General features: G+C 43.8%; 3 protein-coding genes across 5 annotated transcripts; 1 reads left to right on the forward strand and 2 right to left on the reverse strand.

Annotated features, from left to right (window-relative positions):
• Positions 1 to 28,589: 28,589 nt before the first annotated feature.
• On the reverse strand, positions 28,590 to 43,909 carry EEF1AKMT4 (EEF1A lysine methyltransferase 4). The gene is made up of 3 exons (XM_069974551.1): positions 43,727 to 43,909; positions 42,273 to 42,556; positions 28,590 to 29,613 (listed from the first exon to the last, which is right to left on the reverse strand). The coding sequence occupies exons 1-3, from the start codon at positions 43,881 to 43,883 to the stop codon at positions 29,326 to 29,328; spliced, it is 729 nt and encodes a 242-aa protein (XP_069830652.1). The 5' UTR covers positions 43,884 to 43,909; the 3' UTR covers positions 28,590 to 29,325.
• Positions 43,910 to 43,979: 70 nt separating this feature from the next.
• On the forward strand, positions 43,980 to 54,244 carry ALG3 (ALG3 alpha-1,3- mannosyltransferase). The gene is made up of 9 exons (XM_069974550.1): positions 43,980 to 44,303; positions 46,794 to 46,893; positions 48,052 to 48,199; positions 49,067 to 49,227; positions 51,025 to 51,145; positions 51,935 to 52,140; positions 52,219 to 52,295; positions 53,652 to 53,796; positions 53,877 to 54,244. The coding sequence occupies exons 1-9, from the start codon at positions 44,111 to 44,113 to the stop codon at positions 54,061 to 54,063; spliced, it is 1,338 nt and encodes a 445-aa protein (XP_069830651.1). The 5' UTR covers positions 43,980 to 44,110; the 3' UTR covers positions 54,064 to 54,244.
• Positions 54,245 to 54,688: 444 nt separating this feature from the next.
• VWA5B2 (von Willebrand factor A domain containing 5B2) lies at positions 54,689 to 96,442 on the reverse strand. Of its 3 annotated transcripts, none has more exons than XM_069974552.1 (22): positions 96,291 to 96,442; positions 87,782 to 87,928; positions 86,159 to 86,317; positions 84,397 to 84,628; positions 80,685 to 80,878; positions 80,103 to 80,234; positions 75,889 to 76,013; positions 72,883 to 73,056; positions 71,851 to 71,961; positions 69,830 to 70,032; positions 68,270 to 68,384; positions 68,000 to 68,185; positions 67,717 to 67,918; positions 66,151 to 66,467; positions 65,458 to 65,653; positions 63,870 to 64,211; positions 63,097 to 63,231; positions 62,905 to 63,003; positions 58,811 to 58,885; positions 57,695 to 57,749; positions 57,474 to 57,594; positions 54,689 to 55,475 (listed from the first exon to the last, which is right to left on the reverse strand). In XM_069974552.1, exons 2-22 carry the CDS (start codon positions 87,918 to 87,920, stop codon positions 54,867 to 54,869), a joined length of 3,921 nt encoding a protein of 1,306 aa, XP_069830653.1. In that variant the 5' UTR covers positions 87,921 to 87,928; positions 96,291 to 96,442; the 3' UTR covers positions 54,689 to 54,866. The 3 variants fall into 3 exon arrangements, with proteins under 3 accessions (XP_069830653.1, XP_069830655.1, XP_069830654.1); XM_069974554.1 differs by having other exon boundaries at positions 84,409 to 84,628; positions 96,291 to 96,441; XM_069974553.1 differs by lacking the exon at positions 96,291 to 96,442 and adding an exon at positions 95,765 to 95,914.
• Positions 96,443 to 109,406: the final 12,964 nt, after the last annotated feature.

Below are 109,406 nucleotides of genomic sequence, written 5' to 3' on the forward strand. Positions count from 1 at the left end.
TGCAGTTTTCATTCTCATCACTGGGGCTAAAACTAAGCTGAGACTCCCTGTTGTGTCTGTGTAAGAGGAGGCTGCTGTAAAGTGATCTGTACAGCATTGCAGCAACACCAGTAGATAGAGGAGACAAGAGCAGCCCCCTTGGAAATGACCTCTTCAATGGTCACTCAGCGCAATCAGATTCCACCTTTCATTTTCCAAAGAGTCTGTGAGCAATGAAAGGTGGAATCTGATTGGTTGCTAGGGGCAACTAAGACAGTTTCGCTTTACACCATGTTTGATAAATCTCCCCCATAATTTCTGCTCAGTAATTTGCAACCAAAACCAGGAGTGGATTAAAAACACAGAAAGGCTATGTTCACACACTGTTGAAATTGAGTGGATGGGCCGTCATTTATTGGCAAATAATTACTGTTATTTTAAGACAATGGACGTTATTTGCCATTAAATGGCGGCCATCCATTAAATTTCAACAGTGTCAGAACATAGCCTTTATGTATTTTCAATCCACTCCTGGTTTTGGTTGGAAAATACTGAGCAAAATACTGTGTGAACATAGCCTTGGACATATGAAAGACATATGACATATGATAGAGACATGAGAGGCTAGAGAAAGACCCAGAGAGGTCGAAACATTGCCACCGTGTATGACGCTTAAATAAATTTTTTCTTACCGTTACTACTGGATGCTGTCGGATAACTTCATTTCTGGAAACCATAGAGACGTGTCAAAATTTTTGATCGGACCGGCTCTGAGTGTTCAGACCCAAACTGATTGGGAGAATGAGCTGGGAGAAGACCGCACTAAGCGCACTCTTCTCCCTGCTCGTCCTCCTGATTGCTACAGGTCTGGACACTCAGACCCCAACCAATCGAAACCTTTGACACTGCTCTATGTCATGTCAGAAGTTTTTTTCACTTTCCGGTGAATTACCCCTTTAGGGTGCGTTCACACCTACAGGATCTGCAGCAGATCTGCAGCAGATTTGATGCTGTGTTCAGTTATTTAAATGAAATCTGCTGCAGAAAATCAGCTGCAGATCCTGTAGGTGTGAACGCACCATTAAAAAGGTCTTCCTGCAGCTCTGGCTCCCATGTTGCAGCTGTGGGGCAGAAGCAAAACTGTGTTCAAGTTATTGCAAATTGCCATGGCCTGAATCATGTACAGGTGAAGTGCATAAAAACCATGTGATTTACCTGTACTTGTCACAAAACCATGGGACCTGTCATCATAACTTTCTAAACCTAAATCAACAGTAGATGTGATATACAGCAAGTTCGCAATATATATTCATTATTATTTTTTTTAGTTATCATGGAAAACACTGCACTTCTTGTGTTCTGTGTCCTGGATACAGTAAGTATAGCTGTTATATAGCTGCCTTCAGGAGACTGGACCTGGATACAGTAAGTATAGCTGCCTTCAGGAGACTGGACCTGGATACAGTAAGTATAGCTGTTATATAGCTGCCTTCAGGAGACTGGACCTGGATACAGTAAGTATAGCTATTATATAGCTGCCTTCAGGAGACTGGACCTGAATACAGTAAGTATAGCTGTTATATAGCTGCCTTCAGGAGACTGGACCTGGATACAGTAAGTATAGCTGTTATATAGCTGCCTTCAGGAGACTGGACCTGGATACAGTAAGTATAGCTGTTATATAGCTGCCTTCAGGAGACTGGACCTGGATACAGTAAGTATAGCTGTTATATAGCTGCCTTCAGGAGACTGGACCTGGATACAGTAAGTATAGCTGTTATATAGCAGCGTTCAGGACACTGGACCTGGATACAGTAAGTATAGCTATTATACAGCAGCCTTCAGGAGACTGGACCTGGATACAGTAAGTATAGCTGTTGTATAGCAGCCTTCAGTAGACTGCACCTAAGTACAGTAAGTATAGCTATTATATAGCTACCTTCAGGAGACTGGACCTGAATACAGTAAGTATAGCTGTTATATGGCAGCCTTTATGAGACTGGACCTGGATACAGTAAGTATAGCTGTTCTATAGCCTCGTTCAGGAGACTGGACCTGGATACAGTAAGTATAGCTATTATACAGCAGCCTTCAGGAGACTGGACCTGGATACAGTAAGTATAGCTATTATATAGCTGCCTTCAGGAGACTGGACCTGGATACAGTAAGTATAGCTGTTGTATAGCTGTATTCAGAAAACTGGACCTGGATACAGTAAGTATAGCTATTATAAAGCTGCCTTCAGGAGACTGGACCTGGATACAGTAAGTATAGCTATTATATAGCTGCCTTCAGGAGACTGGACCTGGATACAGTAAGTATAGCTGTTGTATAGCTGTATTCAGGAGACTGGACCTGGATACAGTAAGTATAGCTATTATATAGCTGCCTTCATGAGACTGGACCTGGATATAGTAAGTATAGCTGTTATATAGCTGCCTTCAGGAGACTGGACCTGGATACAGTAATTATAGCTGTTATATAGCTACCTTCAGGAGACTTGACCTGGATACAGTAAGTATAGCTGTTATATAGCAGCCTTCAGGAGACTGGACCTGGATACAGTAAGTATAGCTGTTATATAGCTACCTTCAGGAGACTTGACCTGGATACAGTAAGTATAGCTGTTATATAGCAGCCTTCAGGAGACTGGACCTGGATACAGTAAGTATAGCTGTTATATAGCTGCCTTCAGGAGACTGGACCTGGATACAGTAAGTATAGCTGTTATATAGCAGCATTCAGGAGACTGGACCTGAATACAGTAAGTATAGCTGTTATATAGCTGCCTTCAGGAGACTGGACCTGGATACAGTAAGTATAGCTGTTATATAGCTGCCTTCAGGAGACTGGACCTGAATACAGTAAGTATAGCTGTTATATAGCAGCCTTCAGGAGACTGGACCTGGAAACAGTAAGTATAGCTGTTATATAGCTGCCTTCAGGAGACTGGACCTGGATACAGTAAGTATAGCTGTTATATAGCTGCCTTCAGGAGACTGGACCTGGATACAGTAAGTATAGCTGTTATATAGCAGCGTTCAGGAGACTGGACCTGAATACAGTAAGTATAGCTGTTATATAGCTGCCTCCAGGAGACTGGACCTGGATACAGTAAGTATAGCTGTTATATAGCTGCCTCCAGGAGACTGGACCTGGATACAGTAAGTATAGCTGTTATATAGCTGCCTTCAGGAGACTGGACCTGGAAACAGTAAGTATAACTTTATTATATAGCAGCCTTCAGGAGACTGGACCTGGATACAGTAAGTATAGCTGTTATATAGCAGCCTTCAGGAGACTGGACCTGGATACAGTAAGTATAGCTGTTATATAGCTACTTTTAAGAGACTGGACCTGGAAACAGTAAGTATAGCTTTGTTTTACAGCATGATAACTAAAAAGATAATGAATGTAAATTACAAACTTGCTTTATATGACATTTACTGTTGATTTAGACTTTGAAAGTTATAACGACTTGTACACTTTAATATGTGAACCCAGCCTTATGTTTCAGGAGATGAAAACCGTGCAATAGGTAGGCAACCTTCCTGTTGGAAACATAATTGGTTTTGGGGGCACTAATATACATTATTTACTGAAATACAGTTAGTATCCATTTCTGCTTGCTTCCCTCAAAAATAAACCACTAATATTGGAGTTCCCAGGTGAAAGAAAAACATTAAAGAGCTTTTCCAGGATCCTACAGAGATTGTCATCACATATGCAGGATTGCTCCAACGCTATTCCTCTTTACATTTAGGCTATAGAAATATTCATGTCAACTATTTTCAAACGTTGTTCATAGACTTCAATGCAGTTTGCATTTAAAACAACGGTTGTTTTGAGTGCCAAATAACGGTCTTAAAGTGTACCTATCGTTTGTAGGGCCCTTAGTCTGCACACTCTAGTCAGGACACTCAAGGTTTTACCCATCCTAGCATCATTTCTTTTTGCACACAGACATTGCTCCACTATTTATGTTATTCTCAGAGTAAGGGTATGACCACACTACGGAATCCCAAAGGATCACCCGCCGCGGATTCTGTAGCTCGCCCTCACTGGCGGCCGCGAACATCTCCGCTGGTCCCATAGGATTCATTCTATGGTTTGCCAGATTATGCCGTCCGCCCGAAGAATGAGCAGGTTCATTCTTTGGGCGAACGGTGGAATTTGCCAATCCACAGAAAGAAGCCTAAGTGACCAGCAGAGATACTTGTGGCCGCCAGTGAGGGCAAGCTACGGAATCTGCGGCGGGTGATCCGCTGGGATTCTGTAGTGTGGACATACCCTATGGTGTGTATATATATATATATATATATATATATTATGTGTATTATACACAAGCTGTGTCTATCTAGAGTCTTCATATTTTTAACAGTGTGTGGGCAGGTCATCATCACATAGCACTGGTTATATTGGATCACATTTGGTTTCCCTCTAAGCGGATGTTCTCACTGAGGAAAAGTTGAGGAATTTCAAGCAGAATTCGCACACATAGGGCAGGTTCACACTACGGAATTCTCGCGTACAATGTCCGCGAAATTCCGTCAGCTGTCCGCCCGCACAGGCACGCGCTTTTCCGCCGGCTCCATAGACACCATTCTATGGGCCGGCGTATTCCGTGATCAGCTAAAAGAAGTGACATGACACTTCTTTTAGCGTATAGCGGAATACGCCGGCCCATACAATGGTGTCTATGGGGCCGGCGGAAAGGCGCCCAGATGTGCGGGTGGACAGCTGACGGAATTCCGCGGACATTGTCCGCGAGAATTCCGTAGTGTGAACCCGCCCATACTCTGAAAGAAGTGTCATGTCACTTCTTTTAGCAGATCGCGGAATACGCCGGCCCATAGAATGGTGTCTATGCAGCTGGCGGGTGCCCGTGCGGGCGGACAGCTGATGGAATTCCGCGGGCATTGTCCGCGAGAATTCCGTAGTGTGAACCCGCCCATATTCTGTTTGAAATTCAACCTGTAAAATATGTACAGAGCAAAGTACCATTGTGTTCAATGGGATTTCCGCTTTGTCGTTTACATAATTTACGCACGGAATGTTCCGCCCCAGATCCACTTTCTGCCCAAAGAACTGACATGTCCGCTAGAGAAATCCCATAGAAGTCATTGGGGCTTTGACTTTCCCCTCGAATTCCGCACCTATTCCACCAGAACTGAAGAAGAGGAAGTTTCAAGCAGAAAGTTTTCCTCTTCAATTCCTCGCCTATTCAACCTCGCCTGCAGCAAGCGGCATTTGTCCCATTTCTTATTTTCATAGACTGTTACATTGCGACGTATTGATAAACCTTTTATATAACATAGAAGCAGAGCCCTGTGTGATAAGCAGATTATGAAGAGTGGAAATCCTCCCCATACCTTGTGAGACACTCGTATGTATCTTTATCTGTGACATTAATCTTCTGGACTATCGTCATGAATTATTGTGCCTTGTGCTGTCCTGGATTACTAGGCATTAGCTATTCCTTTTCAGGAGCAGATCTGTGCTTCCTCCCGTATTACCCTCTTTCCCCGAATATAATTCATCCTACGGAAATAAGGCATAGTAGACGATTTACAGGATCGCTTAAAATAAGGCATCCCTCAAACATCAGACCCCCTACGCCACCCTCCCCCACCAGGGTTATGCTGGATTGTGATGACAACTACTGTACAGTATATAATAATTGTTATTTTTTTTTGTAAATTCTTCATGGAAAAATAAGATATCCCCTGAAAATAAGACATAGCGTATCTCCTGTCGCCTGTTTGTTGCTTTTCTGCATGAGCTATTGCACAAAACGATTATCGGCTGGAACAGCTCATAGTCGCCAAGTATGGATAATAATCGCTCCATGTAATAGTACTATTACACTAGTTTTCTTTTGACCTCTTCAGTGGGAGATTATTTTGACATATGGGCGACATGTATACTATGGGGGAGATTTATGAAAGGGTGTAAATATACACCTGGTCTAAACTGCCCACAGCAACCAATCACGGCTCAGCTTTCAGCTCTAGTGAAATATAAGAGGAGCTGGGATTGGTTGCTGAGGGCAGTTTACACCGGGTGTATATTTACATCCTTTCATAAATCTCCCCCTATATGTTGTTTTTATGAGGATATATTATAGTGTACACGTCATAGAGGAGCTTTCCACATGCAGACGCAGCTGATGCTGCAATGTCGGGTTGACTTGAAAATGCACCAGTGAGCCCTATTCTAACTTAAAGGGGTTATCCAGCATTAGAAAAACATGGCCGCTTTCTTCCAGGGACCACATGAATCTTGTCTCCAGTTCAAGTTCGGTTTGCAATTAAAGGGGTATTCCCCCCTCTCAGGGGCGTAGCTAGGATTCACGGGGCCCTGTAGCAAACATTTGTAAGGGTCCTTCCTTCCCTACGCACAACACAAAGCACTGTGCAAAGGTCAGGGGTTATCAGTGCAGTAAAGCAGAGATCTCTGTCTTCTGCTTGTTAACCCTTTTTTGTGTTGCAGCATGTAAGTAAACATTGGGTCACTTACACACTGCAGTACATAAGGGGATTAACAGAAGGACACACGCTCTTACCTTCACCCCGGGGGCCCCCTCCTGCACGGCCCCACAGCAACTGCCTACCCTGCCTCTATGGTAGCTACACCACTGCCCCCTCTCTCCTATTCAATGGGCCAGGCTAGCGATTATAACCCTGCCCACTGCAGAGATGGAGGACATCTAACCCACTGTCAACTCTGTCAGAACACCTTCAGTGGGTGTCTAAGCCTCCCCTTCCTGTCACCCCTTGCTACCTGGCGTGAACAGGTAGAAGAGCCCCTCTTTCGTGCGCCAGGCATCTCTGTTCTCCATCAGCCCAGTCTGGTTCCGGTGTCTGGTTGGACTGTTCCAGCGACCATGTAAGTGTCCCTCTGCTCATGTGATCTCACTGCACAGATGCCAACTTCGCCTAGGTCCCTGAGCCTGGTCCATGAGCCGCTGGTGCCAGGGTGCCCTGTATCCCCGTTACCGGCAACACACATAGTCCGGTTGCTTCCTTTTCTGATCGTTGTATCTGACTGCCAGAGGTCTCTTACCTTCCTCCCGGCAGTCAGATCGGCGATCACTAAATACAGTCTGCACAGACAGGCTCTATGCAATGATCGCAGATAACACTGATCAATGCTATGCTATGGCATAGCAATGATCAGTGTTAAAAAGCCAATGTAAAAATGTTAAAGTCCCCTAATGGGACATAAAACGTGTTTAAAAAAATCAAAAAAGTTTTAAAAAACACATCATAGCCCCTCCCCCAATAAAACTTTAAATCACCCCCTTTCCCATGTTATTAATAAAACACATAAAAATAAATAAATAAACATATAATATACTGTAACATGCGTAATCGTCCGATCTTATAAAATAAATCAATATTGTTACCGCACGGTGAACGGTGTTAATGAAAAAAAAAAAAAAAAAGGTTAAAAAACGCCAGGATTGATTATTTTTATTACATTTTATTTGAAATAAAATGAATAAAAATTCATCAATTATGTCTCATCTCCACACATACGGTATTAATAAAAATCATGTCGCAAAAAATGACGCCTCAAAGATCTGCGTACGTGAAAAAATAGAAACGCTATAAGAGTTTTACTGTTAATAAAAATATTAAAACATTAGAAAAGCTATATAAACTGCATATCGCTGTATTCAGACTGACCTATAGAATAAAGATAAAATTGCGCATTACGTAAACAGGGAACCCCCCACAATTCGCAGAATTGCTTTTTTTCCCCAATTTCACCCCATAAATGATATTTTGAGGGTTCCGTCATACATGGTATGGTGGCTCAAAAGGCGCCTTTACAAAGTACACCTGTTCCTGAAAAAAAACAAGCCCTCACATGGCCCTGTAGCTGGAAAAATAAAAGAGTTATGGGTCTTAGAAGACGAGGAGGAAAAAACAAAAAAGCTAAATTTAAAATCGTCCCGATCCTTACGGCCTTAAGAGGTTAAACAGACATGTAGGCTAGTCATCACAGTCTCTTTTGTTTCAGCATCACTAATATTACCAGTAACCCTGATAACCTCATTGCATAAGGAAATGTGTAAAAAATTCTGTAACGCAGAGCAATCACTTACAGCAGAGCGGTAAAACAACAGTAAAAGCTATCTGAAATAGGGAGCATGGGAGCCAGCGAGTGCACTGTGGTCATAAGTGCGTTTTAGACTTTAGAATCGGAGAGTTTAGAATGGAGTCACTTGAGTTTGTTCACCTTCGATTTCTATTGTATAAATGACTTCGCTTCTTTTGTGTAATACCCATTGATAACAATGTGCTCCATGATTAGCAATGCTATCGAGAGTGCATCTGATGCAATGGATACAGTCCTTGAACAGCCATTTGAGTGTGCGTACTGCTGTGCAAGATGTATACATGCTCCTGAAAGTCCTGGATCTATATGTGCAGCTTTAAAGGGGCACTCCGGGAAAAATATTTTTCTTACAAATCAACTGGTTTTAGAAAGTTATATAGATTTGTAATTTACTTCTATTTAAAAATCTCAAGTCGTCCAGTACTTATCAGCTGCAGTATGTCCTACAGGGAGTGGTGTATTCTCTCCAGTCTGACAGTGCTCCCTGCTGCCTCCTGTGACCATGTCAGGAACTGTCTAGAGCAGGAGAGGTTTTCTATGGGGATTTGCTACTGCTCTGGACAGTTTCTGACATGGACAGAGGTGGCAGCAGAGAGCACTGCAATACACCACTTCCTGTGTGACATACAGCAGCTGATAGTAACATAGTAACATAGTAACATAGTAACATAGTAAATAAGGTTGAAAGAAGACAAGAGTCCATCAGGTTCAACCTAGGAAAATCCTACTGTGTTGATCCAGGAAGGCGAAAAACCCCTATGGGGCAGAAGACAACCGCCCCACCACATGGAGAAACTCCCCCCCTCCCCCCCCCCCAACCCCCCCCCCCCCCCCCCCCCCCCCGACTGCAATGGCAACCAGAACAATCCCCGGATCAACGTATCACCAGAAATCTAATGCCCATAACTTGTAATATTATATTTTTCAAGAAAAGCATCCAGGCCTCCCTTGAACTTATTTAATGAATCAGCCATGACAACATCATGTGGCAGAGAGTTCCACAGTCTTACCGCTCGTACAGTAAAGAACCCGCGTCGATGCTGATGATGAAATCTTCTTTCCTCTAGACGTAGAGGATGCCCCCTTATCATGGTTACAGACCTAGGATAAAAAAGACCACTACAAAGATCTCTGTACTGTCCATTCATATATTTGTACATTGTGATCAGATCGCCCCTAAGACGTCTTTTTTCTAGCGTAAATAACCCCAAGCGTGATAACCTGTCCTGGTACTGTAACCCACCCATTCCCTTAATGACCTTTGTTGCCCTCCTCTGCACCCGCTCTAGTTCAGCTGTGTCCTTCTTATATACCGGTGCCCAAAACTGTACACAGTATATACCATGTGTGGTCTGACTAGTGATTTATAAAGAGGCAAAACTATGTTCTCATCTTTAGCATCTATACCTCTTTTGATGCACCCCATTATTTTATTAGCCTTGGCAGCTGCTGCCTGGCACTGATCACTAAAGTTGAGTTTACTGTCCACCAATACCCCCAGGTCCTTTTCGGAAGTAGTTTACCCAGTGTTTTATTATTTAGCACATAACTGTACTTATTATTTCTATGGCCCAAATGCATAACCTTACATTTATCCACATTAAACTTCATTTGCCATTTCTCCGCCCAAGCCTCTAGCTTCTCCAAATCCCTCTGTAATATGATATTATCCCCCTCTGTGCTGATTACTTTACCCAGTTTAGTATCATCTGCAAAAATGGAGATTCTACTCTGTAGCCCCTCTACAAGATCATTAATAAAAATATTAAAAAGAAGTGGACCCAACACTGACCCCTGTGGTACCCCACTAGTAACTAAAACCCAATCTGAATATTTTCCATCAATGACCACACTCTGTTTTCTATCACACAACCAGTTACTTACCCATTTGCATACCTTTTCCCCGAGTCCCAGCATCCTCATTTTGTAGACCAACCTTTCATGCGGCACAGTATCAAATGCCTTTGAAAAGTCCAGATACACAACATCCACAGCCTCCCCCAAAGTATGATAAGTATGGAAAGACTTGAGATTTTGCAAATAGAAGTAAATTACAAATCTATATAACTTTCTGAAACCAGTTGATTTGTAAGAAAAAGATTTTCACCGGAGTACCCCTTTAATATAGTTATGAGCAAACACTCATATGAATAGATGTCAGCATATTACAATAAATATATAGTACATACGCTTCTCCCTAGGATTAACACTAATGGGGGGAGATTTATTAAACATGGTGTAAAGTGACACTGACCCAGTTGACCCTAGCAACCAATCAGATTCCACTTTTCTTTCCTTACAGATTCTTTGAAAAATGAAAGGTGGAATCTGATTGGTTGCTAGGGGCAACTGAGCCGGTTTCACTTTACACCATTGGGGAGAATTATAAAACATGTTGTAAAGTGGAACTGGCCCAGTTGCCCCTAGCAACCAATAAGATTCCACCTTTCATTTTTCAAAGAATCTGTAAGGAAAGAAAGGTGGAATCTGATTGGTTGCTAGGGGCAACTGGGCCAGTTCCACTTTACACCATGTTTGATAAATCTCCCCCTATAAACTGGTCACGTGTAAATAATGTATAATCTCTAGGTGTAAACATACCAGCGTGGTGTGCAGGTCTCTAAGACAGTAAGCCTGTGCCTGTGCGGACGCACTAAACCGGAGGTATATTATAGTGACGTGTATCAGCTGTCAGAACAACAGGGGAGGATCTCCCCGATGCTGTGGCGGAGTGGCGTATAATCAATATAAATGTGGCGTCTGTCACAGAAGATGATTGATCCCTTACCTTAATAATAAAATATATAGATTAACAGGCTTGGATCAGATAGCAGGAGGTAAGTATAGTACATAGAGAAATCCAAGAAGCTGATATGGCGGAACCAATCGGCTAAAATCCCCATAGAATACTGCTAAAATATACGCAGCATCCACTGCACGGTGTGTGGACAGGTTATACACTTAAATAGTTAATATAGCTGAAAATAGACAAGAGTCTATCAAGTAAGGCAAAAAACCCCTTATGAGGCAGATGGGGCAAAATTCCTTCCCGACTCCAAAATGGCAATTAGAATAATCCCCGGATCAGGGTCCTAACACATGTAATCTTTCGACTTGTAATATTATATTTTTCAAGAAAAGCATCCAGGCTTCCCTTGAACTTATATAATGAATCAGCCATGACAATATGATGTGGCAGAGAGTTCCACAGTCTCTATGCTGGTGGTAAAACCTTCTTTCCTGTAGATCAGGGGTGGGGAACCTTTTCCATGTCGAGGGCCGGTCGGGCCTTAATAAAATCATTCGAGGGCCGCACTCAATGTTATACCGTGCGCGGCAGTTAGTAGCGGGGGTTTGCAGCACCCGAACAAGGCAAAGTATTGTTCCCCTAATGCCCCTGCTATTGTAGTTAACCCTCTGTGATGCCCCTTGTACCTGATTTGAATTCTTAGTGATGCCCCTGGTAGCCTAGTTAACCCCTCAGTCATGTCCCTGGTGGCCTAGTTAACCCCCCCCAGTCATGTCCCTGGTAGCCTAGTTAACTCCTCAGTCATGTCCCTGGTGGCCTAGTTAACCCCTCAGTCATGTCCCTGGTAGCCTAGTTAACTCCTCAGTCATGTCCCTCGTGGCCTAGTTAACCCCCCCAGTCATGTCCCTGGTAGCCTAGTTAACTCCTCAGTCATGTCCCTGGTAGCCTAGTTAACTCCTCAGTCATGTCCCTGGTAGCCTAGTTAACTCCTCAGTCATGTACTTGGTGGCCTAGTTAACCCCCCCCAGTCATGTCCCTGGTAGCCTAGTTAACCCCCCAGTCATGTCCCTGGTGGCCTAGTTAACACCCCAGTCATGTCCCTTGTGGCCTAGTTAACCCCCCAGTCATGTCCCTGGTAGCCTAGTTAACCCCCCCCCCCCCCCCCAGTCATGTCCCTGGTGGCCTAGTTAACCCCCAGTGTCTGCCCCAAATGAAAAAAATAAACATCCCACTCACCTTTCCTCCGCTCCCACGCTGTCCAGGTCCTCTTCTCCCTCCTCTCTTCTGTGCCGGTCTTCTCCTGCAGGCGGCGCGCGATGAAATGACGTCATCGCGCGCGGCCCGCAGGAGTCAGAAGACGTGCGCCGCTCTGCGCCGCGCTGGTGAGGTGGTGCCTCACCAGCGCGGCGCACGTCACAGGAGGGCAGGAGACAGAAGATGTGCACCGCTCTGAGGGGAAGGAGCCGGCACTCACAGCATCCTCCTGGCAGCTGTCACAGACACAGGAGGATGCCGTGTGTGTCGGCTCCTTCTCCTCCAGAGCGGCGCATGTCACAGGGGAGCCGCGGGCCACATCCGGAGGTGTCAGGGGCCGGATGCGGCCCGCGGGCCGGAGGTTCCCCACCCCTGCTCTAGATGTTGAGGATGCCCCCTTGTCATGGTTACAGACCTAGGAGTAAAAAGACCACTACAAAGATCTCTGTACTGTCCATTCATATATACACTCACCGGCCACTTTATTAGGTACACCTGTCCAACTGCACGTTACCACTTAATTTCTAATCAGCCAATCACATGGCGGCAACTCAGTGCATTTAGGCATGTAGACATGGTCAAGACAATCTCCTGCAGTTCAAACCGAGCATCAGTATGGGGAAGAAAGGTGATTTGAGTGCCTTTGAACGTGGCATGGTTGTTGGTGCCAGAAGGGCTGGTCTGAGTATTTCAGAAACTGCTGATCTACTGGGATTTTCACGCACAACCATTTCTAGGGTTTACAGAGAATGGTCCGAAAAAGAAAAAACATCCAGTGAGCGGCAGTTCTGTGGGCGGAAATGCCTTGTTGATGCCAGAGGTCAGAGGAGAATGGGCAGACTGGTTCGAGCTGATAGAAAGGCAACAGTGACTCAAATAGCCAACCGTTACAACCAAGGTAGGCAGAAGAGCATCTCTGAACGCACAGTACGGCCAACTTTGAGGCAGATGGGCTACAGCAGCAGAAGACCACCCGCTACTAGCATGGTGTACCTAATAAAGTGGCCGGTGAGTGTATGTTTTTGTATATGGTTGTATATGTTTTTGTAGCGCTGGATAACCCCTTTAAGAAACTACATACAGTGAGCCTCAGGAGCAGAGACAAGGAAGCAAGGTCAAAGACTTAGTTCAGTCTAAGTTGCTTTAAAACCACCAGAATAACTGTGTAACCCCCTTGTATGATCTGAGCCCGTTCTTCCGAAATGATGGCAGCTAATTAAAGAAGCACTCCGATGTGGAGACCTCACCAATGAATGTCATTGATCTCAACACCCCATGGACGCTAGTCTGTATAACTTTTAGTGGAAAATCAGGTTTAAAGGGGTATTCCACTCAAATATAACTTTTGATACGTTGCTGCCCATGGTGAGACTAACAATTCCTTCCATAGTTGTTATTACCTATTCCGTCTCCTTCCCTCAGCTCTGAGCTGCTGCTTTCTGCTGAAGACACAAAAATCTGTGTGTAAGCTTTTCTCTCCATGTCCCCCTCCTCCCCCCTCCCTTCTGAGACAACTGATATAAACAAGTCTCTGGTAGGCTTTATCTGCAACATTGTAGCTTCTTTGTAATACTGGGAGGGTTAATGACGGTAAGTTCATTAGCATTTCATTTGACCTCGGAATAACCCTCCCAGCATTAAAAAGAAGCTACAATGTTGCAGATAAAGCCTGCCAGGGACTTGTTTACATCAGGGGGAAGGAGGGGAGACAGAGAGAAAAGCCCACACTCAGATTTTTGTGTCTTCAGCAGAGAGAAGCAGCTGAGAACTGGGGAAAGAAGACTGAACAGATAATAAGTATGGAAGGAATTATTAGTCTCACCATGGGCAACAATATATCAAAAGTTATGTTTGAGTGGTATACCCCTTTAACAGCCATCAAACACATTTTTAGATTTTACATAGTTTTTACATGTCTATAAAGTTTTGGGAAACAAAGAAAAATCCCTTTAAGTATGTTCCACAGCTTATTTTGCTAGTGTATATGAATGGGCATCTCAGATTCAGATGTATAATGTTAGAATGTTAATGTATTAGTAATTATTCCTAGTGTTAGTAATTCTCTTCTTAACGTGTACTGCAACTAAACTGAATAACATTCATCCTAGAAGTCCTCCCACACAACACATGAGGAGCCATTATGTAATAATTCAGCTGTAAGATATAAATAGTACCAGGGCACTATCGCTTAAATTTGCAGTATGCTGCTGTCTGCCGGCCTCATGGTTCGAAGATGTGACCTCCTCGATAGAGCCGCTGCTGCAGGTGCACGGGGAAACAATGGCCGACATGCTGGTAGACGTCTATGAAAGGGAGTTGTGTTAGTTGTAAGATGCGATATAGAAAATGCAGTCACATTACTGTGGCATATAATTATACATATATATATATATATATATATATATATACACACACACACACACACAAAGTAATGGGCATTTTACAAGAGTGGAAAATGGTCGATATCTGCTGGCATCTTGCAATCATATTTAATTAAAAATGATCTCCCTATATCCTACATACTGTATATAAAAAACTCGTATTTCCAAAATGTATAGTACACAAAAAAAATCTTATTGATTTTTTTACTATATTTAAATCAGGTTTGTTAAAATCCTATTTACTAACATTGAACTGTACTTTTTTTTGTATCTGCACCAAAATTCTGCAACATGTGTATGTAGTCATTCCTAATAATGAATAGATAAGGCCCGGTTCACACTGCCTTTTTACAATCTGTTTTTGGTTTTTTTTTCATCCATTTTATGCAAAAAAACAGATGCAGAAATAACATTTGTATTTGTGAGCCTACGTTTTTCTACTGACTTCCATTTAGAATATAAATAAAAATAAAAATGCACAGAAATGTGGTCCATTGCTTTTAGAGCAAAGTGGTGGTCAGTAACCTAGACGATGAGATGTCGACAGTGGGGAGAAAAGAGCAGCATATAGGAGAAGGAGGCGAGTTTACTAAATGAATGTACAGTGTGATGCCTTGGATTACCGAGCCTCGGTTCCATGAATGTAGCGATATCAGCTACGAGGTAAGGTCCTGGCAGGCCCCATGTAATTCACCCGCCCCCTTAACCCCTTAATCGGTTCCCGCGCTGTCTGTATATACATTACCTGTCTCCTTGCTGCACAGGGTCCCGGCTTCCTGCTCTCCCGCCCAGCCAACACTGATTGGCTTGGCGGTCTTTCATGTAGTCACAGGACCTCACCTCGTAGTGGATCTTGCTGCAAAACTCTCAGCGAGATCTGTACCCACAATCTGCCCCCCCCCCCCCCCCAAATCACTTGTACCTTTGGATAGCTGCTTTTAATCCAAGATCTGTCCTGGGGTCCGCTCGGCAGATGATGCAGTTATTGTCCTAAAAAACAACTTTAAAACTTGCAGCCCTGTGCCAAAATGCCGTGACCTGGAGTATCTGTGCCCTAACCTTGCACCACCCCTCTGTCCCTCCTCCCCACCCTCTTCATCATTAGGAATGCCACTGCCACAGGATTTTTCCTATTGCTCTGCAGTGAACACTGCACAGGTGCCTTAACGATGCAGCCCATTTGCCGTGCTGACACAGCTGGGGAATAGGAGGCAATCTGCCTGGAGCCTTCCTAATGATGAAGAGGGCGGGGAGGAGGGACAAAGAGGGTGTGCCAGACTAATGCACAGACACTCTAGGCCACGGCTGTTTGGCACAGGACTGCAAGTTTACAAGTTGTTTTTTAGGACAATAACTGCATCCCCTGCTGAACGGACCCCAGGACAGATCTTGGTTTAAAAGCAGCTACCTGAAGGTACAAGTGGTTTGGGGGGTCAGATTGTGGGTACAGAGTCACTTTAATACTTGTAGTTAGTGTCCCCCCTGCGGGACCTCTACTTTAAAGGGAAACAGTAGAATATCAGTAGAAAAGAAGGATTTAATATACTGATATCTCCCAATAGCGCGGGGTCGCTGAGGATGAAGGTGCAGTTGGGGCAGATCAGTGCGCGGGGTGGTAGTCCCGCCCCCAGTGCACCAAAACATAATATCAGTGGCGAGTATGACGGGAAGAAACTTAGCTATATCCTTAGCGACCTTTGCGCTATAGGGAGATATCAGCAGGTTATATTCCTCTATATTCTTCCCTTTAACTATATTAGTTGTCATCGGAATACCCCTTTAAAGGCAGTTTTCAGTAATAAATACCATGTTTTATTAGTAAGGATCAGAAATAAACATGTAGAATGAATCTGTGCACCTCCTGAATAACATGCACCACCTGTATACCATTCTCCTTCTGTTCCCAATGTCTGTCGCATTGTACATTTGTTTTCTCCCACTTACCGTACAACGCCAAAGAATTAAACACGAGGGATGTGTATATGCAGAGGCCGCTGTGTGAACGCTGTCTGATAGCACATCAATGTGATTTTCGTGTCCATCTGTGATCAAACGTCTACAATGGTAGAGAATAAGAAAGATTTGTGAAGAGGCAAGAATAGGACACTAAAACATTTAGATTTTTAAACCCCAAATAAATTGGTGCCGGAAAGTGCCAGAGATTTGTAATTTACTTCTATTAGAAAAATCTTCCAGTACTTATCAGCTGCTGCATGTCCTGCAGAAAGTGTTGTATTCTTTCCAGGTTTTCTATGGGGATTTGCTATTGCTCTGGACCGTTCCTGTTTGTGACAGAGGCGGCAGCAGAGAGCACTGTGTCAGACTGGAAATAATACACCACTTCCTGCAGGACATACAGCAGCTGATAAATACTGGAGGACTGGAGATTTTTACAATAGAAGTAAATTACTTTCTTGCACCTGCTGATCTGAAAGAAGAAAATGTTTGGTGAACAATCCCTTTAATAAAAATTATTAGAGCACTGGTGATAAACCTGTGTATTGGAACTATCAGCAGGCTAGACAAATCTAACCCCTTATAGCGCCCGGGACGCTGAGGAGGAAGGTATGTGTGTTACCTTCATCCTCACTGCCGGTCCCACGCCGTTAGTCGAAGTAGTCTTTACCCACCCGCTCCATTAAAGGGGTACTCCAGTGGGGGGGGGGGGGGCATTTTTTTTACTGGGAGCGGGGAGGAGGTGGCTGAGGGAAACAACGTCCACTCACCTCCCCAGTTCCAGCAGCAGGTCCCGCATCGCGGCGCTCTGGTCCCTGGCCGCTTCCTGGTGTCTGACGCGGGGCCGAGATGATACGTCTCCGCTCAGCCAGTTAGTGACGGAGACGGGATCCGTTTCAAGTCCGCTCAGATTCCGCCTCTGTCACTGACTGGCTGAGCGGAAACGTATCATCTCCCTCGTCAGACACCAGGAAGCGGCCGGGGAGCGGAGATGCGGGACCCGCCGCTGGAACCGGGAAGGTGAGTGGACGTCGTTTCCCTCAGCCACCTCTTCCCCGATCCCAGCAAAAAAATGAATCCCCCCCGCTGGAGTACCCCTTTAATTATTATTAGAAGGAGCGGGAGTGCTCCTAGCGGTGCACCGGAGAGAAGATTACTCCAAATAACAGCGCAGGACCTGCCCCGAGGAGGAAGAGACACTCAAACATAACTTTTGATATGTTGCTTCGCATGGTGAGACTTACAATTCCTTCCATACTTGTTATTATCTATTCAGTCTCCTTCCCCCAGTTCTCAGCTGCTGCTTTCTGCTGAAAACACAAGAATCTGTGTGTGATCTTTTCTCTCTGTCTCCCCCTCCCTTCTGAGGCGGCTGATGTAAATAAGTCCCTACTGGAACATTGTAGCTTCTTTGTAATGCTGGGAGGGTTAATCACAGTGAGCTCATCAGCAACTTAACTTCAGATTAATCCTTACAGTATTACAAAGAAGCTACAATGTTGCAGATACAGCCAGTAAAAGACTTGTTTACATCAGCTGTCTCAGAAGAGAGGGGAGGAGGGGGAGACAGAGAGAAAAGCTCACGCACTGATTTTTGTGTCTTCAGCAAAAAGCAGCAGCTGAGAACTGGGGAAAGGAGACTGAATGGATAATAATAAGTATGAAAGGAATTGTTAGTCTCACCATGGGCAGCAACATATCAAAAGTTATGTTTGAGAGGAATACCCCTTGAAGTGCATAAATCCATTATGGAGCCACTCTAGACATACGATCTACTTTATTGGGTGAACCACATTGGGTTAACGTTGAAGATTTAGTTGAGCTTTTATTCAGCAGTTCTAAGATTAACTTGAAATTTCCAACGTGAGTAAATGGGAAGAAGACATACATAGACTTGCTTATTTGATCAGCTTTTCAGCTACGGCAGGTTTCACTTCATCTTCACTTCATCATACCGAGTGCTAAATGTTAAGATATTTTTGAACCTGAAATCTGGGCATTCACTATAAGTATAAGTTGGTTTAAATCTGCGTTTGTAACGTTTGTCTTTTTTTAACTAGAGAGAGAACATCATGACTAATACCAGTGATCTCTTCTACACCTACACATTATATAAAAAAATGACATTCAGGATGGTGTTTGACAGAAGAGAAGAAAAATAAGATTTCATCTTCCATTACTTTTCAAGTGTCGGCTTAAAGACTGACACCTAAACTGCCTTATAAATGCAATGTATATAGATTCCCCCCAAGGGGTATAGCTATGAGGGTGCGGAGACAGCGACGGCCCCTCTGACACATATATAATATATCAGTAAGGCTACGTTCACACAACTGCCGTTGTTTGCAATTATAACTAACGTCCTTGTAGCAGAAAAATGTGTTGCATTGAAGTCAATGCAAACAACTGCCGTTGTTTTTCAACCAAAACAACGGCCATTCTTGTAATAGAAAAATGTGTTGCATTGAAGTCAATGCAAACAACAGTCGTTGTTCACACAGTGTATTGAATTACAGCCGCTGTTTGCTATGGCTGTATAAGTAATTGACAATTATTTTCAATCAAAACAACGGCCATTCTTGTAATAGAAAAATGTGTTGCATTGAAGTCAATGCAAACAACAGTCGTCGTTCACACAGTGTATTGAATTACAGCCGCTGTTTGCTATGGCTGTATAAGTAAACGACATGTCAATTATTTACAGCCGTTGTGCATTGATTTCAATGCAATTTTTGACCCAACAAAAGGCCATTGTTTGAAACTCAAGACAACAGCCATTGTTTTTGAGTGCCAAACAACGGCCGTTGTCCATAAACAAAGCCTAATAAATGGTTAGTGGAAGCATACTGCATTTGAAGTAGAAACATTATTGTATTGGCCATTTTTAGCAACGTCCTTATTTACAACATATAGGATGTTTAGCAGCTTAGTGTGGGGGGCACTGCCATATGATGGACAGCTCTCATGGTACACAGTAAGGGCCCTATTACACGGGACGATTATCGTGTGGAAAATCGTTAAATCGTTCAAATTTAAACAATTGTTCCTTGTGATTGCAGGCAACGATCGAAAAATCGTTCATATGTCGTTGATTTAGATCTGACCCTAAAATCATTGCTGTAATTCCGCATTTGTTGACTAATCGTTCGGTGTAATTCCACATCGTTCCTTCATTTGCTGGGATCAGATGGAGTAACCGATCGTAGTAACAATCATAACGAACGACTATCGTTCTGCGTAATACGGTGATTGATTTCAGGTTAACGATAAACAATTATTTTTGCGATAGTATAAAATCAATTAGTCTAATAGGACCCTAAGTCAGTATGAAAGTTCAAGGCGGTGAAGATTCCTTCTAGGTGCCTTATGGAAGCACGTTACATACTTAGACAATTAAATACTTACTACATACCAGAATAGAATTCAATTGGTTCTAATAAAATCCACCTACTGGTAAGTGTCATTTCTTCTTCAACCATGACAGCACCATGTAAGAGTCTTCTGAGGAACAGTCATTAAGTGTAATGTAGTGTAATGTAAATGTGATACAACCCACAAAGGAAATCATTTTAAAGAGTATGTGTCATTCGAAAATGACCTATTGGTTAAAGGGGGTACTCCGGAGGAAAAGATTATTTCAAATCAACTGTCAGAAAGTTAAACAGAGTTGTAAATTACTTCTATTTAAAAAGCTGAAATCTTTCAGTACTTGGATGTCCTGGAGGAGGTGGTGTATTCTTTCCAGTCTGACACAGTGCTCTCTGCTGCCACCTCTGTCCGTGTCAGGAACTGTCCAGAGCAGGAGAGGTTTTCTAGAGGGATTTGCTGCTGTTCTGGACAGTTACAGACATGGACAGAGGGGGCAGCAAAGGACATTGTGTTAGCGCCCTATTCCACCTGACGATTATCATTCAGATTATCATTAAATCTAAATGATAATCGTTTGGTTGAAATGCAGTTAACGATTAACGACCGAACGAGAAATCGTTGATCGCTTTATAAGATCTGGACCTATTTTTATCGTTGCTCGTTCGCAAATCGTTCGCAGCAGATACGAACGCAATAGCGGTCATACGTAACGATTATCGTTCCATGGAAATGAGTGAACGTTTTCATGTCTTTCGCAATAGCGGTCGTTTGAGATCCTTAATCGTTAACGATTATGCGAACGATAATCGTCCGGTGGAATAGGGCCCTTAGACTGCAGAGAATATTCCACTTCCTGCAGGACATATAGCAACTAGAGATGAGCGAACCTGGAGCATGCTCGAGTCCATACGAACCCGAACATTCGGCATTTGATTAGCGGGGGCTGCTGAAGTTGGATAAAGCTCTAAGGTTGTCTGGAAAACATGGATACAGCCAATGACTATATCCATGATTTCCACATAGCCTTAGGGCTTTATCCAACTTCAGCAGCCACCACTAATCAAATACCGAACGATCGGGTTCGGATGGACTCGAGCATGCTCCAGGTTCGCTCATCTTTAATAGCAACTTAAAGCGTAATTGTCACATTTGAGGAATCAATAGCTAGTGATTTTAAGAAACTCTTATAATTGAGCAAAAAGGTTTTATTAAGCAAAAGAGTTTCCTTCTGTACTCAAAAAGCTGTTTTTCCAGCCACCCCCTCACTTCAGAAGAAGCAGGATTCCTGTGTCCATTATGGTCTATGGAGAGGGGAGGGGTTGAGGTGGGTGAGTGAGTGAGCACAGAGAGGAGAAAAGGCGGCCCTGCACAACACCACATCCTGCAATCTTATCTTACCAACTTCCCAGATAAGCACTGACCTTTCTGACCTGTGAGTCCAGGGTTTTATATGTCCAGTCTCTAAATGGCTGGGCTACTTGTCTGCTCTTCGTGCTCACTCATCCCCCTTGGCCCCTCCTTAGGTTATAATGGACACAGCAGAACCACAGCTTTTCTTCTCTGTAATGAAGACGGCTTTGCCCGATAATGCACAGATAAGTAGTGAGGAGAGGGGAGGCTGGAAAACAGCTTTTTTCAGTACACAATAAGGTGCTTTCGCCTAATAAAACCTAATACAGAATTTCTTAAAATTGCTTGAACTATTGATTTCGGCAAAAATATAAAAAAAATTAAAAAATAAACGACAGGTTCACTTTAAAAGTACTGAAAGGCTTGTTTTGTTTTTTAATAGTAAAAGTAATTTACAAATCTATAAAACTTGCGGATATCAAGTTCTTTTAAATAGACTTTTGTTTAAAGAATATTTGGCAATTTTTCTAAAGATTTTGCTAAACTCTTGCAGTTTCCATTCTCACCACTAGGCCTAAACCTAAGCCGAGACATCCTGTTCTGTCTGTGATGCTAAAGAGGAGGCGGCTTTACCGTAAATGTGACCCCAATAGATAGAGACAATTGGGGAGATTTATCAAACATGGTGTAAAGTGAAACTGGCTCAGTTGCCCCTAGCAACCAATCAGATTCCACCTTTCATTTTCCAAAGAGTCTGTGAGGAATGAAAGGAGGAATCTGATTGGTTGCTAGGGGCAACTGAGCCAGTCTCACTTTACATCATGTTTGATAAATCTCCAATAGATGAAGCTGAGATCTAAGCATCCTTCTCTCTGCGGAATGATTTCTTTGAAAAGTCATAGAGCCCTACCAGAAACAATGGTACAACTCCTGTCTATTGTATCCTATGTCCATGGGGCTCTCCCTAAATGCTGTTAAAAACTGTTAAGGCAAGATGGCTGCCCCCATAGTAATATACCAAAAAATGTACAATCAGAAAATGGAAACCAATAGGAAAAAAAAAAATGTTTCATTATACATCTCCAATGAGTAAAAAGAAAATCTAGGAAATACATTCCCTTTCCTCCCCCAAGGTATCAGGCTTCCATTAACACATTTAATACTGCAAAGATTTAGTAATATTTTTATTTTAGATCTACAAACCACTATTTTAGTATTATACATACAAGGTTATATCAATCCTCTTCCAAATGTGTGATGAATAGAAGGTTATACTGAAGTATGGGGAAAATACATACGAGAATGACTAAAATGGGAAAATGCCGGCTAAAAGAGACGTCGAAAAGGAATAAGGAACTTTAGTTGACAGTAAAGTTAATTGCTCTAACCTGCGCCAGGCAGCTGCTGCCAAGGCAAATAAGATCATGGGGGGCTAGAAAACAATATGACTCTATATGCAAATGCTGCCAGTGTTATATAGCAGTGACAGTAATGATACCTGTAGGGAGCGCGGCTGTGGCTGAAATAACATTAAAAATAAATGCTTTTGTTTCCCGTTCTGAAGGATGAAAGAGGTCCTGGACAGGCTGACTATAGGAGTCATTGCTCAGGATTTTGCAACCAAAACCTGGGGTGGAGTGAAAGGCTATGTTCACACACAGAAAGGCTATGCTCACACACAGCTGAAATTGAGTGGATGGCCGTCATGCAGGGCCTTATTACCAGCTGCTGCTGCCCTAGGCACTAATCCTGGAGACGCCCCATCTACACTCACCAATTAGCATCATGATTTTCCAGTTTCTGAACATCTTATTGATATCTGATCAGTCTTAGGTCGCGTTCCCACATTTACTGTACGTCACCACATGCAGCAGATGACAGACCCTCATGTGGTAACCAATAGGCGTATGGCCAATAATCCTGGTAACAGTACATGACTACCGGGGAAGAGATGGCAGCCTGGTTTCGGCCGCATGCATTTCTCTACATGGAGAAACGTTGTCTGAATTGCTTTTTATTTATGATTTTTAACTGTATAAAACATAAACAAATTTCCACATTGAATCAATGATTAGAGCCGTCTGCATATTGTCTGATGGAATTCTCACCCCAGGATTGGTAGATTGGTGGGTAATAGCTCCAGGCATCACATTTAAAGCGACTCTGTACCGACAATCTGACCCCCTAAAACCGCTTTTACCTTCGGATAGCTGCTTTAATTCCAAGATCTGTCGTGGGATCCATTCGGCAGGTGATGCAGTTATTGCCCTAAAAAACAACTTTTAAACTTGCAGCCCTGTGCCCAACCGCTGGGGCTTAGATAGTGTATGCATTGGGCTGGCACAACCTCCCTCCTCCCAGCCCTTCTCATCATTAGGAATGCCCCTGAAACATTTTCTCCTGTCTGAACATTGCACAGGTACCTTAGCCATCCAGCCCATTTTCAGTATTCACACAGCTGACAAATAGTAGGCAAACTGCCTGGAGCATTCCTAATTATGAGGAGGGCGGGGAGGAGGGACAGAGAGGTTGTGCCAGCCTAATGCATACACAATTTAAGCCCAAGCAGTTTGACACAGGACTGCCAGTTTAAAAGTTGTTTTTAGGACAATAACTGCATCACCTGCCGAATGGACCACAGGACAGATCTTGGATTAAAAGCAGCTATCCGAAGGTACAAGCGGTTTGGGGGCCCAGATTGTGGATAACAATGCCATTCCAGACCTGACCAATACCGCCATACTGTGACTGGATAACACTGCCACACAGACCTGACCAATACCGCCATACTAACTGGATAACACCGCCACACCAGACCTAAACAATACCGCCATACTGTGACTGGATAAGACCAACATACCAGACCTGAACAACACCGCCATTCTGTGACTGGATAACACTGCCAGACCAGATTAATGCAAACATCCCCCCCCCCCCCCCCTGATTTATTGACAAGTCTGAAAGGGAGGTGGGAGACTAAAAAAAATTTAAAAGGTTGTTTCCTTCACCCTGCTATAACCACTGTTGTTTTAAAATAACAGTAATTATTTGCCAATTTCTTAAATGACGGTCACCCACTACATTTAAACAGTGTGTGAACATAGCCTTTCTGTGTTTTCAATCCACTCCTGGTTTTGGTTGCAAAATACTGAGCAAAAATACTGTGTGAGAACGTCGCCTTAATAATGGGGCTAATTTCTGTGTTGCTCTTTGGCAAAGCAAACTGAACATCCAAAGCACAAATATCCCAGACAATCAGATTCTAATTTCTGCCATGGAAATACACATAAGATTATCCATTTTTATTTATGATCAGACGTGTCAAACTCAGGCCCTCCAGATGTTACAAAACTACAATTCCCATCATGCCTGGACAGCCAAAGCATTAACGTGAACGTGAACGATAGGAAGCATATATATATATATATATATATATATATATATATATATATATATTTTTTTTTCTTTCTTTAGCATATATCAGCTCATACCGCATACTAGCCTATTTGCATTTGGCAATATCTTCTTCGGTATGGAGTTACCATGGTTACATTTCTAAATGAGAAATATACTGACAGCAAAAGTTTACAGTAACCGATATTCTAAGCTCCGGAACTCTCACACTTCATCTGGGGGGGGAGGAGGGATTAAAAAAAAAAAATCAGCTGCTTATGATATAGACTCTGTTCACATAGGTGGGTACAAAATTTGTGATACAAGTTAGGCCAGTTACACACGTAACTGATCGGCAGTGGATCTCATGCTGAAAATTTGCTTTGAAATCCACTGGGGATTCCTTGTCGGTCATTTTTGATCAGATTACATCCCGCTGCGAGTATGTAAGTGACAGCCCCATTAACCCCCCGCCAGCCAGAGCAAACTTTACCTGCTCCACACTCAGGCTTGCCACAGAGCCTCGAAAACGCCAGAGAAGAGAGAGGAACACCACCCCCAAAAAAACACCATGAGGGAGATTTATCAAAGGGTGTAAAATTTAGACTGGTGCAAACTGCCCACAGCAACCAGTCTAAATTTTACACCCTTTGATAAATCTCCCCCATGTGTGTGAGGCCAATCATAAACTTCCATTGACTTCCAGCTAACATCTGTCCGCTGGTGTTTTTATTGGCCTTTTTCAGAGATTTTAAGGCCAGCCTGAAAGTCATTAGGATGGAAAAGTTACCTCCCTTGATTACAAGTGTGCACAACCTTAAAGGGAATCTGTCACTAGGTTTATTCCGCCTTAAATGAGGGCAGTATAAACTAGTAACAGAAATGCTGAACAGATCTGTGTATTACTTACATCATTCTGCTCAGCCGTTCTCCTAATATGCAGGAGAATGGGATTCTTGCTGACCGCTTCCCCCGCCGTGCAGCTGCTGATTGATAGCTAACTGCTGGTGGGCGGAGTTTTCTGCTTCTCATGAATATCCAGGACTACTGGGCTCATGCACATAATGGAGAGGACTACTTATTGTCCATGTTATTCAGGAGGAGATCTCTGGATCAGCTGCACAGAACAATGTAAGTGATACATCATTCTGTTCAGCTTCTCTGTCACTAATTTAGGCTACCGTTAGATAGGACACCATAAACCTACTGACAGTCTCTAAGCCCTGCCAAAACGATTAATCGCTAGTGATTATTGTTAGGTATAATAAGATTAAGCAAGCGCATGACAAAACACAAAATTGTTAGAGATTGTTGCAGATCAAGATCTTTCAGCATGTCGAAAAATCATTGCTGTCTTCCGCTGGTAACTCACCAATTTACTTGTGTAATAAGAAACCTTTCAATCAACCATTTTTCTCTCCCATGAATGACTAGCGACCATATAACGACCACAAAAATTATTGTACGTAACAGCAAGAGGTGAAATAATAGCATCAGAAACATTTGCTACTACAAGGGTGCCTTGGATTTAGAGCATATTTGGTTCCGGGACCGTGCTTGTAATCCAAATCCACTCTTATTTTACAGCAAATTTTCCAATAAGAAATTAATGAAATTTAAACAATTGGTTCAACGCAACAAAAATATGAGTTTTTATTCTGAATAACATGTAGAACAGATGAAACATTGAGAAACAGCAGAATATGTGATATTATAAGTTGCTGTACAGTATAGCAATCAGCATGTGGAGTATAATGTATAGTAAGTGAATAAACCTGATAACACAGCAGCAGTTTGTAGATACAGGATGGAACTGCAGATCCCTATAATGCAGTAGTGTAGTACAACAGGCTAGAATAGCAGGGCTGCTGTCAGAGGTCTGTGTGGTCACATGACATTAATGGAGAAGGGGGGGTGTTAAGCATGGACCAATCAGGAAGTGAGAATCACAGAGCTGTGCAGGAGGACAGTGACAGACACTTTTCTATACAGCAGTGTGAATGGCTGAGTGTGAGTGCAGGCACATTATAGCAGCAGTGTGTATAGCTGAGTGTAAGTGCAGGCACATTATAGCAGCAGTGTGTATTGCCGAGTGTGAATGCAGGCACATTATAGCAGCAGTGCGTATGGCTGAGTGTAAGTGCAGGCACATTATAGCAGCAGTGTGTATTGCCGAGTGTGAGTGCAGGCAGATTATAGCAGGAATGGAGAGGATGGGAAACACAAGGACTGACAGAGACTGCAGGGAGCATAAAGGAATGAGGACATATGTGGGCTAAAAAATGCAGCACTCTCTGGCTGAGGAGAGAGGGGTTAATGCTATGGAGAGATTACCTACACAGTCCTGTCCCCTGATGCAAGCCCCAGCCTGAAGTGGATCTGCTATGATTTGGAAGGTGAGGAAGACTTCCTGGGTCAGAGTACAGTGCTGTAGACCCCGCTATGCAGACCATGCCCCTCCCCCCACTCCCTTCCCACCCAGTGCAGGAAGCTCTTAAACCAAGCAATGCTCTTAAACCAAGTCACAATTTTGAAAAACTGTGAGCTCTTCTTGCAAAACGCTCTCAATCCAAGTTACTCTTAAACCAAGGTACCACTGTACATCACTAGTTATCACTAATGATCAATTGTTTTGCCGGGTTTTTGCACGATAATCGCTCCATGTAATAGTGCACTTGTGCACAAGAATTTGTTCTCAGAGCAGTGATTGTTAAACATAATACCCCTTAAAGGAGTACTCCAGAGGAAAAAAAGGTTTCTAAATTAACTGGTGTCAGAAAGTTATATTGATTTGTAAATTAGTACTATTTAAAAATCTCAAGTCTTCCCATACTTATCAGCTGCTGCATGTCCTGCCAGAATTGGTGTATTCTTTCCAGTCTGACACAGTGCTCTCTGCTGCCCCCTCTGTCCATGTCTCTCCTGCTTTGGAATGTTTCTGACGAACACAGAGGTGGCAGCAGAGAGTGCAGTGTTGGAATGGAAAAAAATACACCACTTCCTCAGGACATACAGCAGCTGATAAGTACTTAACACTTTAGATTTCTTTAAAATAGAAGTTAAGCCAGAGTGGCTGGGATTAGATTGGCATCTGTTCTCCAGTTGTAATGTATTGCCATGTTGTACAAAATATATTTGTAGCTGACAAGCTGAAGGTGAGTTACAGGCTGTCACATCCACACACTTAGCTGTTAGGGCCTGTTCACTGTTCTGCAAAAAACGGGCAGAGATTCCGAGTTGACTCTGCTTGGAATCCTGTCTACCTCACTGTCTCAATGTTATGTATAGGGCACCTTGCCACTTCATCAATATCAGACATGTATTATCTACATGCAGATAGACCTTCCTCCTCTGCACCGCTCCAGCACTGTTAGTCGGCGTAATCTTCGACCAGAAGCACTGCCCCATTGATAATCATTAGGAGGGGGGGCTGGATGTCACGGTGGGGACGGGGCAGTGCTCCTAACAGGACTCCCAGTACAAGATTATGCTGACTAACAGTGCGGGACCAGCACCGAGGATGAAGCTAGGAGACATAGCTTTCTCCTCAGCGTACCAGGCGCTATACAGGGTTATCAGCAGGTTACAGATTTGTGTAACCTGCTGATAGTTCCCCTTTAATGGTACCATTTTGGGGTAAATATATAGCGGGAGAATTATCAAACATGGTGTAAAGTGAAAGTGGCTCAGTTGCCCCTAGCAACCAATCAGATTCCACCTTTCATTTTCCAAAGAGTCTGTGAGGAATGAAAGGTGGAATCTGATTGGTTGCTAGGGGCAACTGAGACAGTTTCACTTTACACCATTTTTGAGAAATCTCCTCCATAGTCTTTATTACTTTTTGGTAAGGTGGAGAAAAAAAATTTAGCAATTCTGCCTTTTTTTTTCCCTACAGCCTTTACCATGTGGTACGATTGTGTGATCATGAGGAAACACCTGAAAAGTTCTGAAGAGAAGTCTCAGTCCACAGTAAGAACCGTAAGAGGATTTTAAAATAAAGACAGAAAATGAATAAAAGACACACATCCAAATACATTTTAAAATATGTTTATTAAAAGACATAAAAAAACATAGGTCATCTTCTAAAAAACACATTCCCTTTTGTTGGCAGGGCTTAAAAAACTGAGATTGACTAATGTGACTCCCTGCTAGGCTCTCTCAGGTTCCCAACAGTGGTGGCCGGGCTGGTGATTCACTCCCTCACTGCTCTTACAGAAGGGGTGGTCGAGTATCTCGGAGCATGTATTCGTGAAGACTGGCTTCCCTTCCCTGACCACCTTTTCTGCAGTAATCTACCTTCACACTGACAGCTCCCAGCCCGTCGAGCCATCAGGATGGGACCTGGAATAGCAGAGCTGAACAGAACAGCAAAGTGCAGAGCAGAGGAGCTTCAAGTCCACCCTCAACACGAAGTGAAAGCAGGCCAGGAGCATCAAGAGGGGTAAGTTTGTCAGCTGATAATTCCCCTTTAAGGGTGACAGGTTCCCTTTAAGGGAGAGACCAGAATGTGCTACACAGTGGGAAGGGCCAGAATGGCAATGGTGGAGAATTGGGTCAGATGAAGCCACTTTAACAACTACAAAGTGACTATTGTTTTGGCTGTCAAGGCATGATGGGAGTTGTAGTTTTGCAACAGCTGGAGGGACAAGGCTTCTGGATTGGAGGCACAATGAAGAAACAGAACACCGAAAGGCTATGGTTTCTGTTAGAATATACAAACCATTCCCTTCCCATATTCCAGGCCCAGCGACTGGTATTATTCTTCCTTCATAGATGGATGTTATTAAGGAAATCTTCGCCGTCGCATTCTAGAAAAGTCGGCGTTTGCGTCAGGTCCACATGCGACTTATAAAGACTCTGTCCCCGCGCAAGATCCAAAGACGTCAGCTGTCCCCCTTTGTGCATGGTATAGAAGTAATAATGGAAGTCTGTGCCGTAGGAGTCACATGATACGGACCAGCCATACTTCGGCTGTGCGTAGTGACGGCCTCGGAAATGGGGCGGGGAGAAGGTGATTGACATGAAGCATCCGCTCGGGGCGAGGACTCGACTAACCTGTAGAACAAACGCAGATTGGACATGTTAGAAGCCAGGACACTACACCAAAAGCAATAGCAACAATACAAGGGCAAGGGGCAACAGCAACTAGCAAGCAGATATGTCACACTGTAGTCAGAGTTTATGTATAGCAGGGTCGGGGAACCTTCGGCTCTCCAGCTGTTGCAAAACTACAACTCCCATCATGCCTGGACAGCCTTCGGCTGTCCAGGCATGATGGGAGTTGTAGTTTTGCAACAGCTAGAGGGTCGAAGGTTCCCCATCCCTGGTCTATAGAAAGGAAAACATGACACAAAGTCCTCATAAGAGATGGAAATGAGTAGCGTTATAAAACTATAGGCAGGATAGACAATAAAGAACTAGAAAGGTAAGCCGCAGCGAGGACAGACGACCGATCAGTCCGGGGATTAGGAATGTGGAATCCGGTAGCTCATAAACTCTTCTTACACGGAGGCAGAGAGAAGCATGCGTCTGCCCAACTAAAAAGATGCCTGGAGGCAACTTTGTTTCCATGACGACCTAACCAGACAACACTCGATACTGCCTCACGTCTCCATGGAAACTAACAGGGCCACAGATTTGTTTAGCATCCAGGACTCCACCTTTGATCAAATTAAATAGGTTAGAGGTCACCGGTAATGTCTACGGAAGGTCATTGAGGGTTTATCGGGAAAACTACGTACGCCATTTGCTTTCGCATCTTCCATGCCCACCGTATTTCGGTTTTGATAGTGTATAATATATGTAGGCTACAAAAAAAATAATAAAAAATTCACGCATTGGGGGGAAGAAAAACTGCTGCGGATGCTGAGAAAATGTCGTGGTTTTTCACTCGCTGCAATAAAATCCATGCGGATTTTGGATGACTTTTTGCTAAAAAAAAAAAACTTGCTAGATCGCAAAGGGTAAAATTTCCCGGGCTCCTTAAAGTGTCACTGTCGTTTCATTTTTTTTTTTTTTGCAGAAATCAATAGTAAAGGCGATTTTAAAAAAACTTTGTAATTGGGTTTATTAGGCAAATATGCCATTATCTGCATTCAAAAAGACTTTCCTCAGGTCCCCCCCCCCCTTCTCTCATTCATTGCTCATTATTAGGAAATCTCGACTCTATTACATCAGTTGAGCCCTGTGTAACCTATGGAGAGGGGAGGGGGGAGATTAGTCTGCAGCAGAGAACAAAGGATTACACAGTGGGAGCTGTGTGAAAGCCGTTTTCAGAGGTCAGAGAGGTCAGTGCTGACTGTCAGAGGAGATAGCCCGCTGATGTAGCTGTAAATTAATTTTGTTGTCCTGTTTTGGTGCCTCATCTCCCTCCAACCCTCCCCTCTCCATAGAGAACCATGAAGACAGGAGGGAGAGCTTCAAACTGCTTTTTCATGATAAAAATGCATTTTTCGGCTAATAAACCCAATTACAAAGTTTCCTAAAATGGCCTGTACTATTGATTCGGTGCACAGTTAATTAACGTCGCTATAGCGTAGGCCTGATGCTGCAGCGACGCTAGTTAAAGCGGTTGTTTACCAAAAATGTTTTCTCTCAAATCAACTGGTGCTGTATTTGTAAGTTACTTCTAATAAAAATGTTCAATTCTTCCAATACTTATGAGCTACTGTATGTCCTGCAGGAGAAGTCTGGAGGGTAGGAGAAGTTTTCTATGGGGGATTTGTTAATCTGGACAGTTCATGACATTGAGAAAGGTGGCAACAGAGAGCACTGTGTCAGACTGGAGGAAATACATAACTTCATTCAGGACATACAGCAGCTGATAAGTACTGAAAGGCTTGATATTTTGAGTACATTACAAATCCAGACGTCTTAGGGGCGATCTGATCACAATGTACAAATATATGAATGGACAGTACAGAGATCTTTGTAGTGGTCTTTTTACTCCTAGGTCTGTAACAATGACAAGGGGGCATCCTCTACGTCTAGAGGAAAGAAGATTTCATCATCAGCATCGACGCGGGTTCTTTACTGTACGAGCGGTAAGACTGTGGAACTCTCTGCCACATGATGTTGTCATGGCTGATTCATTAAATAAGTTCAAGGGAGGCCTGGATGCTTTTCTTGAAAAATATAATATTACAAGTTATGGGCATTAGATTTCTGGTGATACGTTGATCCGGGGATTGTTCTGGTTGCCATTGCAGTCGGGGGAGGGGGGGGAGTTTCTCCCTGTGGTGGGGCGTTTGTCTTCTGCCCCATAGGGGTTTTTCGCCTTCCTGGATCAACACAGTAGGATTTTCCTAGGTTGAACCTGATGGACTCTTGTCTTCTTTCAACCCTATTTACTATGTTACTATGTTACTATGTTACTATGTTAATCTATAGCACCAGTTGATTTTAAAGAAAAATTTTTGGTGAACAACCCCTTTAACATGCAGAGGATGACACGAGCACAGAAGCAGAGCTGTGCCATCCGCAGTGAAGTCCCAGCTGTCAATGATAGCCGGACACAACTGCCGAGGGCCCAAGCCATGCTTCAATTCCAGCATTTAACCCTATAGATGCGACCACAGCATCTATAGGGAAACAGAGGTAGAAATCTCCCTCTGTTCACTGTAAGTGCTCTGCAAAGAGTCCCCATGGTAGCCATCGACACCAGATGCCTCACTGACCCCTCCAATGTCCTGGTACAGAAGCCACTCAGCAGGGGAGGTTGTTATAACCTGAGTCAGCACGGCACATGGGCTGGATCGTTAAGCACCTGTGCAATGTTCAGACAGGAGAAAATGTTCCAGTGGCATTCCTAATGATGAAGAGGGGTGGTGCAATGTTAGGGCACAGATACTCCTGTTGGGCACGGGGCTGCAAGTTTAAAAGTTGTTTTTCAGGACCTTAGCAGCATCACCTGCTGAACGGACCCCAGGAAAGATCTTGGATTAAAAGCAGCTATCCCAAGGTACAAGCGGTTGGGGGGGGGGGGTCAGATTGTGGGTACAGAGTCGCTTAGGTATCAATGATCCATAGTCATGAAAGGGTTAAAATACAAAATTTCCTCCTTCTCCAGCTGTCAGCAATGGCACTTGTTTATGACCTGCTACAAGAGGGAAGATTTTATTTTATCTGGTTGCCATAGAAGCATCTACCATTGTATACTGCTCTGCCCCAGTTCTGAAACAAACAAACAAAAAATCTATTAGTTTTTAGGGTCCTAGTTCTGTACTTCATGGCTGTAGTTCCCGATACTACAAGTCGCAGGATGCATTGCTTTTCCTCGACAATTCATCACAGTCCTCCCACCCTGCCTACTCCCCTCCCCCAGCACTCTATCTATCTATCAGGGAGATTGTGATGTGGGTCGGAGGGGCTGGTCAGAGACTTTATCATCACTTAGTGGGAGAGCTGCAGAAAACACACACAGACACGCTGTCAGTACAGAAGCGCAAAGAGGCCTCAGTCACACGTCAGTATTTGACGATCAGCAAATACAGATTTCTTTGCAACCCATCAACTTATATGGTGCTATTCATACATCCTGTAAGCCTGCAGATCTGCAATCCACAATGCAAAAAAAATTGCGGATCTGCATTTCCTGACATCACCAATCACTTTTTTGCTGTTGTTGTTTTAAGAACTACACCTTTAGGCTATGTCCACACTACGTAAGATCTGCAGAAATCACGACTGTTGTTACAACGGCCGTGATTTCTGCGGTACTTACGTAGTGCTGCAGGCTGAGAAAATCTTGGCCGGAGTGTATACACGTAGTATACACTCTGGCCAGGATCCCGTAGAAAACTGACATGACGCGCTCGCATCAAAACTCAGCGGCGCTAAAAATCATCACGGAATGGCCGGTCTCGTACTATGTGTCACCGGATGCGCAAAATACGGAGCACAATACAGATGCACTATGGATGATCTTTTTTGCGGATTGCAGATCATGAATTTCATCCTTGAAAATATACTAACATGTGAATGTGGCCGTACACAGTTATAGTGTAATGAATAGCGATGCCGGGAGGTCCGGTCCACTGAATACTGTCTATGCACAGACAGTATTTTGCCACCGTGTGAATAGCCCCCAACAGTGTCAGCAGCCATGAATCTGAACTGCAGCCGACAGATTAGCTTTATGAAAATTACAAATCTATTAGTAAAGGGATTGTTGTATTTTTTATATTATACCGCGTTCACTTTAAGCATTTTCCTGCACGGGCTTCTATGCATGGTCTAGTGTGTACTGTGGAATACGTTGGTGTTTTTTGGTGCAGATATTTTTATCAGACTACGACATATGGAGCAGTCAGCTGTAAGCATGTGCTCAAGCCTTAGAGAGCATCTGCCCACTAGTTGAAGGTTTTCTTCATGTTGGAGTATTTTCATTTCCAAAGTGTTGTCCGCTTTAATAACTGTTAATAAAGCTAAGTGACAACCAACATGGTCACCAACACAGCTGTGACAAGGGTTGTCATCCAGCTGGTCCTGAATGCTTGTTGTACTTGATACAGAAGGAGTCTGATTGAAGGGAAGCTAACAGCGGGTTCACACAGGCTCTTATGTAGCTATACAGCTAATTATGCAGACTGGTCTGTTTCAAAGGTCTCTTAAAGGGAAGGTGTCACCTAAATTTTCCTTTACTGATTAGAATTGGATACTTAAACTTGTTCTTTTATTCCAATATGTTTCTATTTTCTGATTGTAATTTGTTTTCACATTGTTATGGAGACTGCCATCTTGCCTGAGCAGTTTTTAAAAGCATTTAGCGACATGCTTTAAAGCAAGACTCATGGACATAGAGGACAATAGACAGACTCTGTCCCCTTCAGATGAATGTAAAACATCTCTTTCATTCCTTTGAAGAGGTCATTCCACAGGGAGCTGCTATTGTCTCCTCTTTCTACTGGTGTCACATGTCGCCGCAATGCTGTACAGATCACTTTACAGCAGCCTCCTCTTATCACTACAGATAGAACAGGAAGTCTCAGCTTAGTTTTAGCCCCAGTGGTGAGAATAAAAACTGCAAGATATCAGGATTATTTTATAATATAGATCAAAAAATTAAAAATTTGAAAAAAGGTCACCAAAATTTCTTTAAAAATATGTTTAACATAAAAACATTATTTATACATTAAAGTGTCACTGTTTAAATTTTTTTTTTGCAGAAATCAATCGTACAGGCGATTTTAAGAAACTTTGTAATTGGCTTTATTAGCCGAAAAATGCATTTTTATCATGAAAAAGCAGTTTGAAGCTCCCCCCTGTCTTCATTGTTCTCTATGCAGAGGGGTGGAGGGAGATGAGACACCAAAACAGTTCAACAAAGAGTTATTTTACAGCTACATCACCGGGCTATCTCCTCTGACAGTCAGCACTGACCTCTCTGACCTCTGAATACCGCTTTTATACAGCTCCCGCTGTGTAATCCTTTGTTCTCTACTGGCGACTAATCTCCCTCCTCCCCTCTCCATAGGTTACACAGGGCCTGACTGATGTAAAAGTCGAGATTTCCTGATAATGAGCAGTGAATGAGAGGGAGGAGGGGGGGGGGCAGGGGAAAGTCTTTTTGAATGCAGATAATGGCATATTTGCCTAATAAACCCAATTACAAAGTTTCTTAAAATCGCCTGGACTATTGATTTCGGGAAAAAAAAAAAAATTATATATATTTATTTTTTGCAGAAACCAATAGTACAGGCGATTTTGATGCATATGACAGTGACAAGTCATTCCATTTATTGGTTTTTGGTCGGCTTTCATTTTGCAAGCCACATGTAGCTGAGCCATAGATGTAGCCTGCTGCTTAGCGGATAAAATCATCTTCTCCTCAGCAGTCTGACCCTGAACCCTGGCAATTTACCTATAGGAGTCGTGTACAGTGAACCAGCACTAGATGTTTGCTCTGTAACATGGCATGTTATTATACTGGGGGTAATGCTTTACCCATTGTCCATTTGCGTTGAGCCTGTACTGACTGTGGCCTTCGTTGTTAGAGTAGGACCCAGCACAATCCATGGCTATATATACAAGCTGTAATATCTGACAAGTGTAACTGTCATTTAAATGTACAAAACACTACATCCTGCAAACTTCTCTTACCAAGATCCCAGATAAGCAGTGACCTTCTGATGTGTGAATCCAGCGGTTTATGTGCCCAGACAGTCCCCAAACTGCAGGGCTGCTTCTCTCCCCTTTGGCCCCTCCATAGGTTATAATGGACTCATCTTTACTTTGCTCCTCTATAATGAAGACTGCTTTGCTATTACTATTTAGCTTTATTTAATTTTAGTTTATTTAGCTACTTTCACATGGCCGCTCAATCAGATGTCTGTGTATATAGATGTATGTATATCCATCTCCAACTTTTATGGCCTGACTGTCCGATAGATGTGGATTCGGGTACCTAATGCCATTGCCCGTAACTTGCTCCCACGGGTTTCCAGTTTTTCTCCTTTACATATCCAGTTACATGTGACATAGATACATACAAATATACAGATCCCCAGAACTGCGCAGCCAAGGTAACAGCCTCCATTTGTATTAAATCGAAGCATAAAGAAAAGTGGCTTATATAATGTTCCATTCAAAATGCCATTTTGTTCTAGAACGTAACAATGTTCAAAGAAAGACGACACTATTCACAAATATTGTAAGAAAATCACCTGTGCCACTAAACTCTGCCGTCCTTCAGGCTGCATGCAGGAAAAACAGAAACAAAAGCATTTGTAATGCAGTCAACAATGCACGTCGAATAATCGACCCATATTACTTGCCATGGCCCTGAAGCTATGTTATGTAGTTTTGCCATAAAGAGAGAAAGAGGTGGGGGGGGGGGGGGGGGAGAAAAAAAAACCCTTAACAGCAATCATACAAAACAGGTAAGGAGGTATAACTTCACAACACGTGACAAGTAATAGAATTGTGGAACAAACACAGCACCACCTAGTGTACAGCATAGAGAATTACAGCCAAACACGTGTACCCAGCAAACAAAGGAGACAGTGTACTGCGTGTATGAACGGGAGCAAAAAACGGTTAAATATCTGACAGCACTAAGGCTATAGTTATTAGCGAAAGACTTTTTTTTTTTAGTGTGCTGTGGAAGCTTACTGCAATGAATAGATGAGCTGTTGCATTGAATACGATTTTTTTTTTATTAATCCCCATCAAACAATGCAAATCAAACTGTTTGTTTAGAGAACGCTGTATTCTTATTTTAAAATATACCTGTTAGAGATGAGCGAGCACTAAAATACTTGAGTGGAGCATTTTCCAATGCTCAAGCCCCACTGAAAGCAATGGGAGAGTTTTTAACCCCTTCCCTCCCAGTGTAATTTTTGTTTTTGAGGTTTAAATTGTTTCTCCTCGTGTTTTAAAGGCCATAGTGCTTGCATTTTTTCACCTACAGACCCACACAAGCCCTTATTATTTGCGCCACTAATAGTACTTTGCAAATACAGACTTAATTTTTGCATAAAATATGCTGCAAAACCAAAAAAAAAATGTATATCCACAGAGAAATTGAACATAAAACACAATTTTTTATTTTTTTTTGGGGGGGGGGTTACGCCATTGGCCCTATGGTAAAACTGACATGTTATATATGTTCCTCAAGTCAGTACAATTGCGACGGTATGTAACTTGCATAACTTTTATCTTGTTTGATGGCTTTTAAAAAATCTAATACATTATTTGCGCAATGATCTGATCGGTACTTTACTTACGTATATTCGACTTTTTGATCACAATTATTCTGGCTTTGACGCGACCAAAAATGCGCAATTTTGCACTTTGGAATTTTTTTGCACTTACACTGTTTACCATGCGAGATCAGGAATGTGATTTAATAGATTGGCGATTATGCACGTGACGATACAAAATCTGTTAAGTTTAATTTATTTAATTTTATTTATAAAATGGGAAAAGGGGGGCGATTCTGACTTATTAGGGGAGGGGATTTTTTTATTATTAAAAACACTTTTTTTCCCCACTAACATTAATTAGAAGCCCTCTGGGGACTTCTATATACACAGCACTGATCTCCCATTGAGATCAATGTTGTGTATATAATACAGCACTGATCCATCAGATCATTGCTCTATTATACTGGTCTGCAGCAGACCAGATAAACAGAATGCCGAGCCGGGATCAGCTTCATTCCGATGCTGAGCCCCGACCCAGCCAATGTAATGGATCTCCCTCCGCGATGTGATCCGCCACTAGACATCAGGGATGAGGGGCACCAAAGGACATTTAAATACACTGCTGCAGCTGGGACACTGGGACACTGCTGCAGCCACTGTTTGGCCAAGTGTTAGTGAAAACAGATGAAGACCGAAGCGGTAGGTATACTTTCCCTGCTAACACCCCCCCCACACCCCCATGAGGTTTCAACAAGCTTTTTTGTAGCGAGCACCCTAGCAGCATGTAGTACTCGCTCAAATATCGAGCCCATTTAAATGGCCCGATACTAATGGCAAATACTAGACTTGATAGAGCATGTTCGCTCATCTCTAATACATGTCATAAAAAAAACCCTTAGGGTGCCTTCACACCTACCGGATTCACAGCGGATCTCACTTCTGCGAATTTGGAGCGAGATCCACTGCGGATCCGGTACCATTCACCCTAATGATAGCACATACCCGCAGCGGGATTGACATCCCGCTGTGAGTATGAGCTTTAACCCCCTAATGCCCGCAGCCCAGCCGCATCCCCGCCTCCTGCAGCTCCACCGCTGCCCCCATCAGCCCCAGCGCCTGCATCCCCAATCGCCGCCCACACGCATCCTCGATCAACGCCCGCATCCCCCATCATCTCTGCAGCCCGTCCGCATTCCCGATCATCCCCGCAGCCGGCACGCATCCCCGATCGCCGCCCGCAGCCCCCCCGCATCATCTCCGCAGCCCGCCGCCGAGAGCATACATTACCTGCTCCTCGGCGCAGCTGCTGGGATGCGTGATGGCTGCAGGGATGATGGGGATGCGGGCGGCGATCGGGAATGCGTGATGGCTGCAGGGATGATGGGGGATGCGGGCGGCGATCGGGGATGCAGGCGCCGGGGCTGATGGGGGCAGTGGTGGAGCTGCAGGAGGTGGGGATGCAGCGGGGCTGCGGCCATCAGGGGGTTAAAGCTCATACTCACAGCGGGATGTCAATCCCGCTGCGGGTATGTGCTATCATTAGGGTGAATGGTACCGGATCCGCAGTGGATCTCACTCCTAATTCGCAGAAGTGAGATCCGCTGTGGATCCGGTAGGTGTGAAGGCACCCTTAAAGTTTTTGTTGTTTATGCTCACACAATGTATTGTTTGCTACGGCCGTGGAAATAATTGACATGTCAATCATTTCCGGCCATGGTCCACTGAAATTATGCAAATTTCGGTGCACCAACGGCCATTGTTTTACACTCACAATTTGTGAACATAATCTAAAAGTTGAATCGCTCAGAATCTGAGTGTTCAGATTGCGACTGATGAGAACGAGTGGGGAAAAACGTGTTCTGCGGGGCTCCTTTCTCCCTGCTCTGTGTCTATGTGAGCAAGATGGCCCCATAGATTTTATGAGGCCGTCTCGGTCATGTTACAGAGCCAGGAGAAAATGTGTTGAGTAGTGATGAGCGAATAGTGAAATATTCGAATATTCGATCGAATATTCGATCCCATTAACCCCTTAAGGTCAAAGCCTATTTTCGTTTTTGCGCTTTTGCTTATTCCATTTTAAGTTTAAAAGTCCATAGCGCTTGCATTTTTTCACCTAGAGACGTATATGAGCGCTTATTTTTTGCGAAACCAATTGTACTTTGCAATGACAGGCATTATTTTTCCATAACATATGCTGCGAAACCGGAAAAAAATCATTTGCGCTGTCAAATTGAAAAAAGAAACGAATTTGTTTTGATTTCGGGGAGTTTTGCATTTACGCCGTCCGTCCTATGGTAAAACTGACTTGTTATGCATGTTCCTCAAGTCGTTACGATTACTATGATATATAACATGTATAACTTATATTGTATCGGATGGCCTGTAAAAAATTCAAACCATTGTTAACAAATATACGTTCCTTAAAATCGCTCCATTCCCAGGCTTATAGCGCTTTTATCCTTTGGTCTATGGGGCTGTGTGAGGTGTCAGTTTTTGCGCCATGATGTGTTCTTTCTATCGGTACCTTGATTGCGCATATACGACTTTTTGATCGTTTTTTATTAAATTTTTTCTGGATTTGATGCGACCAAAAATGAGCAATTTTGCACTTTGGAATTTTTTTTCGCTGACGCCGTTTACCGTGCGAGATCAGGAATGTGATTAATTAATAGTTCGGGCGATTACGCACGCGGCGATACTAAATATGTTTATTTATTTATTAATTTATATTTATAAAATGGGAAAAGGGGGGTGATTTGGACTTTTATTAGGGGAGGGGATTTTTTATTAATAAAAACACTTTTTTACTGTAACTAGAAGCCCCCCTGGGGGGCTTGTATATACACAGCACTGATCTCTCATAGAGATCAATGCTGTGTATATACACAGCAAAGATCGATTAGATCGGTCATAGATTACTATGGCCTGCTGCAGGCCATAGCAATCTATTGCCGAGCCGGGATCAGCGTCATTCCGACGCTGAGGCCCGGCACGGGCAGAAGAACGGATCTCCCCCCCGCGATCGCATCGCGGGGGGGAGATCCGTCCCACTAGACACCAGGGACGTGAGGTCTGAAGCCTCTAAGTGCAGCTGTCAGGTTTGACAGCTGCACTTAGAGGCTTAATTAGCCGGCGCGGCAACGGGACCCGCGCCGGCTAATAGAGGCACTGCCCGGCTGCACGTGTCAGCCGGGATCAGCGCCGTTAAGAGCGCGGTCCCGGCGGGACCCCGCTCTGAACACCCCGAGCGGCACCATGACGTATCAGATACGTCATGGGTCGCTAAGGGGTTAAAGTCTATGGGAACAAGTATTCGATTATTGAAAAACATCTATTCGACCACTTGGAGGTAAAAACCGGAAGCTGGGGGATTTGAACGCTTATCGAATATTCGCGAACTTTTCAATAATATTCGATAAATCGAATACCTTACTATTCGATCGAACAGTATTCGCTCATCACTAGTGTTGACTAGTGGCAAATTAATGGGGAAAAAATTAAAAGGCATAACCATGAACATGCATAGGATTAGTGTGAAATCTCAGGGACATTTCATTACGGAGTTCAATGGTGTGGGCCATTTTACATAGTGAGAACATAGGGGGAGATTTATCAAACATGGTGTAAAGTGAAACTGGCTCAGTTGCCCCTAGCAACCAATCAGATTCCACCTTTCATTCCTCACAGACTCTTTGAAAAATGAAAGGTAGAATCTGATTGGTTGCTAGGGGGAACTGAGCCAGTTTCACTTTACACCATGTTTGATAAATCTCCCCCACAGCCTTAATGTACCGCCGCATGTGGTGCATCAGAAAGGCCTTTGGTGGACAATCATGCAGATTATCGTTATAGCATTTGAATTTAAACGATAATCGTTACGTGTAAATGCAGGCAACCATCAAACAACCAACAAGAAATCAGTCGTTGTTTATTCGTTGCAGACACCAAAATCATTGTTAATTGTTTGCTGTAATTCCGCATTCATTCACTAATCATTCAGTGTAAGGGCCCTTTTACACGGAAAGATTATCTGCCAAAGATTTGAAGCCAAATCCAGAAACAGACTATAAACAGAGATCAGGTAATAAAGGAAAGCCTGAGATTTCTCCTCTTTTCAAATCCATTCCTGGTTTTGGCTTCAAATCTTTGGCAGATAATCTGTCAGATAATCTTTCTGTGTAAAAATGGACCCTTAGGGTCCTATTCCACACGCCGATAGGGGCCCGATCAACAATGTAAACAAGCGCCAATCTGCTAGATCGGCGCTCGTTTACTGGGCCTATTCCACGGCCAGATAATCGTTTAGCGAGGGCGGCAGAGACATTGTTACTGATGTCCTTGCAGACCTTGTTTAAACATCATACTTTACCAAACCATGTTGCAGGGCTTCTCCTGCGCTCCTTCCTTCTCCCAGCAGCTTCAGTGGTCCTGGCCAGTGATTGGCTGAGCAGTCAGCTCAGACAGGCCGCTCCGAAGCTGCTGCTGTGCATGGGACCAGGAGGAAGAAGGGGCACAGGAGAAAGCCTGGTAAACTATGATGTTTTTAAATCGGTCGGTCGGTGCCCAATGATTTTAGGCTTGCACCTAAATAAACGATCGGCCAATGACACGATCATCTGCTGATTGTTGTCTCTATTCCACGGAGTGATAATCGGCTGAATTGGGCCGATTCGGCAATTATCGCTCTGTGGAATAGGACCCATAGTCCAAGGGTCCATTTACACAGAAAGATTATCTAACAGATTATCTGCCAAAGATTTGAAGCCAAAGCCAGAAACAGACTATAAACAGGTAACAGGTCATAAAGAAAAAGCCTGAGATTCCTCCTCTTTTCAAATACATTCCTGGCTTTGGCTTCAAATCTTTGGCAGATGATCTGTCAGATAATCTTTCTGTGTAAATGGGCCCTTAGGGTCCTATAACCAACCATCAAAGACACGCTAGAGATTTTTCGATTGTTGCCTGCAATGACACAGGACGAATATGGTTTAAACTCAAACGATATAACGATAATCGTCCCGTGTAATAGGGCCCTTAGTTGAGAACATTACACTGACATAAATCTCTCACCTCACTTAGCACTTGGTCCACTATAGTAATGGTGTCCTGTGTGACTCTCCATGGATCTCTCTCATCCACCATCATTGCATCCAACGTTCCTTTCTCAATAACCAAGTCAAACGTTCCATCGGGGAACTGGAGGTGCCGGGCGTCCATGACCATCCAGCTCATGTCTGGTATGTTGGCATGTCTCTGCGCCATCTCCTGGATACATACCGGGGAGTAATCAATACTGACAAGGGGTCTCACCCCATCCTTGTGCAGCTCAGCGCTCAGTGAGCTTGTACCACATCCTATAGGGAGACAAGAGAACACAACTGCTGACTGATAGTGAGCACATTACTGGAGGCTTCAGGAACCAGATGGGTCCTTCCTAATAACATAATAAGAAGAGTATACGGTCAATAAACAACCCAAGAATGTTGGTTGCTAGATAGAGCGGCGCCGTACACGGTAAAAATGGACCACGGCACCGGCACCGATCTATCCGTTTCTATTTTCATGGTGCGTTCACACCTACAGGATCTGCAGCTGATTTTCTGCAGCAGATTTCATTTAAATAACTGAACACAGCATCAAATCTGCTGCAGATCCTGTAGGTGTGAACGCACCCTCAGACTGTAATTTTTTTTATTTTTTACTTTTCGCACATTGTTATTGTCGGCAGATCATCGCTCAGTGTAATAGAGACAACGATCAGCTGACCTCTCCCTGCAGCTTGCCGATCGGGGAAGCCGCGGAGCACAGGAGAGAAGACGGAGAGAGGTAAGCTATCAGGTGATTGGGCAAGGGCTGCACGGACATTGCTAACTTGCCGATTACCGGGCCGCCTACTAGGTCCAGTAAACGCGCACAGATCGGCGATCTTTTAGGCTGGGTTCAGACTGCGTTTTTGCAATCCGTTTAATGTATTCGTTTTTAATCGGTTACTTTTAACGGACAGAAAAACAGTCAACACTACTTTTGTGTCCATTAAAAAAAACGCATCCGTTTCAATCCTTTTTTTTTTTATAATGGAAAAACGGATCCAAACAGATGACACACAATTGCATCTGGGTTTTTTTTCCCATAAAACGTATACGCTAAACAGATAGGGAAAACGCAGTGATCAGTGATCAGGCCATAGTCGGCTCCATTTTACTGTGTTCACACTGCATTTTTGCAATGCATTTTTACAGGCGGTTTTTGCGTAAACCAGATGAAAAACGGGTGAAAAAAACTGATGCATTATGTGCATCCATTTTTCTATTGACTTCCATTAAATAAATAATATATATATATATATACACACACACACACACACACATCTCCCAAAAACGGATCAAAAACGCAGTGTGACCCCAGCTGACAGTATGTGGACCCCCGGTGCCCCCTCCCGTAGTATATAGATTACCCCCCATACAGATACACAGGGATTAGCAGGGGACCCTCCAGCTGTCATGTTAGTAAGGCAGAGCGGGTACCGAGCACGAGTCCTCCGGTTCCGGGTCGCCGCTCTCTCCCCACCAGGTGCGCGAAGTCTCGGTAAGCCCCGAACCACTCATGTCCTCCGGTGCGCAGCTGCCCCTCCTCCCGGTACCGGCTGTCCCAGTACGCCTGCTCCTTGTACCGGCCCGACATGTGCACCTTCCGCCGGCAACTCCACGCCGAATGATGTCGTCATAGGGGGCGGGGCCTGGATCAGCCTATCAGCAGCGCTGCTCCCCGCCCCCTACTACATCCACGTGTCCTCCGCTCACGTCACTCTCCCGTATGTTACCCTTCTCCGGGCCGCACCGACTCTCCTCGGCCTCTTACCGCCGCTTCCTGTTTCCGGGCGGCCCGGTGCGGCTCTCACATCTCGGCTGATGGCTCAGTCTGCGGCGGGCAGGAGGAGGGGGGCTCCGGCCGGGGGGCGCTCCGGTATCCTGCAGACTCTGCGCCGGGGATGGGAGAACAAGCTGCAGCTGCTGACCGACCCCCGGTACACCGCGCTGCTGGGAGTGTGCCTGTGCCTGGCCGAGCTGGGGGTCTCACACTGGGTCATCCAGAGAGTGCCATGTGAGTGCCCGGGGGGAATAGAGTGCCATGTGAGTGCCCGGGGGGAATAGAGTGCCATGTGAGTGCTGGGGGGAATAGAGTGCCATGTGAGTGCTGGGGGGAATAGAGTGCCATGTGAGTGCTGGGGGGAATAGAGTGCCATGTGAGTGCTGGGGGGAATAGAGTGCCATGTGAGTGCTGGGGGGAATAGAGTGCCATGTGAGTGCTGGGGGGAATAGAGTGCCATGTGAGTGCTGGGGGGAATAGAGTGCCATGTGAGTGCTGGGGGGAATAGAGTGCCATGTGAGTGCTGGGGGGAATAGAGTGCCATGTGAGTGCTGGGGGGAATAGAGTGCCATGTGAGTGCTGGGGGGAATAGAGTGCCATGTGAGTGCTGGGGGGAATAGAGTGCCATGTGAGTGCCGGGGGGAATAGAGTGCCATGTGAGTGCCGGGGGGAATAGAGTGCCATGTGAGTGCCGGGGGGAATAGAGTGCCATGTGAGTGCCGGGGGGAATAGAGTGCCCGGGGGGAATAGAGTGCCATGTGAGTGCTGGGGGGGAATAGAGTGCCATGTGAGTGCTGGGGGGAATAGAGTGCCATGTGAGTGCTGGGGGGAATAGAGTGCCATGTGAGTGCTGGGGGGAATAGAGTGCCATGTGAGTGCTGGGGGGAATAGAGTGCCATGTGAGTGCTGGGGGGAATAGAGCGCCATGTGAGTGCTGGGGGGAATAGAGCGCCATGTGAGTGCTGGGGGGAATAGAGTGCCATGTGAGTGCCGGGGGGAATAGAGTGCCATGTGAGTGCTGGGGGGAATAGAGTGCCCGGGGGGAATAGAGTGCCATGTGAGTGCTGGGGGGAATAGAGTGCCCGGGGGGAATAGAGTGCCATGTGAGTGCCCGGGGGGAATAGAGTGCCATGTGAGTGCCCGGGGGGAATAGAGTGCCATGTGAGTGCCGGGGGGAATAGAGTGCCATGTGAGTGCCGGGGGGAATAGAGTGCCATGTGAGTGCTGGGGGGAATAGAGTGCCCGGGGGGAATAGAGTGCAATGTGAGTGCCCGGGGGGAATAGAGTGCAATGTGAGTGCCGGGGGGAATAGAGTGCCATGTGAGTGCCGGGGGGAATAGAGTGCCATGTGAGTGCCGGGGGGAATAGAGTGCCATGTGAGTGCTGGGGGGAATAGAGTGCCCGGGGGGAATAGAGTGCAATGTGAGTGCCCGGGGGGAATAGAGTGCAATGTGAGTGCCCGGGGGGAATAGAGTGCCATGTGAGTGCTGGGGGGAATAGAGTGCCATGTGAGTGCCCGGGGGGAATAGAGTGCCATGTGAGTGCCCGGGGGGAATAGAGTGCCATGTGAGTGCCCGGGGGGAATAGAGTGCCATGTGAGTGCCCGGGGGGGAATAGAGTGCCGTGTGAGTGCCCGGGGGGGAATAGAGTGCCGTGTGAGTGCCCGGGGGGAATAGAGTGCCATGTGAGTGCCCGGGGGGAATAGAGTGCCATGTGAGTGCCCGGGGGGAATAGAGTGCCATGTGAGTGCCCGGGGGGGAATAGAGTGCCGTGTGAGTGCCCGGGGGGGAATAGAGTGCCGTGTGAGTGCCCCGGGGGGAATAGAGTGCCGTGTGAGTGCCCCGGGGGGAATAGAGTGCCGTGTGAGTGCCCCGGGGGGAATAGAGTGCCGTGTGAGTGCCCCGGGGGGAATAGAGTGCCGTGTGAGTGCCCCGGGGGGAATAGAGTGCCGTGTGAGTGCCCCGGGGGGAATAGAGTGCCGTGTGAGTGCCCCGGGGGGAATAGAGTGCCGTGTGAGTGCCCCGGGGGGAATAGAGTGCCGTGTGAGTGCCCGGGGGGGAATAGAGTGCCGTGTGAGTGCCCCGGGGGGAATAGAGTGCCGTGTGAGTGCCCCGGGGGGAATAGAGTGCCGTGTGAGTGCCCCGGGGGGAATAGAGTGCCGTGTGAGTGCCCCGGGGGGAATAGAGTGCCGTGTGAGTGCCCCGGGGGGAATAGAGTGCCGTGTGAGTGCCCCGGGGGGAATAGAGTGCCGTGTGAGTGCCCCGGGGGGAATAGAGTGCCGTGTGAGTGCCCCGGGGGGAATAGAGTGCCGTGTGAGTGCCCCGGGGGGAATAGAGTGCCGTGTGAGTGCCCCGGGGGGAATAGAGTGCCGTGTGAGTGCCCCGGGGGGGAGGGTGATAGAGTGCCGTGTGAGTGCCCCGGGGGGGAGGGTGATAGAGTGCCGTGTGAGTGCCCGGGGGGAGGGGGATGATTGAGTGCCCGGGGGGAGGGGGATGATAGAGTGCCGTGTGAGTGCCCGGGGGGAGGGGGATGATAGAGTGCCATGTGAGTGCCCGGGGGGAGGGGGATGATAGAGTGCCATGTGAGTGCCCGGGGGGAGGGGGATAGAGTGCCATGTGAGTGCCTCTGTGTGAAGGGGGGGGTGTAGAGTGCCCTCTGTGTGAGGAGGAGGAGGAGGGGGGTGTAGAGTGCCCCCTGTGTAAGCTGCCTCTCTTTTCTCTGCAGACACTGAGATAGACTGGAAAGCCTACATGGACGAGGTGGAGGGAGTGCTGAATGGGACCTACGACTACACCAAGCTGCAGGGGGACACCGGACCTCTGGTGTGAGTATGGGGGGGGGCACTGGGCCTCTGGTGTGAGTATGGGGGGGGGCACTGGGCCTCTGGTGTGAGTACATGGTGGGGAGGAACAGACACAGGGCCTCTGGTGTAAGTACAGGTGGTCCTCGGGTTACAACGGTCTCGAGTTACATCGTTTCGTGGTTACAACGCTTTATTCAACGCCTTATTCCGACTTACACGGTATCGACGTAACTCGAATACATGCAGCGGCAGAAGAGTACAGTACGATACTATACTGGTACAGTACTCAGTTATGCGGTTCTAGACTGAGGATATTGATAATTATGTAGGGTACTATGTTAGGATAGGCTAAGTGTTTACAGGACAGTACTGTTGTTATGGTACAGTACTGTATGAACATATGATCCGACTTACATCGAAATTCGGTTTACAACGCTGCGTAAGAACAGATCACTGACGTAAGTCGAGGACTACCTGTACATGGTGGGGAGGAACAGACACAGGGCCTCTGGTGTAAGTACATGGTGGGGAGGAACAGACACAGGGCCTCTGGTGTAAGTCAAAGGTTAAGGGAAGGGGGGAGGGTTGCTGGACACCAGGCCTCTGTTGGCAGTACACCCCCGGTGTGACTGATCAAGAGGGACCCCCCCCCCCCCCCTCGAGAACGGCGCCCCAACTTGTCCATTTGTCCATTCATCTGACAAAGATAAGTGAGCGCTGTATTCCTACAATTAGAGCAGCAACAAGGATGAAGGAGTCGTGTCCCATTAGCAGGGCCGTTGGGGGGTCGCATTGGTCAGACTGTCCGTGATCTGACACCTTCTGACACGAAGTTGTTTTCAATCAGATTACCCCTTTAAGGACACAGCAGCCTCTGCTTCCAGAAGAGTGTCCCATACCAAGAAGGAAAAAAATCCATGTTATTAGGTTATATTATATATTTCTCTTCACTCTGTATGCCTCATTAACATTTTTGAATAAAGGAATCATTGTTTACTATTTTTGTTTTAAATTATTTTTAGTGGTGTATGCCAATATTGTTAGGATATATATGTTGTTTTGGAGCTACACCAAGTGCATTATTGTTAGAAGGTGGTCAATATAGGATTTATAATATTTTATATTTCTCAGTTGAGTGTCTGAGTTGTTTTGGCGTCTTTTTTTTTCTTTTTTGATCAGGTATCCCGCTGGCTTCGTATACATTTTTAGTGCATTCTACTACCTGACTGAGCATGGGACCAACATCAGGGTGGCTCAGTATATCTTTGCTGCGCTCTATCTGCTGACGCTGTTCCTTGTGTTCCGCATCTACGTTGTCACTAAAAAGGTGAGTAACCAGCACATTGTGTGCTGTGTATATGTAGACATTGTAATACACACACACACACACATGTGCTATATACAGGTCTCTACCATACTATAGCTCTCTTGTCCTCATCTCTCCTCCTCCATGTCACTCATCATATCCCTAAAGAACACATGAGAATGGTGGCCGGGGAACCTTCTGCTGTTGTAGGAAGCTGGATGACGTGTGCCTGTCGCATCCAGCTTCACCTCTGCCTGGCACTGATCTTTCGGAGAGGACTGTGCAGCCAGGACTCACTGCACCGTTCTTTCAGCCCTTTTCCCAATCGGGACAGCTGGATTATCAATCATCCTTACAGCGACTGTTGTGACAATACCCTGGCATGAAACACATGGCACCAGGGCAGGGAGTTTCCATCTGTCCCGATGCTGCTATAAGTGGTTTCCATGGCAGCATTGAGAGCGCGTCCATGGGAAGTGGGGAAACCCCTTTAAAGGGATATTTCAAATAAACTGGTGCCAGAGATTTGTAATTTACTTCTCTTAAAATCTCCAGGTTTCCAGTACTTATCAGCAGCTGTATGTCCTGCAGGAAGTGGTGTATTCTTTCCAGTCTTGCTCTCTGCTGCCACCTCTGTCAGGAACTGTTCGGAGCAGTAGAAAACCTCTCCAGCTCTCCTGCCTGGAAAGAATACACCACTTCTTGCAAGACAATACAGCAGCTGATAAATACTGGAAGACTGGAGATTTCTTAAATAAAGTAAATTACAAATCTCTGGCACTTTCTGCAACCAGTTAATTTGAAAGAAAAAAACATTTTTTAAACGACCCCTTTAAGCTAGAATAGTTGGGGAAATTAACCGTGCTTTGTGCTCTCTTCAATCCTTAGGTCCCGCCCTATGTGTTCTTCTTCATGTGTTGTGCTTCGTATCGGGTGCACTCCATCTTCCTCCTTCGACTATTCAATGATCCAGTGGCTATGGTCATCTTATTCTTTGCCATCAACTTGATATTACAGGACCGCTGGAGCTGGGGCTGCTTTTTCTTCAGGTAATTATGGGAAATATTTTTTTTATTGCCTTAAAGGGGTTATCCAGGTAACAAAAACAAAATTCTAATCAATCCTCCTTCCCAATACCACCCTATGTTTAATATACATATATAATATATATTGCGCCCTTTCCTTTTTTTTTTCTCGTTCTTTTCTGCTCTAGACATGTAAAAACCTCTACTCTGGGTCCACTCTGACCACGCTCAGAGCTCCCTCTTCTTCCCTACCTCTGTAGTCACAGGACATGTAATCTCCTTTATGTGGGTCAGATTAGCTGTCCATTGACTTGGTAACCTGACCCCCAGGAGACATTATGTGCATCATCTCCATGCACCTGTGCTGCTTCCATAGACTTTCATGTGTCCCTGAGCCTAGGTTTCTGTAATATGAAAAGTTATAGTTCTAAGTCTGCTTGCTGTCAGTGAATGCAGTCATATGCACCTGACTTTGTGTCACAGCTCTGTATATTCTAAGTGTTATAGATGTTCTTAGAGTCTGAATGGAACTAGAATGTTTTCATTCACAGTCAGCAAGCAGAGATCTAAACCTCTACTACACCCCCCACCCCCGTTAAACAGATGCCCGTTATGTAGCACATAGCTACACCATGCGCGCGTCAGCTCTGCTACATCATCAGCTAGTGTGGAATACATATTGCGGTGATGTGATGCAAAATCAGTGAAAAAACAGTCCTGTGTTCACTGTGCAATAGTAATGACAGCAGTGGGCAGGAAAGAAAGCTAAGGGAGAGAGTACGTAAACAGACCAATCAGGGAGATGCGTGATGGGAAATGTTGTTTCCTATCTTGGTTATAGATTAACTTTTAAAAAAAAAGTGCACACTGAGGAATCCGGGCAGATCACCCAGTTCTTGCCCGCGCTCATCCCCGTCTGTCCATTCTATGCACAAGCAGATTCTGTCTTTCGCCTGAAGAATGAATGGGTTAATTGTTGAGGCAGACGGCGGAATCTGCCGGTGAGTTAAATAGTCTATGGCACAAGCTGCAGAATCTACGGCAGGTGATCCGCCCGGGTTTTGTAGTAGGCACATACCCTGACTCAGATGTAAAGACAGAAGACTGCCCAAAATACTCAGGGGGGCTTAGTGAGCTAGACCAGCTTGCATTTAATTTTTTTTGCTCTTACGTGGATTTCTGTGAGCTATCTGCAGCTCCACCTGATAGGGACCTGACCGATTCCATTCCAAAGTTTTTACATGTCAAAGCTTTTGTTTGGTTCGTGTCTGAGTGTTTAGACCCCCCATAATCTTCAAAATAACTACTATGCATCATTGAAAGGGTTAACAATGGAAAACGCTATAGAAATCTGACAGAAAATGTGGAATCCGCGGCGGTTCTGTCGGGATCCTGTATTGTGCAAATACCAGAAGTGGACTCAAAGGGGATGTAAAATAGGGAGGACTTGTACTGATCCTGTTATATCCTCTTCTGGTTTGGCACAATGTGTGACTCCAGCCTTGGGGCGCTAGATAAAACACACATTTTGTAGTTCTTCTATTCTTTATATTTCTTGTTTGTACTGGCTTCAGTATGCTTCTCAGTGCTTCTCCGCTATTGGTTACATGTCTTCAGTAGAGATGAGCGCCTATGGCTGTATCAATGTTCTCCAGGACTTTCTTGGGCTGCATCCAACTTCTTCAGCCACCGGTATTCATATACCGCACGATCAGACTTGAGCATGCTTGAGTTGCGCTCTTCTCTAGTTTTAAGGTAATTGGGGTTTTATGTAAATACAATCCTTCTTATAGTTTTTGTTTCTATTCAATGTTCCTACAGTTTGGCCGTATCTGTCAAAATGAACATTCTGCTATTGGCTCCTGGACTTCTGTATCTTCTTTTGTGCCGGTTTGGACTTCTGCGCACTATACCTAAGCTATGTATCTGTGCCCTGCTTCAGGTGAGTTGGTGCCTTCTGACCTGGTGCCGGCACTTAAACTTTACAGATGTAAAGTGACTGTCCAACTACTAACTTTTTTGGTTCTATTAGAAAATGTGATTTTTTATTTTTTATTTTTTTTTTTAACATTAAATTATCGCAAACGAGCCACCACTTAATTCATGACCTATGGAGCTGCCAGGGAGAGCAGAGTACAATGCTACAATACATTGCTACTAAAGCTGAGCAAACCAGGACAAGGCTCTGGTCCATCAGCATTTGAATCTCACTCTCTTCCTGTTCTGTGGGGAAAGTGCAGACAGCTCGAGTCCTGCCTAGAAAACAGGGATACAGCCTAGGTCGTAGACCTGTTCGTTCATCTCTAATTGCTACCTTCAGCTTCTTGGATTTTCTTTGATTTCTATAAGAAGTGAGAGTGTTTATTAGGGGACTGTCTTTAAAAAATAAAATAAAAAAATCAGAAATGTAGTAATAAATAATAACCAGTAGAGATGAGCGAACGGGGTTCGAGTCCATCCGAACCCGAACGTTCGGTATTTGATTAGCGGTGGCTGCTGAACTTGGATAAAGCTCTAAGGTTGTCTGGAAAACATGGATACAGCCAATGACTATATCCATGATTTCCACATAGCCTTAGGGCTTTATCCAACTTCAGCAGCCAACACTAATCAAATACCGAACGATCGGGTTCGGATGGACTCGAGCATGCTCCAGGTTCGCTCATCTCTAATAACCAGTTTTATCCTCATAGTTGTACACACCTTACTACTTTTTTTTCATTGTGCACAGGTTATTTTGGCTCTTCCATTTCTGTTGGAAAATCCTGCCGGGTACCTCCTACGATCCTTTGATTTCGGCAGGCAGTTCCTGTTCCAATGGACGGTAAATTGGCGCTTCCTTCCAGAGTATGTGTTTCAGCATCGGGCTTTCCATTTAGCGTTACTCTCAGCTCACCTCGCTGGACTGCTGCTGTTTTGTTTCTACCGATGGCACAGGTACCTGCTATAAGATTTGTGTTGGTGGTGTATTAGATGACTGGTGATTTCATGTTGGTTTGTTTCTGTTTAATACAGGTCTGGGCAGAGCATTCTTACACTCTTGAAAGACCCAGCACATAGGAAACCCCAGTCGCACAGACTTTCGGCAAACAGTATCCTTACCAAAAATAAAGCAGATGTTTGTAATTGCTTTGAAGGGTTGTATTGGTTTTCTCTCCTCATCTTCACGACGGCACCACACAAGTTAACTTGTTCCTTAGGGACAGGAAAAATGCAAAGATGAGAGGTTGAAAGCCCCTCTCCTTCCCACTATCACCAGTGCTTTTCCTGTCCCTTTAGGGAAGACACAAGAGCATGGCTTCACCTCCTACCCCGTATTTTCACCTGGGTCGAGGTTTTTAAATTGATGGTCTTTTTAAAGGATAGGCCATCAATGTCTGATCACCTATACACAGTGAACAGTGCCCGAAGCCCTGCACCATCTAGTGATTGCGTAGAGAAGTGTCGTTTAGCTCCCGTTGCCACCACTATACTTAGATCAGGTTTGTGAATCTCAGGCCCTCCAGCTGTTACAAAACTACAATTCCCATCATGCCTGGATAGCAAAAGCTGTTGGCCGTCCGGCTGTTGCAAAACTACAGTTCCCAAACATTAAGCTTTGGATGCCCAGATATGGTGGAAACTGTAGTTTTGTTACAGCTGGAGTCCTGAGGTTTGCCATCACTGGCCTAGTCTATCAATGTTATAAACTGGGACTACTCCTTCTATGCCTGTTAAGATTCAAAACCAAATCCTATAGCTAAAGCAGTGGTGACTTATTGCAAGAAAATAGTTTATTATTCAGCTGCAATGTATCATGCCTGTCGGCCCGAACAGCTTCTGTAACCAGGACATCTAGTTGCCAAAAACGCACATACCCCAAATGTGCACTTGGACTGAGAAACTACGACCGTAAGCCAGACATATAAAACAATAGTCCTTTAGTGAATGCAATGCGTTTCAGCTCTACATTCGCATACAGCGAGCAGGAAAAGACTGGAATCGATGGGTTAAGTAATAACTGTTTGGGTAAGGGCTGGATGTCTGTGCAGTCCTTGCTATTATCGTGTCGTGTAATAGCCCCAGTAAGCGACCGCTGATCTGGCAGATCGGTTCTTGTTTACAGTTTTGATCCCTTATACCCTAAATTGGATTTGTGTACCGAAATACTCCCCCCTCAGTTCTTTTATATTTCACATCTTCCATGGCGTTGGACATATTATGGATGCTTTCTTTTTCATAATAAGTTTATTATAATATGCAATGATTACAGAAACAAAGTATTGGTTATGTTCTAGGTGAAACCTCTCACGATACTGAGGATCTTTAAAGCACTTAATTAGTTTGTAGAAAAAGGATGAAGTAGAATTCTAATTTCGCTAAACTTTAAGAATTTTTTTCAGAATCTTTCAGGTCAATTGAAATTTAAAATTTTCTACTAAAACTTGCACCAACCTTGACTCTATCAGAGATCATTTTTGTCTTGTTCTCCAGTAACTTCCTGGGCGTTGCGTTCAGCCGCTCTCTACATTATCAGTTCTACGTCTGGTACTTTCACACACTGCCGTATCTGTTGTGGTGCACGGATACCAGCGTCCTGCCAGGACTTGTCAAGTATGAATTCGGGACACAGTTCAGTAGTGAGTGTTGTTACTTGTGACTCTGATTAAGTGTCCTTTTTTTTTCCTTTTCAGAATTCTTATATTGGGGCTCATTGAGTTGTCCTGGAACACCTTCCCCTCCACTGCTGTGAGCTCCGGTGCCCTCCATTTGTGTCACATCGCCATTCTACTTCACCTATGGTTTGGAGTTCTGCCAGATGAGAAGTCTCCAAAAGACAATGCAGCAACCTCCAAGGCTTCTCTTAAGAAGAAGGACTGATTCCTGTCTGTCCATCCAAAAGCGACATCCAATCTTGATATTGACAGCTGAGGATGCTATAAGTTCAAAAAGAACACTGTGACTTAGGTGTGTTGCATTTTTCTCTGAAATTGGAAGGGGAAAGAGAAACCTCTTTTTATGCTATATATATTTTTTTTAACTAATAAAAGTGGAAAACCTATATCATTTCTTTTTACTCAGTGTCTTACTATAAAAAGGGAAGAAACACTGAACTGCATTCGAGTATGACGCACCCTATATGTCCGCGTCATCAGTGTAAGGCAGTAAAAAAGCTTTGGTCATTGCCTTGAGCTTTAAAGGGGTACTCCGGCAAAAATGTATTCTTTCAAATCGACTGGTTTCACAAAATTATATAGATATGTAATTTACTTCTATTTAAAAATATCAACTTTTCCAGTACTTATCAGCTGCTGTATGTCCCACAGGAAGTGTATTATTTGGAGTGCTCTCTGCTGCCACCTCTGTCCATGTCAGGAACTGTCCAGAGCAGGAGAGGTTTTCTATGGAGAGTTGCTACTGCTCTGGACAGTTCCTGATGTGGACAGAGGTGGCAGCAGAGAGCACTCCAAAGAATACACTTCCTGCAGGACATACAGCAGCTGATAAGTACTGGAAAAGTTGATATTTTTAAATAGAAGTAAGTCAGACTGGAGAGAATACAGCAGTTGATAAGTACTGGATTTTTTAATAGAAATTACAAATCTATATAAAACTTTCTGAAACCAGTTTGAAAGGAAAATATTTTTGCCAGAGTACCCCTTAAAGATACCAAGATGGTCACTTTAAACATCACCTGGCTTATAGCAAAGTATGTTTAAGTTTAGATTTTCATCCCAGTGACGAAGTAGTAAGAAAAGCTGTCGAGCAGCCCCTTTCAAAGCCAGCAACTGTAAACCATCAGGAAGTGTCTGTGCCCGTAGCCAACCCTCGGCCTTTGCCGCTAGTAGCTCCCATTCAGTGAAGAAGCCAGCACAACGATGTTCAAGCCATGCCAGTGCCACGGCTGTAGCCCAAGAACTTCCCTCAATGTCTGTATCCAATTCATTGCCAGCCTCTGACGGACATGGGGAAGTGTCACATGGATCAGTCTCTGACCCCCGTCCGCTGTCGGCTTGATGGCACAGAGCTTCGGGGCAGGATGTGGCATAGAGAGGCAGGGGAGAAGCATCCTTTGACACTGGAACCTGCGGCTGGGATCCTCCTTTGCACGTTTGTGCTCCTCCTCTGATAAAATCCCCATGTTCTAAGGGACAAGGCTCAGACACGGGACTGAGGCTTCCCTGATGACAGGAAAAGGGGGAAGCACGGAGTAAACGCTGAAGAGAGATCTGCACAACGCTGGAAAAGCAGCTGTTTAGATTGAAGAATCCCTCCGGGGACTGTAAGCTAATCTAAGGAAGACAAATGATAACTGTGTCAATAGCAGAAGAAATGAACTAAGCTTCAGATTAAAGGGGTTCTCTGCTTGGACAATCTGTGTGTTAAGAGTCCCCTGATAATACACATAGGCAGGCTTTCACACAGTGTTTTTGGCTTTCTTTTTTTTATTCAGTTTTTACAGCTTAAGGCTGCGTTCACACTACGTATATTTCAGTCAGTATTGCAACCAAAACCAGGAGTGGATTAAAAACACAGAAAGGATCTGTTCACACACTGTTGAAATTGAGTGGATGGCCGCCATATAACAGTAAATAACGGCTATTATTTCATATTACTTCATATAACGGCCGTTGTTTTAAAATAACAGCAAAAATTTGCCATTAAATTACAGCCATCCACTCAATTACAACATTCTGTGAACATAGCCTTTCTATGTGACAGTGACACTTTAAGCCAGAAGTGGATTTATACTATGTCCTGCTGCATCTACTTTTGGATTTGGCTATATGCTATGCTGGAAACCAGTGCACCAGTCTTATAAAATGGCCCTTAATTGTGAAAACATCAATTTGACTCTAACAATTCAGCATGGTTGTATCTGTGGATACCCACACTTCCCGTCAGATCAGTGTACTTCATAACATACCTTTTAAAGAGGTTGTAGTATGAAAAAAGTTGGTAAATTCATATGTGTAAAGAGTACACATTTGCTGTTTTTAGTTAAGTATTGTACAATACATCCTTGTACTATTTTTCTCCCCCATGGATCTAATCACTTCCTGGTTTCCTCTCTGAACTGTGATCCTGCTGTTGCCATGCAACAGAGTTCACACTTTCGCATAAACCCCCCCTTGTTCGCAGTTGAACTGAGCATGCCTGGCCTACCTTAGTGGGTTGTGACCAAGGGCAGCAGATCATCATAATACAGGCACATGGGGGATAAGTAAGGGTGTCTTTACACAGAGAGATAAATCTGACAGATCTTTAAAGCCAAAGCCAGGAATAGAATATAAACAGAACAGGTCATAAAGGAAGGACTGAGATTTCTCCTCTTTTCAAATCCATTCCTGGATTTGGCTTAAAAAAATCTGTTCGATAAATCTGAAGGCACCCGAAGTTTATAGCTCATAAATAGTACAACAGTAGTAAATTGTAAAACAGTTTCCAAAATGCTTGTACATTTAAAAAAAAAAAAAAGTTTACTTTCACAATGCATCAAGTTTCGATCTATTTTTCTCTATGGCACAACCCCTTTAACCGCACTCTTCTCTTCTACTCATTCTAATGATTGGTGGGGGAGCTAAACACTGGTAAAAACTATATGACAAGTTTTTTCCTAGGGCCCTATTAGAGGGAGCGATAACCGACCGAATAAGGCTGATTATCGCTCCATGTAATAGAGAAAACGATCAGCCAATGACAACAATCATCGGCTGATCATGTCTTTAGGTCCGACACCTAAATCTTTTGCAAACCGTGCATCGCTACGTGTAATAGTGATGCACGGCCGACGGCTAATTGAATAAACTTATACGGTACCTCTCCACGCTCCTGGTCTTTTCCTGCCCTCTGCTTGCTTCCCTGTGCTGCAGCTTCAGAGCAGTCTCTGAGATAACAGGCCGCGGCGGTCCCTGACAGTGTTTGGCACTCCGAAGCTGCAGCCATGGTGCCGGGGAGAGATCAGGAGTAGACCCGGAGCGTAGATGGCTAATGTATACCAGTTTAGGGCAAGGGCTGCACAGACATCGCTAACGAAATATATATAAAGCCCTTGCTTAACGATCATCGAGCTGTGTAAGAAAAAAAAACTGGATTGCTTCTTTAAGGGAAGGAGCAATAATCTACTCTTAGGAGTACAGGTAGCAGTGGCTTATTCCATCAGGAACAAAGGATTGAGCATGTGAAGATCCTTGATCTATCACCCACAATCCTGTAGACATAAAATCGACCAGATTTGCACAGCTTTTATAGACTGTATACCAGCACTTCTAGAATTAGGCATTGCTTACCAGTGGTAGATAGTCCTGTACCACAAGTTCACATTTTGGTTCTTTATCTCCAGTTAAACACGGCTTCAAGGGGTATAGTTTCCCAGACAAACTGCGGATTTTCTTTTTACCAACACTAACCCTACAGACAGATTGAATCGAGGTTACATTCAGAAAACAAAATCAAAGAGAAGTCATGTTTGGATGGTCCATAAATACATAGAATAGAGTCTCTAACTTACTTTGAGCTTATGGAGGTATCTGAGGGTTTTTGTGATGTAATCAGGTTAATTGGTCCTAAAATATAGAACTTCAGTTAGAAAGCCTGTTTGTTGCTGGAAATTAAAAAGAAAAAAAGAAAGTATATATATCCAGCTATACACAGCCAGTTCAAGAGTAAATCACACACTTCAAGAATTTATTTGTCACAGACATTTCTGCAGATGAACAATCCATTTCAAGCCTGCATGTACCATTTTTGCAATAACAGATGGAAAAAAAAAACAGGTTGCAAAAACAGCCATATTCTAACTTTTCTTGGTCATAAGAAAAATACCCATTGTTTTAGGGTGGGTTGACATATAAAGGAATTACAGCGGATTTCTGTATGGCATTTGCATATTCGTAGCAGAATGAAAATTCCGCTGTAATCCAATTCAATCTGACAGTACGGGAATCACAGCAGATTTTGCTGCGAACCAGCAGTGTAAAATCTGCTGCAATTCTGTTATGTGTGAACCCTCCCCAAATCAAGTTTTTAGGTTTAACATATGTTAAAAATGTTTGTTGTTTTTTTCTAACTTTCCATTATACCATTCATGTTGTAAAATAATCCTTAAGGGTACAAACCCACTTGACGTATTTGCTGCGTGAATCAGTCTTAAAAATAAGCAGGCAAAACGCAGGATGGCTTTATACGATTGTTCAGCGTTAAAATACGCAATTGCGTATTTTTGAAGCATGAAGCTTGTTGTTAGCAAAGCATCAGTTAACAACCTGTGCGAAAAACGCATGTAGCTTCACGCTTCAAAAATACGCGATTGCGTATTTTAACACAGAACAATTGTATAAAGCCAACCTGCGTTTTGCCTGCTTATTTTTAAGACTGATTCACGCAGCAAATACGTCAAGTGGGTTTGTACCCTAAGGGTAGCTTCACACATACCGGATCCACAGCAGACTTGCTTTGAATCTGCAACTTCAAATTTGCACCATTAAATGCTGCAGATCCTGTACGTGTGAACACACCCTAAACAGACATGTGAAAATAGTGATATATTTAGTGAATAGGATATATATGTATATTCTCATCACTATACTAACATTTACATGCAATGTTTATTCCACTCTAAACCTACCCTCCTGTCCTCCCATTTTCTCCAAGCAGTTTTCAGAGAATAATCTCGGTAGGGCTGTGGGAACTGGAGATCTAGCTGTTACACAGGAAAGATGTATAGGGTTTATAAGCTGCATTCTCAAGAAAAAATTTGCCACATTTTAACATCATGAAGTAGAGTGGGGAGTTTATTTATTTTAAATAACATACACATGTATTAATACATATTATTTATTTTTTTATATATAAAATGCTTCTCTAAATATCCTCATTCCATCACTAGAGAGAACTAGTATATGTATCAGGCTGCTCCACACTGATGAGGGGCAACACCCCGAAACAGCTGTATGTGGATGGATACCTAGCCTTGGTTTATCCCTTGTCATTACATTGACTTATAGGGCCACTTAATATGGTGGTTTTGGTGGTTTCCTTACAGGAGCCGCCCCTTGGCTGGGTCCTTCCCGGAGGGATATATATATATTTTTTTTACTTTATTTATTCATTTATTAAACCTTTACAAACTCTTAAAAAAAAAAAACATCAGATAAAGTTCATCAATCTTGCATTTTACATGAAACATTTACAAAATATCATTTTCTAATATATATAAAAAGCCCTCCCTACCAACCTCCCACCCTTTACTTCGCCTGACGGGGAAAGAATAAAAAAAAAATCAAAAAAAAAATCAACCTATGCCATTGATCAATAGAATTTCTCATATATTGTCATAAGTCTTTCCCAACAAACCACTGATGGGGGTACTGGGGAAATCCAGCTCTTAACCAGGGCTAATTTCACATAAAACAGCATCCTAAGTATACTCGTTATTTTACCCTTAGGCATCTTTAATCCAGAAGTGTCGCCCAATAACGCAACCTGGGGGGTTCTTGGTATATCTACTGCCAGCCTTACTTTAATTGTATCGAACACATAATTCTACAATTCTGCTATTTTTTTACAACTCCAAAGTAAGTGTATATACCCCGTGCCATCTAGTCCACATCTGGGACATCTATCATGCGACCATTTTTTAATTTTACACAAGAAGACAGGCGTATAATAAATTTGGTGTACAATATTAAATTGGATAATCCGATGGTGAGCTGCAGATGAAACCCTCCTTATATTTTTATATATGACCGACCAATTCAGAGACGGTTCTCCTATCAAATCGGCTTCCCACTTCCTCTGACTTTTAAACACATAACCCCTCTGACTCTTAGGGTATAAACCCACACACCGTATATGCAGCAGATATGCAACAAATACGCAGCAGATTTGTTGGTACAGATTTGATGCTGTGTTCAGTTATTTAGATCTAATCTGCTGCGATTTTGCTGCGAGTTTGCTGCGAGTTTGCTGCGTATCGCAGCAGTAAATATGCTGCATATACGGTGTGTGGGTTTATACCCTTAATGTAGTTATATACGAATGCTATAGATTTTTTCTTAATTAGCTGTCCCCTTAAACTACTTATCAGTTGATCCGAACTGAACAGCTGAACTTGCCCAGTCTTTATCAATGGGTTTAACGCATAGCTTAATTTCGCATACTCAAACCATGCTTTCTCTGGAACATTGTATTCCGCTTTCAATGTCTGCCAATCTTTCATTCCTCCCACCCCCATTACTTCTCCAATAACCATAATTCCTGCATCCTGTAAATATTTTAGGGTCCCTTATTCATATACGGGGTATAAATTAAAGTTGTACCACAATGGGGCGAAATCGTAGAGTCCCTTCACTCCCAAAATCCTCTTCACTTCCTTCCATGTCCTAATAATAGCTCTTACCATGACTCCATTTTTACCTGCCCCCCTTTCCAACCCCCCCTGTTCCAATTTCTGGCAGATATCAAGGGATCCAGAAGCCCCTCCCTCCTGTACACAATCCAAAAATTTTTTACAACCTCTCCAGGTAAACCAGTATATCTGTGAAGCTAGATGGTACAACCTCACATCCGGCAACCCCAACCCTCCTTTATCACTGGATACACATAAATTATCTAACCTTAAACGGACTCTTTTTCGCCCCCATATCAGAGAATTAAAAATTGCCGTTATCTTCCTAAAATATTTATCTTTAATATATACGGGGGACACTCCAAAAAGAAATAAAATTTTGGAAGACAAATAGACTTGATTAGCACTATCCCATCTGTTCTAGAAATAGGGAGTTTCTGCCATACTGACGCTTTTTTCTCCAACTCTGCAATTATAATACTGGTGTTTAACTTATCAAAGTCTTCTAATCTTCTTGACACCTTGACTCCCAGGTATCTGAAGCTGTCCTCTTGCCCCAATTGTCTCAGGGAGGGAAAGTTAAATGAAACTTCCGGATTAAGCGGCATCAGAACTGATTTTGTCCAGTTAATAGCCAACCCGGAAAATCTTCCAACCCCATCTATAATTTCCATTACCCTAGGTACCCCTATTTCTGGTTTTTTTATGTACAGTAACAGATCGTCAGCATAGAGTGACACTCTATCCCCCTCGCCCCCCGCCCGGAGGGATATCTAGCTAGTTCTGTGTTTCGAGATTCTTCGATAAGGCTCCACGGGCTCTTCTTTTGCATGTTCATGTTTCCCAGGGGTCAATGCACCTAGGATTTCACTGCATTGAGCGCTTTCACTAGCAGCCGGCAGTATTATCATTTGTCCCATAGTATAGAACACCTGAAGAATCCACTATAATTGCGCAAAATACAATAGAACTACTGCACACCATACCACCATATAGATCATGGGTCTCCAAACTGCGTCCCTCCAGCTGTTGCGAAACTACAACTCCCATCATGTCTGGACAGCTAAAGCTTTGGATTTGGCTGTCCAGGCATGATGGGAAATGTAGTTTTGCAACAGCTGGAGGGCCACAGTTTGGAGACCCATGATATAGATAGTATAAAAACAGCCTATGCCAAGTCTGATGTGACCCAACATAGGTAATATTGGAATACCTAAAATACCAGAAATGTCAATTGGCATACCGAGAACCAGGTGTATGCCTGCGTCAGGGTACTACATCTCAGCGCACAGGTGTGTCTGTGTAAACACATAATTATTTAATTCTCAATCTCTTTATTGGGAGCGGTTGTAACCTGGCATAAATACTACACAAGGAGCAAGCACATCTAGAAACAGTTGCTCAGCCAAACAGCTCATTTTCAATTGACGGAGTGTTGTTTTTGCTGGTCCAGTTATAATTTGTATTGGCACCCTTCATTCCTAATGTCCATATATTCGCGACAGATCAGGGTGGTTTGGTGATCTCACAGCTGGGAGACACCACTTAGCAATGGGTTTCCTTCCCAAAAGGGATATCTGGCTATTCCCATGTTTTGAGACTCGTGACTAAGGCTCCACAGACCCCATCTCTTTTGCATATTCTAATTTTTTGGGGCAGAATGTATCAATGGAGACTCCATTGAATTATTTTTGCTGATCTCCTTGAGCTTAGTGATTTTTGTGTTTTAGGCTATGCTCACACACAGTATTTTTCAACCAAAACCAGGAGTGGATTTAAAACCCAGAAAGGTTTTGTTCACACACTGCTGAAATTTAGTCAATAGACGCAATTTAATGGTGATGAATGGCCGTTATTTGTCATTAAATGACGGTCATCCATTAAATTTCAACAGTGCGTGAACATAGTCTTTCTGTGTTTTAAATCCACTCCTGGTTTTGTTCCAAAATACTGAGTAAAAATACTGTGTTGCCACACAGTATTTTTGCTCAGTATTTTGCCTTGCTTTGTGTTTTGGGGAAAAGTCGTGGCACTGATTACTACATGTTCCGTTTTCCAAACCAACATTTCCTGGACAAAAAAAAAAATTATATATATATTTATTTATTAATATAAAAATAATCCATATGCTAAAACCTCTCTCTACTGGTGCATCAGCTGTCATCCGGCTTTTCTCCACATTTTCGTAATTTGAAAGTTTTAGCCAGATAAAAAAAACACTAGAGCACATTTTCTGCAACAAAGCTCCATTCAATAGGATGGGGTCAGCCGCAGTACCTTGCACATCCATAAGTGCCGCTGTGCAGGACACAGCAATGCTATAGTGATAGGCCATCTCATTATGAGATTCGATTGCCCTTTTTGTGTTCTACCTGCGTTCTCGAACGTGTCATCCATGGTTTCAGACTGCCTGTTATCTGCCACACTCCAGCTCCCAGAGTTTGAGCTGCCACTCCTTCTACTGCGTAGACCTGGAAGAAGATAACCAGGGACAGGTCACAGATTTGTTATTTCTTATTGCTCATGGGTTTTAGAAAACATTGTACGTCATACCAACGCCTTACCTCTACGCACAATTATGTGGCCTGGAAGTGTATCCTGGGTGTCTGGGTCTACAGGCAAATGGCAAGTAAAAATGGAGACCTGTGAGCAAGATCTGCTAGTCTGTGTAGCTTTCAGTCGGAATCGTCGAGAAGAACCTACAATTAAATTTTGTATAAAGATGATAATAACCACATTAAATGAAATCACCAGTTACATGTTTATTTGCAAGACTTTGGGAATGTGTCAGCTAGATTTTCTTTTACTGATTAGAATCAGATACAAAACTTGTTCTTTTATTCTAATCTGTTTCTATTCACTATTTGCACATTCTTATGGGAGCAGCCATATTGCCTAGGCTGTTCTTAACAGCATTTAGTGACATGCTTTACAGCAAGACTCATGGACATAGACGACACTAGGCAACACTCTGTCCCCTTGAGATGAACGTGAAACATTACTGAGCGCGCTCTGTGACCTATGAAGAGGTCATTACACAGAGAGCTTTTGTTGTCTCCTCTATCTACTGGTGTCACATGACGCTGCAATGCTGTACAGATCACTTTACAGCAGCCTCCTCTAATCACCACAGACACAACAGGAAGTCTCAGATTAGTTTTAGCCACAGTGGTGAGAATGAAAACTGCAAGATTTCAGGATTATTTTAGAATATAGAAAAATGGAAATATTGAAAAAATGTCACCAAAAAATCTTAAAAAATATGTATAACATAAAAACTTTATTTATACAATAAGGTATTTCTGATGACGCTTTCCCTTTAAAAGGAAAGTATTACCGTGTTCAATGTCGCACTCTTTCCAGGCCATATCCTCATTGTCTCTAATCACACAGCGTGCAGCTAACTTGTGCAGGTCATAACACTTTTCATACTCCGCGCAGGTTCCTAAATCCTCTCCAGCACCATTGAGAAGTGGTTCCAGGCTTATTGTTGTTTCCCAGGAGTGGTTGCTGCTGCCAACATAGCCATGGATTACTGCTCGGCACTGCCAACTAGAATCACTACTGACCCCAGATCCCACATGTGAGGCATCTGCAGCTGGAGATGCGGAGAAAAGATACTGTGCATCCACCAGCATATCCCAGTCCAGCTGTGCAGGAGAAGGTAGCTGACCTATTGCTGGATAACACAAAATATAAGCAATGGGAATAAGCAATTTAGACTGTAGAAAACACTGATTGTAGAGCCTGATAATTTATTAAAGAAAAAAAAGTAACAAGTAGTTATGAAGACCAAATAACTAAATGAAAATATTCTATAATATCTATGTATGTGCTCATTATTGGCACAGTGGACTTCTACTATACTTAAGTCGCTGTCGTTATAACTTTCAAAATCTAAATAAGCAGTAGATGCGATGTAAAGCAAGTCTGCAATGTACATTATTTTTTTTTGTTGTTATCATGCTGTAAAAAAAACTATACTTACTTGTATCCAGGTCCAGTCTCCTGAAGGCAGCTATATAACAGCTATACTTACTTGAATCCAATTGAATTCTCCTAAAGGCTGCTATATAACAGCTATACTTACTATATACAGGTCCAGTCTCCTGAAGGCAGCTATATAACAGCTATACTTACTGTATCCAGGTCCAGTCTCCTGAAGGCAGCTATATAACAGCTTTACTTACTGTATCCAGGTCCAGTCTCCTGAAGGCAGCTATAGAACAGCTATACTTACTGTATACAGATCCAGTCTCTGGAGGCAGCTTTTTAGTCTTGTGCTGATAAAAAAGAAAATGGCAGGTGACACTCTCTGCCATTCTTTCTTTTTTTACTTTTGCTTCCATCAATCAAATGACTGCCTTCCCTGCAAGCGCAGATGACCAGAACTGCGTTTAGTCTTTTTTCAACCAGCACTGGACTAAAAAGATTCAGGAGACTGGACTTGGATACAATAAGTATAACTGTTATATAGCAGCCTTGAGGTGAATCGACCTGGATACAAGTAAGTATAACGGTTATATAGCTGCCTTCAGGAGACTTGACCTGGTTACAGTAATTATAGCTGTTATATGGCTGTCTTCAGGAGACTGGACCTGGATACAAGTAAGTATAGCCGTTATATAGCTGCCTTCAGGAGACTGGATCTGGATACAGTGAGTATAGCTTTGTTATAAAACATAACAAAAAAAAAAAAAAAAAAATATATATATATATATATATATATATATATATAAATAAATAAAATAATAATAATAATAATAATAATAATAATAATGAATGTAAATTGCAAAGTTGCTTTATACCACATCTACTGTTGATTTAGATTTTGTAAGTTATAATGACAGGTACCACTTTAAGGCCATCTCCAGACTGACTTCCATTTATCATCTGTCACTAATTTTATCTAAACATTTGCTTACAAGAATCCCATCGGTCTTCTGTGTGCTTTGCATTAGCATCTTCTGGATCCTGCTTCTGTGATACTTTGTCCAAGACATTGCGTAATCGAAGCATATCTAGTTCTCCATGAGGGGATGAGAAACTGCGGCCGGACATGGTAGCTTGAATCAGAGCTTTCCTTCTGACAAGCTCCTCTGTGCTCTGTGTTACAGTAGCCTAACAGTAAAGGGCACAGGTAGAATGTCACACTGTTATTTGTTGGTCTAACACTTTAGAATTTCTTAAAGGGTTGGTTCACAAAAAATGTTTTTCTGTACCAGAGATTTGTATTTTACAACTATTAAAAAATCTCAAGACTTCCAGTAGTTATCAGCTGCTGTATGTCCTGTAGGAAGTGCTGTATTCTTTCCAGTCTGAAGAGCAGGAGAGGTTTTCTATGGGGATTTGCTAAGGCTCTGGACTGTTCCTGACATGGACAGAGGTGGCAGGAGAGAGAGCACTGGGTCAGACTGGAAAGAAAAACCCACTGCCTTCAGGACATACAGCAGCTGATAAGTACTGAAAGACTTGAGATTTTTTTAATAGAAGTAAATTACAAATATCTGGCACCAGTTGATTTGAAAGCAATGTTTTTTTGTGAATTACCCCTTTAAACACAAGCAGACATATCAAATAAGCATAGGACGATCACAATACAGTTAAGTCCGTCTTACCTTACAGGAGGAGGTAGAATTCTGATTGAATACACACATCCCTTCACTCTGCGAGATACTCTTCTTTCCCTGTTGGGAGACTTTTCTAGAGTATGGCGTTATACAGTCTCCTGAAACGGTTTCTCTGGAACCTACTGACTCACTGCTAGTAGACCCATGGCTTGTTGCACGAGTTGGGTCACTGCACATAGAAGGCTGTGTTGGTGCCCGAGTTGGCTCAGTGCTAACAGAACAATGAGTGAGCACATACTGTTCCTGTATATAAGAAGACCGTACTATGCGCTTCCTTATGTCACTTACTGGAGCTCCTTCTCCACCTAAAGAACAAAGTCATTAGACAAATAAACTAGGTTTATACTATTTCAGCTTATGTGTGAAAAATATCCATATAACAGTAGCAAATAATTTTTCCAGTATTAATATATATTACATCTGTTACTGTATTTAAAGGGGAACTATCAGCAGGTTGAACAACTGTTACTGCTGATATTTCCCTATCGCACAGGAGACGAGGAGGAGGTAGGTATGTGTCTTACCTTCATCCTCGGTCATGTTCCAGTGCAGTTAGTTGTGTGCTGTCACCATTAGGAGCACTGGGGCACCAGTAAGGAGAACTGCCCGCCCCCGCAGAGCTGATTTGGCCAACCCAGCTGGCCCACTCCATTCAATATAATTAAAAAGGGGCGGGCTGGCCTCCATACAGCTCACAATTTTCATAAAATGTGTTTGTTAGAACATGCTAAAACTTATTTATATATATCACAAGCCAAGTAAAAGTTAAGTATATACAACACAGCTATATGGCTTATTTCAAACCAGGGACGGCCTTTGGGGTGTGCACAGGGCACATCACTCCCGGACAGCTTAAAGGGGGATCCGGCAGACAGTACGTAGAAGTTAGATGTGCTGTCTGTTGGCTGGAACGCCAACCCTACCTCCACCCCGCCCTCCTCCCGTAGTGATTCATTCATGGCGCTCCGGCAGACAGACATCACATTTAACTTAGAAATTTCTGTGTACTGTCTGTCTGCCGGAACGCCCCAGGTCACCCTTCTTTCGCAGTGGTGTGATCCCTCAACTTCTCCTACAGCATGACGGCACCCACGCCGCACCCCACCATGGTTGAGTAGCTATTTGTATGGCTGGGGTGGGGTGGGGGGTGGGGGGTCGGGTAGCTTTCTGTACAGCTGTCTGCATGCTCTCTGGTAAAAACGGTAGGCAGGGGGGCATGGAGTTGTTTGTATTGCTGGAGGGGTCGGGTAGCTGTCTGTATGGCTGGGGGGGGGGGTCAGGTAGCTGTATGCATAGCTGGGAAGCTGGCGGGTCAGGTGGTGGATGTCCTCTGGAGGGGTGGGAGGCTGTAGGATTTAGTCTATGTCACCTTTAGGGAGTCTCAGCAAAGGCCTGGAGGAGGTGGAAGTTTCGGCAAAAAAGTTTTGCACAGAGCGCCATCTACCCTAAGGCAGGCCCTGTTTCAAACAACGTTTTATGCTTTTAAATAGTACATACTCTAATATGCACAAAATCCCTTAAAATATACCCTATGAAAGTCAGCAGACTACATACCTAGGCTCTCCGTTCTTTCTGGATCTTCACTCCACGCAGAGAACTCCATTGAGATTTCATGTGAAATCTCCTGTAAAGCTCTTTCCACATCTTCCATGCCGGCAGATTGATTTGGGTAACTAGTGTCAGCAGTCCCTGGGGTTTGTGACTCTTCCTGAGACTGGAAAACAGAACTGAGGGATCCTCCTCTAGCCACACGTGTCTGAAACATAGGGGCGACCCAGGATAGAAACCCAAAACCAGATGAAACGAGAGCATGCATCCTATGTACTCCTATACTCACCGGTCCCTTCTTGCTTCGGAAGCTTGCCGTGTTATATAAAGTGCAGTAGCTAATAAGTGAGTCACCGGGATAAAGTGGAGCAATGTCATTGGGGGTAAGTAGAGCCTCCATGGTTTCTGGCATATACCAGTCTATAGTGATGTCACTCAAAACTGGTTCCAGGGCTTTCTTTAAGGATTTAATAAGCTACAAGCAGCAAGAAACACAGTGTAGGTAAGCAAATGTTCCGATACTTATCATTGTAAAGTAAAACCAGCATATGGTAGTCACCTTGGGCTGCAGCCGTTCCTCCTCTGAGAGCAACTCAACCGTTCCCCTGGTTAGCTTGGCTGCTCTCTCAAGTATTTTGTGATCTCCATTTGAACCGAGACCAAAGCCAAACACCCTGTGGGGAAATTCATGGCGGCCGTATTACACGGGATATACATGGAATTCAAAGAACGGCAGAAAAGTGGATGATACTTTATCCACTAGGTAAAGCGTAATATATAACAAGGTATTGGACATCTCTATGCAGTTTGGAAAGTCACTATATATTTTATGGTTTTGTGCTTACAAGTTAAATTATTAAAGAATTACAATACTCATCCGAAATATTTTGCAGTGCATTTGAGATATATATTGGTATACCAGCAAACACATATGCTGACATGTACTGCAAGTGACCCGTCGCCTGCCTCCATCACTGTTGTCCCCTATCGCTAGATGTAGAGCTGCACATATTCTGCTGTTATCCAGTCACCTGCCGCCATATCGTACCCCGTCCCTGCTGTGCTGTACGAATGTGCTGCGACGAGAGCTCTCCCTGGTGGTCGGAAGCTGCCATACCAAGCGCTCTGTCCCTGCTGTGCATGTGACATGTAAATTCTTCTTCATGAAAAAATAAGACATCCCCTGAAAAAAAGACCTTGCGCATCTTTAGGAGCAAAAATTAATATAAGACACTGTTTTATTTTCAGGGAAACACGGTATGAAAAGCATACTCTTGAGTCACACAAAACAAAAGTATGCTATTAGGAAATAAAAGATCAATAATAGTAAAGGTTATTTGGCCTAATAAAGGGGAACTTACAACAGGTTTAAATGTCCCCATAACACACAGGATGCAGGTAATATTCTTACCTTGATCTTTAGCACTGTTTTCTGTCATTTAATTTACTTAATATGCAAATTTAGGATATGCAAATGTGGCTACCCTCAGTGCACCAACCCTCCTAAAGAATATTGGGACGGCACTGTGCAGGGATGTCACTCACTAAATATACTGCAGACAAAAAACCACTGCTATTAATCTTGTCTGGACAAATTCTGATAAATAACCAGCCAGAAACCTGAAGGACCCCATTTAAGTCAATAGGATATTTCAGGTATCCTACTGCATGAATGAAGGTCCGTTTTGTGGTGCAAATGGACCCTCCGAATGGAGACGGGCAGCTGGAATTTTCCACTATAGCTCATGATGCTGGTGCTGCAGGGGAAAATGTGAGTAATGTATACTTACCTGTCTCGCTCCCCTGCCGTTGCCGAATCTCGGGCCGCCCGTTGTCTGCTGCTCACAGTGTTTTGTAAGCATCCGGTGACGTCCCACTTCCTACATAAACGACCAGTTAGCATAGGATCTATGATAAAAGGCCATTTCCGGAGGGAGGGAACAGTGGCAGGGAACAGGTGGCTCGCGATCTGGACAGGTAAGTATACATTACTCACATGTCCCCCACAGCCTATGAGCTATAGTGAAACCTTTTTCGGACAACCTCCTTAATGACAATTGTACACACGTCACAGTTTCACCATTTTCTTTATAAGTAAATCAATTGTTTGTGCTCTCACCGTGTGTTTCTTGCATGATGTCTTAAAAGCTCAAGAACTCTGTTAGAATTAGTAAATCCAGTGTCTGTTATAATAAACAGCTGCCGTGGGTACCCACGATGCACTGGATGTGCTAATATTCGACCCAAAACTGAAGGAAAATTGCTGGACATCCCACACAACTTGTTGCTTCGGAAAAATTCACAAACCATCTCCAATGAATCCTGTTAAGCAACATAAAAACAGAAATCCCTAAATGTCTAAATTATTACTTTAAAGTAGACCTGTCGGTGGCTTTTTGCTGACTAAATTAGAGGCGGTTAAAAATAGAGCTTCTTACTCTGAATCAGGAAATGTAACTCTGCAAGGAGATATAAACTTTAGAAATTTGATGTGAATTAAAGAGATAAAGCCCATGGGGTGTTCCACTAGGTTGCCAAAGCCCAGCACATTTGGCCTGTGAATCTAAACAGAGTGGGCGCTTACTTGCAGACACAGCAGTGTTAGGCCCTATTCATACGTCCGGAATTCTGTCCACAACTGTGGATTCGCAATTACGGACAGAAAATAGAGTCAATGCATTTCAATGGCCACATTCCCACATCCATAGTTGGGTACAGGGCCGTGATCCGTGACCCTGTTGCTGCAAAAAAAAAAAAAGGACACACCAATAGAACTCTATGGGATCCGTATTTTTGCAGATGCGATCCGCAAAAATATGGATCCGCAATCCACAAATTGCGACTAGTTTATTATTAAACACTTTTTCATTTTTGCTGATAAGCAAAAAATACGGATGCAATACGGATGGAATTTTGCAGATTGGGGATGCAAAAATAGTGGACTCAAATTTGCGGAGCCAAAAACATACTGACGTGTGAATAGACCCTTAAAGGAGAAGTCCGGCGAAAACTTTTATTAAAGTTTTGTATTGCCCTCCAAAAGTTATACAAGTTACCAATATACACTTATAACGGGAAATGCTTAAAAAGTGCTTTTTTCCCCTCCAATTACTACTGCATCAAGGCTTTACTTCCTGGATAAAATGGTAATGTCACTTCCTGGATAATATGGTGATGTCTCGACCCGACTCCCAGAGCTGTGCGGGCTGTGGCTGCTGGAGAGGATGATGGCAGGGGGATGCTCAGTGTCCCTCCAGTGCCCTGTGTCCCTCAGTGTCCCCCTGCCATCATCCTCTCCAGCAGCCACAGCCCGCACAGCTGGGAGTTGGGTTGTGACATCACTATTTTATCCAGGAAGTGACATCACCATGTTATCCAGGAAGTGAAGCCTTGATGCAGTAGTAAGTGCAGGGAGCAAAGCACTTTATGTGCATTTCCCGTAATAAGTGTATATTGGTAACTTGTATAACTTTTGGGGAGCAATACAATACTTTAATAAAAATTTTTGCCAGAATTCTCTTTAAAGTTAGGAGAGAAGGGACTTAATGTTGCTCAGGGGATTGCACATGGCATCCCTCCTCAAATTTGCATAAAACTTATCTTGGCGCTGGAGTGACAGACTAAACTAAGATTTACAACTCCTGATGAAGGGTAAGAAGACCTACTGTACTACCTATACTTCAGTCAGCAAAAAGCAGCTGACAAGTCCACTTTAAGGAAGATCAGGGAATGGGGTATATCTAAAGGGACTGAGGCAGTAAGTGAGACAACAACTGAAATAGCCACATAAATAACATTACACTTTCATATATGGGTTATTTTAGAAGAATAACAATAGAAATTACTGTAATAAAATTACTTTATGGGAATATAATACAGTGGCTTGTGCATACTCCCTCCCTTAGTGTCTTCCACTATAGAATCATACATGACTAATAGCAGAACTGAATAGGTTGCCGTAACAGTTTTTAAATAAACAAATGAAAAAAGGCACGAGAAAGCATAAAAGCAAAATAAATGAAGCAGAAAAAGTAGCAGAGTTAAGTGTGATTGACACTGCAAATTCTCACCAAACGCTCAGCATCCTGTGCAGTCAGCAGTATTGAGTACACAGATTCCCTTGCAGCCCCCCTCACTCACATTGGTGCACTGCCTGCTGGTTGGAAATAGGGCCCTGTTGTCGCATGCGCCACCTGCCACATTCAGCAATGTGCGTACAGGTAAACTCCTCACAGCCAGAAGAAGAGCGTCCTACAAAACAAAGAAAGAATTGAGTAGAAGTATGCAAAAGACAAGTAGGCAGGGGACTTAAGGTGCCTTTACACAGAGAGATGAAGCCAAAGCCAGGAGTGGATTTGAAAAAAGAGGAGCAATCTTTCCTTTATGACCTGTTCCCTGTTTATAGTCTGTTCCTGGCTTTGGCTTAAAAAATGTGTCAGATAAATCTGTGTAAAGGCACCCCAAGAAGTAATATCAAGAAAGAAATTATAAAGATTGGATTATGTTTTATAGGATACAAGGACAAAAATGTCCTTCTCTGACATAAAAGTTTCCTAGAAATACATAGACTAGAGACTCTAATGCATTTATAAAACCTGCAGCTGACCATTAGTATCTATCCATTGAGATAGCGAAAATCAATCAGTTGCAGAAAGTTATATAGATTTGTAATTTACTTCTATTTAAAAATCTCAGGTCATCCAGTACTTATCAGCTACTGTATGTCCTGCAGGAAGTGGTGTATTTTTTCCAGTCTGACGCAGTGCTCAGTGCTGCCCCCTCTGTCAATGTCAGGAACTGTTCAGAGAAGGAGAGGTTTCCTATGGGGATTTGCTGCTGCTCTGGACAGTTCCTGACTGAAATCAGACTGAATCAGACTGAAAAGAATACACCACTTCCTGCAGAACATACAGCAGCTGATAAGTATGTGAAGACTTAAGATTTTTAAATAAAAGTAAATTACAAGTCTATGTAACTTTCTAAAACCAGTTGATATGAGAGAAAAAGATTTTTACTACAGTACCCCTTTAAGGTGGTTGCATATCAGAGAATATAATAATCCCTGCAATTTACAATAATGTACAGTAAGATGATGTCTTAATTTCTCTCACCATAAACAACGAGGAATAGTTCAACAATGAATATGAAATTACCTATGGTATTTAGTCTCACCCGTATATTATGGCATTTCTCTTCCATCAGATGGACAATGAAAATAACTTCACGCGTAACGCTTGGGAGATCGGCGCCGAAAGAACTGAGGGATGTGATGTCTGGGCAAAAGTTCAGCATCAGAACTGGATTGAGATGAAGATCTTTATGAAACCTCCTCCGTACAAAGTTCACCTAGTATAAAAAAAGTCAGTTCTGACCCTTTCAATTACGTCAGGTATCAACAAATAGAAGACATTGGCTCGCCCAAAACACCCAAAACTGACAGATAGGCAAATTTGGATTGCGAGGCCTGATGGGGGCAGGGACCAAAATTGAAAAAAGCTGTGGAATCAGGCGCTATACAAATAAAAGCACACCAATACATTTCTGCTATGCCAGATATCTTTAGATCAGCTGTAATAGGTATTGAACTTATAATAGGTAAGAACTTATAAACTACTTAAGGGTAGCTTCATATGTACCGGATCCGCAGCGGATTTCACACCGAGTTTGCAGCAAAATATGCTGTGGATCCTGATAGTGTGAAGTGAATGGGTCACATACCCGCAGCGGAATTTTCATTCCACTGCCAATATGTGATCCGACCCCTTTAACCACCCACAGCCCCCAGCCTGGAGCATGCATTACCTGCTCGGCGCCACGGCTGTGTGTGAGGCTCCCCTCTCTCCCCATCAGCCAATCAGTGTACGGCAGCACTGATTGGCTGATGGGGACCGACGGGAGCCTCACACAGCCGCGGCGCTGAGCAGGTAATTTATGCTCCGGGCCGGGGAGGTTAAAGGGGCCAGCTTACGTATCCGCAGTGGAATGAACAGTGCAATACTTAAGCATACAATATACATACTAGTGACATCTAGTGGTAAAACTTAGGTACTACTTCATCACCACTACAATTTTGAAGTACAGGCTTTTGCGAGGGGTGTTAAGAACCGTGGTGGGACACCAAATAACACGATTTAAAAATAAATAAATAACAAAAACGTGTAAAGTGCTATTTAAATTTAGACAAGCCTGTGAAATAATGGAAGAACATAGTCTGGTCAGAGGAGACCAAAATTGCCCTCTTTGGATGTCATAATGCACATCATGCTTGAAGGCCAAAGGCATTGCCATATCACCCACAAAACACCATACCAACCATGAAGTTTGGAGGTTGGGGCATCATGGTGTTTCTGGGCATATAATTAATATAATTGAAGCAAGGATGAAAGGACTAATGTAAAGAGACCTGGCTTATAAAAAAAAAATAAACATTTTTTTTGCCATCGACCGCAATGATCAAGATGAAATGTGAACATTTGAGCAAACACGCAGCCAAGGAAACTATCAATTAGTTTCAGAGAAAGAAAATGAAGCTGCTAAAATGGTCAATCACCTGACCTGAATCAAATAAAAAAAAAAAATCTGGAAAAAAATAACATAGAAGGAGCCTACCGAACCTTCAGGACTTGAAGAGTATTTTTAGAGAAGAATGGGCCAATATCTCACTTGAGCAATGTATGGTTTCCCCATACAGGAGGTGTCTTGCAGCTTTTATCACCAGGCTTTTGTACAAGGTATTAAAGAGGACCTGTCAGCCCCTCCTGTGCCAGGACAGAGTGCGGCCGACCCCCCGGTGTAGACCCTTATACTTACCCCGTGCATGAAGTCTCGCTCCTGGACCCGCTCCCGTTGCCGAGATATCGAGTCCAAAGCTCAAAGAGAATGACGGCTCCATTCATTCTCTATGAGCATCGGACTCATCTCTGATGAGAACGCGCTGAGCTTTCGACGGCGATATCTCGGCAGTAGGTAGCGGGTCCAGGAGCGGGACTTCGTGCATGGGGTAAGTATAAGGGTCTCCACCTGGGGGTCGGCCGGGCTCTGCCTCGGCACGGGGGGTGACAGGTTCCCTTTAAATACATTTCAGTAAGGCCTTATTCACACGTTCAGTAAAATTTTCTAGTCCTGAAACAACCCGCTAAAAATTACGGATTGGACATCCGTAGTACATCCGTATTGCATCCGAATTTCCGTAAATCTGTTTTTACTACCGACTGCTTTATACAAGTTAATAAAGTTGAGTAGGTTAAAAAATAAAAAAAAGCACCAGTTTGCCCAACCCCTAAAATAAGTCAAATGATCGCTTGTCAGCCTGTGGTTGCTTAGAAACAGAACCTTGTGAACCTTCCGTGACGGGAAAACGGAAATACAGATGCCAAACATGTTGCAATCCGTAAACAATCCGTAAACAATTGATTTCAATGAGAGGATCCGTAAAAAAAATCAGGGTCCGCACTTGGTCCGCACTAGGACATGTCCTTTTTTTTCAGCATTGATTTTCATCCGTTTCATCTACTGAGAGTGTGAATAGGCCAATAGACATCAATGTGCAGTAACTGGGATACGGAAATAAGGAAACGGATACAGTAATTACGGGACATGTGAATAAGGCCTTAGTGTATTCAATACTTTTTCCCTAATGTCTCATTATTAGGGTATCGTCACTGATATCTGCCAGAATGTAGCCACTGCCTTTTTTTTATTTATTTATTTTTTTTTATTTTCAACGAGAAGCCAACACCACTTGTAAGCCAAGCAGGTGAGAATACAATAACAGAAGACATCTCATGTCCATTACATATACATGTTAAAACCCGGCAGCTGATGGGTTGATAAGGCAGTGGCTACATTCTCACAATGGATTTTCATCTAGAGCCATAGGCCAGGACACTACAGCAGATTTGTGCTGCAAAATCCGCAGCGTGAAATCCCCTGCGATTCTGTACATGTGAATTTACCCTTACATATGATTTATGGACATCTTTGGTTTGATTTATTTGCCTGTGTGGATTGGATGGGTTGTTTCTGACATGTTAATAGAACCTTTATAAATATATTTACTTAGAACATTGGTTCTTTATTACACTTACTGTATATGTGATAATGTATGACAGTTTGTATTATTTTTCATGCATTCTGCAGTGAGTAGTATTACACTATTTTTTACTTCGTTGCACTCACCTGTCTTTCAGGATCACTAGACTTCTTCATCACTTTAACAAAATCTTTTCTCTCTTTTATATGCATCTCATACTGTTGGAAAGTCTTGGTTCCCCTCTCAAGACAAAGGTGAGGGAGGTGTGGTTCTAAAAAATAAAAAAAATAAAAAATTATTGTACAGATTTATCACCATGGCCTAATCGTTTCACAGGAAGCTTTACTCTATTTTGTAAGGACATACAGTTCTTAAAGGGGTACTCCAGCAAAACGCTTTTTCCCAGTAATTGAACACATTAAAAAGTTATATAACTGTGTAATATGCTTCAATCATCTATCTTTTCCCCCCTCAATCCCCCAACAGGAAGTGAAGTAAATTCATTCTTACATAATGACTGTTGCCCCCAGACTGGTCTGTGGCAGCCATTTTGTGACAATGACATCATCAAGAGGGAGGCGGGTCTAAGCCCTGTTAAGCCAGCCTCCCTTTTTCAGATGACACAGGTTGCTCAGCTCTGATTGGCTGTCAGTTAGACATCACAGGAGACAAAGTGCATTATAAGAAAACCCAAACCAGGAAGTGACACCAGTAAATAGAGGAGAGAATAGCAGCTCCCTGTGGAATGACTTCTTAAAAAGGTCACAGAGCGCAATCAGTAATGCTTTACATTCATCTAAAGGGGACAGTTTCTGTCTATTGTCATCTATGTCCATGAGTCTTGCTGTTAGGTATGTCACTAAATGCTGTTAAGAACAGCCCAGGCAATATGGCCGCCCCCATAACAATGTACAAAAAGCAAAATTAAAAAAAAAAAAGTCAGAAAATAGAAACAGATAAGAATAATAGAAACAGTTTTAGTATTTGACTATAACCAGTAGAAGAAAATTTAGGTGACACATTCCCTTTAACTGGCTAAAAAGTAAAATTGGCTTAGTGACGGAGACCCCTTTACCAGAAAATTGAAGGGGTTGTCCAGGATCAGAAGGGTCTTTTATTTCCCTGAAACAGCAGTATGTGTTTGCTATAGCATTATTCTCATTCAACTAAAGAAAGCTGAACTGCAATACTGGATACAACCACAAATCCTTTTCTACATTTATATGGTAGTAATGTGAATAGCTTAGTGAATCACACTGACATCACAAGTAGCAGCAGCTGAATGTGACTCATAGATGAATCAGGTCATACTTTGCTGGATACAGACAAGTTAAAGGCAAGTATTTGCTGGTTTGAGTCATACCTGCAACAATTCTATATAAACCTGTACAAAGAAGAAATAACTATTTAAAGGAGAAGTCCCACAAAAGTGTAAAACGCAGGCAGGTGCTGGAAAATAACAAACAAGTGAGCTCACCCGTTCTCGTGCCCCATATCGCCGCTCCGCCGTCCTGTTTATAGCCACCAGTGATCTGCAGCTCTCCTAGCTGGAACGTCAACTACCCGGCTCTCCTAGCTGCAACGTCAACTACCCGGCTCTCCTAGCTGCAACGTCAACTACCCGGCTCTCCTAGCTGCAACGTCAACTACCCGGCTCTCCTTGCTGCAACGTCAATTACCCGGCTCGATCAAGTGCAGCGACACCTACCAGGCTCAATTAAGGGCAGTGACACCTACTGGGCTGAGTAACTGCCTGCTCAGCCAATCAGTGACTGGGACAGGACATCCCCCTAGTCACTGACTGGCTGTGCAGGAAATCGTTCAGCCGAACCATGACATTGCAGCTGAAGCCATGTCACTTCAAGCGGAAGATGACAGACGGCTGCTGTGAACAGGCTGTACAAAAAAACAGTTACCAAAAAAAAAAAAAAACGTCTGTCAAGCTGCCAAAAGATAAAAAAGACGTTGTGAGGTCGTGGCCAAAGAGATATGTCATATTGGAAGCCTTGATGCCATTGAGCACCAAAGTTTCATACACATCTGATTTTTGTGGGACTGCCAGACTACGATGTCAGGGGATGTCATTTTGTTCTGGAGAAGATAAGCTGCCACCGGAGGACTCTGGCTGCTGGGCATGTATATGTATAGGTGGATTGGAGAGATATGTATGGTAAGCTTATGGTTCTTTTACACGAAACGATTATTGTGCGAATTTTCGCAATAACGATCACATTTGAGCGATAATCGGCTTATGTAAACACAGTGAATGATCAAACGATGAGCGAGAAATTGCTAATTTTGGCCTTTCAACATGTTCTCAAACCGTAGTTGGTTGAAAATTAGCAGATCACTTTGTGTAAACAGTCTTTCACCAATTCACCCTATGTGTGAGATGGGCTTAAACGATCTTAAAAACGATCGCAATAACGATTTATCTCTCTGTCTAAACGCTGATCAGCATAAAAACAAAATTGTTGCCTCAAAATCGTTAAACGATCGATTGGGCGATTTATCGCTCCATGTAAAAGGACCATTACACTATTATTGTAGTAATAAAGAAATAATCCTAGAGGCTGCAGAGCTTTATATTATCTAATGGCTCAGCACACAGCAAGACTATTCCACGAGGCAAAGACTTTGTTTGTTGCTGTCAGACGACCTATCTTTATGCATGAAGTCTTATAAAGTAACAGATGGTCAGATCAATTTATGCATATCATTCATACTAAGGCACGGTGTTCTATTCATCTATGTACTGTTGGGAAGGACAAACACTTATTTTAGGGCAAAATAGACTGAAAAATTACTCAAAGGAAAGCCCCACGGAAGTACAAAAACTGCAGGTGGGGGCAGGAAAATAATGAAAAAGTGAACTCACCCGTCCACGTGCCTTTGATGCGCTGTTTCTGGGTCCCGTTCACATCAGCCTACTGTTGTCTTCAGCTGGAAACCAGGTAACTGGCTTCTCCAGCTGAAACGTCACATAATCTGCTTCTCCAGCTGAAACGTCACATACTCGGATTCTCCAGCTGAAACGTCACATACTCGGCTTCTCCTGCTGAAACGTCACATACTCTGCTTCTCCTGCTGAAACGTCACATACCCGGCTTCTCAAGCTGAAACGGCAAATACCCAGCTTCTCCAGCTGAAACGTCACATACCCCGCTTCTCCAGCTGAAAAATCACATACCTCGGCTTCTCCAGCTAAAACATCACATACCCGGCTTACCCTGCTGAAACATCACATACCCGGCTTATCCTGCTGAAACATCACATACCCGGCTTATCCTGCTGAAACATCACATACCCCGGCTTCTCCAGCTGAAACATCACATACCCGGCTTCTCCTCCTGAAACGTCACATACCCGGCTTCTCCAGCTGAAACGTCACGTACCCAGCTTTCCAGCTGAAACGTCACATACCCGGCTGAGCAATCACCTGCTCAACCAGTCAGAGGTTGATACACATCACTCAAACACTACTTAAAGTGATACTGTCACCCTCTTTGTGTAGGAGGAGTTCTCTACACAGCTCTAAAGCCTAAATTCTGCTAAAGCCTAAATACCTTGCTTTATTATAGATTTCTTGGTGCTTGGTCAAGTAAAAATGCTTCACGCCCACAGCATCACTTAGCACAGCACACAATGGCTCTGTAGGCCCCGTCCCTCAGTACCGTCAATGACGTCTAGGCCCCTGCCCCCACGGCAGCCATTGAAAAGGGTCTAGGCCCCACTCCTCTATGTTGGCCCATTCCAATGGCCGAGGGAGGCATACCTAGACGACGATGACGTCACAGAGGGTTGGGGCCTACAGCGGGTTAAGTTGTGAAGCAGATGTGAAGCCCCACCCAGGTGGCACAATCCACCAAAGATAAAAAGCATTTTTCACTGGACCAAGTACAAAAACAAAATCTATAATAAAGTAAGGCATTAAAACTGCAGAAGTTAGGCTTTACAGCTGTGTAGAGAAGTCCACATGCAGAAAGGGGGTGACGGTGTCACTTTAAAACTAAGGAGGTGGATTTATCAAACCTGGTGTTAAGTTGAACTGGTTTAGTTTCCCCTAGAAACCAATCAGATTCATTCCACCTTTAATTTTTCAAAGAATCTGTGAGGAATGAAAGGTGGAATCTGATTGGTTGCTAGGGGCAACTCAGCCAGCTCTACTTTACACCAGTATGATAACTTTTTCATTACAACAGCATCAAACTTTACTTTTTTCTCCCAGATACACTATAAAATTTGACTTTTAACATGGTCACTTCCAAAGCGACTTAGTAGAAGCACAACTTTATTGCTTGTTTTTTAAGCTTTTCTTCAATACTTATTGAGGTTATAAAGTCTATTTCTCATTATTTACCACTGGGGTGCAGGAGAATTTCTAGAGCTCGGTCACAATTGTACTCTTCAGCCAGGCTGATCCAAATGGAGGAGGCCGAGACAGCAAAAGGACTTGCATCAGCACGCAGAGCATGAGACGGGCTCTCGATCCCTGCAGGAAGGACATCATGGTTATACATTTCTATTCTCTGGATAAATATACATGCTACATGGCTCTGCTCACATCTTTCCATCTAGTTTTATGTATAATGGAAGCCACAATGCTGTACCAGATCTACCATATCACAGATTCCAGGAAACCCAGAAATAAATTATTGCGTCTTTTTGGGTTAAAGGGGTTATCCAATATTACCTGCATGGCGCCGCAGCTGCATGTGAGGCTCACGGCTTCCGTCACTCCCTCTCAGCCAATCAGTGCTGCCGTGCGGGGGGTTAAAGAGGCTGGGTTACATACTCGCAGCGGAATGAAGTTTCCGCTGCGGGTATGTAACCCCATTAAATTTCACAGTACAAGGATTCACAGCAGATTTTGCTGCAAACTTGCAGCGTGAAATCCGATGCAAATCTGGTGGATGTGAAGCTACCCTTGTGTTTTACTTGCCTGCCAAAAGACAAGGCCCCTGGACCTGTAGACGAAAGCTGAAATGATAACGTTGTGGATTGGTAGCCAAGCCAGTTAGGGCAGTGGAAAGGGAATTAGGGTGTGTGGCAGTCAGTGCCTGGGCTGGAGAATCTGCTAGCAACGTCCAAGGACTGGGCCCGGGCCCGCTCACACCACCAAAACAACTGGCAGAACTGCAAAAAATATAAACAAACAAGCATGATCATCCAAGATGTCACTTATTAAGAACAGTCATGCGTGTCTAGAGATGACATGGCCACTAACAATACAATAATACAGCATGCAAACTCACAGGATATACTAGATTCATGGAGGTACTAGAAGCCTTCAAACCTCAAACCTAAAACCATGTACAGTACTGTAAACCATATAAATCAATTAGCCATAACATTAAAGGGGTTATCCAGCACTACAAAAGCATGGCCACTTTTCCCCCTCTCTTGTCTCCAGATTGGGTGGAGTTTGGGACTCAGTTCCATTGAAGTAAATGGAGCTTAATTGCAAACCACACCTGACCTGGAGACAAGAGAGGAGGAAAAGTGGCCATGTTTTTTTAGCGCTGGACAACCCCTTTAAAAAAAAAAACCCTCCCTAGTTTTCTGTTTGTGTGACAAGGCTCAGAAGACCTCAGAAGGCACCTTGTGGTCTCCTGCCCCATGAAGAAGAAGCCTTTATGATTCAGACTTGTTTTCCAGCATCTGTCAAATGTGGTTTGATCAAAATAAGATCTGAGAAGTTTGGAGCCAAATCATTATCTTGAACTCTGTCAAGTTTGTCAAATTATTCCGAAACAATTTTTGCATTGAGGTAGGGTCCCATTATTCTTCTGAAAGAGGTCGCTACCATTAGGCAATACCAATACCATGAACAGTTGTATTTGGTCTGCAACAATTTGTCAAAGTGAGAGGTTTTCCAGCAGAATATTGCAGAGAGCCTGGCACTGCCTCTGCTGGCCTTCCCTTTTTCCACAGTGTCCATTTTAGGTGTTTTCAGGGCTGGACTGCATGAGCTGATATTAATAAGTCTTAAAGTGTCCCTGTCGTTATAACTTTCAAAATCTAAACCAACAGTAGATGTGATATAAAGCAAGTTTGCAATTTACATTCATTAGTTTATTTTTTACTTATCATGAAAAACCCAGCACTTCCTGTGTTCTGACACTTTTTTTCTCTCAAAGTCAGAAAACAGGAAGTCATGTGTATCCCAGGCCATCTGAGCGCTCACAGAGAGAAGGCAGTCATGTGATTGATGGACGCTGTGAGCCGTGACTCTCTATTCTGGCTGGAATTCCTGTATTCAGTCTGTTTTTTTTTTCAACCAGCACAAGTCAGAAAATCTGCCTTCAGGAGACTGGACCTAGATAGAGTAAGTACAGCTGTTATATAGCAGCCTTCAGGAGACTGGACCTGGATACAGTAAGTATAGCTGTTATATAGCAGCCTTCAGGAGACTGGACCTGGATACAGTAAGTATAGCTGTTATATAGCTGCCTTCAGGAGACTGGACCTGGATACAGTAAGTATAGCTGTTATATAGCTGTCTTCAGGAGACTGAACCTGGATACAGTAAGTATAGCTGTTATATAGCTGCCTTCAGGAGACTGGACCCGGATACAGTAAGTATAGCTGTTACATAGCTGCCTTCAGGAGACTGAACCTGGATACAGTAAGTATAACTGTTATATAGCAGCCTTCAGGAGACGGGACCTGGATACAGTAAGTATAACTGTTATATAGCAGCCTTCAGGAGACGGGACCTGGATACAGTAAGTATAGCTGTTATATAGCAGCCTTCAGGAGACTGGACCTGGATACAGTAAGTATAACTTTATTATATAGCGGCCTTCAGGAGACTGGACCTGGATTTCTGTTAAGTTCAGCTTTGTTTTACAGCGTGATAACAACAAAAAATAATAATGAATACATATTGCAAACTTGCTTTATTTCACATCTTATGTTGATTTAGATTTAAAAGTTATAACGACAGCGACACTTAAAAGGAGAAGTCCGGCACGGGGCAAAAAAAATTATTCTGGGTCGGGGGTGGGGAACATAAAAAAAGTCATATTCACCGGTCCCTCTTCCCACACAGCGCCGCGTCTAGCTCTTGGACCCCAGCCGGCTGTCTCCTTAGCTCCCCTCCGGCTATGTCACAACCCGGTTGACAGATACTCCGCTTAGCCAGTAAGTGACTGAGTAGGGACATTACTGCAACCACTGATTGGCTCAGTAGGCTAAATCCCACCTGCTTGTGACAATAAACCCGGATTATGACGTACCAGGAAACCGGAAAAAGAAGACACGCAGTGGGGTACAGGAGCCAGTGATGTGGAGCAGGGCGGGCATGGGGGCAGGTGAGCATATTGTCTTTTTTTTAATTCCCCTACCCCCTACCCATTATGATTCCTGCCCCCAATCTTAATGGATCTGCAATTCTGGAAACACACTGACCATTACCTGATGCATCCCACCTCATTACAGCAGCCATTTTCACATGCTAATCAATGTTCTTATAATCAATATCAATGTTATGGCTGATCGGTGTATAGGTGTGGTTTTGGGCAAAGGCTTATAGTAGCTCCTGGCAGAGCTATATCTATTAGGTTATGCTGTGAAGTTGATAAATGTTGGAATAAAACTGGATATGTATTTCGAGGCCACAATGTTATTTCAAATGCGATACTTGGCAAGCATGTGAGTTACATTAGAAGAATAGCGTTAGACTGCCGGAGCTGCTACTTCCATTAAACACGGAGAATAAAAGTATCCAGTCAAGATCTCATTTTAATCAAATAAAACTTTTTCTCACTTTTAAAAAAAGATTTTCTAGTAAGACTAGGATAGGACAGAACTGCTAAACTATATGGTATGGAGATGCAGCTGTTTCCAAACGTTTATCTCACTCCTGAGTCCGGCTGAGTCTTATTAGATGGGCCAATGGCGGCCTGATTAATAATGTAAACGAGGACCAATCTGCTAGATCAGCGCTTGCTTACTCAGCCTATAATGCTGCCCTTACACGGAACGATTGTCGTTAGATTGTCGCTAAAACCTTCGCATTTGAGCGATAATAGTCTCGTATAAACACAGCGAACGATCAAACGACAGGCTAAAAATCGTTCGTTGTGATCTTATAACATGTTCTCAAATTGTCGTTGGTCGTTCGCTAAAAATTCGCAGATCGCTTCTTGTACACAGTTTTTCAAAGATTCACCCTATGTGTGAGCGATCTTAAAAACGATATTTCTAATGATTTATCCGTCTAAACGCTGATTGTTTTAAAAACCAAATCGTTGCTTCAAAATTGTTAAATGTTCAATTGGGTGAATTATCGCTTTGTGTAAACGAACCATTACACGACTCGATGATTGTTTAACAAGGGCTAGCTATATATATGTATATACATAGAGAGAGAGAGAGATATAGCTAGCGATGTCCGTGCAGCCCTAAACAGGTATACGTTACCTCTCTACGCTCCTGGTCTTTCAGATTTCTTTATATTGTGATGCTTCATGTTGCGTTGTGATATACTGTACATGTAATTTTTTGATCACAAGCCTTTTCAGCAACTAATAAGAAATATAGTTGGTGTGTAGTATAACATGCAGTACGGAATCCATATACCTATCATGATTCTCAACATTTGTTTCACACATAACCCCAAAGCCCCAGTACACAGAACACACAATCACCATGAGCACAACCTGTCGTCACACAGACCATCCCCATGCTCGCTGGCGTCCCCTGGATTGGGTGCCAGGGGGGTGAGTGTTGAGTTGAGGGTCACACGTACAGCTCCTCCGGGAAGCGTCTGCAGCTCTCTGCTACTCTGCAGAGTCACACTGACTACTGCCGAGGGATGTACAGATCCCACACTGAGCACAAATACACTGCGGGCCGTGTCTGGGTCTAAAACAAGGTGTCCTAAAACATGAAGAATAAAGAAAGAAAGATCACCTGGATTAAGTCAAACAAGAACAAAACAATCAATGTCTGTTTACATTCATTTCTATTTCTATGTTACTATGAATTACAGGGGTTACCCCAACGAAAATCTTTTTCTTTTAAATCAATTGGTGCCAGAAAGTTATATAGATTTGCAATTTACTTCTATTTAAAAATCTTGATTCTTCTTATCAACTGCTGTATGTCCTGAAGGAACTGGTGTTTTCTTTTCAGTCTGACACAGTGCTCTTTGCTGCCACCTCTGTCCGAGACAGGGACTGTCCAGAGCAGGAGAAGTTTTCTACGGGGATTTGCTGCTGCTCTGGACAGCTCCTGTCTTGGACAGAGACCACTGTGTCAGACTAAAAAGAAAACAACACTTCCTGCAGGACATATAGCAGCAAATAAGTATGGGAAGAATTGAGATTTTTAAATAGAAGTAAATTACAAATCTATGTAACTTTCTGTAACCAGTTGATTTGAAAGAAACATATTTTCACCGGAGAACCCCTTTAAGGGTCATTAACCCCCTACCGACGCTGCACAGTAAATTAACGTCGCTGCAGCCTCAGGCATAGGCTGCAGCGATGTTAATTTACGATCGAGGATAACACAGGCGCAGAAGCTGTGCCTGTGCCATCCCCGGTGGGACCCGGCCATTAGTGATAGCCAGGGACCAAACGCAACTCTCAGCACCGGAGCCGTGCTCCGTGCTGAGTTAACCCTATAGATACTGCGGTCAGCACGACCGCAGCATCTATAGGTCTTCTGACAGAGAATTCTCCCTCCTAAGAGGGAGAATTCTCTGTCTGGTGTCCATCGGGCTCTGCAGAACCCCGATGGTAGCCATGGAAACCTTTCCTTGCTACGGAGGCTGGCTGGGGGGGAGGGAGGTAAAGCAGGGCACGTGCAAGGGGGAGGGAGGGAAGGCAGGGCACGCACCGGGGGGGAAGGAGGGAAGGCAGGGCGCGCGCCAGGCACGCTGCTGTGCGCTCTGCCCCCTCCCCTCTATCACCTGCCGCTTTCACAAGATTGTAACAGTGGCAGGGGACAGAGGAGAGGGGGAAGACATAGGGACATCAGCTTATGGGATCATTACAATCCCATAGGCTGATGTCCAAGAACGACCTGAGCATTGAGGAATCAATGACCCATGGTTGTGAAAGGGTTAAACAAGCATCTATCAAGAGATCAGTGTTAGTTCATCTGTGTTTACACATGGCAGTTTTGTTGCATTTTTACTGCGATTTGCACCTTTTCATTAAAACAGCAGAATTTTAACGAAAATGCGCAATTTGCAGCAAAAACACATTAAAAAAAGCAACAAAAAGGTCATGCGCAAACAGAGCCTTCTATGCAACTGCTTGGTCCATGTAAAGGGCCCTAAAAAAAGATGAGCTGTAGATATAAAATAGAATCGGCAAAGTTACTACATTATTTATTTTAGAAAAAATATCAAAAAGACATACCAGACATTTTATCAGTAGGGTCTGAGGACTCTTTACTTACCGCTGGGACAGTAACAAGGAAGTGACTCCCAGTGACAACCAGAACAGCATTCCTCCATCCGTATCTGACTCTGGACCTGGGCTTGAACTTTCCTGTTTCCAGTCATTGCCTCAAAACTTGTCACCACCTCCCCCTCCTCCAGGAGGTATATAAACATGGCTGGAGGACAGACACAAATTAGCAGGACAAGACTTTTATAGCATTTATGCTACCATCAATACTACTAAGGAGGATCCACCAGCTACCTTGGGTCAAGGTTTTCTTCACACTGTACCAGGGGTAGGGAACCTTGGCTCTCCGGCTGTTGCAAAACTACAACTCTCATCAGGCCTGGACAGCTGAAGGCTGTCCAGGCCTGATGAGAGTTGTGATTTTGCAACAGCCGGAGAGCCAAGCTTCCCTTCTCCTGCACTATACTATGTGTGCTAACTATACACTTACATCCAGGCTTGTATGAACTAGAATAAAATGGAACCACAGACACAACAGTGGGAGCAGTAATTGGCGCCATGTTGCTTTAGTGCATTCGAGTGAATAAACTATTCTTACAATGTAGCAGGTCAATAATTAATCTGTATACACCCTGTATACCCGTGGGAGTATAAGTGACTGTTTCTTTTGACTCGTAGAGTATAAGCCATTGCTTGGTTTACATTCCTTTTTCCATTTACTCCCAAATTAAAATATCAAAACATTTGGAAATGAAGATAATGAGTATTTAATGCTATACTACAGGCTAATGAGTAAATAACATACTACAATGGACATATAGAAAACAGCCTACGTCTTATTCAGTAGCGCAACTGAACTAATAGGCCTGAAGTGAACAATACACTGACGTCCAATATACATAAGTAAGGCTGGGTTTACATATATAAGTTGGGGGAGCTCACAGGGGGCTATATACTAATAGGGGAAGCTCACAGGGGGGCTATATACTAATTGGGGGAGCTCACAGGGGGCTACATACTACAGGGGAAGAGCACACAGGGGGCTATATGGGAGAGGGAGAGCACACAGGGGGGCTATATACTACTGGGGGAGCAACAGGGGGGCTATATACTACTGGGTGTGCAACAGGGGGGGCTATATATTACTGGGGTAGCAACAGGGGGGCTATATGGGAGGGGGAGAGCACACAGGGGGAGAGATATGTTTATGTATGTATACTGTGCTACTCTTTGGCTGAACGCCGGAAGAAAGAGCCGGACGGCATGCGTCCTGCCTGGCAAGGCCTCCGGCACTCTATTTGTTTAAATGGGTGTGGCGTCGCATTGCCGGAGCGGCAGTGCGTTAGGATGCTGCAAGATGCGTCCTAACGCACCGACGGTCCAGCGGTGCACCGGGCACTATTTCCCCCCCGCATGTTTTGAACGGTCCCATTGAAAACAATGGGATCAGTTCAAGGATGCGTTTCCCTCCGGCGTAGGAGAAACACCGCCGCACAGCCGCTCATATGTAAACCCGGCCTAAGAGGCAACCACAAAAACTGGGTACCAGTAGCAGGTTTAGCTGGTTCCAGTAGCTGGCCTTGTAATAGGGGAGACAATTGCTATATTACTGTATGAGCAGACAATAACAGGGTAACATTTTTTATATTATAGTTTACTGATATAGTCCCACCTTGTACTGTGTCGCTACAGGTATTCAGGTAAGTCAACTGTGCACTGATTCCTAGACTATAGCCATTGGCACAGGCATTTACACATGAAGCCTCAAGGGGGAGCTGCACCCAGGAGGAGGTATCATATAGACCCGGCATCCCTGGTACTGTTGAGAAAAATTGTTGGGTTGTAGCATGAATATATGTAACAATCATATATAATGTATCTATCCCCCTTAAATGGGTAAAAAAAATTGTTTTGAATCAACTGGTTTCAGAAAAGTTATATAGATTTGTAATTTTCTTCTATTTAAAAATCTTCGTTAATCCCATACTTTACAGCTGCTGTATGTCCTGCAGGAAGTGATGTTTTCTTTTCAGTCTGACACAGTGCTCTCTTTGCCACCACCTCTGTCCATGTCAGAAACTGTAGCAGAGCAGTAGCAAATCCCTATAGAAAACCTCTCCTGATCTGGACAGTTCCTGACATGGACAGAGGTGGCAGCAGAGAGCACTGTGTCAGACTGGAAAGAATACACCACTTCCTGCAGGACATACAGCAGCTGGTAAGTATGGGAATGCTGAAGATTTTTGAATAGAAGTAAATTACAATTCTATATAACTTTCTGAAACCAGCTGATTTAAAAAAAAAAAAGATTTTTGCCAGAGAACCCCTTTAATGACAATGACTGTAAATTTTCTAATCAAATATACATATGCAATAGCTTTCCTACATGTTGTATACCCATGCTGCTTAGCACTTATACTGTGCTCTGTACACAGTTTTGGTTAGGCGGGTTACACACTACCTGGCTTAGACCCATATGTTTCCCCAGTTTGTCGTTTCCACGTGTCGCTGGTTTCCTAGCTGCGCGGTGATGAGACATACCGTTTCCATGAGATCTGGTCTGGAGATGGCCGTGTTTACCAGCGGATTAATCATTTATCTGGACACCTTTAATACACAGACATTACACAGTGCAGACCACCGCTCCAGAGCTCCAGAGCTCTCCGTCTGCACCTAATATAGGACCATGAGCCGTACTAAGGTCACTGTACAAAGATTGTCTGAAGATCACACGGCATTCAAGCTGCGGTGTATATGAACACGTATGTGCACAGTAAATACACCTAGGGCTATGGATAGTTACATGTCATCGCTGGGGTTGTTATAGTCCTCCTCTATAGGTATGGCGTATTGTGCTCTCCTCTATGAAGGAAATATATTGAATTGCTTCACTAGAATTTCCCTTTCATATATTATGAAGATAGTAGGACATTAGGGACGCTGTCTATCATGCTGGTAAAAGAAAGTTCCTATAAACACATAGAGGGACATGTGTACGAGTACGCCAGTCTTAAACAAAGCCCCCACCCATCAGGCAAGTGGGGATACAGCTGGTATACACCATGAAAAAGGGGCAAATCTGGCATACACCAGGGGTACATGATGAGAAATGTCCCCATAACGCACAGAGCTTGTAACCATGCATATAAGCCCTTTAAAGGGGAACTATGAGCAGGTTAGACAAATCATCCCTGTTGATATGTCCCTATTGCACAGGAGACGCGGAGGAGGATGGTATGTGTCTCACCTTCATCCTCGGCCCCCGTTCCTGTGCAGTAAGGCATTTAGTCCACAGTCTGGTAAAACCGCTAGGAGCACTGGCCGCCCCCACAGCCCCGATCCGCCCCTCTCTAGTTATAATTATTGGAGAGAGATGGCCAGGGGTGGATCGGCGCTATGGGAGCAGGCAGTGCTCCTAGTGGTCTCACCGGACTGTAGCAAACTACTTATTGCACCGGCACAGCTCAGAGGAGGAAGGTAAGAGACATAGCTTCCTCCTCGGCGTCTCCTGTACAATAGGGACATATCAGCAGGTTAGATTCATCTAACTTGCAGACAGTTCCCCTTTAAAGTCTCACATTCACCTATTCACATCTGGTAAGGCGAAATATAGACTCATCATATGATGCAAATGGTAATGGTAAATCAAAGATACAGAGTTAGGGCCGTACTAATGGTGCGTTTACACAGAATAATTATCGTTCAAATTTTCACAATAACAATCGCATTTAAAATTAAACACAGCGAACAATCAAGCGGCGTGCGAGAAATCGTTCATTGTGATCTTTCAACATGTTCTTAAATCATTGTTGGTCGTTCGCTAAAAATTCGCAGATCGCTTCGCATAAGCAGTCTTTCACCAATTTACCCTACGTGTTCCGTCTTAATGCTGATCGTTATAAAAAACACATCGTTACTTCGAAATCGTTAATCGTTCGAATGGGCGAATTATCGCTCCGTGTAAACGCAGCATAACAGGGAACAATTATTGGCCGTACTAAGCGATTACCAGCCATTTCAGCCAATAATGACTTGGTGTAACACGCGTGATGTCAGCTGATCATGGTCTTTCAACATGTTGAAACAGCTTGATCATGTCAGGGATGGCCTGCAGCGATCTAAGGATAGTCTGGGCAGCCCCTCCCACTACTCCCCAGTCGCTTCCTGTGCATGTAATAGGACATGTGGGGAGCGGGGAACAAGGGGGAAGTGAGCGCTGACCTGACAGGTCAACACTCGCTTCCCCATCATTATAGTGCCGTGTAATACGGCCTCAAGTGTTGCATGAGGCGGCCTGTGTCCTTCAGCAAGAACCAGGCCCGACCAATACAGGCCAGACAGTAATCTCTAGATGACAGCAGAGGAACAGGGACAGGTGGGTACTTTTTACTTGGCCACAATGTACATTATAATGAATTTCAAGGGGCACAATGTATATTATAACTAGCGTCAAAGTTTTAAGCAGTTTAAAGTGTTCCTTAGCGTTATTAGTAGAGATGAGGGAACCTGGAGCATGCTCGAGTCGATCCGAACCCGAACTTTCGGCATTGGATTAGCGGTGGCTGCTGAAGTTGGATAAAGCCCTAAGGCTATGTGGAAATCATGGATATAGTCATTGGCTGTATCCATGTTTTCCAGACAACCTTAGAGCTTTATCCAAGTTCAGCAGCCCCAGCTAATCAAATGCCGAACGTTCGGGTTCGGATCGACTCGAACCCGAACCCGGTTCGCTCATCTCTAGTTATTAGCCATCTTCAACCAAACGGTGTGCAGTTCCTCCTGCTGCCAGATGATCAGGAAACTATGGATACGACCACACCGAGCGAGTTCCGTGCATGAATTTTAATAAATATGGCTTGTGGCCGGAACTCACCGAGCACGGTTGTATCCATAGCAGAGTCACAGTCTGATCCAGGATTCTATGCAGTGCACAGTCTGTTGCAATTATATTCAGGGGCACATAAAGTATCAATATATTATTAAGACATTACAGTGTGTGGCAGTGTTATATGCAGGGACATGGTTTGTGGCAGTGTTATATTTAGGAGGCGCAGTGTGTGGCAGTGTTATATGCAGGGACATGGTTTGTGAAGCATTATATTTAGGAGGCGCAGTATGTGGCAGTGTCATATTTAGAAGGCGCAGTATTATATTTAGGAGGCGCAGTGTGTGGCAGTGTTATATACAGGGACATGGTTTGCAGCAGTGTCAAATTTAGGAGGCGCAGTGTGCGGCAGTGTCATATTTAGGAGGCGCAGTGTGTGGCAGTGTTATATGCAGGGACATGGTTTGCAGCAGTGTCAAATTTAGGAGGCGCAGTGTGCGGCAGTGTCATATTTAGGAGGCGCAGTGTGCGGCAGTGTTATATTTAGGAGGCGCAGTGTGTGGCAGTGTCATATTTAGGAGGCGCAGTGTGTGGCAGTGTTATATGCAGGGACATGGTTTGTGGCAGTGTCATATTTAGGAGGCGCAGTGTGCGGCAGTGTCATATTTAGGAGGCGCAGTGTGCGGCAGTGTCATATTTAGGAGGCGCAGTGTGCGGCAGTGTCATATTTAGGAGGCGCAGTGTGCGGCAGTGTCATATTTAGGAGGCGCAGTGTGCGGCAGTGTCATATTTAGGAGGCGCAGTGTGCGGCAGTGTCATATTTAGGAGGCGCAGTGTGCGGCAGTGTCATATTTAGGAGGCGCAGTGTGCGGCAGTGTCATATTTAGGAGGCGCAGTGTGCGGCAGTGTCATATTTAGGAGGCGCAGTGTGCGGCAGTGTCATATTTAGGAGGCGCAGTGTGCGGCAGTGTCATATTTAGGAGGCGCAGTGTGCGGCAGTGTCATATTTAGGAGGCGCAGTGTGCGGCAGTGTTATATTTAGGAGGCGCAGTGTGTGGCAGTGTCATATTTAGGAGGCGCAGTGTGTGGCAGTGTTATATGCAGGGACATGGTTTGCGGCAGTGTCATATTTAGGAGGCGCAGTGTGCGGCAGTGTTATATTTAGGAGGCGCAGTGTGCGGCAGTGTCATATTTAGGAGGCGCAGTGTGCGGCAGTGTCATATTTAGGAGGCGCAGTGTGCGGCAGTGTCATATTTAGGAGGCGCAGTGTGCGGCAGTGTTATATTTAGGAGGCGCAGTGTGCGGCAGTGTCATATTTAGGAGGCGCAGTGTGTGGCAGTGTTATATTTAGGAGGCGCAGTGTGTGGCAGTGTTATATTTAGGAGGCGCAGTGTGTGGCAGTGTTATATGCAGGGACATGGTTTGTGGCAGTGTTATATTTAGGAGGCGCAGTGTGATATACAAAAGAACAATGTGTGACAGCATGCAGAGCTTGAGTTGGGCACTATAAAAAATAGCAGAAACAAATATGTCAGAAAAACATAAAGTTTTGATCGGTCAAAGTCTGAGTGCTGCAGCACGTTCATTCCCGACAGTGTGTAATGTGACCTTGATGGACTTCCAATGCAAGTCTAAGGGGCTGTGTAGATCCCAGACAGATAGGGGAAAGGAGTGTGTGGTAGAATGGCCATCTACCTGCTTGTCCTACTGATTGGTCAGGGTCTGAAAACTCAGCCCCTGACCAATAAAAACTTTTGATATATCTCTCTCTCATACCAAAAGTTTTTTTTTTTTTTTTTTTAAAGGGGTAGTTCACCAAAATGTTTTTCTTTTAAATCAACTGGTGGCAGACAGTGCAAGAGCTTTGTCATTTACTTCTATAAAAATATGTATCTCGAGTCTTCCAGTACTTATCAGCTGCTGTATGTCCTGCAGGAAGTTTGGTACCCTTTCCAGTGTGGAGACCAGGAGAGGTTTTCTATGGGGATTTGCTACTTCTCTGGACAGTTCCTGACATGGACAGATGTGGCGGCAGAGAGCACTGTGTCAGACTGGAGAGAATACACCACTTCCTGCAGGACATACAGCAGCTGATAAGTACTGGGAGACTGGAGATTATTTTTTTTATAGAATTAAATTATAAATCTCTACCACTAGATGATTTGAAAGAAAAAAAAACATATTTGGTGAACAATCCCTTTAATGACAGGTGCACTTTAACATAGAGGCTGAGGATATACTACAAATGACAAGCCAGAGATGTCATGGTGAAAGACCTGTAAGCGACTAGATGTAAATGTTTATTCTGACACATATGATGATACTGCGCTATGGTCACTGTATGGTCTGCAGAGTAATGAGAGCTGCCAGCTTTCTGGTTTATGACACAGCTCCCTTACTTTTGCTCAGATACCGGGAGACGTTGCTTCCGATGCTACAGACATCTATAGTGCATTAACCTGATTTGGTCATTTGTGTAATTAGTTATTTGAGTAGAATTTATGTTCTGTGATACATTGCACTGCAGGCAGCCATTATACCAACTGGGGAACCTTAAAGGGGTAGTGCGGCATTTAAAAATTATTCACTAAATAACACACATTACAAAGTTATAGTCATTTTCCGGAGGCCGGCCTGACTGCTTCAGCCGCCCCTCATGCCGGCCCCCCACTGCCGCGTCATCAGCTGCTCAGCCACGATTGGCTGAGCACAGGTGTTATTTAGTGAATAATTTTTAAATACCGCACTATCCCTTTAAAGGGGTATTCCACTCAAACATAACTTTTGATATGTTGTTGCCCATGGTGAGAATAACAATTACTTGCATACTTGTTATCTATTCAGTCTCCTTCCCCCAGTTCTGAGCTGCTGCTTTCTGCTGAAGACACAAAAATCTGTGTGTGAGCTTTTCTCTCTGTCTCCCCCTCCTCCCCCACCCTTCTGAGACAGCTGATGTAAACAAGTCCCTGGCAGGCTTTATCTGCAACATTGTAGCTTCTCTGTAATGCTGGGAGGGTTAATCACAGTGAGTTCATCAGCAACTTGACCTCAGATTAATCCTTACAGCATTACAAAGAAGCTACAATGTTGCAGATAAAGCCTGCCAGGGACTTGTTTACATCAGCTGTCTCAGAAGGGAGGGAGGAGGAGGGGGAGACTGAGAGAAAAGCTCACACACAGATTTTTGTGTCTTCAGCAGAAAGCAGCAGCTGAGAACTGGGGGAAGGAGACTGAATAGATAATAACAAGTATGGAAGGAATTGTTAGTCTCACTATGAGCAGCAACATATCAAAGGTTACGTTTGAGTGGAATACCCCTTTAAATCCCAACCCTGGATGCAGTGGCAGCTCTCCTCTTCCCCAGAAATAAAAATAAATAAATAAAAATATAACAGTTTAAAGGGGTTTAAAGGGAGCTGAAATAAATGTCTGAAATATGTGGAACCTCCGAAACAGAAGTCCCCCGACTCCCACATCCCACCCATTGAAGTAGCAGCTGTGCAGTCACTGGAAGTCCTATGAATAAATGACTGACATGGGCACACCTCTGCCTATGAGTATACGTTTACAACTCTGGGACCTAAATTTAAAGGTTTTTCTTTTTTTTGGAGGGGGGGGGGGACTACAGTAGGAGCAGGCTGCACCACATCTCAGAAATCAGCCAAGCAGCTGCAGCCAGAAACCTCTGTAGCATTGTGTAACATTAAATATGCATCAGCTACATTGTGCTCACACTGATAGGGTGACATGGAAGATGCCACATCTGTCGGCTAAACAGAGAAAGCTAATCCTATACACATCACCAGACATTGTAACAAACCATAAGCTCTGCATGGAAAACAACCAGATCCTGCAAATATTACAGACCGCCAAACTGTTTCCAGAAGAGAAGACACCCTATTATCACTACCAGCTGGAGCCAAGGTAAGACTGGCGACTGGGGCAAACCTCATGGCCATATCCCACTGTGGAACACTGCTTGGGACACATAGTGTGCCAACCATTGCCAGTAGTGTCAGGCACCCCTAGCAGGCACCATAACACTGCCGGGGACACATAGTATACCAACCATTGCCAGCGGTGTCAGACACCACAACACTGCCAGGGGCACATAGTGTACCAACCATTGCCAGCAGTGTCAGACACCCCTAGCAGGCACCATAACACTGCCAGGGGCACATAGTGTACCAACCATTGCCAGCGGTGTAAGACACCCCATGCAGGCCCCACAACACTGCCAGGGGCACATAGTGTACCAACCATTGCCAGCGGTGTCAGACACCACAACACTGCCAGGGGCACAGAGTGTACCAACCATTGCCAGCGGTGTCAGACACCACAACACTGCCAGGGGCACAGAGTGTACCAACCATTGCCAGCGGTGTCAGACACCACAACACTGCCAGGGGCACATAGTGTACCAACCATTGCCAGCGGTGTCAGACACCACAACACTGCCAGGGGCACATAGTGTACCTACCATTGCCAGTGGTGTCAGACACCCCACACAGGCACCACAACACTGCCAGGGGCACATAGTGTACCAACCATTGCCAGCAGTGTCAGACACCCCACGCAGGCACCACAACACTGCCAGGGGCACATAGTGTACCAACCATTGCCAGCAGTGTCAGACACCCCACGCAGGCACCACAGCACTGATTGTATTAGATTAGTTTGGGAAATGGCACAAGGAAGCCAAGGCAGGCGGCACCTGTAACTGGCACCATGTGTATGACCACCTCCTGGGTCACCTGATAGTTATCTCTATGGTGGTATAAAAAAAACAGTAACAAGAAATGTAGTCATAATGAAGACATAGCCACCAACCTATTTCTCAGAAAGTCTCACCAGAGAAGTGGTCAGGAGCAGCACCTGCAGAGCATCTCACCTACATGAGGCCACAGAGCAGTGCAGCACCTGCAGAGCATCTCACCTACATGAGGCCACAGAGCAGTGCAGCACCTGCAGAGCATCTCACCTACATGAGGCCACAGAGCAGTGCAGCACCTGCAGAGCATCTCACCTACATGAGGCCACAGAGCAGTGCAGCACCTGCAGAGCATCTCACCTACATGAGGCCACAGAGCAGTGCAGCACCTGCAGAGCATCTCACCTACATGAGGCCACAGAGCAGTGCAGCACCTGCAGAGCATCTCACCTACATGAGGCCACAGAGCAGTGCAGCACCTGCAGAGCATCTCACCTACATGAGGCCACAGAGCAGTGCAGCACCTGCAGAGCATCTCACCTACATGAGCCCATTACTACTCTCTATCACAGCTGCAGATAGTAGGTGCCCCGACCCAGCCGAAACCCAGGAGAGAGCGCCCATCCTGAGAGTCTCCTCCATCACCTCAGTGAGCCGTCCCTGGGCCGGTGCCAGCACTGCGGAGGAGCGGCGGGTGCGGTCTGCGCTCTCCCCCGGCTCCGTTCTCCGGCTCGGGATCTCCCGGTGGTGTCGGGCTGTCTCCCTGGTCCCGGGGTGCTCCGGTGCCGGCACCTCCTCCTCCCCCGCCCTGTCTCCTCCCTCTCTGGCTCCGGACTGCAGAGACACCGGGGATGGAGAAGTCAGGACTTGTCAGCTACCTGAGCTCCCATCTTACCTCACCTCATGACTGACAGGATCTCCTCTCTCATCCATAACTAAGTCTGATAACATTAACCCCTTCATGACCGGGACCAAAATGACCCATAGGACTGCGCCAATTTATTAATTTTTGTGTTTTCGTTTTTTCCTCCTCGACTTCTTTCAGTTTTCTATCTACAGAGCCATGTGAGGGATTGTTTTTTTCAGGAATAGGTGTACTTTCTAATGGCGCCTATCACTGTACCATAACATGTATAATGGAACCCCAAATATATTATTTACATAAATAGAAATTGGTGAATTGGGGGAAAAAAAAGGGAATATTGTAACTTTTGGGGGATTTCTGGGTCTACGTAATGTACTATACGGTAAACGTGACATAATACTGTTATTCAATAGGTCAGTCCGAACACAACCACATGCAGGTTACACATATTCTCTGTTTTATTTATTTTTTGCAAATAATTATTAGTAAGGGTAGGTTTACACTGAGGAATAGGGCCCCGTTCACACTGAGCAAGAACGGCGGAATTCCACGATGGAGCTCTCCGCCGCGGAATCCCGCCGTGCTCAGTGTGCTGCTTTGAGTGAGTGAGAGGGCACGCGCACGTCTGCTTCCTCCCCTCTCCTTGGTGAGGAATTGAAGAGGATTCCGCTCTTATTTCAGCTTTAAAATTACTCCCGTAAAATATGTACAGAGCAGTGTCCCATTGTGTTCAATGGGATTTCTGCTCTGTTGTTCACACTGCAGAATTTTCTGCCGCCCGATCTGCTTTCTGCCCAAAGAATTGACATGTCAATTCTTTGGCCACGTTCACACTGAGCAAGAACGGCGGAATCCCACCATGCTCAGTGTCCTGCTTTGAGTGAATGAGAGGGCGCACGCTCCTCCGCTGCCGCCACTCTCCGCTCAAAGAAGTGACTTGTCATTTCTTTGAGTAGAGAGGGGAGGAAGCAGACCCACGCGCGGCCTCTCATTCTCTCAAAGCAGCACACTGAGCACAGCGGGATTCCGTAGCGGAGAGCTCCACCAAGGAATTCCACCGTTCTTGCTCAGTGTGGATGCTGCTAGAGGAATCCTATAGAAGTCAATGGGGGCTTAAATTCTGCTTGCATTCTGCTCAAATTCAGCTGAATAGGCGAGGAATTTCAGGCAGAAAACTTTCCTCTACAATTCCTCGAGAATTCCTTAGTGTGAACCTACCCGAAAATGGCCCTACTGTGACTCTTATAGCACTTTTATTTTATTTATTGCGCCATGATCTCTAGTTTTTATTAGTATCATGTTGTGTAGATTGGAGGTAGTGATAACTTTTTATTGTTTTTTTTTTTCTGTATATAATCCAAAAAAGCTATGTTGAGACAGCATGTCCAAACAACTTCACTTCAATCACACCAGTGCAATGTTTCAGCTCATAGGGGGAGGTTTATCAAAGGGTGTAAAATTTAGACTGGTGCAAACTTCCCTCAGCAACCAATCACAGCTCCTCTTTCTTTTCACCAGAGCTGAAAGCTGAGCTGTGATTGGTTGCTGTGGCCAGTTTGCACCAGTCTACATTTTACACCCTTTGATAAATCTCCCCCATAGTGTAGCCTTTCTCAAGCAGCTTGAGAAAGGCTACACTATGAGCTGAAACAACAGCACGTCCAAAGTTCTTTGGACGTGCCGTCTCAACAATGCTTTTTTGGATTGATACACGTACGTGGGTCCAGTCCGGTGGGATTAGCACCCACCTATTACTCATTTCTGGTGCTGCTGTAACAAAAAATCTGCAATCCTTTTTACCCTTCTTTTCGTGCATGCCATTCGCCGTACAGGATCACTATTGGTATATTTTAATAAATCGGACAATTACAAACACTATTGTAGATAATATATTTGTTTAACTAATTTTACATGTTTTATGTGTATAATAGCATAGAGGGTTATTTTAATTTTTATTGGGGGAGGGGCTTTGGGGCACTTTTAAAAACATTTTTACTTTTTATTTTTAACCCGATCTTAACTCCCCCTGGGGAACTTTTGCATGCTATCTGTAGATTGCATACACTGATCCTGGCTATGCCATAGCATAGCATTGATCAGTGTTGTCAGCAGTCTCCACATAGAGTCTGCCTGTGCAGACTCTATGAGCAGAACACCAGCCAAACCACATGGAGGAAGGTAAGAGACCTCCAGCGGTCTGGAAAAGCGATTGGGACCTCCTGTCACTTACACTTAAACGCTGTGGTTTAAGGGGTTAATGACAGGCTGCAGCGTGATCACAGCTGCCTGTCATTATCAGTGAGGGTCCAGCTGCTTTCAGCAATGCCCCTGAGCTCGCTTCATAGTGCATAATACAGTCTGGACGTACCGATACATCTAGAGTCATCAAGGGGTTAAAGGGGTTGTTCACCAAACAAATGTTTTCTTTCAAATCAACTGGTTCCAGAGATTTGTAATTTACTTTTATTAAAAAATCTCCAGTCTTCCAGTACTAATCAGCTTCTGTATGTCCTACAGGAAGTGGTATTTTCTCCAGTCTGGAGAGCAGGAGAGGTTTTCTATGAGGATTTGCTACTGCTCTGGACAGTTCCTGACATGGACAGAGGTGGCAGCAGAGAACACTGTATCAGACTGGAGAGAATACACTACTTCCTGCAGGACATACAGCAGCTGATAAGTACTGGAAGACTGGAGATATTTTTTTAATAGATGTAAGTTACAAATCTCTGTCACTTTCTGACACCAGTATGAAACTGGTAGGATAATCGGACAATAGGACAACCCTTGTGTACGCCAAGAATTTCTTCCGTCAGGACAGTCACCCCCTAAGGAAAGGCAGAGGGACTTATCCCCAGTAAGGCAAAGATGCTAAAAGCCGAAGTACCTCACTGACACTCGCTCGTCCACTTGGGGATAGTCTTCAGTGGGAGCTCAACCTAGAAGGCTAGGACTTGTACTACCTTTCAAGGTGGTCTCCAATATTGTGTAGGCAGAAAATGGTCAGATGTCAAAGCTATGTCTAAACGGTGAGTACGAGAAGATCTTCAAAAAAACTCTATTTTCTACACACATCCCTGCAGAGTACTGTTACTAATTAAACAAGGGCTTATACCTGATGCCTATAATACCCTCGCACAGGGTCGGACTGGGCCACCGGGGAGCCGGGGGATCCCCCGGTGGGCCCCACCGCCTCCTCCCTCTTGCAGGGCCCTGCCCCTGAGCCAGAGAGGGGCCTCCCGTTTGGAAGCTGCCTGGTATCGGGAGCTCCCACACTGCTGGGTGAGTTCAGCACGGCATCAGGGCCCGTTCTCTCTGTAATCATGGGCCCTCCCCTCCCCCCCTGCTCACCTGACTCCCCTGACTCCCTTACATCAGCTCTGGGCCTCAGCGCTGACCTCTTCCTGCCTGTCAGGAGAGCGGCAGCAGCAGGGCCTCCTCCATCCCCCCCTCCCCTCTGCAATCATGTGACTCTCCTGTTGCTGTGTGCAGTCGGTGCACAGGAGATGGGGAGAGGCTGCAGGCTGCCCGGCCTGGCTGGGAGAAGAGAAGATGGAGACAAGAAGACTGAAGCTTCCTGCCCTGCTGAACATGTAAGTGTGTGTGTATATACTTGTCTATCTGTCATCAGTGTGTGTCTGTATATGTGTCATGTGTTTATGCATGTGAGTGATATAGATATATATGTGTGTTTTCTATCATGTATATAGTGTATATTATGTAATGTAGTTCTATAGATGGTTTATATGTGTAATCTGCATGCTTTTGTATCTGTGTATCTATGTTGGTGAATTTGTGTGTGTGTTAGTATGATTAGATGTATATATGTAAGGTGTGTTGTGTCTGCATGTTTGTGTATGTCTGCAGTATGTCTATTTGTGTATATATGTATACAGTATATATGTCTGCAGTATGTCTATTTGTGTATATATGTATACAGTGTGTATGGCTGCAGTATGTCTATTTGTGTATATATGTATACAGTATATATGTCTGCAGTATGTCTATTTGTGTATATATGTATACTGTATGTATGTCTGCAGTATGTCTATTTGTGTATATATGTATACCGTGTGTATGTCTGCAGTATGTCTATTTGTGTATATATGTATACTGTATGTATGTCTGCAGTATGTCTATTTGTGTATATATGTATACAGTATGTATGTCTGCAGTATGTCTATTTGTGTATATATGTATACAGTGTGTATGTCTGCAGTATGTCTATTTGTGTATATATGTATACAGTGTGTATGTCTGCAGTATGTCTATTTGTGTATATATGTATACTGTATGTATGTCTGCAGTATGTCTATTTGTGTATATATGTATACAGTGTGTATGTCTGCAGTATGTCTGTGTATATATGTATACAGTGTGTATGTCTGCAGTATGTCTGTGTATATATGTATACAGTGTGTATGGCTGCAGTATGTCTATTTGTGTATATATGTATACAGTGTGTATGTCTGCAGTATGTCTATTTGTGTATATATGTATACTGTATGTATGTCTGCAGTATGTCTATTTGTGTATATATGTATACAGTATGTATGTGATGAGAAGTTCACACTTTGGAGGTCCAGTTGTGCCGGAGATCCGTGAGGCTTGGGCTATGATCAGCTGAGGATTCTCACATCGAAGATGATAGGTGTTGTAGTAGATATAACAGTAAGACTTTAATCAATGGATGACGGGTTTCATCAGATGAGATCATCAGATCTATTGAGGATTCCCTTAGAAACACATTATCCATTGATTTAAATCTTACTCCTACATCTACTACAACACCTATAATCTTTGATGTGAGAATCCTGAATCAGCTGATCAGCGCCCAAGCCTCACGGATCTCCTGCACAACCGCCATTTAATGGCAAATAATTGGCGTTATTTTAAATTTTAACAGTGTGTGAACAGAGCCTTTCTGTGTTTCAAATCCACTCCCGGTTTTGGTTACAAAAAAATGACCAAACTACTGTGTGAACCTAGCTGTGTGACACCATGCTTACCGCTTTCTTTCCACTGAAAACTTTTGACATCATGCAGACGTGTGAAATGTTTCGATCAGTCGGGGTGTCAGTGCTGAGACCTCCTGTGGTGGCTAGATCATCACTCCATCAGTCATGTTACACATGACGGGCCCATAGACTATAATGGAACCCATCTCCTATAATGAGTGCTCAGCCCCTCACTTGCATTATGATGGACTGAGTGACATTCTGGCCATTGTTGGGTGTCTCAACCCTGAGACAGATTAAACTTTTAATCACATCTGTCTGACATTTTGTATTGACCTTAAAGGGGTACTCCGGTGAAAAATATTTTTTCAAACTAACTGGTGTGAGGAAGTTATACGAATTTGTTTATTACTTCTAATTAAAAATCTCCAGTCTTCCAGTACTTTTCAACTGCTGTATGTCCTGCAGGAAGTGGTGTATTCTTTTGAGTCTGACACAGTACTCTCTGCTGCCACCTCTCTCCATGTCAGGAACTGTCCAGAGCAGGAGAGGTTTTCTGTGGGGATTTGCTGCTGCTCTGGACAGTTCCCGACATGGACAGAGGTGGCAGCAGAGAGCACTGTGTCAGACTGGAGAGAATACACCACTTCCTGCAGGACATACAGCAGCTGATAAGTACTGGAAGACTGAAGATTTTCAATTAGAAGTAATTTACTAATCTGTAACTTCTGACATCAGATTTAAAAAAATATATATATTTTTTTACCAGAGTACCTCTTTAACGCTTTAATGACCACTGATATGCCTTTCATGATGGTGCTTTAAAGTCTTATTCTAGCCCAACACCTTGTGGTGAGGCAAAACTGTCATGGGTCTCCTCTGCTGGAGATTGTAATAGAGGAGCAGACTAGATGGTCATTCTTTCCTTCATCTTCTGAGGCTGTGTTCACACATGACATTTTTTATGTGTTTTTACAGCAATATTGTTGGAATTTCATTAAAGTTTCTACATAAATGGTGCAGTTTTACCACAATTGCATGAATCAGTAACAACTGTATAAGTGACTGGCAGTGCACTAGTTTCACTGGTCACATACACAGCTCTATGCAAAGTCGCTGTACTAACGTGAAAGGTTTGGCGCTGATTATGTCTTTATATGTTGGGTGGGCCCCAAGAATCAATTTCCCTGGTGGGCCAAGGTACCCCAGTCCGACACTGCCCTCGCACACAAGTCTTCAATCCTCTCAAGTCTACCGCCAAAGGTTTATCTAAAGTATTGTCAAGTATTTTTGCACTAGTACTTGTAAACATTATTTTATTATATTATATCCTGTATTGCATTAAAGATATTCTCAAGTAAAGTTAGCCTGGTTAAGTTGGGACTCTGTCATCAATTACGTCGCACCTACACCTGAACCTCACGCCAGTTCTACCAAGGCCCTGTGCCCGTGTGTGTCCAGGGGTGGGTACTACCTCTCCTGGCCACCGTTGCCCCAAAACATCACAGCCCACCAGCTGCACACGACACCTGCAACCAGCGCCCTGGGCTATGGCAATAACTAATGCTGGTTTTACACATGGCAGTTTGTACGCCAAAACCAGAAGTGAAGTCAAAGTAATGGGTAAAATAAAGGAAGCACTTGTGTCTTCTACCTGCCAGATTCACTCCTAGCTTTGGCTCAAAAACCAATACTCCTATAATGACCACTAGGCCTGTCAACCAACAATATATAAATCCTATACAAAGGCTCCAAAACAATTCAAATTACAAAACTTTATTGATCAATTAATGAAACAATTCAGAAAAATATGATAAAATACCACAGAAAGGAGTTAAAATACATTCCATACACAGGGCTCCATTGGGCTCCATTATAATTCCGTCAACTGCTACTTTAGCAGCGAGACGAAGATGAAGAGGCAGAGTGTGAGCTAACAATCAGCGAGGGTCTCAGCACCCAGACCCTGACCAATACAAACTTCTGACATGTCGCTATGAGATGTCAGAAGTTGGTTTAAATGATAGGTACCCTTTAAAAAGTGTCAAAGAAGTGTAACCAAGCTTCTGAATTGATGTAAGTCAATGGCATTCCTTGCTTCACCAGTCTCCTTGATCACTTGCAATGGCCTCTCTTGGGCTGAATAAGCCTACAACTGGGCAGATAGGAGCCAAATTATCTCTTATATAGCACCCTTGGGACATGAGTGGAGTGCAAGCAAAGTGTGAAAATGCTAGAGTAGGGACCATGTCTCTGAGGACACCTTAACGTGGTGACATGGTACACTCTGATCAAATAGTTTGCTAAGATCCTCACTTTTTAATATCTACAGAGCAGGTGTTTATTGTGTGTACACTGGGAGGAGTATATACAGTAAGCCCTTGCACCTATGGGTTGCTGTTGCACTTTCTGTTTTTATTGCAGTAGGAGTTACACCTAGAGACAAAAGCCTAGGACTCATACTACCTCGCAAGGTGGTTACTGATAATGAGAGGAAGAAGGTCAGATAACACAGATTTATCTCCTTAAATAAATATATTTACAATTATTCCTTATTATTATATTATTAATAACAAAAACAAAAGATTGATAACTTCTTGACCAAGAAAATAACATATATATATATTTATTTTTTCCCTTCCCAATTGGGAGGAGGGCATAATGTCCCTAGCACTGCCTGGGTATAAAGTGTCCGTGTGTTAATTAGATTTGTTCCAAGGTGCTCAGGAGACTAATCTATGCCCTTGTGGGTTTTTTATTGTTAACAGAAATTGCCAGGAGCTCTATATACCGCCGGCCTGAGTTTTCGGAGGTGTTTCAGAAGCTCGAGCAGTAACATGGGGCATCTGATCAGCTTGCAGTCATGTCTGAGTTTCCTGAGGTGTCTCTGCAGCTCATGATGTAGTTTTCCTCATGGCCATGCCAGATTTCCTGCCAAATAATCAAGTTTTCTTTGGAGGCATTTTGCCAAATTGAAACTGATGACCCTGAAGACGTAGCGGTGTCTTAAAAGCCATCCCTTCCTCCTTCACATCCCTTCCTCGGCAGTCACCCAGTCCGTTGTATTTGTAAAGTACCTTTTAAGGTTTCCTCTCCGTTATTATTGACAACTGTAGTAAGAGCAGAAGCTAGAATGGGAGATGTTTTCGCAGAACTATTGTAAGGGTCTGTTCACACTGAGCAAAACAGGTGGAAATTTGCAGCAGAACTCGTGCTGCGGACTCTGCCCGACATCCCGCCTGCCTCGCTGTCTCAATGTGATGTCTCACGCACCTTTTGAGCAGATAGCGGAGGTGCGCGAGGCATCACATTGAGAAAGTGAGGCAGGCGGGCTTTCCACCTGTTTTGCCTACAGACCCTAGCAACCAATCAGATTCCAGCTCCCTTTGAAAATGAAAGCAGTATTCATATTGGTTGCTAAGGCTTCAGTATACCTTCCCAACTACCATCATTGTGTGTGTGTGAGGAGGGGGATGTGGTCAGGCACTGACATCATCTTTGTGAGGTAAAATTTGATCTCCAGAACATTCTAGCATTTATTTCTATTGGCGTGTTTTTCCCCAACCTTCTTCTCATGTCTCTATAATGATGGCACCTGTGTGTGCAGTGCAGAGATGTACCTGTGTACCAAATCTAGGCTCAACCAGTTCAGGCCATTAAATTACCATTAAAGATTACCATTAAATATACTGTAATACAAAAAATTTTTTATGATGTTCTATGACTAAAAATTAGCAACCTGCCATTGGATAGTTTGTGTTTTTTTTTATGTATAGAATTCACAGTGCAGGATGGATTATTTTATTGGCGATACCTGTTATGTTTTTACATTTTTAAATGAGACTTTATATGAAAAATAAGAAATTGGGGGTGGGGGGTGGGGGTTGATTTGCAGACCTTTCCATCCATCAAGGTTGGCTGCACTATTTCCCGGGGAGATGTGCGGCTGATGAACATTGATTTTTAAAGCAGCTAAAAAAAATAGTCATCAGATGAAGCATGATTTTCTTGTTTGTCTGATGGATCACTGGACCTATTACATAGGGCAACATCAGCGCGTTCGGCCAATAATTACCCAATGTAATTGTCCAGTGAGACCATTAGGGTAGTGATGATAATTTCTGATGATAATGTATGGAGCAAGCCAGATGGTGGCGGGCCTGATCGGTGCTATGTGGGCAGGCAGTGCTCCTAACAGTGCTCCTCACCAGACCATGGAGCAAACTACTAACTGCACCGCAATGGTGCAGAGGAGGTAGGTGGGACACGTTCCTTCTCAGCGTCTCCTGTGCAATAGGGATATATCAGCAGGTTAAATTTGTCCATCCTTCTGATACTTCCCCTTTAAGAATAAGAGATGCTAAGGTGTCGGGTCTGTACTGCTCCTCAGATCTCAGTTTATTCTCCACAAACGTAACATTATTAGTTACTTCTAGAACTTCTTTGCAACACTGCAGTTTGTCAATGGATGTTACTCTGCATAAATTTTGTATAATACACTGATCAATGATCGCTCTTAGCCTAATGTAATATAATTATTAACTATTCATAAAACAAGTTAAAGGGGTTGTATATCCACAGGGAGGGGGTGAATAAAAACATTACCCTGCATTTACTTCCCTGGCTCCGGAGCCACCTCTGGTATCAAACTGTTTAGAAAAAAGTGGCCTCTTGTAGCCAGAAGCATAATGCTGCCTTTAGCCACAAGAGTGGCTGGCAGGACGGGGAGACAATGGCTCCTAGCTCTGTCAATCAGAGCGCTGCGTTTATTAAAAAAAAAAAGTTTATTTTTAAACCATTCTTTATTGAAAAATATTATCCATAGATTTGAAGAGATCTTTTCCTAATTTTGCGAAAAGAAGACCAGTAACCCTCTTATTGGGGTCTGGTATCATTGCTGGGGACCCTTTATATTGGTGTCATGAGCTCCTCCTCCTTTTTTCTGGGAGAAAGACCTTTATACATTTTGTCCTGAACTGACTAAGACTCTTTACTCTCCTCTAGATTTATTGTGGCTCCAATGGCTTTCACCAAGGGTTGGCTTTCCAGACTTCTCATGAGAGGAGGATGAAAATGAGAATTCCTTTAATTCTTTCTCCTCCCCCAAATCTGACGCCTGTCTCTCTCCGACAACCTTTCTTACCTTCTGCATAGATAGATTTAAAGTGTTATTAAAATTTTTATTGCAGAAATCAATAGTACAAGCAATTTTAAGAAACTCTGTAATAAGTTTTATTAGGCAAAAAAGCCTATTTTTGTATTTAAAAAGCTGTTTCCCAGCCTCCCCCCCCCCCACTTCTTATCTGCTCATTATCAGGCAAAGTTGTCCTCATTACAGAGGAGCAAAGTAAAGACGGGCGCTGCTGTGTCCATTATATCCTATGGAGGGGGGAGGGGCCGATGGGAATGAGGGAGCAAGAAGAGCAGACAAGCAGCTGTACAGTTTGGAGACTGGGCGATAAAATGTGGATTCAGAGGTCAAAAAGGTCCGTGCTCATCTGTGAGCTTGGTGAGAATAGATTGCTGTATGTAGTGTTTTGCAGGGCTGCCTTTTCTCCTCTCTATGCTGACTCAACCCCCTCGGCCCCTCCCGTCTCCATAGACCATAATGGACACAGAAAAGCTGCTGCTTCTGAAGTGAAGGGGGAAGGTAGGAAAACTGCTTTTTGAGTACAGAAGGAAACTTTTTTGCTTAATAAAACCTATTACAGAATTTCTTAAAATCCCTTCTACTATTGATACTTATTGATCTCTGAAAAATTACATTTAAATGACAGTTACACCTAAAAGAAATAAACTTTTGAAACAACAGTCGCCAAAAATCACACATTGTCTGCCGTCAAACCTTGTCTTTGAATAAATAATATCAAGAAAAACTGAACTCCATGGATATTGGTGAATACCTGCTATATGTTTGCCCTTTGGAAATACAAATATAATCAGTGTGGTGTTAAAAATCCAAAGAGATAAAAGTGATTTTCATCTCCATGTTACAGGTGAGACTCCCCCGCCTCGCAACTCTCCATCTGCTCTAATTACTCTCCAAGTTTCCTGTTAATGACAGAGACACCTGCTGCCTAGTGACGGACTCGGGTTACAGACGGATAAGCGGCCTTTGTTATTTACCAGCACTCTTCACTGCTCTTTGCTCACCGGACTGACCTTGCATGGCAGTGATAGAACTGAATGTCCTGGTGCATGTAATCATGTGCGGCCTGCATAATCCATAGGCGTCTTTACTGACCCTGCAGAAGAGCTTTCTAAACACCTGTAAATCCTCGGAAGTCTCCTTTCTGGTAATGAAATCTGTCTCCTAAACGGAAAATATATAAATTATCCCATTGAATTTTTCTACAACCGTGCTAGGGGCACATATGCATTTTACCATACCAAAGACTGTTTCAGCCTTCACATTTTAAATATTTTATAAAATAAACTTTTGATATTTCACCGGGTCATGCAAAAAGTTTTCAAGCCAAAGCCAGGAACAGACTATAAACAGAGAACAGGCCATAAAGGAAAGACTGAGATTTCTTTCCTCTTTTCAAATCCATTCCTGGCTTTGGCTTCAAACATCTGTCGAATAAATCTCTCCATTACAGAGAGAACGATCAGCTGATGAAAGGATCATTTCTTTAGGTCCAGTCTTAAAATCATCAGGCGTTGGGCGCGCATTGCTACGTGTAATAGTGATGTGTGGCCGACGACGACTGATGACTATGTGAAAAATAAAGTATTTAATCACCTTACCACGTTCCCTGGTGCCCTCGGCCTTTCCCGGTCTCTGCAGCTTTGTCTTCTGTTCCCTTTTGGTCTGGTCTCTGCACTGACAGGTTGCTCAGTCAATCACAGGACCACTTTATGATCGGTCCATCTAATAGGACCCTAAAGCCCCTATTATACGGGGCGACTGAGAGGAGCAAACGAGCTGTCAGTGAACTGCCGGCACTATCTCACACGTCGGCAGCGAGCAGGTAAGTAGCATAAGTAGGTGTGGACGCACAAGTCGGCAAGCGGGCAGGGCGGTGCACGGAGAAGCTGAGGAGGAAAAGACTAAATAGCATACTTCTTTCTAAACAACTTCTACCTAAACGATGCCACAGAGACACATAAGAAAACAGTCGCCGGAATGAGCAGTTCTACGGCAACAGGTATATATCAGCAGGTTGGTATGTATGAACTTGCTGATAGTTTCCCTTAAACCCCTAGATGACCCAAGCTGTACAGGTACGGCATGGGCAACTGTGACCAGACAACCCATGCCACACCTGTACACCGCTATCTGCTGTGTAGCTATGAAGCGAGCTCAGGCGCGGTCAGCAGCCGACCCTCAGCCTCAATACAGGCCACAGTGTTTAAAGAGTCACTGTCGTATTTTTTTTTTTTGCAGAAATCAATAGTCCAGGCGATTTTAAGAAACTTTGTAATTGGGTTTATTAGCCAAATCTGCCATTATCTGCATGTAAAAAGCCTTTTCCCAGGTCCCCCCTCCTTCCTCTTTTTCATCCACTCTGAAAAATCTGAAAATTGTGACTTGTTGCAGGAGACGTCCCCTGTCTGTTCTAGGGAGAGGGGAGGGGGGAGGAGGAAGGAGGGAGTTAGCCGGCAGCAGAAAGCAGATAACAGAGGATTACAGGCAAGGAGCTGGGTGACAGCTGTAATCCGAGCCCAGACAGGTCACTGGTGATGGTCAGAACAGATAACGGGTGAGGGATTTGTAGATTAACTCTTTGTTGTCCTGTTTTGGTCTTTTCTTTAGCTCTCTCCATAGGAGAACAATGAAGACAGGGGGGAGAGCTTCAAACTGCTTTTTCATGATAAAAATGCATTTTTCGGATAATAAACCCAATTACAAAGTTTCTTAAAATCGCCTGGACTATTGATTTCTGCAAAAAAAAATTTCACGACAGTGACACTTTAAATGTAAGGGACAGGAACAGC

Source organism: Dendropsophus ebraccatus, chromosome 6, assembly GCF_027789765.1.
Source record: "Dendropsophus ebraccatus isolate aDenEbr1 chromosome 6, aDenEbr1.pat, whole genome shotgun sequence".
In the NCBI taxonomy this organism is placed as follows: domain Eukaryota; kingdom Metazoa; phylum Chordata; class Amphibia; order Anura; family Hylidae; genus Dendropsophus; species Dendropsophus ebraccatus.

What these genes read in the sequence shown, in the direction of transcription:
- EEF1AKMT4 (XM_069974551.1), bottom strand. Translation starts at nt 43,883, where the DNA reads ATGTCGGGCCGGTACAAGGAGCAGGCGTACTGGGACAGCCGGTACCGG. An exon ending in AACCGGAGGACTCGTGCTCG is followed by an intron (nt 42,557 to 43,726) that starts GTACCCGCTCTG and finishes GTCTCCCTATAG; the next exon opens with GATGTGGTACAAGCTCACTG. An exon ending in TGGACCAAGTGCTAAGTGAG is followed by an intron (nt 29,614 to 42,272) that starts GTGAGAGATTTA and finishes TTTGTTCTACAG; the next exon opens with GTTAGTCGAGTCCTCGCCCC.
- ALG3 (XM_069974550.1), top strand. Translation starts at nt 44,111, where the DNA reads ATGGCTCAGTCTGCGGCGGGCAGGAGGAGGGGGGCTCCGGCCGGGGGG. An exon ending in TCTACGTTGTCACTAAAAAG is followed by an intron (nt 48,200 to 49,066) that starts GTGAGTAACCAG and finishes TTCAATCCTTAG; the next exon opens with GTCCCGCCCTATGTGTTCTT. An exon ending in TGGGGCTGCTTTTTCTTCAG is followed by an intron (nt 49,228 to 51,024) that starts GTAATTATGGGA and finishes ATGTTCCTACAG; the next exon opens with TTTGGCCGTATCTGTCAAAA.
- VWA5B2 (XM_069974552.1), bottom strand. Translation starts at nt 87,920, where the DNA reads ATGCCGGGTCTATATGATACCTCCTCCTGGGTGCAGCTCCCCCTTGAG. An exon ending in TCCTTGTTACTGTCCCAGCG is followed by an intron (nt 84,629 to 86,158) that starts GTAAGTAAAGAG and finishes TTCATGTTTTAG; the next exon opens with GACACCTTGTTTTAGACCCA. An exon ending in CCAGCAGGCAGTGCACCAAT is followed by an intron (nt 70,033 to 71,850) that starts GTGAGTGAGGGG and finishes GTTGCTTAACAG; the next exon opens with GATTCATTGGAGATGGTTTG.